At 36.0% G+C, this 144,179-nt stretch overlaps 8 protein-coding genes and 1 pseudogene across 8 annotated transcripts; 1 reads left to right on the top strand and 8 right to left on the bottom strand.

Annotated features, from left to right (window-relative positions):
* Positions 1 to 66,067: 66,067 nt before the first annotated feature.
* Positions 66,068 to 69,362, bottom strand: LOC140819424 (receptor kinase-like protein Xa21). Its single transcript, XM_073179512.1, is given in 3 exon segments — positions 66,068 to 66,490; positions 66,571 to 68,754; positions 68,757 to 69,362. Coding segments are annotated over 3 exon segments (2,985 nt in total). The 5' UTR covers positions 69,229 to 69,362; the 3' UTR covers positions 66,068 to 66,161.
* Positions 69,363 to 75,550: 6,188 nt separating this feature from the next.
* LOC140819425 (probable transcription factor At3g04930) lies at positions 75,551 to 77,087 on the top strand. Its single transcript, XM_073179513.1, has one exon. The coding sequence runs from the start codon at positions 75,675 to 75,677 to the stop codon at positions 76,866 to 76,868; it is 1,194 nt and encodes a 397-aa protein (XP_073035614.1). The 5' UTR covers positions 75,551 to 75,674; the 3' UTR covers positions 76,869 to 77,087.
* A 5,711-nt stretch (positions 77,088 to 82,798) lies between these two features.
* Positions 82,799 to 87,899, bottom strand: LOC140819491 (O-fucosyltransferase 9). Its single transcript, XM_073179609.1, has 10 exons — positions 87,069 to 87,899; positions 86,374 to 86,443; positions 85,703 to 85,779; positions 85,055 to 85,143; positions 84,671 to 84,868; positions 84,158 to 84,362; positions 83,883 to 84,050; positions 83,329 to 83,496; positions 83,055 to 83,245; positions 82,799 to 82,971 (listed from the first exon to the last, which is right to left on the bottom strand). Exons 1-10 carry the CDS (start codon positions 87,513 to 87,515, stop codon positions 82,800 to 82,802), a joined length of 1,785 nt encoding a protein of 594 aa, XP_073035710.1. The 5' UTR covers positions 87,516 to 87,899; the 3' UTR covers position 82,799.
* A 1,220-nt stretch (positions 87,900 to 89,119) lies between these two features.
* LOC140819999 (ran-binding protein M homolog) lies at positions 89,120 to 93,319 on the bottom strand. The gene is made up of 10 exons (XM_073180294.1): positions 92,917 to 93,319; positions 92,382 to 92,528; positions 92,144 to 92,230; positions 91,998 to 92,043; positions 91,569 to 91,645; positions 91,169 to 91,319; positions 90,751 to 90,819; positions 90,265 to 90,324; positions 89,789 to 89,875; positions 89,120 to 89,569 (listed from the first exon to the last, which is right to left on the bottom strand). Exons 1-10 carry the CDS (start codon positions 93,273 to 93,275, stop codon positions 89,297 to 89,299), a joined length of 1,356 nt encoding a protein of 451 aa, XP_073036395.1. The 5' UTR covers positions 93,276 to 93,319; the 3' UTR covers positions 89,120 to 89,296.
* Positions 93,320 to 95,422: 2,103 nt separating this feature from the next.
* Positions 95,423 to 98,091, bottom strand: LOC140820140 (ran-binding protein M homolog). Its single transcript, XM_073180463.1, has 8 exons — positions 98,076 to 98,091; positions 97,920 to 97,996; positions 97,796 to 97,872; positions 97,426 to 97,576; positions 97,008 to 97,076; positions 96,521 to 96,580; positions 96,056 to 96,142; positions 95,423 to 95,836 (listed from the first exon to the last, which is right to left on the bottom strand). Exons 1-8 carry the CDS (start codon positions 98,089 to 98,091, stop codon positions 95,564 to 95,566), a joined length of 810 nt encoding a protein of 269 aa, XP_073036564.1. The 3' UTR covers positions 95,423 to 95,563.
* Positions 98,092 to 98,348: 257 nt separating this feature from the next.
* LOC140820139 (ran-binding protein M homolog) lies at positions 98,349 to 99,590 on the bottom strand. The gene is made up of 3 exons (XM_073180462.1): positions 99,168 to 99,590; positions 98,630 to 98,776; positions 98,349 to 98,469 (listed from the first exon to the last, which is right to left on the bottom strand). Exons 1-3 carry the CDS (start codon positions 99,524 to 99,526, stop codon positions 98,349 to 98,351), a joined length of 627 nt encoding a protein of 208 aa, XP_073036563.1. The 5' UTR covers positions 99,527 to 99,590.
* Positions 99,591 to 112,522: 12,932 nt separating this feature from the next.
* Positions 112,523 to 113,391, bottom strand: LOC140819388 (V-type proton ATPase subunit G-like). Its single transcript, XM_073179465.1, has 4 exons — positions 113,226 to 113,391; positions 113,053 to 113,145; positions 112,872 to 112,972; positions 112,523 to 112,763 (listed from the first exon to the last, which is right to left on the bottom strand). The coding sequence occupies exons 2-4, from the start codon at positions 113,138 to 113,140 to the stop codon at positions 112,620 to 112,622; spliced, it is 333 nt and encodes a 110-aa protein (XP_073035566.1). The 5' UTR covers positions 113,141 to 113,145; positions 113,226 to 113,391; the 3' UTR covers positions 112,523 to 112,619.
* A 56-nt stretch (positions 113,392 to 113,447) lies between these two features.
* On the bottom strand, positions 113,448 to 117,011 carry LOC140819387 (multiple C2 domain and transmembrane region protein 6-like; annotated as a pseudogene).
* Positions 117,012 to 130,490: 13,479 nt separating this feature from the next.
* Positions 130,491 to 132,263, bottom strand: LOC140819963 (berberine bridge enzyme-like 22). The gene has a single exon (XM_073180246.1). It carries the CDS (start codon positions 132,261 to 132,263, stop codon positions 130,605 to 130,607), a length of 1,659 nt encoding a protein of 552 aa, XP_073036347.1. The 3' UTR covers positions 130,491 to 130,604.
* Between the last annotated feature and the right edge of the window lie 11,916 nt (positions 132,264 to 144,179).

Below are 144,179 nucleotides of genomic sequence, written 5' to 3'. Positions count from 1 at the left end.
CGAGGATCGAGACCTCACAGTAACATTTTCTAGCAACACTCCCAAATTTTTTGTAGATTCCCCAGTAAAAGCTGCCACAGAGAATTCGGTAGATATCAAGTCTTCCACATTCTTCCCCAACTTTTGAAGGATTCTGTATGGCAAAATATTCACAGCAGACCCATTATCTATCAGCACCCTAGACAACGGCTTTCCATTCACGTGCGCTACAATGTAGAGTGGTTTGATATGTTTCGTCATTTCATTGGTAGGTCGCTTCATTAACACTCTTTTCTCTTCATCGATAAGAACACCAACTCTTTTATTCAAAATATCAGTTTGGATAGGTTCTGTACCACTTTGACTTCCAGGGAATACATCGGATTCAAACACCCTTTTTCGTTTGAGTTCCTCTGGAAAAATTAATGAGCCAGTGGCACACTCAAACGAAACTAGAATCTGCCCCACTTTAAAAGTAGCTCTCTTGACAACATTACTGTCTTCCTCCGTTAACAAATCATCATCTTCCTCTTCTTTATCTTCAATAGCCTTCCTCCCAAATTTTTTCTTCTCTCTTAGTGATTCCTCCACCTTAGATCTGTGCTCAGCAGCTTTTTCTCTCAACAAACGTCGTTTTTGGGTCCGAGAAAGCAGTTTTAGGAACTTTGGATGCTCAACCCGTTTCCATACACTATTGGGGATTGCTCTGGGAGGAATAACATAACGAGATTTTCTTTCATATCTATTATTGGTGTCTAGAGGTGGTGGCCTCTGTATTAACTTCTGGAATGACTGTCGGTCATTCCTTCCCTCGCCATTCATTGACCCATGAAACGAAACATTTCCGAGGTGCTGGTTCTCCGGTCTTTTGGTCATGGATCCCCTACTGTACCTCATATTCCTCCCACTATAATACATATCATCTCCACTGTGACAGCGGCCTTTTCCATGAAAAGTTTCTGTCTTGTTCTCCTTTACCTCAAACATCATTTTCCGAGGCAGTGTGGCATACCAAGTAAAAACAATACTAGTCAATGAATTGGGAAACAAACGTAGCTTGTAGTTGGAAAAATTATTCAAATTTGCTAGTTCCCCACACTGTATTGTAAACCTTGTCACATGTTCCACGTTAGATTGACAGTCTTCCCCCGAGTACAAAGTAAAGTCTGGAATGTGATATCCTCGTGGGTAAGGATTTTCATGATCAACAACATCGGGGTATGGCTTATGAAACTCTGGTCGGTTGATTGGCCTCACTCCCAGGCCATACAACCCTTGAATAACATCATGTACAGTCTCGAAGTCCAAGACTGGAGTTTTTTGCAATGGGTGCGGGGAATAATTTGCCCCCCGAGTGTTATTCCCCGAACCTGGAAGTGAATATCCACGCATTCCCCCATCACCATACATCCCTGGATGTAAGTTAGGAGACATCACAGAGAACATATTACCAGCCATTTGTTTACTGTTACTGCAATTTTGGAATTTTAACTCCAATTCCTCATCTTTTTTGTGCGGAGGAGTGTACCTTCCTTCCCTGGCAGATTCAGGAATCAGTGCTTCTCTCAAGCGGCGATTTTCACCTGCTTGAGGAATCCCCGGTCCTTGGCCTTGATCTTTAAATAGTTTAGTGTACGCTTCTTGAGGTTTATCATTTTCTGATGTAACAACCTCTCCTTTTACAAACTTCCTCCATTCCTTCATCTCTGCCACAAATTCCATCATAACAGTAGCGAAAGCTTGGGTCATTTCTCTGAGATCACTGGGGATATTCTTTTCCATAGTCACCATGAAGTTTGTTGAAGGTCCATCACCACCAGAAACGACAACTCCTTCCTTCATAATCTCCTCTTCGAACTGATGAACAAGTCTTTCAACAGTTCTTCCATCTGCATCAGTTTCCTGAAAATTTTCTTGTGAGCGATGACTTTTCCCCTGTGATGGAGGAATTCCTTCACTCTTCTCAGTACGCTTTGGAGGCATTGTGTCCCACTGGCGTGCCAACTTGTTTGTCACGAAATTTTGCAGGGCGTGGCAGGCACGTGTTCGTGCCAAATGTGAATTAATCTGACTTCGTTTTACCAAGCGTTGCGGGTCTCGATTCGGTCGTAGGTTCTAACTCCTTCGAAATGGCTCAAAAACGTAAATACGAAATAAGGAATATGACAAAATTATAGAAGGAATCCATTAACAACATCAAATTTAATTACGTTGCTATGAATTTGAACGACATTATCACAAGAAAGTTGGAGGAATATGCGAAATATGAAGAAACTAAAATACTGGAAAATGAAAAATGAGCGTGCAATTGACGATAGAATTCTGCAGAGCTTTTACTGTTGATTTTTTTGTGTGTAGTTGTTGAGAGTTTTTTCTGATTGTCTTCACTCACTTTTGTTCCATTCTGCACGACAGTTTTCCATTCCCTTGTCATTCCACGTTCTTCCACTTCCTTCCACGTCGGACAGTGGCAACAAACTGATACCACGTTTCTTCATTGGGCCACTATAATTTCACTTGGGCTTTTTCTCTGTTTGGGCTGTATCTTCTGGGCTTCCAAGACCTTGGCTAAATTACTACAAGTTGGGTTAATGGCTCATCTATTTGGGCTAAACAGAAGGTATTCCTTGTCTATGGAGAGTCAGTTCCACAAAATTTTGGGACAAATTATTAAGAGATGATCCATATACTGGCAAGCCTTATGACTATGATATTTTGCGACAAATAGAAGAGAAAATTTCTTTATAGAAAGATTTTCATAATAAACAAGAAAAAATTCTATGAGTCCATTCAAGATTCTGACTCCGAAGTATTCTGAGATTTATTCAAAAAAAATTGATTGAAGTATACATTGATGAAATGAAGAAGGATCTTTATAAGAACATTGGATGCTCTGACTCCAAATCGGACAAATCAATGGCTTCCGAATCAAGTGTGAATCAATTTATTCATCTCATGTAAATGCAAGACGCACAAGACCTAGAAGAAGATATTTCTAATTTTGTTCATATTAGTAATATTTTTGAAATTTAAAAAATTCAATAAAAGATAATATCATAAATGATTAGATGGAGTTGGTGGCATATCACTATCAACTTTAGTTAGTGACATATCACTATCAACTTTTGAATTTTGTAGCCATGTTACTATTTGCTTTTAAAATGTATTGTACTGTTTATATTTTTAGTTGGAATCCGATGTTTCATGTCCGACTCTTCCTTTTATAAGTAGGATGTTATGTGTTCTTAGAAGGACACGGTCGAGTTTGCTCCCCTCTATTCCCTCTCCGTAAAAAACCCTTTTGCATCAATAAAAGCTTCAAGTTCTCTGATTACAACTTTGTAAGATTATATTATTGTTTTTATTTTCTGTTTTTTTATTTACTGTTTTAAATTTATATTTCATAGAATAGCCTGGATGACAAGCTAAAACATTCGTGCTAAATTATTACATTACTATGAAATGATCTATATTTATTTGTAACTTTGAATTAGATTGAGATAATAAAAGATTTATTTAAATTTTTGGAATTTAATGTAATATAAGAGTCTTTGGTTAGAACATAAGGTAAAAAGATGAATCAGGAAATGGTAAACACAATGTTCGAGTAACCAAGAAATAATAAATTCATGTTGTAGCTCTTCAGCCTGTTTAGCCGAAAATGGCAGTTTAAGGCGTTTATGGTTGATTTTTATGAATTTATGTTTCTATGGAACTCGGTAAAATCTTCTGTTGTTTAATTTCTTTGGTATATCTTTAATAAATCTGTTTATTTTTGTAAAATTTACAAATAAGAACCTTATATTCATTATTATTCTGGAATTTAAATGTCTCTTTTTCTTAGATCAGTATGAGTTGAAAATGGTTATAGACTTGAAACCAATAACTTCCATGTGTGCGAAAGTCACTAGGGAAAAATTTAAGGTTTTGACCTATTTTAATATGAAGGAAATAATGGCACTCAATGCAGCCTACATATTGAAAAAAATTTGTGTTGAATAATTTTTTTTAATCAAAATATAGGAATTTTATTATAATTAAAACTCTAAAATTGGTTTATATATATATAATAACTTTTTATGTTATACGTAATGTAATTATTTAAAAAACCAAAGTATAGATAGAGATAAGACAAAAACTTATGTAAAACAGTCTCACAGGTCGTATTTTGTGAGATAAGTCTCTTATTTGAGTCATCCATGAAAAAATATAACTTTTTATACTAAGAGTATTACTTTTTATTATGAATATAGTTAGGATTGACCCGTCTCAGAGATAAAGATTTGTGAGACCGTCTCACAAGTGACATACTCTTAAGATAAATAAAATATTTATTAGAATATGGTAAATATAGATAAGATTCAAATTTACTAAAATATGTTTTAAGATATATTTTTTTATTGAATAATATTATAATATATTTGTAATTTGAGAAATTAGTATTTTTTATTTATAAAAAAACATATCATGAAAGCAAAGTTAATCTAAAATTTTCAACTTTAATAATATATTAGCAAATCATGACAGATTATGCGTGTGTTAAGTAAAGAGTAAAGAATGAAGTAGTTTTTTAAATTTTAAAATAAAATTAAAAAAATTTAAATTCAAATTGTATGAAATAAAATATAGTTTGATCATATAATTAGTTTGATCATATATATATATATATATATATATATATATAGAGAGAGAGAGAGAGAGAGATGGATAGACTAATTACGGCATCTTGGATAAAATTCAACCAGGACTAATCAAATTGATTTTTTTTGTAATTTATCAATGTGTGCACTAAAAGGTAATAATTGTAAGTTTCATCTTCACAAAATTGACATTTGAATAGAAGGATCGGAAAAACAGACACAAAATTGACATTTGAATATAAGGGTTTTATTTTCTTATATATTTACTTGAGAATAAATTTTATTTATTTATTACATCACAACAAGGACTTTATTTTCAGCAAGATACATTTGGGGTAGGCAAAAAATTAGTCAAAGGTTCATATTTGTTCTTGCAATTCAACAAATGGACATCTTAGTCTTGTTGGTTTAGACATTCAACAAGAAGATAGGTGTCCATCTGCGTGTCCATATGTTATAGATGCATAAGATAAGAAAATTTATGATATTCTAGATCTTTATTCCTATAATTAAGGGATTTTTAATTTTAATAATTTTTAGGGCTCTTCAATTATACACACTAGTAAATATGTTCTTGTGAGTTTTTAATTCAAGTTATAAACGTTTCCGCAGATTTTTATCGTTTTCAGAGTATCTATTGTAAAAACGATTCCATTTTTATGGTATTTATGATATAAACTGGTTTTGGTTTATACTGTAATACGAAGGTTGTTGTTTAGCAATTATTTGATTGTTGAATAACGCCGATGTCGACTAACCCCGTTCTCAGGACGTGACAATACTTATAAATAAAATGTCAGAATTTATTAAATCTTAAAATGTTATTAAAATAAAGATTGTTTATTACATAATAAACAATAAAACTCAAGCTACGAATTGGTTTGTTGGACAATTGCCACAACAATAACTACATGAAGGCTAGACTGAGCTTCCTTAATAGATGCATATATACCCAAAACCCAAAACTCATTTGTTTTGGTTAAGCGTGCATGACTAAGAGTAGTACTAGGATAAATGACCTCTTGAGAATTTCTCGTGCATCAAATTACTGACATTGTGTCGCTTGATTTAGTTGGCTAGTCAGGTCATGAAAGAGTTACACTAAATCTTAACTTGTAATATTATCTATTTTGGTGACAAATTCGGTTTAAAGAAAAAAATAAAACTGATATTTAAGAAATATGAGACAATAGACCAATAAATATTTATATATATATTTTATGCTCACTTCTTCCTTTCAAATCCATAAAGTCATCAATGTTAATGTCACCAAAAATTGGACATTGATGTAAATTTCAATTCTGATTCTGATTTTTCACGTTTTCATATATCATACCATTTTCATTTTCCTTTTGAATGTGACTCTTCGTTAGGGTAGTTTTTTTTTTTTAAAATTTTAAGAATAGATGTTTCTGAAATATAAATTTTGGACTTGTTTGTTTTTTTTTAATATTGTGAATACTATTTCAAATCCACCACTATCTTATCCATCTTTAAAGCTACCCACTATCCTATAATTTGACCAATCAGAAGTTAGAATTTAACTTGAGTGACAACGATTGATTGAATTGTCTACGAAAGTTAGATTATATAGGAATTAATTTGTTTCTTGTTAAATGTTATACAAGAAATTTAAGGTTTTGACCTATTTTAATATGAAGGAAATAATGGCACCCAATGCAGCCTACATATTGAAAAAAATTTGTGTTGAATAATTTTTTTAAATGAAAATATAGGAATATTATTATAATTAAAACTCTAAAATTGGTTTATATATATAATAACTTTTTTATGTTACAGGTAATGTAATTATTTAAAAACCAAAGTATAGATAAAGATAAGGCAAAAACTTGTGTTAGACGGTCTCACGGGTCGTATTTTGTGAGATGAATTTCTTATCTGAGTCATCCATGAAAAAATATTACTTTTTATACTAAGAGTATTATTTTTTATTGTGAATATCGGTAGGGTTGACCCGTCTCACAGATAAAGATCTGTGAGGCCATCTCACAAGTGACATACTCTATAGATAAATAAAATATTTATTAGAATATGGTAAATATAGATAAGATTCAAATTTACTAAAATATGTTTTAAGATATTTTTTTATTGAATAATATTATAATATATTTGTAATTTGAGAAATTAGTATTTTTTATTTATAAAAAAACATATCATGAAAGCAAAGTTAATCTAAATCTTTTAACTTCAATAATATATTAGCAGATCATGACACATTATGCGTGTATTAAGGAAAGAATGAAGAATGAAGTAGGCTTTTTAATTCAACCAGCTAATCAAATTGAATTTTTTGTAATTTATCAATATGTGCACTAAAAGATAATAATTGTAAGTTTAATCGTCACAAAATTGACATTTGAATAGAAGGATCGGAAAAAACAGACACAAAATTGACATTTGAATAGAATAGTTTTATTTTCTAATATATTTATTTGAGAATGAATTTTATTTATTTATTACATCACAAAAAATATTTTATTTTCAGCAAGATATATACATTTGGTGTGATACCCTTGTCCCATATCTAAAAAATCAAAGATTTAAAATGAGTTAATAATGACTTACAATGGAGTTTTATAGCAACTTGAGTTAATCATTTTTGTAAAACGATGACAAATACGAAGTAGTTGCTATAGGGGCGTATTGTCCAGTCACGCAGGCACGTGCCCGGGCTCGGAGCGTGACAGAATGGTATCAGAGCTGATTATCGGCATGGAACACCGGGAAATAAGTGCTATGCGGGGCAAAGTGCTACATGACGGGAGCCACCTCTTGAACCTGCGGGGGCCACCTCTAGATTCTCGGTGCTAGTGGATCGAGAGGTCAGGTCACGACGAGGACGTCACATTCTGAAAGAGGGGTGATTGTGATACCCTTGTCACAAATCTAAAAAATAAAAAAAAAATCAAAGATTTAAAATGAGTTTATAATGGCTTACAATGGACTTCTATAGCAACTTGGGTTAATCATTTTCGTAAAACGAAGATGAATACGAAGCAGTTGCTATAAGGGCCTATTGTGCAGTCACACAGGCGCGGGCTCGGACCGTGACATTGGGGTACGCAAAAAATTAGTCAAAGTTTCATATTTGTTCTTGCAATTCAACAAATGGACATCTTACTCTTGTTGGTTTAGACATTTAACAAGAAGATACGTGTCCATCTGCGTGTCCATATGTTATAGATGCATAAGATAAGAAAATTTATGATATTCTAGATAGCAATCAACACACATACGACAACGGTTTTTCGCTAAAACCATTGTCTTTTATTTTTTACAACGGTTTTTTTTGAAACCGTTGTCGTATGACATTTTTTAAAGTAAAAGACAACGGTTTTTAGAAAACCCGTTGTCGTTGATCATTTTTTAGGGTCAAGGACAACGGTTTTATAAACTGTTGTCTATTAGCGTGTTTTTTTGGACAATCGACAAAGGTTTTAGAAAATCGTTATCAATTAGCGTGTTTTTTGGACAAACAACAACGGTTTTACTAAACTGTTGCTAGATTTTGCGACGATTTTGAAATTTCAGTACGATATTAATAGAATTGAATAATATAGATAATTTCAATATTGAGATTTGATAGAATAGTATAGATAAATAATATTGTGATTATTAAGATATTTCAGTACGATATATAATAGAATTGAATAAATAATAATATGTTTGATTTGATTGATTATATTTGGAATAAAATGATTAAATTGTATTTGTGTCTTTTTCAATGATTCGTAGATATAAATAAATTAAGATAATAATGTGATTTTAGATTATGTGTTTTAATTAATGTGAAATAATTAAAAATAATATTATATGAATGATCTAAATAAAATATTTGTTTTACTAAAACACAATATATTTAGTATTTTGACAAGCATAGGCAAGTTGAATGAAATGAATAATTTAGACTTAGAAGTACAAAAAAAAAATAAGTAAAATGAGATATTAATATTTGCATTATAATTTTTAAAATATAAAAATGGGTTTCTGAAAATAAAATAAAACTAGTGGACGCTTCCATAAATCCTCAGTTATATATTTGTAATGCTTAAATATTTTATATATAATTAAAAATAAAATATATTTTTATCCGTCAGAAGTATAATTTTAAATTTCTTTGTTCATTATTGTTATCTGAACGCTTCTTACGTTGTTGAGTAAGGGCCCCGAAATAAATAATAATATTAAATGCTGAAATTTAAAATTTCCTTAGTCGAAAAGCTTCTAAACAGGCCCACCTTCAAATAAATTTAAGTCGTCGTAATAAAATATATAAAAATTATATATTTATTAAAAAAACATTACCTGAGTTATTGACAAAGAATTAAATATGACAGGTGAACGACATATCAAAATTATAAATATATATTAACATACAAAATAAATTCAAATGATTTTTTAAATATCATAAAATAATGAAATATGATATATACTAATGTTCTTTTGTACATCGAAATTATTTTTAGTGTAGAAAGAAATTAAAATAGTTTTAAAAGATGTTGATTTATTTATAACATAGTTTCAACAATAATTTACCAGCTATATATCTTTTATGGTTTAAAATAGAAGGGAACGATTTTTAAAAGACGTTATTTTATAGGGAAAAAATTTACTGATGAAGTCGCAATGAGGACATCTTGAATTTGCATATTAGTCGTGTCAAACAATTACATATTTTATATTGTATTTAATAATTAAATCATTTATAATAATTCATCTATTCAGTAGATAACGTGTAAGGACCATGAGCCTACCTTTTTTAGGTCCTACAATCACAGTCCTCATGACAGACAATGTGACCTTGCTCACAGAACTCCCCAAACCTGGCTGTGGAGTACATGTCTCCTCAGGTTTCGAACCCAAGATCTCGTCCAGGTCATAAGTACTTGGATTAAATAAACATGCTACCAATTGAGCTACTAGCATCAGCTCATTTCACTTGATCACAAGAACGTCATAACTCAGTTCTGATCGCACTCATCGAATCATGTTAAGAGCGTCTAGTAGCATCAGCTCGTGATTCTCTAAATATCACTGATAGTTCTTGCAAGAACCAGTAGATTATTGTTAGCATACAACATGGTTTTTTCAACACATTTATCACGATCAAATCTACAACAATTGGTATATCGAGAGTAGCATATGAATTCGATAATGATGTGATGTATCTTTGAGTAATAATAGTGACATCGTGTGTCCAACTTAAGAAACATTTTCCCTTAAAGCACAACTCATGTGTTGTCTAGAGATTCTCTTCATTATTAACTTATCGGATATTATAAGATATTCATAATCGTAGGTGAGCGATGAATCCTCGATTAAAAAGCATCGACTCTTGGATATGTCAAAACTACACTCAATTTCGCCACCCAATGACCCTCACGAAGTTGTTAAATGAATCAAAGTGTAGTAATAGTATGTTGTCTCGGGTCAAAGTAATAATACTATACAACCATAACCGCATACCAATCCACTTGATAAGTGATAATCACTTTGAAAATCAAAGTAATAGTTATTCAGTGACTCATCGTATGATCACCTATCTGCATGATTTGACATATTCATGTCCATACCGATGCAATGTGGCGTTTAACATTAAAGATGCTATTCTTGAGCTCGAACGACATTCATCCTTATTTTATGATGCTGAATCGACTAGGAACGTATTTATAATATATATTAATATTAAATAATTTTCACAATCGACGTAACATGTACGATCTCATTTTATCATAGTATATTGAAGACATTTATCTATGCAGCGTGCATGAGTAGACATATAAAAAAAATTTCAGAATGTATTAAATCTCAAATATTATTAAAATAAAGATTTTTTATTACATAAGAGTCAATAAAACTCAAGCTACAAGTTGGTTTGCTAGACACTTGTTATAACATTAACTACATGAAGGCTAGACCGAGCTTCCTTAATATAGGCATGCTTATCGGTTCCACCGGACCGGTTTCGGATCGGTTCCTACCGGTTTTCGGTCTGGTGAGTTCGGAACCGGTCTTAACCGGTAATGAACCGGTTCCGAACCGGTTCCGGTTCCAAGTTAAAATACTTGGAACCAATCCAAACCTAGACCGGTTCGACCTCTAATAAACCGGTTCCGGTTCGTGTCGAACCGGTTCCGAACTCTAATTTATTATATAATTAAAATTAAAAATATTAAGGGACAATTTTTATTTAATATTTCGATGCAAATAAATGTGCATTACATTAAAAAAAAAATTTAACAAAATAACTTAAACATTTATTTTTACAATTGAACATCTAAAATTCATCACGATTTATTAAAATATATATTGAATATTCTGGATCTTCGTCGGAGCTTGAGCTTTGAAATTCGTCGATCGCGCCAGATGTCCTATTCTTTTTTTCTGCAGCAAACCAATCTTGTAGGCATGTTAGCATGGAAAGTGTTTTTGGCTTTAAATTAGTTCTTTGAACACCAATGATCCTTCCACATACTGAAAATGTTGATTCAGAAGCAACACTTGAACTTTGAATTGGTAGGACATCTCTTGCGATTGCAGCTAACACTGGATAAAGTTTAGAATTTACTTTCCACCAATCAAGAACATCGAAATTCTCCGTAGTCTCAATATATTGGCTTAGATAAATTTGGATCTCATTGTAATTGGTTGTTGTCAGCGATTTTCCTTTGAAGTTTTGTCGTTTCAAACTTTGAAAGAAGTTAAGTACTCCACTTTTGCTTTTATATGTCGGCATCTCCTCCGGCTGCGCGCTCGGTTCATCACATTGTTCACTAGCATACAAATCAAACAATTCTTGGAGAGAATGCGTGATTGACTTCTTATGATCGTCAACATTCTTCCCAAGAAATTTAGCATAATATTCAAAAAAAATGTCTAATCCTCCTTGATTTTGAGTAGGATCAAGTAATGTTGCTAAACCATGCACAATTTGTATAGTTTTCCAATATTTTTTAAATTTATTTTCCATATTTGAAACAAAATCACGCATTACAGAATCATTACGATATTCAATAAATTTATAAAACATATTGAAAAGCAAAGGTAGAAACATTGTTGAAGTAGGGTAGTTAATGCCAGAAAATTTTTCGGTTGCTTCTTTAAAAATTTCTAACAAAGAAACACATTTACTCAAAATAATCCAATCATCGTCATTTAGCATCAAACTTTCTACCGCAATATTATTATAATATGGAGTAACAAAATCTTGAAAACGTAATAAAGTATGAAGCAAGTGATATAAAGAATTCCATCTAGTATCAATTGGAAGAGGAAATTTTTTAAATTTAATTCCGGTTGATTCGACTAGTGTTTTCCAGTCACGTCCATATCTTCTTTCACGTAATAATTTCCCACATAATTTGAACTTTTCTATTACAGTGGACATTTGCTCATCACATGCACATTTAACACATAAGTTGATAATATGACACACACATCTAACATGAAGCAAATTACCTTCTAAAATTGATTTTAGTGAATCTTTAAGATATTTAATTGCAAGAGTATTGGCACTCGCATTATCTAACGTTATCGACATTATTTTATTTTGTATGACATAAATTTTAACAACATTTAAAACATATCTAGCTATAGTGTATGCGTTGTGAGACGATTCTAAATGATCTAGCGTTATAATTCTTTTTTGCATACTCCAACTTTCGTCAATCCAATGACATGTAACAACAAGATATGATTCATATTTTAAATTAGTCCAAATATCAGTAGTCAAACTAACTCTACAAGAAATATTTGAAAGATGCGATTTTAGTGTTTCTTTATATTCTTTATAAATATCAAAACAATATTTTTTAAGTGTGTGCCTAGAAATATTGTGAAAACCAGGTTGAATAGTACTAGTAAATTCAACAAAACCTTCTTGTTCAGCTATTATAAAAGGTTGACAACATTTAGTAACAAACTTTACGATAGCTTTCCTAGAAATTTCTTTTGTAATTGTAAAAGCTTTACTACTTGAAGGATTAATTTGTTGTTGTTTTAATTCCCTACCGAATGGTTGTAGCGTATCGGGGTCAAGTTTATGTATTTTAACTAAATGTTTTTTCAAAGTGCCGGTTCCACCGAAACCACCACCTGTTTTGTAAGAATACCTCGTTTTGCAAATTTTACAAACGGCAAAAGAGTTATTCGTACCTTGTTGTTCAATATCAAAGTGATCCCAAACTTGGCTTCGCTTCGCACGGGCCGTCGTCGTGTTCGTAGAAATTGTGTTGCTTGCTCGAGTAGACGATGGCGTCCCTACATCTTTGTTGGGGAGTTCCATGGGTTCTTCATCCTCGTGGCCAGGTTCGACTTCATCAAAGCCGGGGATGTAGCCATAATGTTCACTAAAGTCGGGAGCGTATTCGCCACCGCCACCACCACCACGACGGTTTGAAGATGATGCCATTGAAATTCGAAATATTTATATGAGTAAATTACGAAATAGTAAATAAATAACAATAAAAATAATACGGATTATAGATAAAATTATAACACAATTATTGAATATATTTGTAGATATGATAGCAAAGAAATATATTGCTTGTAAGGAAATGAAAGTTGAGAGAAAATTGATATATTAAATGAAAAAAATGACTTGTATTTATAGGTGATTTTTGAGGGTTAAAAAAATTTTTATTTACAATTTTGGGGGCCAAATTGAGAAAAAAAACTGCAGATTTCAGTAGCAACGGCTACTGAAATCTGCAGAGTCCCAACGGCTGCAGCAGCCATTGGGCCAACGGTTGCAAATGCAGCCGTTGGCCAAAATTGTATTTCTTATTATTTTTTTTAAAAAAAAAAACGAAATTCGGGTTATGGTCTGGTTCCGGTTCCGGGTCGGTTCCGGATACGGTCCGGAACCGACCCGGAACCGGACCCGGAAGGGGTTCAACCAGTTCAGAATATGCTGAACCGGTTCAACCCAAAAATTAATGGGTTGTACACGGTTTCGGGTCCGGTTCTCACATACCGGATCCGGTTCCGGGTCGAACCGGTCCGATAAGCATGCCTACCTTAATAGATGCATATATATCCAAAACCCAAAACTCGTGTGTTTTGGTTAAGCGTGCATGACTAAGAGTAATACTAAGATGAGTGAACTCTTGATAAATTTTCGTGCATCAAACTGCTGATATTACGTAGCTTGATTTAGTTGGCTAGTTAGATCATGAAAGAGTTACATTATATCTTAACTAGTAATATTATCTATGTTCGTGACAAAGTTGGTTTAAAGAAAAAAAATAAAACTAATATTTAAGAAATATCCGATATATATATATATATATATATATATATATATATATATATATATATATATATATATATATATATATATATATATGCTTACTTCTTCCTTTCAAAACCATAAAGTCATCAATGTTAATGTCACCAAAAATTGGATATTGATGTAAATTTCAATTCTGATTCTGATTCTGATTTTTCACGTTTTCATAGCTCTTCGTATGGTAGTTTTACTTTTTTTCTTTTTTAAAGAATAGATATTTCTGAAAATATAAATTTTGGACTTGAATACTATTTCAAATCCACCACTATCTTATCAATCTTTAAAGCTGCCCAATATTCCATAATTTAACCAATCAGAAGTTAGAATTTAACTTGAGTGATAAGGATGGATTGAATTGTCTACAAAAGTTAGATTATATAGGAATTAATTCGTTTCTTGTTAAATGTTATACAAGAAATTTAAGGTTTTGACCTATTTTAATATGAAGAAAATAATGGCACCCAATACTAAAATATGTTTTAAGATATTTTTTTAATTGAATAATATTATAATATATTTGTAATTTGAAAAATTAGTATTTTTTATTTATAAAAAAACATATCATGAAAGCAAAGTTAATCTAAATCTTTCAACTTTAATAGTATATTAGCGGATCGTGGCACATTATGTGTGTGTTAAGTAAAAAATAAAGAATGAAGTAGTTTTTAAATTTTAAAATAAAATTTCAAAAATTTTGAAATTCAAATTGTATGAAATAAAATATAGAAAAATGTTATTATAATATAGGAAAATCATCTAATTAGTTTGATCATATATATATACACACACACACACACTGCCCCACAGGATCTGGACCGTTGATTTTAAAGAATTTGGTGGACCCTGCACACAGATTAAGATCCGTGAGACGGTCTCATATGAGACCCACTCACTTCCGAAAGCCCATATGTTGCTATGCGTGGCTGATCAGGCCGATGTGGGTGCGGCAAAACACTGACGATGTATACCCAAGTATTGAATTTTCCGTCAAAGGACCGGATTTGTCCTCCGGCCGTGGACAGAAAACAAGAAACAATTTTATTTGAGGTGTGATTAATGGCAAATCCAATAACATCTTGGGTCCCAATGAAGGAAATGCCTTTGGAAAACCAATAAGAACCTGTGGAAAAATAATACGAACGGTGTCATGAATTGATATTATTCAATTGAAAGGGAAATGTGACAAGTCAAAATAATTAATAAAGTTGAATGGAGAAAAATTATTCAAAGATTAGGCAAACATGTTTCTATCATAAAAAGCGATCATTTGAATAGAAGGATTTTATTTTCTTATATATTTATTTGAGAATGAATTTTATTTATTTATTTTGTTTTCAGCAAGATATATTTGGGGTAAGCGAAAAATTAGTAAAAAGTTTCATATTTGTTCTTGGAATTCAACAAATGGACATCTTACTCTTGTTGGTTTAGACATTCAACAAGAAGATACGTGTCCATCTGCGTGTCCATATGTTATAGATGCATAAGATAAGAAAATTGACAATATTCTAAATGACAAAAATTTGTGTGAGACGATCTCACGGGTCGTATTTTGTGAAACAGATATATTAGTTGGATCCAGGGGCGGAGCTACATGCTCTTGTGCCCGGGCTTTTGTCCGGGTGACCCGATTTTTTTTAAAAAAATTATGTGTAAATTTTCTATAATTTTGAAATAATATGATATTAGCTCGGGTAGATCAATTTAAAATATTAAAAGATTATAGAATTTAAAATTCTAGCCCGGGCAGAGCCATATTTCTGGCTCCGCCCTTGTTTGGGTCATCAATGAAAAAATATTACTTTTATGCTAAGAGTATTACTTTTTATTATGAATGTCGGTAGGATTGACCCGTCTCACATATAAAAATTCGTGAGACCGTCTCACAAGAGACCTACTCATTTTAGATCTCTATTCCTAAAATTAAGGGATTTTTATTTTTAATAATTATAGGGCTCTTCAATTATAAGGCAAAAATTTGTGTGATACGGTCTCACAGGTCGTATTTTGTGAGACAGATCTCTTATTTGTGTAATCCGTGAAAAAATATTACTTTTTATGCTAAGATCATTACTTTTTATTGTGAATATCGAAAGGTTTGACCTGTCTAACAGATAAAGATTTGTGAGACCGTCTCACAATATTGACATTTGAATATAAGGGTTTTATTTCCTTATATATTTATTTGAGAATGAATTTTATTTATTTATTACGTCACAAAAAAGGTTTTATTTTCAGCAAGACGCATTTGGGGTACGCAAAAAAGTAGTCAAAGGTTCATATTTGTTGGTTGATTCGAGCTTACATGCATGGGCACTACCCCCATGATAGAATCAAGGACTCAAATTTAGCCACACATACGTGTTCTTGTAATTCAACAAATGGACATCTTACTCTTGTTGGTTTAAACATTCAACAAGAAGATACATGTCTATCTGCATGTCAATATGTTATAGATGCATAAGATAAGAAAATTTATGATATTCTATGTGGGGATCCGGACGCTAATCAATTTCCTAATCATAATTGGGACTAATTAATCAATTCAAAACAGGGTCTAATTTTTTTTTTTAAAATGCGGAACGTAGTGAAATCAAACTCATATACATATCAGTATAAAATACAATACATGTCATGTGCTGCATACATTCAAACTAAACTAAGGTTTAACAACTAATGTCAAGTGTTCAAACCCTATTATACATCAAAATCAAAGTCCGGAATCTCCACTCTAATCACGATCTTTCTTCATCTCCTCAACCCTGAACCTGTCCCACCTGTTGTCATGTACACATACAGACAAGACAACAGCCGGATAATTCCGGTGAGAATATAATCCCAGTATAAATCAATGAAACATGCAATCATATAAACAATATAAAGCATGTAAACAGGTAACATATATATGTATCAAAATCTGAAACATAATCAATATCAAACTGTCCACAATGCTCGTGATTCCACGACTCAGACTAGACTCAATCCTAGCCTAGGGATCCCGGTTTTCAGACATTGGCATTCCATATCGACCAACATTAATAGAAAAGACTCCAGTTCTATCCACGTCGATATAGCATCGATCACCAGTAATAGAAGAAGCTCTGTTTCTATCCACATCAGTATAGTATCGATCACCAGTAATAGAAGAAACTCCAATTCTATCCACATCGATATAACATCGATCAACAGTAATAGAAAAGGTTATAATTCTATCCACATCGATACAATACTGATCACCAGTAATAGAAGGAGCTATAATCCTATCCACATCGATAGCCAATTATTCAGTGACAGACCATGGCACTTCCGCCAATACAATATCTCATGACATCGTGCAATGTGCCCGTGGTGATCCCACCACTATCAGGCACTTCTGTCATAAGACTACTCGTCTAATACCTGCTGTCTATAATCAAGAGAACAAGTATATCAACCAAATCAATGCAATATCAATGCAATAAAGTAAAGTATGTGATTTAGGGAAACTCGAGTCTAAACCGACTCAAGTCGATCTCCCAATACCACATTGACTTATACCTTTCTTTCGTCGGTTTCTGGCTCAGTCAAATTCCTGAATTCACAGTCTGTCTGGCAATGACAATATCAATAATCTCATGTCAATATACCTTTCAAATCAATAACAATCTGATCAATCTTGATTTAATTCAAAATCAACGGCATAACGGTACAATCTCAGTATCCCCGTCAATACCAAATCAACAGACATCAATTACAAATCATAACTCATATCCATTACAATCTGTAATTCAATCACGATTCAAATCTGTCGGGTATAAATTAATATACCCTAAAAATTCATAACAATTCCATAATCAGTCCGTTTCTTTATCTGACTTTGATTCTACGATGTCTGTCATATCAAGAACATCATATCTGAATCCTATTCAATTCTGACAATAGCATAATTTCAAAGCATGTCAAAACGTAGTAAAACTTACGTCAAGTTGTAGCCTACGTTGATAGGATTACAGTACTGAAGTCAGATTACAATTCGGACGGACGAATTTCTCAGAAAAGGCGTAAGGATATTTCACTCTTCTCCAGAAGCTCTCTCTACGATTCTGATCTTTTTCCTTCTGAAGAATTGCAAGGATATACGTATATATATATCCTAATTGCATGCAACGTATACGTGGCTACTTTTCTTGAACTTGGGTCGGTGCTCGGGCGGTAATAAACTACCGCTCGAGCGCGGCATCCTCTGTCCAAATCCTTTCCGGATTGCACATTGGCGCTCGGGCGGTCACAAACTACCGCCCGAGCGCCACTTCCTCTGCCCAACACATGAGCTTATTGAACATTGGCGCTCGGGCGGTCATTTTCTACCGCTCGGGCGCCAATAGTTCTGTCCAAAAATGCACCCTTCATGTGAATTGACCAATCTGGTCTCGTAATAGCCCGTCTATAATTATATCCATTCATAATCAATAATCATCTCAGCTTACGATAATTAATTTCTCGGGCATTACATTCTAGATCTTTATTCCTAAAATTAAGGGATTTTTATTTTTAATAAATATAGGGCTCTTCAATTATAAATACTAGTAAATTATACACACTCATTGTATGAATAAAATTATAATCGGTAATTTATATAAGTTTTTTTTAATTTTATTAAATACTTAATTTTATGTTTAGTTTAATAATAATTGAAAGAAATTAGTGAAATATCATAATACAATTTGAAGATTTATATCGAAAATAAGTTATAACGACAAGATTGAGAAATACATGTTGGTGTAAGGATAATTTTGGAAACAAAAAAAAATGACCTTAGGTGACAGATTCTTTATAAAATATATAAGAGGATGCATGGGATGACTAGCCAGTATTTATTTGCTAAGCAATTTGAGAGAAAATTGCGAAGTTAGTTCTATAAATCACATTGCTTTGGAATTCAGTTATTTACTGGGTCAAAGTGATTTTTCAAACGTAAAATAACTTGAATTTTGTGTATGAAGCAATTAAACTATTGAATATTACTTATTTGACACCGAGGTTCTTCTACATAACTCGTACAATGGGACAAGTCTTATCCTTCGTTGTTGTTAGCGTTGTCTCAACAAAGATCAATCTTATCCATCAAGATTTAGTGTTCCTTTTATACATTTCAAGCAACTCGTTGCAAACTACCTACTAAAAGAACTTTCTAAGAGGTCAGTTATCTCAGTATGACTCTCATCGAAATATTTGGATCACATTTGGTTATAAATTATATAAATTGTAATTATTTATATTTGTATTAGAATTTAACTCGAGTGATAAGGATCGATTGAATTGTCTACAAAAGTTAGATTATATAGGAATTAATTCGTTTCTTTTTAAATGTTGTGGGGACCCGGACGCTAATCAAGTTCTTAATCATCGTTGGGACTAATTAATCAATTATAAAACAGGGTCTAAATTTTTATTTTTTTTTAAAATGCGGAACGTAGTGAAATCAACTAATATACAACTCAGTATAAAATAAAGTACAAGTCCTGTATCGTCTACAAATCAGTAAAACTAAGGTTCAACATCTAAATATCAAGTGTCAAAACCCTATATACATCCAAGTCCGAAGTCTCCACTCTATCACGATCTCTCTTCATCTTCTGGACCCTGATCATGTCCCACCTGTTGTCATGTACACATACAGACAAGACAACAGCCGGATAACTCCGGTGAAAATAAATCCCAGTATAAATCAACGAAACATGCAATCATATAAACAAATATAAAGCATGTAATCAGGTAACAGATATATGTATCAAAATCTGAACATAAACAATCATAGACTGTCGACAATGATCATAACTCTATCATTCAGACTAGACTCAATCCTAGTCTAGGGATCCCGGTTTCCAAATGTGGTATTCCTATATCGAATTCCGTAATAGAAAGAACTCTGTTCCTATTACTCGATATAACCAAATATGGTGTTCCTATATCGAATTCCGTAATAGAAGAATTCCAATCCTATTTACTCGACATAACCAACATCCGGTGTCCTGACCTAACCGTCATGGACTGTAGCTCTATCGCTAGCATCCTATCTTGAGACATCGTGCAATGTGCCCGTGGCGATCCCGCCACTATTAGGCACTTCCGTCCCAAGATTTCTATACTATCTTGTGACATTGTGCAATGTGCCCGTGGCGATCCCACCACTATCAGGCACGGTTGTCACAAGATTACTCGACTGATACCTGTTGTCTATCTATCAAGAGAACAAGTAATCTGATACCTGCTATCTATATATCAAGAGAGCAAGTATATCAATTAACACGTGCAAAATCAATGCAATAAAGTAAAGCATGTGATTTAGGGAAACCCAAGTCTAAACCGACTCAAGTCCATCTCCCAATACCACATTGACTTATACCTTTCGTTTATAGTCTCGGTCTAAAGCAATCGAAGTTCTGAACTCAAGACTGTCTCTGTAAATCTGAAACGATATATCAAGAATCATAATATCAATATTTTATTCTCAATTCAACTCTGAATCTGATTAATCTGAATTAACTCAAATCAGCGGCATAACGGCACAATCTCAGTATTCCCGTCAATACCATATCACCAGATATTAATTACAAATCATAACCCATATTCGATACAATTTATAATCCGTCTATAATCCAAATCTATTCAATTTCAATTAATATAATCTGAAAAATCATAACAATTTCATAATCAATCTGTTCTTCGATCTGACTTCGATTTTACGATGTCTAGTATATCAAGAACACTATATATGAAATATATTCAATTCCATCAACATCATAATTTCAAATGATAATAAAACTCAATGAAACTTACGTCCAGTTGTAGCTCTTGACGAGGGGATCTCAAAACTATGCTCGGATTAAAAATCGGATGGCCGGATCTTGCACAACCAATTTTCTAAGATACAAAGAAGCTTGAGGGATTTTAGCTATGAATTCTCGGTCTTCTCTCTTGCTGGAAATCTGAAGGAAACACATTATATACATGGTTCCATGCATGGCAAGACAAGTGTCCCACTCAACTTTCCATATTTGCACTTTAGTCCCTCAACTTTTCACTATTTGCAAATCGGCCCATATTCAATCTTTTCGATTCAATTTCAATCCTAAATAAGTTCAAACATCTTGGAATATAATTCAACACTCCATAATTCTCTAATTCAATAATCTCGATTTAAAATAATATCATTTCTATAATCTCGGACCTTAAAATTCTCCCCCTCTAAGATACGATTTCGTCCTCGAAATCACAGGTAATCAAGTCAGATATCAACACGAAACGTATACAAGAGGTAAATCAGAAAATTTATCTCAATGAATCAATTCTGAAATTTCAATCTCATATCAGATTCTGTCTTTCAGATATTCTCATTGACCTACTGACAATCTTACTGTGTTTTCAACAACAGGATAATCTTCATTCTGAATTCTCTTACTTCTACTGATTCTGATTCCAATCTGGAATAAGAATTCACTAAGTACAATGTCATAATACTTCTCCAATCCTTCTGACAGAATCAATCTCGTATTACTGGCTATACAACGTCCGTATAAACCAATCTACAGCTCATCACATATCAGGACCATCAGCTATTATCAAATCTGTTTATCTCAATCAAGGACATATACTGTCTTCAGCTTCAAATACCAATCGTCATCATCCGACGTTGGTTTCTTAAATATGTCCATTCTGAACTGTCTTGATAATTATTGTCATACAGGAATTCATACAGTGACAATAATTCATAACAACTAGTGCTAACATCCAGCACTAAAGCTGTATGTGCTAATATCCAGCACTAAAGCTGTATGTGCTAATATCCAGCACAAAGCTGTACCAAAATCTTCCAATATCTGGCTAGTACATTCTGACTGTCTGTCAATCTGTAAAACAATCTAAGAGAAAGATCATGATATACTCTATTACAAGTACCAAATCAATCAAAAGTCACAATCTGATATAATCTATTGTGGCATTCTGATCTTTCTGACCACTTTTCTGACATCGATCTGTGTCAGTTGGTCATGTTTGTACGTTATCTGGTACAAACTAATAGATATAGATTGAACAATCTGTCAATCATAATCATATCATATCATATCTGGAAAGTATTGAAGTAATCTCATTATGAAATTCATCGAATTATACTCCCCATTTCTCGTCAGAACTATACAATTTCTGTAATAAATCTTCTGATTTCTATCTTTCTGTCTTTTCTGTTAGCGATTCAGACATATCAATACAATTTCTGTCAACATTTCAATACAAATTCTGTCATAGCTGATCTAATCTGTCTATATCAACTCTATCTGTTCGAATACCATACATTCTTAATCATCAAATTGAAAACTGAATCCACTACGGTACATTTCTGACCCTATCTGTGATTTCAGATTCGAACTATTTGATACAAACAAATCAGTTAATAACATAAATGAAAGAAAATATACCTACCTGGTATTCGGCTCTGACTATCTATATCAAGCTTTGCTGTACAATTCTGACACATCTGACATCACAAGATAATCAGTCTCATACAAAATACACAATCACATATCTGTTACATTCTGATCACATTCTGAACTGCTGTAACTCTCGAATTTAACTCTGATTCTGTTGGAACTGTATATACTCTCACTGGTTCACAATAATCTGCAGCATATACGGATTCAAAACACAGTAATATTACATCAGAGACGAAATATCAATATCCTATACAGATCTAGTGAGTTCAGTGAACTCATAATACAATGATTTCTGGTAAACATCTTAATGTCAGTCTAATCAACTGTTATATCTCATCTGCAAATAAAATATGCTCCCAAAACAATATAAGATGTCTCAAATACTGATTTAGAACAATAACAATATTCAGCAGATATAAAGCAACAGTCGAATAAAATAATCTGCCAAATCAGACAAAATACATTTCTGACATTTCTGAAATTTCTGATCTTTCTGATATCAGTATCTTATCAGTCACTGATCACAATCTCAACTGTATCAGAATCAATCGGTATTTTGGAATATAATTCAACACTCCATAATTCTCTAATTCAATAATCTCGGTTTAAAATAATATCATTTCTATAATCTCGGACCTTACAAATGTCATACAAGAAATTTAAAGTTTTGACCTGTTTTAATATGAAGGAAATAATGGCACCAAATGCAGCCTACATATTGAAAAAAAGTTGTGTTGAATATTTTTTTTTATGAAAATATTGGAATTTTATTATAATTAAAACTCTAAAATTGGTTTATATATATAATAACTTTGACAAAAACTTGTGTGAGACGGTCTCACGGGTCGTATTTGTGAGACGAATCTCTTATTTGAGTCATCAATGAAAAAATATTACTTTTTATATTAAGAATATTAATTTTTATGCGTGTGTTAAGTAAATAATAAAGAATGAAGTATTTTTTTAATTTTAAATAAAATTTCAAAAATTTTGAAATTCAAATTGTATGAAATAAAATATAGAAAAATGTTATTATAATATAGTAAAATCATATAATTAGTTTGATCATATATATATATATATATATATATATATATATATATAGAAAGAGAGATTACGACATCCTTGGATAAAAGGTAATGATTGTAAGTTTCTCGTCACAAAATTGACATTTGAATAGATGGATCGGAAAAAACAGACACAAAATTGACATTCGAATAGAAGGGTTTTATTTTCTTATTTATTTACTTGAGAATAAATTTTTATTTATTTATTACATCACAAAAAGGATTTTATTTTCAGCAAGATACATTTGGGTTAAGCAAAAAATTAGTCAAAGGTGCATATTTGTTCTTGCAATTCAACAAATGGACATCTTACTCTTGTTGGTTTAGACATTCAACAAGAAGATACGTGTCCATCTGTGTGCCCATATGTTATAGATGCATAATATAAGAAAATTTATGATATTTTAGATGGTAAAAACTTGTGTGAGACGATCTCACAGATCGTATCTTGTGAGACAGATATCTTATTTGGGTCATCCATGAAAAAGTATTATTTTTTATGCTAAGAGTATAACTTTTTATTGTGAATATCAGTAGGGTTTACCCATCTCACAGATAAAGATTCGTGAGACCGTCTCACAAAAGACCTACTCATTCTATATCTTTATTCCTAAAATTAAGGGATTTTATTTTTAATAATTATATGGCTCTTCAATGTTAGACATGAATTTTATTGTGGCGCTGATAACTAAAACCAGTAGACCAGCAGACCAGAACAACAGAATAACTTAGCAGTGGCTGCTGTTCTAGTAAAACTAAACCAGTAGAAAAGGGATAACAATACAAAACCAGTAGATAACGTTTTCTAACGTTGTTATCTTAATTGTTACCGTTAAAGAGTTCCTAGTACTAGTATTAATTGCAGCATTAAATACTATACAGAGTCATTTAATGCATATTACCCATTAAGTATAAAACAAGACTTATTGTTTTATAGCTTTTCTGCAGGAACTTGTTTCGGTAATAAAGCTGATTGTATCAGTTATCTGAAGACTTCTCTGATTGTGAACGTTGAACTTAGTCGTTTATATATACTTGGATCAAATCCTTGTTCGACACGACACTTCGCTTATTATCATTTTCAAGGAACAAAGCTTCTCTTTTATCAGACGAATATCAAAATTCCTTGAGCTTTTAAAAGGTTCAACACAAAGAAAAGTAGCACACGCTTCATAGCTTATATCTGATCTTTTGTAGATCATCTTGTGCTACTAATTCTTACACTCTTCACGATCTTTACTGCACTTATACTTTATCAGAAGAGTCTGTAATCTGAAAAGAGTCTTTTCAGAACTTTGTGTTTCGCATTTTTGTAAGTTGAGAAACTAAGAGTTTCAGTAGGCTGAGGTGTAAGTCCTTCTGAAGTGGGTGTGTACAAGAATTGTACTGTAATATCCAAAGTCTTTTAGTTATACCTTCTGGAAACAGAAGAAGGGGAGACGTAGAAGAGTTTATCTTCGAACTTCCATAAACAACTGCTGCCTACTGTTTTATTGTTTTTCAACTACTTCATCAGATTGTTTCCGCACGTTTTATTGTAATAAGGTGAAAGTATTCGTACAAGATCAACTATTATCCTTAACAGGATTTTAGTACCTCATCAGAACGAAAAACGAGTAGAGTTTATTCACCCCCCCTCTAAACTCAACTTCGATCCTCAACAATTGGTACCAGAGCAGGTTATTCTTGTTTGTGAAAAACTACAACAAATGGCACACTTCAGCAAGATCCCTATGTTCTCTAAGGAAGATTTTGACGACTGGAAGATAAGGATGCAAGCTCATCTTGCAGCACAAGATGATGACATGTGGTATGTCATCACAGATGGTCCACTGAAAATCTTAAAGCCTAACACAGCTATTACTGTTACTGACGGTGCACCACAGATGGTCGAAAAATCAAGAAGTGAATGGACCAGTGAAGATAGGAAAAAGGCCAATCTTGATAATGTGGCGAAGGATATATTGTATAAAACTCTCGACAAGAACACTTTCAGCAAGATTAAAATGTGTTCTACTGCAAAGGATATTTGGGAAAAGCTCATCCAGATATGTGAAGGAAATGAGCAAACGAAAGAAAATAAATTGTCTGTAGCAAAGCAGAAGTTTGAAAATATGAAAATGAGAGCTGGTGAAACTCTAAATGAGTTTGATGAAAGATTCAGTAGCTTGGTCAATGAGCTAGCTGCTCTGGGTAAAGAGCATAGCAACAGAGAAATAGCCCTCAAGGTGATGAGAGCCTTACCCAGAGAATGAGATGTTAAAACAATGGCTATGAGAGTATCCAAAGACTTGAACAAATTGGAACTGCACGACTTATTTGCAGATCTAAAGGCCTACGAGTTCGAATTGGAAGTGAGAAGTGGAGAAGAGCCTTCAAGCCTACCCACCAAGGCTCTTGCTGCTACTGCTACTGCTTTACTGCTACTGCCTCTACCTCTTCTACTACTGCTGCAGTTGTACCTCAGGCATTACCTGCTGTGATCATTGACAATACAATGGAGAAGGCTGCTGAACAAATCAGTAGTGATGCTATGTCCTTATTTGTAAAGAAATTCTCCAGGTTCATGAAGAAGAACCATCGAACCTATCAAGGTCCCAATCGCAATTTCAAGAAAGATTCACCATCTGGTGATATGTGATGCTTTAACTGTGGAAAGATAGGTCACTTCATTGATGATTGTCCTAAACCAAAGAAGGATGACCAAAAGAGAAAGGATCACAAAAAGTCCAGAAGAGATCGAAAAGCGATGATTGCCGAAGAAATCAAATCTAAGTGGGCGGACTCTAGTTCTGAGTCATCTGACTGAGAAAGTCATTCCAGTGATAGTGATGCAGAAGAAGTCAAATGTCTAATGGCAGACAATGACTCAACCTCGACATCTGGAGAGGTATTTGATTTTGAATCTAATGAATTTACACGAAATGACTTGATTGATGCACTGCATGAAATGGTAAAAGAGTATTCCAGACTTTCTCAATCGTTTGAAGAAGTTAAGATTGAAAATCAGAACTTAAAGAATCAGAACAGTAAGTTAACTTGCTTGCAAGTAGACAGCTGCAATGATTTACAAGTTAAGATGATTAAATTAATAACTGAGAATGAAAGAGCCAAAGCAGATTACCAGAAGGTGCTTTCTGAAAACCATAAGTTGTCGCTACTGGTAAATGCTTGGAACAAGTCTTCTGTTTCATTGGAAAAGATGCAAGAATTACAAAAACAGTCAGGAGATAGGAGTGGTCTCGGTTTTGTAATAATGAAGGCACTTCTGAAATGAATACTAAGCCAACACTGGATATGTGCAAAGGAAAATACATTCACTTTGTGAAATCCAGTGTGGTACAGGAACCAGAAGTACCTACTGCTTCAGTTGAAAGGAATGTAAATCTGACGAACAGAAGAATGCACTATGGTCTGGGTTACGTTAAACCTAAGGAAAAAGTTGACCAGAGTTCTAGATTCAGAAAAGAATTCAACTCTGGAAGACAACATCCTATGAAGGTTAAAAACTACCAGTACTACAACTCTAAACCTGTTCAGAAGAGATACAGACTGGAAAACAGAAACAGAAGGGAAGAACAACATTTTGGTATGCATACTGTTAGAAATAACAGACCTTCTGTTGCACACACATCTTTGGATACCCGAAGTACAAAGTCACCAAGAATTGTACAAATGTGGGTTCCCAAAGGACTGATAAGGCTTGGACCCAAATAGATTTGGGTACCAGATACTAAAATTTGTGTTTGCAGGAACAGCAGAAGGAAGCAGAAATCAGTAACTCTACATGGTATCTGGACAGTGGATGTTCCAGACACATGACTGGACAAAGAAACCTACTTTCCGAGATAGTGAGCTGTACTGGACCAAAGATAACTTTTGGAGACAACTCAAAAGGTAAAACCATGGGTAAGGTAAGATTATCCATGGTAATATAACTATTAACGATGTGTTATTAGTTGACAATCTTTGTTACAATCTAATCAGCATTAGTCAACTATGTGATAATGGGTATTTTGTGACTTTTCAAAAGCATTCATGTATAGTTAGAGATTCTACTGAAACTACTGTGTTAACCGGAAAGAGAGAAGGCAATACATACAGAGTCTCTTGGAACTCAAATCATGTCAATACTCCTACATGCTTAGTTGCTTCTCTTAGTAATAAACACTGGCTATGGCACAAGAAATTGAATCATCTGAATTTCAAGTCAATCAATTATCTCAAGAAGCAGAATATAGTTGATGGATTACCTGACATTAATTTCGTTAAAAATCATGTTTGTTCTGCTTGTCAGCTCGGGAAACAGATAAGATCCAGTTTCAAAACCAAAGATAGCAAATCAACTTCAAGATGTCTGGAACTACTGCATATGGATCTCTTTGGTCCTATTCACATCATGAGCTTAGGGGGAATGAAATATACTCTTGTTGTTATTGATGATTTTTCTAGATTCACTTGGGTAATCTTTCTCGCAGGAAAAGATCAAACCAGTAGTCTCTTGATCAAGCTTCTGAAAAGGATTCAAAATGAAAAATCTACTACCATCATTAAAATCAGAAGTGATCGGGGCACTGAATTCACTAACAAGTATCTTGAGTTATATTTGAGTGAGCAGGGGATTCATCATGAATTTTCAGCTGCCAGAACTCCTCAACAAAACGGAGTAGCTGAGAGAGAAATAGAACTCTAAAAGAAGCAGCTAGAACAATGCTAGCAGATGCAGACATTTCTCAGCGCTTCTGGGCTGAAGCTATCAATACTGCTTGTTACACGCAAAACAGATCTATGGTCAACAAGAGACACAACCAGACTCCGTATGAAATATGGAAAGGGAAGAAGCCCAATGTATCTTATTTTCATGTGTTTGGTTGCAAATGTTTTGTACTAAATAATGGCAAAAATCATTTGACGGCATTTGACTCAAAATCAGATGCTGGAATATTTCTTGGTTACTCTGCTGTAAGCAGAGCTTTTAGAATCTTCAACAATAGAACTCTTAATGTTGAAGAATCGATTCATGTTGTCTTCGATGAAGACAGCAGTGCTGAAATTTCTAACATATCTGATTTAAGTAACAGGTTAGACAGGATTCACTTGGAAATCGACAGTGAAGATGATTTAGAAGCAAATACCAAGGATCTTCAAAATCCAGAACCAGACACACCAATAGTGGAACCAGAAGTACAGAACTTGGATCTACCAATACCAGCAGAAGATGTTCAAGAACCTACTACTGGTTCTGTAGAAGACAATCTTAACATATCAAATCAGGAAGATGCCCATTCAAATCCGTTTATCTGGAGAAAATCTCATCCTCCATCATTGGTTATTGGTAATCCAGCAGCGCCGTTGAGAACCAGAAGGCAAATGCTTAATGAATACATGCATGCTGCTTTTATATCTCAGGATGAACCAAAGAAGATTGAAGAAGCTCTTCTGGATCCTAGTTGGATTGAAGCCATGCAAGAAGAGCTGAATCAATTCAAACGTAATGAAGTTTGGTTTCTAGTACCTAGACCATCTCATCAAGCTGTCATTGGAACTCGGTGGGTATTCAGAAACAAACTCAATGAAGAAGGCACAGTGGTTAGAAATAAAGCTAGATTGGTAGCTCAAGGCTTCAGACAAGAAGAAGGCATAGACTTTGATGAGACTTATGCACCAGTAGCAAGGCTCGAAGCAATCAGAATATTCTTAGCCTTTGCTGCTTTCAAGAATTTCAAAGTATATCAAATGGATGTGAAAAGTGCTTTTCTAAATGGTCTTTTACAAGAAGAAGTATACGTCGAACAACCTCCAGGTTTTATCGATCATTTCTCTCTGCATCATGTATTTAAATTACACAAAGCATTATATGGTCTAAAACAGGACACCTAGAGCTTGGTATGACACTCTATCACAATTTCTTATTGATCATGATTTTACCATCGGAGCAGTAGATAAAACTTTATTTACTTTAGTCAAAGATAAGCACATTCTTTTAGTACAGATCTATGTTGATAATATTATTTTTGGGTCAACTAACCCCAAATTATGTGCAAAGTTTGGAAAATTGATGCAGGATAAATTTGAAATGAGTATGATGGGAGAATTAACATTCTTCCTAGGATTACAGATTAAGCAATCAGAGACTGGAATCTTTATAAATCAAGCCAAGTACACCAAGGAGCTTCTGAAAAAGTTCGGAATGGAAGCATGCTCTGCTGCTTCTACTCCAATGAGCTCATCTATTAAGCTTGATAAAGATGAAAGTGGTATTCCAGTAGAGGTAACTCAGTATCGAGGTCTTATTGGTTCTTTATTATATTTAACTGCCAGTAGACCAGATATCATGTTTGCTGTTTGCATTTGTGCTAGATTTCAATCTAACCCCAAACAATCTCATTATATTGCTGCTAAACGTATTTTGAAGTACTTGAAAGGAACTCAAAATGTCGGCTTATGGTATCCCAATGATTCATCGTTAAATCTTATTGGATATTCAGATGCTGATTATGCAGGTTGCAAACTAGACCGAAAAAGCACAAGTGGGTTTTGTCAATTTCTTGGTGATAGGCTGATATCCTGGTTTAGCAAGAAACAGACTTCCATAGCCACATCTACTGCAGAAGCAGAATATCTGGCTGCTGGAAGGCTGCTGCTCTCAGATACTGTGGATTCAACAACAGTTAAGAGTCTATGGGATTCAAGCCTCCGAATCACCTATATTCTGTGACAATACCATTGCAATTGCAATCACACAAAATCTAGTACTTCATTCTAGAATGAAGCACATAGACATCAGACATCACTTTATTAGAGATCATGTGCAGAAGAAGAACATTCGTCTGGAATATGTTTCTACTGATCAACAAACAGCAGATATCTTCACGAAACCCTTACCAGAAAATAAGTTTTCTTACTTTCGTAATTCTCTTGGTTTGATAGATTTAACTTAATTATTTTCTGTTAACTTAGTTAAATTTTATTCTTACTTGATTGCTATCGCATTGAACTAACAGTAAGATATTTACAGAAAAGCAGAAGAGGAAAGTCAGATACGTAAACTGGAATTTTATTAGAAACCATTTCAGTACATTACACGATGCAAAAGTAAAAACAGTAGATCTTCTATGCTATTTAACCAGTAGCGTTACATGTAGCGTTTGTCTTCTGTAATAGGAGCTCTCTGATATTTGCTTGCAAAGTACTTCAACAGGAACAAGAGAAAGGCCTAGAAAGAATCTAGCAAGCTCAGGTCTTGTCAGCACTAATGTAATTTTTAGATGCCTTACAGGGCATCAGAGAGGATTTCAGCATCATCAATCCACCAGCACTCTCTTATTGCATTAGCATGCTTCTGGAAGAAATCGATGCTACATTTCAAACTCAATCGAAGCAAAAGATCTGCATGACTGTGGAAACTACAACCCCAGGAGTGTATTTCAAGGATCATTACGTAAATAATGATATTCTCAAACATCTCTCTGAACACCTTTGCTTCGACTCCAGGATCAAACTCTAACTCTCCTTTTACTTGAGTCTTCATTTTTTTTGTTTTGTTTAACTTCGTTCAAGATATGCAGGTATTTATAGAGGGAACAAAGACTCTTGTGAATCGCAAGATTGCGACTGTTCATTTTCAACGGCTCAGATTGAGAGATGGCCAAGAGTCACTTGTCGCAATTATGACCACTTATTAATTGCATTTACCGAGGGGAACAGTATCTTAGTCAGACTAAGAGTTTGACACCTTTTCAGAAAACAGATAGGATGTTTGTCTTTTCGATAAAACTACAAGTCTGCTGGTTTTGACAAAGTGCTCGCATATTTCAGCACCCTGAAACTTCCAGCAGACGTTATCATAAAATGACAAATCCTTTTCTGAATTCTTTTAGTAACCGTCTGGACAGCCCGCTCTTTTTCAAAATTTTCAAAATCATTCGTCTCTCTGACTAGTTTCTGCAAAACTTTTCAAACACTCAACCAAGAACATACTGACACGTGTCCTTATGTTTATTTGACGGCTGTATATCTGTTTCAAATTTCACCTTTTTCATCTTTACTGTTTCATAACTATCGCTACTCAGCTACTGCTTTCTCTATATCTTCAACTAACTACTGCAAAATTTGTCTGATCTCATCTGCATACAGAAATGGCTGGAGCATACACTCTTAACGCTTATCAAGTTAACTTTGCTTCCGTTCTCAACATCAAGGATGAGAATCTCGTGAAGATGTTTAAGGACATTGAAATATCCGGACTCAGAAAATTCCTGGAAGCGCCAGCAGTTATTTACAAAAATGCTCTCCTGGAATTTTACGCTAAAGCAACAGTGCATGAAGGAAGGATTGTTCATACTCAAGGAGATGCTTCTATCTCTATTGATTCCGCACACCTAGGAGCAACCTTCCTCCTTCCACTTTCAGGTACATCTGAACTCTCTGATATTTCCAAGACAGATATGTCTGTTGCACTCAGCTCTTTCTCAGCATCTGGAGAAGAAGTGTCTCCTTCCTGTCACAAGAAACTGCTCAAAATAGAGTATCAGATTCTGGCCGATATTGTGGCTAAAGCTATTTTGATCAAGGCTGGCACCTTCGACAAGTTAACGAAGGAGAAAGCTCAAGTAATGACTGCCATCTCTAAGGGGATTAAGGTGGACTGGAGTCATTTTATTTTCAGAATTATGAAGGATATGGTTATTCGGAAGAGTTCTGGTTTCGCTGTTCAGATCAGCGTTATGCTCAAGGATGCTGGTTTCGCATCTACCAGTGATCTAGATGCTACTTCAGTTATCATGATTGATGCTGCAAATGTATTGGCTCTAAGGCCTAAGCCAACCGTGGCGAAGTTTGTTGCGTTGAAGAAGGAAATTGGGGAAACTGCTTCTGAGGCTCCAAAACCTCAAAAGAAAATTTCAAAGAAACGAGTGATTATTTCAACGGATTCAGACAAAACAGCATCAGAAGAGTCTGCTGCTGCTGTTCGACCAGCAGTGCCAACCCCAGCCAAGAAGAAACCGCGCACCATTCTTAAGATTAAAAAGACAGCAGCACTGTCTGAAATTGAGAAAGTACCTATTCGTCAGGTCTTTCCAGAAGCGGTTCCTTCTGCTCGAAAAACTGCTTCTTCGACTGCACACGCTACTGCGTCTGTTTCAGCACCTTCTACTGCTACTGTTTTTAAGCCAACATCTGGAATAGTTATTCGAGAACCAGCAAGCGGGTCTTCTTCTTTTCGACCCATCGTGCCTATTTCATCTTCTGACAAAGGCAAAGGGAAAATGGTTGAAGAACCACCTATTTTTGGTCACAAGACCACTGTCACCACTGGCGTTGATCTTCATCTAGCCGAGATTGAGACCTCTGCAAACAATGACATGAAATTCTTTGATGAATGGCATACTGTCCGACTATTCCACTCTTTTCATTACTTCAAAACAAAAGGGAATTATAGCAAGATGATGAATGCAGAAAGGAAGATTTTTAAGCTGGCAAAAACAGAAAATGTCATCGAGGCCTTGCGAAGAAGAAATTTTATTCTCGATCAGCTGAAATGTCAGAAATTAGAATCGGTTCTGAAAGTTCTTCAATCAAATTTTGATCCTGCTGTTCCTACTGCTGTTCAGGATCAAAATGTTATTATGATTCTATCTGACAGGTTAAAGCAGATGAGTGAGCAACTTCTTGCTCAAGAACAAGGCTTTGGAGAGCCTACTGTCTATCATGTTGGCCTTGTCCCGATCTTTCAACAGAATCAGACAGTTGAGGAAAGGACTACAGCCTCCCCAAAGGCTGCTGTTCTTAGTACTCCTGCATCTCCGACTAGGCCCATTCAGTCCTCATCACTATTGTCCGTGCATGAACTGGCTTCAGTTGAGGAAGTCATTGAATCGATTGTCCCTACTGTCTCTACCACTTTGGAAGCAGCACCGGCTATTTCCTTGCCCCTTCTGGTTCTCCTACCCCAGGGCAACAATTAGCAGAACCAGATGCTACTTCTTTACTGCCGAATTTAGAGTTGTTTTCTGCTGCACATCAAGCAGAAATGAACATTCTTCTGGAACAGCCTTCTGCACCTTCTACTGAAGCACCTTCAGTTTCACAGGCTGTTATTGTACCAATGGAAGAAGCTTTGGCCTCTGACTTGGCCATTCCTACTGAAGATATTACTCTTCCTCTGGTTGCTGTTGAACCTACTGTTTCTGCAATTCCAGCAGAAAGCACAGCAGACCCTGCTCCTTCTACTGCCTTGATGGATGCTAATCTTGTTTCTACTACGTTGACTGTCTCTCTTCCTGTTTTGACTGAGACGAACTCTCGTCTTTCTGAGATTAAACAACGCATTCTGGCGCGAACTCCCTCCCCGGAATCAGATACATTTAACCTGGAACATCAGATTCAGTTTCTACAAACCGATCTCAACAACGTCTCTGATTTAGTGAAACGTATATCTTGTGAAAACCTTACGGAATTCAGTGGTGCTCAATCTTTCAGAGAACGAATGGGCAAACACATCTATAACACTAAGGAGACCGTGGACAAGATGTATGCTGAAACCGTCGTTTTCAGACAAGCTATCTCGAGAACTCACGGCACTATCATGCTTGCTCAAAATGATATACTCACTCGAATCACTGAGCATGATGATCTCTTTCGATCACTGTCTACTTCTGTGGAACTTTTGGATGCCAAGATTGACTCTCAAAATCAATCTATCACTGCATTAGATAATCGCATCTCTTCTCAGACCCCGTATCTGGAGATGCTGACCGATGGCATTCAAAATATTTCCGGCAGACTGAATGATCTCTTTACCCATGTGGTTGCCGCTGATGCCAAAAAGGGGGAAGATAGAGCAGCTAGAGGAGATCAAGCAGGAGTTAGGCAAACAGAAGATGAGGCTGAACCTTCTAACAGAAGAGATCAAGAACCTCAGGATGAAGAAATCATTTACAGGGATATTGGAACCGATTGATTTGTTTACTTTGATGCTTTATTAACATTATCCTTTTGTTTTGTTTAAATGATTATCTGTTTTACTTAACGACTTTCTACTGTTTAGGTTTTGGCATCACCACAAAGGGGGAAATTGTTAGACATGAATTTTATTGTGGCGATGATAACTAAAACCAGTAGACCAGCAGACCAGAACAACAGAATAACTTATCAGTAGCTGCTGTTCTAGTAAAACTAAACCAGTAGAAAAGGGATAACAATACAAAACCAGTAGAGAACGTTTTCTAACGTTGCTATCTTAATTGTTACCGTTAAAGAGTTCCTAGTACTAGTATTAATTGCAGCATTAAATACTATACGGAGTCATTTAATGCATATTACCCAATTAAGTATAAAACAAGACTGATTGTTTTATAGCTTTTCTGCAGGAACTTGTTTCGGTAATAAAGCTGATTGTATCAGTTATCTGAAGACTTCTCTGATTGTGAACGTTGAACTTAGTCGTTTATATATACTTGGATCAAATCCTTGTTCGACACGACACTTCGCTTATTATCATTTTCAAGGAACAAAGCTTCTCTTTTATCAGACGAATATCAAAATTCCTTGAGCTTTTAAAAGGTTCAACACAAAGAAAAGTAGCACACGCTTCATAGCTTATATCTGATCTTTTGTAGATCATCTTGTGCTACTAATTCTTACACTCTTCACGATCTTTACTGCACTTATACTTTATCAGAAGAGTCTGTAATCTGAAAAGAGTCTTTTCAGAACTTTGTGTTTCGCATTTTTGTAAGTTGAGAAACTAAGAGTTTCAGTAGGCTGAGGTGTAAGTCCTTCTGAAGTGGGTGTGTACAAGAATTGTACTGTAATATCCAAAGTCTTTTAGTTATACCTTCTGGAAACAGAAGAAGGGGAGACGTAGAAGAGTTTATCTTCGAACTTCCATAAACAACTGCTGCCTACTGTTTTATTGTTTTTCAACTACTTCATCAGATTGTTTCCGCACGTTTTATTGTAATCAGGTGAAAGTATTCGCACAAGATCAACTACTATCCTTAACAGGATTTTAGTACCTCATCAGAACGAAAAACGAGTAGAGTTTATTCACCCTCCCCCCCTCTAAACTCAACTTCGATCCTCAACATTCAATTATAAGGTAAAAATTTCGTATTTTATGAGACGGATATCCTATTTGAGTCATCAATGAAAAAATATTATTTTTTATGCTAAGAGTTTTACTTTTTATTGTGAATATCGGTAGGGTTGACCCGTCTCACATATAAAGATTTCTGAGATTATCTCATAAGAGACTTACTCCAATTATAAATACTAATAAATTATGCACAATCACTGTATGTATAAAATTATAATCGTAATTTATATAAGAATTTTTTACTTTTATTAAATACTTAATTTTATGTTCAGTTTAATAATAATTGACAGAAATTTGTTAGAGATCATAATACAATTTGAAGGGTAATTTTGAAAATAAGTTGTAACGACAAGATTGAGAAAAAAAATGTTGGTGTAAGGACAATTTTGGAAACAAAAAATAACGACCTTAGGTGACATATTCTTTATAAAATAGTATATATATGATATTATTTCAATATAAGAGGATGCATGGGATCATTAGCCAGTCTTAATTTGCTAAGCAATTTGAGAGAAAATTGCGAGTTAGTTCTATAAATCATCTTGCTTTGGAATTGAGTCATTTACTTGGTCAAAGTGATTTTTCATACAATAACTTGAATTTTGTTTTTCTGGATTTTCTCTCTTGTTTTTCGTCGCAAACAACTAAACCATTGAATATTACTTATTTCACGTTGATGTTCTTCTACATAACTCGTATAATGGGACAATTCTTATCCTTCCTTGTTGCTAGCGTTGTCTCAACAAAGATCAATCTCACACATCAAGATCTAGTGTTCTGTTATACATTTCAAGCAACTTGATGCAACATACCTACTACAAGAACTTTCTAAGATGCGGTTATCTCATTATTACTCTCACCGAAATATTTGGATCACATTTGGTTATAACCTATATAAATTGTAATTAATTATATTTGTATTATGAAATTCATCCCTCAAGATTTTTTGTACTGAATAAATTAATTAGGATAATTATCGGGATTAAGAATTTAATAAAATTTGATGATTATATAATTAAGGTATATTGATATCAAATTTAATATGATTTATTGATACTGAAAGCAAAGTTGCAGAGAAGTTGCTGTAGCTTTTTGTCGATTGTTTTTGTGTGTCCTTTTCTGATTCTTCCTTTCAGTTTTTGTCACATTCTATGGGGGAGTTTCAATCATGTTCCACGATCACACCACGATCCTCCACCTTGGGCAATGGCCGAAACTGGTAGCAACTTCCTTCTGTTGGGCCAACTGCAACTACATTGGGCTTCATCCATTGGGCTATGGCTTGGGCTTCAAGTCCTTGTGGGCTTCTTGAGTTATTTTTAGGCACAACAGTGGTATAAATTTTTATTGGCTATCTTATTTATTTTAAATATCTAATTGACCAAATTAATTTTTTTTTTTTGAAAAGTTAAAATTAAAATTTATTAAAAATCAATAATAACTAATATTGGTTTTAGTTGACTCAACAATTGGAATTTATAAATTTGATTATGAATGCAATGATATCAATTTATATTCAAATATTCCTCACTGAAAATTTAATTCTTATCTTGTCTTATTATTAGTTAAATAAGAAACAACTGTCCTTGTTAGTTTGCAATTCTTTAATTTTGATGATAACAAATAATGAACAACTGATAAAGGATCCAGTCGCTATTTTATGTGTGTAGGTGTTGAGCCAAGTTCAAGAAGTCTAACCACATAGCATTCTAAAACCAGATTCCTAAAAAATGGATCATATGAGTGTTCAACCAGATGTCTAGCTAGAATGTTCGAGCTGGATTATTCGAGTATCAAATCGGACATTCTCATAGACCCAACCAGACTCTACAAGATTTAGTGCAATTGGTCTTTGAGTTAGATTTCATAAAGTTCCAAGCAATACTACCACCTACTAGCTCGTCAGTCTCATAAGATCTTTTTGACAAATCATGCATATAAAAGAAGGCTATTAGAATATCAGAATGCCTCTCACTAAGACAGTGAATTTATGCAGTCTTCTCTATCTTACTACCAAATTTTTAGAGATGTTTCTTTCCATATTTGGCAAGGCATCAAGAATCATTTAATGTGTTGTACGATGAATCAAGTAAGGTCAGATACAAAGTTGCTTTTAGATTTAAAAAAAAGGAGCAAAAGTCGAACACCGCGAGGATTTGGACGTGGAATTAAGAACATTTATAAATTGACAGTGCCTTCAAGTCGTTGAAGATCATCAAGGATCAAACAGGGATTCTCACAACTTCTCAACCCATTTTTTGAAGGATAACTGCCAAGAGTTATTGAACCGTAGATTCAGAGGATTAATTTATTTTACAGTTGTTGTAGTTTGTTTGATTTGTACTAAGAGTTTCAATTTAGGCAGGAAAATAACTCCTAAATTGAAGTGAGTTTGTAAAAACTATTATAAAACTCAAGTCTTCTAATAAATTCATTTCTGAGTAGAAGAACGAGAGATATATAAGAATTAAACCTTCGAACTTCCATAAAATCTCTTGTCTTGCTTATATTTATGCATTCATTTCTTTCTGGTTTTGCATTGTCAAAAGCTTAGTCAATTGATTATATTCCTCCGGATCCATCCCGACATTTCTCCAGACATTTCTGTACTTCGAAAAACATTTTAAAGTGGTTATGTCATATCGACCCGGTCGAGAAAAGGACTTTTAGAATCATCAATTGTTTAGCCCGATATGAGAATCATCTCAAGCACAAATGTTTCGAAAAGAGTTCCATAGGTGTCCCATTGTTCCTCGTCTCTAACTTGTTTAGTACATGCTGAACATGTGGAAATGCTTTCCATAAAGAGGTTGCAGCTGCCTCTTTTCCTTTTTGGTTAAAATCAATCATCAACCTCCTCAATCAGCGGTTGAATTATTGGCCTAGGCGGCACGATAACAATAGGCTTGAGGATTCTTTCCAACACCGATCTTGGAGTCGGTGTTTGCATGTACAATGGATTTTCTTTCTTGCTATTGCTGCGAATTTTGATAGGCCCAAATTCCCATTGTAATATCTGGCTTCCACTGAACTTGCACTTGTTTGGAACGACTGTCCATCCGCTTCTACAACCTCCACATCATCCCCTTTCCAAAATAACAACAGTTGGTGCATTGAGGATGGGATGCACTGGTTTGCATGGATCCAATCTCTGCCTAACAACGCTTGGAAGTTGGCGGAGGAGTTCACCACAAAAAACTCACATAAAGACGACATGCTCCCTACAGTAACATCAGCGGGGAATACTCCAATGGTCTTGGTGGTTTTCCCGGTAAACGCAGCAACAGAAACCTCAGTAGCTAGGGATCAAATCTTCTTCAATTTTACCTAGATTTCTCAACATCCTTACTGGAAGAACATTCACAGCTGAGCCATTGTAAATCAAGACCCTAGACACTGGTTTCCTATTGACATGGGGCTTGATGTACAACGGACTGATGTGCTTGGCATGGCCGGTGTAGGCTTCTCAAGTATCACCTGTTGGGGCTTATTTGGGTGGCCCTCCTTGATAATCACTCTTGAACTCCCTTCAGGGATTTTATTTGCGTGTTCTCCCTTTTGCACCGATTCCTTGGGCATCAACTCTCTGTTCTCTTCTTCTATCATTTTAAACCCTCAGGTAATATCACCACTCCTGTGGCACAATCCACAGTGATGTGAAACTCTCCAACGCAAAAATTAATTGTTTTTCTTATTTGATCATCCTCTTCGCTCAACAAATCATCATCATCCTCCACAAAATTATCCTCAGTAGCTGATCTTCCAAACTTGGATTTACTCCCCACTGGCTCACTGGAGACTGGAACATCAATTGTGGGTTCATTTCTCAACTTAGAGGACTCATATCTTATTGCAATAGCTCTTTCTCTCAACAACCGTCTCTTTTGAGTCCTAGTCGGTGGCCTATGGAACTTTTTGTGTTAGGCCACTCTCCAAGACTCACTGAACTCCTCTCTAGCTGGAAGGACGTATCTGGGCTTTGCTCTCCTGCTCTCAAGCATTTTTCCTTTTGAGATTTCATATGTACGCCGCTCTCTGCCTTGATCAGCTAATATTTTCCTGGTTTCCTCCCCTCGTGACTCAACTTCATATGTATTTCTCCTGTCCGAGTACCTTTGGTGCTGATCACGTAGATGATTCCCCTCTGAACTTTTGATTCTCACGCACTGATCTTTCAAGAAAATGTTGGTTCCTCGGCCTAGAGGCCGTGGATTTGCCAACATTCCTAGTTAAACGCTGCTGAAATGTTCTTAGTCGATCGGTATTATACCTTCCAGTAACTTCATACAGTTGACCTTTTGGGATCCAGCATTTCTTGATTATTCGTTCTTTCACTCCAAATGATCGGCTTCTTTTCTCATTGAGGAGATCCTCAAATCTGTCACATTCACATTGACCAAAGCTAATGGGGGAAAAGGAACATCATCCACCGCCATAGACTCCTGTTTGTTAGGAAACTTCACGACTCCCTTGTTAATCCTGTCCTGCAAAATGTTCTTGAACACCAACAAGATTTAGTAGCATGATTGTAGGAGTTACGATACCTACAATACTCTCGTCCTTTCAGATCTTCTGTGGGTGGAATCCTGTGATCAGGTAGAAAGGTGATGAATTTTTCTTTTACCAAGAAATCGAAAACTTCATCGGTCTTTGACACATCAAATGTATACTGTATGTCTGTGGGGAGTTGGGAGTTGTTCTTCTTTTCAAGTTCTGGTGGCTTCCTTTTTAGTAGGAAAACTGTGCAAGAACCAGCTGATCGAATTTCTGCCAATGCCACATCTTCCACCTCCTGATAATAAGACCCCATAGAAGTTTTCTTCTTGTATGACTCTTCCCGCAATAGTTCTTCGTATTCAGCAACTTTGGCAGCAAGTTCAAAGAAATCCCTGAATTCATACCTTGGAACTTCTTCCTCGATTCAAAATCCAGCCCCTTTTGTGCCATCTTCACGAACTCGATCTCCGGTAGGAACACCTTGCACATATTCTTCATCTTTTTGAACATGTCGATAAAAGACTCTACAGATTCTCTTTTCTTTTGGGTAACTATGGATAAATCGGCAATACACACTTCTGTCTCTGTTCTATAGAATTGAATATGAAATTGTCTTCCCATTTCTTGCCAACTCATCACTGAATTTCTGGGGAGTGAGGCATACCAAGCAAATGCAGTCCCAGTGAGGGAATTCGAGAATAACCGCAACTTTAGATTGTTGAAGTTCTCCAAGTTGGCTAATTCCCCGCAATGGATGGTGAATCTGGCCTATATGTCCCATGCTCGATTGGCCGTCCTCCCCACAGAATAGGCTGAAGTCATGAACTATATAACCCCTTGGATATGGGTTATTCACGTCTATGTATTCTGGATAGGATTTGTGGAATTCTAGGCGGCCTATCTGCCTCAAGGCCGGCCCAGATATCTCTTGAACAGCCTCTCTCACCATTTCCGGATCAACCACGTGAATGTTCCGAGCTGGGAGTGAGTGATGGTAGTGATTTGCCCCCCGAGCTTGAAACCCTGAATTTAAACCAATATTACCTCCTGGGAAGCCCCCACCCACTCCTTGATAATCCATGTGCGATAAGTCATCATAAGCTCCTGGTTGGTATAGAGGATTTGTCACGCTGTACACTTGAGTAACTGGTTGTTTCGAGCTCCCCACTCCATGAGCACGTGGATATGGCTGGGATCTTCCTCTTAAGATTTATTCTCTCTTGTGAGGTGATGTATACCTTCTTTCTGGATGATTTGGGAGAGTAAACTCTGGGCGGCGGGGATCACCGGCCCTTGAGTTGCCTACTCCCTGATCAGATTCATGAACTTGGTTGCTTCCCTGATCAGCCTCTTTGACAGTGGTATTTTGCTCTCCTCGAAGAGACTGACTCGGTTTACACAAAATAGTCTTCAAACAGTCAGTCATTGCCTCAGACAAGGCCAATGAGATCTCCTCAATCTTTATAACAGTCAATTCTTCCATCACCCTGTTCGAGACTTGATCGTACGTAGTAGGAATCTGCAGATCTACTTCTTCAGTATGTGGTTCAATAGTAGGTTTCTCTGGCTGTGGAACCTGAGTTCCCTCTTGATTAGCCAGAGATTCCCCGCTCTCCTGACTGATGTTTTTTTTCTTCTTGGCGGCATAGTGAGGTCCCACTGGGCGTGCCAAAAATATGTTTGCACAATATTTGATTTGCGGGCGTGTCAGGTGCGAAAATGCACTGTTTTGTATGAAAATGATAAAATCTAACTTCTAAATGTTCAAGCGACGTGAATTCTAAATTCGACCGTCAGTTATAGTCTCCTAAAACAAATGCAATGCCAAAATAAACAAAACTATTGTGAATCGATGCAAATAAACCCCTGATATGATTTTGAATTTACAAAATTGTAGGAGTTCATCAAAGACATGAAAAATATAATAACTTGTTGCTGAAATCTAAAATGAGAAGACGTAAAATGCTAGAAATATACTGGAAAGCTTAAAAACTAATGCTTGAAGATTGAATTTTTAGCAGAGAGTATTTTGCAGATTTTGCCTGAGTTGAGTTGTGTGTTTTCTGTGTGCCGATGTCTTTTTCTTCCTAGCGTTGTGCCGTTTCTCTCCACTCTCCCATGATCCCATGATCTTTCCCACTACCTTCACACGATCTCCATTTCTTTCCTCCCACGTTGTGATCGGTTTGAATTGATAAGAGTTAATCTGTTATGGGCTTATATAATTTAATTGGGCTTCAACATTAAATTGAGCTTCCATAATTAATTATTTTTAGCCCAAACACATTTAAACAACCTTTTAATCAAATCTGGAAATGTATTATCTTCAATTTTCTCACCCAGTATCAAAAACAACTTATCAATATGGCCAGAACAGAACTAAATAATTCACGAGCAAATTTAACAATAAATCACCAACTTGGGTTCGCCACCGAATTCTTTAAATACCGAATCGATGTGTGGTGGCCCAAGTGCTCGCTTGTCATAGCAAAGGTAGCAAACCTTTTATTATAAATAACTTCAAGCTCAATCCACAACCTAACTCGATCATTTTTTTCGGGCCACTTACCGGGTCTAATTCGATCTGACCCAAACCTGAAAACCTCAAACTCAAACCTGATTTTTTTTCGGGTTGATGGGTCGTGTCTGATTTTGACACTCTTAAGCCTGAGCCTCAACCGCCTTTGCTTTGTCAGAAATATAATATACACCACAACTCTTATATATAATATTACAAACATCTCTAGCTTAAGTCATAATCTGCATCTGCACTTGCTAATTGTCATATAGATTTATATTTTAGGCCTAAAGGTCTAGCAAGTTAGATTCTAAAACCTTTTTATGTCAATCACTTATTTCCACGCCTACCGATGGGTAGATCTCTTTCAATGAGAAAGAAATTGGATCAGATCTAATTACAAAATTTAATTGCATTAATAATTTTTAAAAAATTATAAATTTATTTTATTTCAATTTTTTTTACTACGATAATGACTTTTTCTTCATACTTAACATTGATATAATTTGTTTCCCTTTTTTCATTTCTTTAACATTTGTACTTGAATAGATTAATTTTGATTAATACCTTTAAAACTAGCCACATATGTTGTTAACTATGTCAATTAAATAAAAAGGAATTTTGGTTTAGATTTAATTATTTTTATGTATTTAACAATAAATAAAGTTTTAAAAAATATATATACAAATGTAGACGCATGTTTTATTGATTGAAAAAAAAAAAGTAACGGTAATACGCTGCACTACATGTCTGGATAAACACCTCAAGAATTGAGGTGACCATACTTAGTTTATTAATTAAGCAACCTAGTAGATTCTTGGAGTATTTTTTTTATTATTATTATAACTGAATATTGGAAGTAGTGCAGAAAATCAATTTCAAAATTCCAAAGTATCAAAATTCAAAAAATTCCAAATCTAAAAATATCATAGATCTATGGCTTTTTAAAATTTTGGTTTTGATTCAAATTGAAAAAATCGACTTAATTAAAAATAAAGAAAATATTCACTAAATGGAAAAAAAAAAAATTCCATAATCTATGTAGAGTAGTTGGCACTTGGCATCAATATTTGTACATCACACAAAATTCAATTTATCAAAATCTTGAGATATAATGACTGTAAATATCGATATAGCGATATATTAGATGTACCTTTATCGTCATTCGTGTTATAATATTGTTTCGTTTTACCGTATATAGTTGTTTGAAAAAGTTTTATTATATAAATTTTTGAAAGGTTTTATTATATAAATTATAATAATATTATAACAGTACTCGGCATGCCATATCAATTATATATCTTGAGAATAATTATGATATGTCGAAATAGAAATTGAGTGTATTGTACTGAAAATATTTCGGCTAAATTAGTTTTTTTTTTTTTATTACGGAATTTAAGAAGGAAAAAAAGAAAAGATTTCTTCGTAATTTAGGAATGAACAAGGAATTTAGGATCTAATCCAATTATAAGATATACACCAAATCAATCATATAAAATACTAAAAAATTGCAACATTAATTTTTTTTCCTCTGGCTCTGAATCATTGGAAGATGAAAGAAAATACAAAGAGCTCGAAGAAAAATAGAGAGGGAAACTATTTCAACCGTCCCCCGGCAGAGCTAATCATCTCAATATTTGAGAGAATCGTGGACGCAAAATGTCTATGCATCTGCTATTCCGTTTCCAAGTATTTTGCAGCGCATGTTGTTCAAACCCGCATCGTTTCAGTGGAAATCCCATATTCGGTTGACTACACTCGTTCGGCAGCTATATGGCCACCGGGGGCTATCAACTTTTTAAGGAAACTTCGTTGCGTGGAATCTGCAACAATTCAATTCTGTTGCCGCATTCATCTTATAAATCCAGGCAGAAGTCAACCTTTAGTGTGGTGGAACTGTAGTACACTTGGGTTCATCTTTGTTTGCCATGATAACACATCCAAACGTAGACTTACAACTGGTGCCTTCTTTTCTTCGATTAGAAATCACTTGCATGATTACTTATCGAGGTTGCTTTATATAAGAGATCTTCTCTTTGTTGTGGAAGGAGAATGGATTGCTAGGATCAAAGGGTATATTGATCATGGCGAGATAAGCTCGAAATTGTGGATTGCTCGCAAGCTGAAGTTGCCATTTTCTGGACGTGTAATGAAGAATGTGGGCCTTCTTTTGGGATCTTACGATGGTTTAATAGCGGAGAATCTATTGGAAGAGAATGAATATCGTGAAGTGGCTATGACCATGATGAAGAAACCTGATGATACTGAAATTTAAATCTACTGTTCAATTTTGAACTTGCACGAATAACTTTTTTTGAGGTTAGAGACTTGTAAGCTGTAGCTTTGAGTAGGTACATGAAAGATTCTCGCTGCTGTCATGTGGGGACCCGAACTTAATTCAATTCTTAACCATTTTTTGGGAATAATTAATCAATTAAAATAAACAGGGTCTAATTTTTTTTTTTTAAACACGAGAATACGCAGCATATGAAATAAGTCTTATCTCATTTACAGGATCACTAATCAGATCTAAGTACAAGTAATGTACAACAAGAAATCATAATAACTAATGTTTCTTCACTACACCTCAGGTGATATAACAGATATACTCCTAAGTCCGGATCTCCACGCTAATTGTCTTCTCTCATCCTCTTCTTGACCATAATCCAACCCCATCTATTGTCATGCACACATACAAAACAAGACAACAGCCGGATAACTCCGGTGAGAATTACATCCCAGTATAAACAATGTAAACATGCAATCATATAAAAACATATACAAAAACATATAAGACATATTCATAACATGTATCAAATCAGAAACATAAATCAATATCAAGCAATGAATCACACTCAAACTCAGACTCGACTCAAACAACGCTTCGTCTCAGACTCGACTCAACTCTAACCTAGGGATCCCGATGTTTGGATAATGATAAATATACCGAATCTCAGTCGATAGGAATGAATCAATCCCTAAACGGCATCGATATAATTAATATATCCAGTGTCTGGGCGAAACAGCCGCAGAACTGACGAATCAGTCAAGATTTAAGCGAATCAGCCAATAACTAGACGAATCAGCCAGTAATTAAGCGAATCAGCCAAATTTTAGACGAATCAGTCAATAACTAGACGAATCAGCCAATAACCAGACGAATCAGCCGGTGACTAGGCGAATCAGCCAATGACTAAACGACTCAGTAGTCAATACATGGAGTGGCTATAAATCAATAGACAACAAACATCAATCTCATCAATTACAAATATCAATGTAATAAACTAAGTATGTGATTTAGGGAAACTCGAGTCAAACCTCACTCGAGTTGTACAATCCCGAAACAACATTAATTTATACCTTTCTTTCTGATACTCTGACTCTGTCGAAGTCTCGAACTCCAAGCCTGTCAATACTCAATCTGACAATAACAATATCGAGGGTACGGTATCAATACATCACTCAATCAATACTGGATATAATCAGAATTTAATCAAATCCTGTTTCAACGGTATAACGTCATAGTCTCAATATACCCAGCATTACCATATCAGTCATATATTAATTCCAACACCTCATACTCGATAAAACTTCCATCCTGATATCAATTCTCAATCAACTCAACTCTAAAAATCATAACAATTTCATATGGTATCTGTTTCTCAATCCAGTTTCAATTATACGATGTCTAACATACCAAGAACATCATATATGAATCATATCAAATTCTGACAATACCATAATTTCAAAACATATCAAAACGTAGCAAAACTTACGTCCAGTTGTAGCCTACTTCGATAGGAACTCAATACCGAAATCGGATTTAAAATCGGATAGACAGATTTCTCAAAAAAGGCGTAAGGACTTTCAACCCTTTTTCAGAAACTTTTTTCTCGATTCTTTCTTCTGAATAATGAAGAATTCGTGTGTGTGTGTGTGTGTGTATATATATATATATATATATATATACACATACATACATACATACATACATACATCCACGTACATGCACAAGGACGAGTGGCTCATCCCACATATTACACGTCTCGCGCATATGCGCGACATCATCGGCGCATATGCGCGAGACCTACTGGTCTCGTTGCTTGGCTTCTCGGCAGCTCGCGCATATGCGCGCCCCATCGCCGCGCATATGCGCGAGACCTACTGTCTCGTGCCCAACTGTACTCGCGCAAATGCGCGCCTCTCTCGGCGCATATGTGCCAACCCCACTGGACCTATCGCGCATGTACGTGCTTTACGTTGCACATGTGCGCGCAAGGTTCGATCTTGGCTCCTTGGTTTCCGCACAGCTCGCGCATATGCGCGCCTACTCTTCGCGCATATGCGTGAAACCTTCGGCTCTCGCACCAACAATCTCACATGCACACTTTCCATTCGTGTCTCGGTTAGCCCTTTCATAATCGTCTCGATTAAAAATCAATAATCGTAATTTAATACGATATTAAATCTCGGGCATTACATGCCAAGTTGTCGGCCATGACTCTAGCCCGAATAGATTTCAAATCCTAACTTTGTGATTGTCTTTCGTGCACTTATGCGAGCACGGCTGTCACAATCATTTTCTTTGGAAATTATTTTCGCCTTAAATATATGTATATATTAAAAAATAATTTTTGATAATTTTTAAACATTAAAGCATAGTTTGGTATACATGATAGGATAAACATGTGATATATAATATAAGGATAAGTTAATGATAAATAAGATGCAGGATATTATATTTAATGTTTGGTATGATTTTAATAAGAGTGATTAAATTTATATATTAGATTGTAATGACAAAATTAACCTTATCATAATAAATTTTATAATTTCAAATTTGTTGCTTGAGTTCATATTTCTTATTTGTTCATGCGCCGACAGTGTTTGCATGATTTATTTTTATTTTACCTAATTTTATATATTAAATAATATGATAATTGAGCCCTTAATTTTGTGAGCCAAGTGAAATATAAATTTTTAAAGTTAATCGAGTGATACTAATAATTTTATTGAGATTCATACAAATAATTTATATAATTATCTCGAGTTCATTTATATATTTATCATATTGTATAATATATAAAAATAAATAAAAATATTTATTTAATTTTAATTTCTATCTACAAGTAAAATGAGAGAACAATAGAGTTTAGGATTTTTATATATTGAGGGCAATTAAGTCATTTGTTGTGTTTTTATCATTAGATTAAAATTATCACATCTCATAAAAGGGATACTTCATCCCTATATAAAATTATTTATCACGGGCTCATGTTAATATCATGAGCTTTCTAAAAATGTACCAAACATGGGATAAAAGATTATTATTTATCAATCCCTCTCTTATCCCATGTACCAAACTATACCTAAGGCATTGTTTGATGTACATGATAAGGGGTGATTGATTTTTAATCCTTCACTTATCATATGTTTGGTGTGCATGATTAAGATTGTGATAGGTCTGTTCGGGCTTTTTTTAAAAACAATTCATTAAAATAGTGTGAAAGGAAAAAGTTTAAAAGAATATTGCAATCGTGACTTATTTGTCCGGATTCTAACTTTTTTAATTTTTTTTTAAAAAAAATTAAAAGGAAGTGGACTGTCACGGATCCAATCCGTGTCTTCCCCTTTAAATAGAAATGCACTTCTCCTTGAAATAGCTTGTATTCCTTCCATTTCATCTGTCGAAAATATTTGTTCCTCATATTCATTATCGCAACTTATTTCCTTCAACCGATTCATATGCGCAAAATCCATCTTTTCTACTTCGACCTTGTATTATTAATATTATTTGTTGATTTTATCATCCGTTTCATTTGAAGAGATATCAAGAGGTAATGTTTAATTTCGTTGATAATACTATAATTATATATTAAAAAGTAATATTTTCTTTGGTGTAATTTTTTTGATAATACTCGTCATTTATTTTATAAATTAACATCTTCCGTTGATATTGTGGGGACCCGGACGCTAATCAAGTTCTTAATCATCATTGGGACTAATTAATCAATTCTAAAATAGGGTCTAAAATTTTTTTTTTAATACAAAGCGGAACGTAGTGACATAAAACATATATACATCTCAGTATAGAAGTACAAGTCCTGTACCACATACATTTAATCAACAAAGGTTTAACAACTAATATAAAGTGTCCAACCCTATGTTGCTTCGAATCCCGGATCTCCACGCTATCTAATCTTCTCTCATCCTCTTCTTGACCCTGATCCAGCCCCACCTGTTGTCATGCACACATACAAAACAAGACAACAGCCGGATAACTCCGGTGAGATATAACTATCCCAGTATAAACAATGTATACATGCAATCATATAAAAGCATATACGAAAGCATATAAGAAAGATTCATAACATGTATCAAATCAGAAACATAAATCAATATCAACATTTAATAATCATGAATGGTATAAACAATGTAAATCAACATGTCATATCAGACTCAACTCAACCGACGCGTCGTCTCAGAATCGACTCAACTGACGCGTCGTCTCAGACTCGACTCAACTCTATCCTAGGGATCCCGATGTCTGGATATAGGTAATTATATCGAATTTCAGTCGATAGGAATGAATCAATCCCTAAACGGCATCGATATAATTCATATATCAGTGTCTGGGCGAATCAGCCGCAGAATTGACGACTCAGTCAATAACCCGACGAATCAGCCGGTAATTAGGCGAATCAGCCAATAACCAGACAACTCAGCCTGTAATTAAGCGAATCAGCTTAAGTTTAGACGAATCAGTCAATCACCAGACGAATCAGCCGGTGACTAGACGAATCAGCCTATGACTCAACGACTCAGTAATCCATACATGCAGTCAGTATCTAAGCAAATCAATCAATGACTAGCGAATCAGCAGTCATTACATGCAGTGGCTATAAATCAATAGACAACAATCATAAGTCTCATCAATTGCAAATGTCAATGCAATAAATGAAAGTATGTGATTTAGGGAGACTCGAGTCAAACCTCACTCGAGTTGTGCAATCCCAACTCAACATTAATTTATACCTTTCTTTTGATACCCTGGCTGTGTCGAAGTCTCGAACCCCAAGCCTGTCAATACTCAATCTGACAATAACAATATCTAGGGTACGGTAAATACACCACTCAATCAATACTGGATATAATCAGAATTTAATCAAATTCTATTTCACAACAAAACGTTATATTTTCAATATATCCAGCACTACCATATCAGTCAGATATCAATCCCAACACCTCATACTCGATAATACCTCAATCTTGATATCAATTCTCAATCAACTCAACTCTAAAAATCATAACAATTCCATAATCAGTCTGTTTCTTAATCTGACTTCGATTCTATGATGTCTACTATGTCAAGAACAACATATATGAGTTACATTCAATTCTGACAATAACATAATTTCAAAGCATGTCAAAACGTAGTAAAACTTACGTCCAGTTGTAGCCTACGTCGATAGGAACTCGGTACCGAAGTCGGATTTAAAATCTGACGGACGGATTGAAATATAGAGGGGTAAGGATTTTTAACAAACTCCCTCGATCCTTTTTCTGATTTCTGAATCAATCTGTTGCTTGTATATACATATATATATCACAAGCTGCATGTTGGAACAACGTGTCTCTTTTTCTTGCATTTTAGCCGGCGCTCGGGCGGTAATAATATACCGCTCGGGCGCGGCCCTTTCTGCCCAACATTTCCGATTTACTCCTTTGGCGCTCGGGCGGTCAAAAACTACCGCCCGGGCGCCAACTCTTCTGCCCGCAACCATTATTTGATGAACACTGGCGCTCGGGCGGTCAAAACCTACCGCTCGGGCGCCAGACTTTCTGTCCCCAAATTATATAATTCATGTGCTTGGCCCGTTTTGGTCTCGTAATAGCCTTTTAACAATCACATTAAATTAGTATTCCATACTTGTCTCGATTAAAAATCTATAATCGTAATTTAACATGATATAAAATCTTGGTCATTACATTTCTCCCCCCCTAAGATACGATTTCGTCCTCGAAATCACAAGTAATCACTTCAGATATATCAGAAGAAATGTATCCAGAGTTTAGATCAGAAACTCATCTCAACGAATCTGTCCTGAAATTTAAATCTCATATCAAGTTCTATTTCTGAAAATAACTCTGATAAAGTCAATCTCACAATATTGGTTATACAACATCTGTATAGACCCAACTAACAGTTCGTAACAGCTCAACACCATCAGCTGTTATTAAGTCAGTTTATCTCGATCAAAGATATATTCGATCTTCGATCTCAGTTACCAACAGTTAGCGTCCGACGTTGGCATATTCAGTCTGTTTATCATGAGCTATTTTCATTTTATTCTGAATTAGCTTCATCTTTTTCGTCATATATCTGATCATATCAGGTCCAATCTCAGAAACCTCGGAGACACCATCCCAATAAAGAGAGGATCCATATATATTTCCGTATAACGCTTCAAAGAAGCGATTTCAATACTCGTCTGAGATCTGTTGTTGTCCGACAATTCACAAATGGCAATGAATTATGTCAACTAGTGCTAAAATCTAGCACTATAGTTCCTGGATATTCTCCAGTATTCGGGTAATTCGCTCTGATTATCCGTCAATCTATAGACGATAGATGAAAGAGTTCGTGATCTATTCTGCCAAAATACAAAATCAACCAAAAATCATGGTATGATATCGTCAATTTAGGCATTCAGTGCAGTCTAATCACTCTTCTGATACATTCTATGGTGGCATTCTGATCTTTCTGACCACTTCTCTGATATCAATCGGTGTCATTTGATCATGTTTGTACATTATCTAGTACAAACTGATAGATATAGATTGAACAATCTGTCAATCTTAATCATATCATATTATAATCTGTAAAAATGACGGTACTTTCATTACGAAGACTATAGAAATGTACTCCCATTTCTATTTAGAACTTTACAATTCTGTAATAATTCTTCTGATTTCTATCTTTCTATCTTTTCTGTTAGCGATTTAGACATATCAGTACAATTTCTGCCAACATTTCAACACATTTCTGTTATAATTGATCTCATCTGTCTATATCACAACTATCTGTTCGAATACAATACAGTCTCAATCATCAGACTGAACACTGATTTCATGACTGTAAGCTTCTAACAATATCTGTTCTTTCTGATTCGAACTATTTAATATATACCAATCAGTTAATAACATAATTAAAGAGGAAATACCTACCTGGTATTCGGCTCTGACTATCAATATCAAGCTTTGCTGTACAATTCTGACACATCTGATGTAGTAGCCCGAATTCCAAATTGGGTAATTAACGGATTAATGGTGATTAAGAAGGTTTAATGTGTAATTTTGACCGTGGTCATGATCGGACGGACCGAAGATGGTTCGGTAGCACCGAAGAGTTCGGACGATCCGAAGTGAGTTCGGTGGATCCGATCATGAGGTGTCAAGAGTCGATCGACACGTCGGTTTACATGCAAGTTCGGATGATCCGAAGTGTAAGTTCGGTGGATCCGATCATGAGGTGTCAAGAGCCGATGGACACGTGGGAGTTCGGACGTTCCGAAGTGGGTTCGGTGGATCCGAACATAGCCTATAAATAGTGCTCGAAATTCCTCATTTTGGATGGCAAGTTCTTGAAGTTGTGTCTCATAGTTGAGAGGTTTGGAAGGTTTCTAGGGTTAGTTGTTGGTCGAGCGATAGCCAAGAGCTGCCAGGATTGGTAGTGTAGCGACGCCTGAGTTACGAGGCAATCGACATCAAAGGGCTGTCGACGGACGCAGGTAAACCCTAAACCTTTGGTAGTACTGGTTTTGCTAGTCGAGCATGGTAGTATTGTTCATTGGGTATGCTTTTGATGCGTAGGCTTGTTCTAGACCTGATTAGCGGTGTTGCATAAGGCTAAGCTTGCTGTGATAGAGGTACGAAAGTACTATCCGAGATATCCTGGTCGAGTATACATTCTTATATGTGTTGCATGATTATGTGGTGCATTGATATATGTCATTTGATGCATGCTATTATGTCACGCTTTATGATGCATGTTGCATTTCATGTTGAGCCGTATCTCCTTCGAGATAGCCTTTATTGTTGAGCTGTATCTCTTTCGAGATAAGCTATATCTTGTGGGGCCGCTCAGCCCTGTCTTGTCTTGTGGACGCATGGACACCGAGAGTACACAGTGGCCGACGGGTCCGGAGGGCTTCGGTGATCCGGGACATTTTAGGTCCACGTCTGTTCTTGTAGTGGATGCAGTGACCCAGAGGAGTACCGCGCGGCACTATCCACTTGGCGCCTCTAGACTGAGCATTTTGAGATCCTTTGTTACTCCTGTTTCTTGACTACCCTGGTATCATATCATAGCATGTGCATTTCATATAGGCTTGTATACTCATGCTTTTGTACTGGGCGTTCTTATCGCTCACGTCCTCGGTTTTGTTTATCTTGGACACCCCATTCCCACGGGGCAGGCCTCAGGTTGGATGGCTCAGGAAGAGCAGGAGGAGGACAGTGAGTAGCTGGTTGGTTTAGTTTTCAGTACTATTCTATTCGATATGGTTGTACCGAATATATTTTGAGTTGTTCTGATTTCGATTGGGTTGTATAACTACTGTCGTTGGCCATATTTCCGCTGTTATCTCTGATTATTATTAATTAAGTTAATTGCATGCTTAGTTCTTCATTAGTAGGTGATTCTGGAACGGGTCACTACATTTATGGTATCAGAGCATGCTTACGATTTTGGGATATAGATTCTGTTTTGGGATTTTCGTTGACCATTTTACCATTTTCCCCATTCTAGCGATGGCTGAGCACTTTGGTGATGAGAGTAGTCAGGGAAGTGTAGGTCGCTGGGGTGACCAGGGCGATCGTAGACGTCATTCTTTCCGTTTCTACCCTGATGGGTCATTCGGTGTTAGCAAAGCGTCTAGTGATGGGTTGTCCCTTAGATTTTGAGGGTAACGAATTGATTGCGAATCTTATGATCCTGGAGATGGAAGATTTTGATTGTATTCTAGGTATAGACCTATTGACTACATACCGAGCTACCGTGGATTGTTACCAGAAGCTTGTTCAGTTTCGTACGACTGAGAGCTCTAGTTGGTTTTTCTATGGTGAGGGAGCGCGACCTCCGATGCCAGTGGTATCTGCTCTGAAAGCCTGTCGTGCTTTAGAGGCGGGCGGGGAAGGCTACCTCATCTATGCGATTGATTCCTCCACAGGTAGTGTTGGTATAGATGATATTCCAGTAGTTTGTGAATTTCCTGATGTTTTTCCAGATGAGATTCCTGGTTTTCCTCCGGTTAGAGAGGTGGAATTTGGCATTGAGTTAATGCCAGGGACTGCACCGATTTCTCGTGCCCCCTATCGTCTTGCTCCGTCAGAGATGAGAGAATTGAAGCAGCAATTGCAGGATCTTCTTGATAAAGGTTATATTCGCCCGAGTGTTTCACCTTGGGGAGCTCCAGTCTTGTTTGTCAAGAAAAAGGATGGATCGATGCGATTGTGTATTGATTATCGCCAGCTGAATCGTGTGACGATCAAAAACAAGTATCCATTACCTCGTATCGATGATTTGTTCGATCAGCTTCAGGGTACCTCTGTTTACTCCAAGAATTGACTTGCGATCGGGTTATCATCAGATGAGAGTCAGAGATGATGATATTTCCAAGACTGCATTTCGTACTCGATATGGGTATTACGAGTTTCTAGTTATGCCATTCGGATTGACGAATGCGCCAGCGGTGTTCATGGATCTAATGAACCGAGTCTTTTGTGATTTTCTGGATCAGTTTGTTGTGGTTTTCATCGATGATATCTTGATTTATTCTCACAGTGTGGAAGAGCATATCCAGCACTTGAGGATTGTGTTGCAGATTCTTCGCGAGAAGCAATTGTATGCTAAGCTGAGTAAGTGCGAGTTCTGGATTGATCGTGTAGTATTTCTTGGTCATGTGATTTCCAAGGAAGGAATTTCTGTGGATCCCAGCAAGATTGAGGCAGTGCTGAATTGGTCACGTCCTACGACGGTGGCTGAGATCCGTAGTTTCCTAGGTCTGGCAGGGTATTATCGTCGCTTCATCGTGAATTTCTCTCAGGTAGCTAGACCATTGACGCAACTTACTCGGAAGGATGTTCCATTCGAGTGGTCATCTGAGTGCGAAGATAGTTTCAGAGAGCTTCGTCGACTTCTGACTTCTGCACCTGTTTTGGCGTTACAGTCAGGATCTGATGGTTTCAGTGTTTACACCGATGCCTCTTTTCAAGGCTTAGGGTGTGTGTTGACGCAGAATGATCATGTGATCGCTTACGCATCCAGGCAGTTAAAACCTCACGAGGAGAAGTACCCTATTCATGATCTAGAATTAGCTGCTATTGTGTTTGCGCTAAAAATCTGGCGTCATTACTTGTACGGGGTTAAGTTTGAAATTTTTACTGATCATAAGAGTCTGAAGTATCTGTTCACTCAGGCTGAGTTGAACATGAGACAACGTCGTTGGATGGATCTACTTAAAGATTATGACTGCGAGATCAAGTACCATCCAGGTTCTGCGAATCTCACAGCCGATGCTCTTAGTCGCAAGGTGAGAGCCTCTGCACTTCAGACCAGTGCTATGATTAGTACTATCCAGGATTGTTGTTCGTTGGGATTTAATTTCAAACATCGGAAAGGTATGGAGAGCATTCGTGTTGCTACCATTTTATCTGAGCCAATTTTGTTCGCTCGGATTCGAGATGCTCAGATGTCTGATCTCAAGACTCAGAGATTAGCTCGGTTGGCTGGTGGAGATAGTAATTTCCATTATCAGTCTAATGGTCTTCTGTGTTTGTCTAATCGGGTTGTAGTACCAGAGGATGATACTTTGAGGGAAGAGATCTTATCTCAGGCCCATCGAAGCAAGTTAAGTGTTCATCCGGGAAGCAATAAGATGTATAAAGATTTGAGGACACGATTTTGGTGGAAAGGGATGAAGCGCAGCGTTTATCAGTTTGTTTCCAAGTGTCTTGTTTGTCAGCAGGTTAAGGCAGAGCACCGTCGACCGGGAGGATTATTGCTGAACTTACCTATTCCTGAATGGAAGTGGGAGCATATCACGATGGACTTCATTACTCACTTACCATTGTCTTCGAGGAATAGTGATGCTATTTGGGTAGTGGTGGATCGACTCACCAAGTCTGCTCATTTTCTGCCATATAACCGTGATTTCACTTTCGATCGTATGGCTCGCTTGTATATTCAAGAGATTTTACGTCTGCATGGAGTGCCAGTCAGTATTGTTAGTGACAGAGATCCTCGTTTTACCTCACGATTTTGGGGTAGTTTCCAGTCAGCATTGGGCACTTCACTAAGTTTGAGTACGGCTTATCATCCAGAGACCGACGGTCAGACAGAGAGGACTATCCGTACACTTGAGGATATGATGCGAGCTTGTGTTATGGATTTCGGACCCGCTTGGCAGGATCATTTGGCTTTGATTGAGTTCGCGTACAACAACAGCTATCATCGTAGTATTGGTATGGCACCATTTGAGGCGTTGTATGGGCGACGTTGTCGTACTCCATTATTCTGGGACGAAGTTGGGGAACGACATGTTGAGGGACCGGAGTTAGTCCAGCAGGCTATTTATAAGGTTGCAATAATCAAGAAACGGATTAAGATTGCTCAGGATCGACAGGCTAGTTATGCGAACACCAAGCGGCGACCTCTTTATTTTCAGCCAGGTGAGAAAGTGTTTCTCCGAGTTTCGCCTTTTCACAGGATCTTGAGATTTGGTCTCAAGGGTAAGCTGTCTCCGAGATTTATTGGTCCATTTGAAATATTGGAAAGCGTGGGGGATTTGGCTTACAGACTTGCATTACCGCCGTACCTATCAAGTATTCATGATGTGTTCCACGTATCTTTGTTGAGACGATACGTAGCAGATGAGTCTCACATCTTGCATCCCTCTGAAGTTCAACTAGATTCGGATTTGTCTTACGTGGAACGACCAGTGCGGATTCTCGATCGCAAAGACAAGGTGTTGCGGAATAAGATAATTCCTCTTGTTTTAGTTCAGTGGCAGCGCAGAGGCACTGAAGAAGCCACTTGGGAGTTAGAGGGTCGTATGCGTTCAGAGCATCCAGAGCTCTTTTGAGTTGTGCTTTGTATATGTTTGTGTTTTCAGTTGTAATCGAAAAATCAGTTGTGTTCAACAACAATTGAGATGTAATAACGATGTTGTTATTTCGTTTTGTTCATCCTCTAAGCCTGATTTCGAGGACGAAATCTTTTAAGGGGGGGAGAATGTAGTAGCCCGAATTCCAAATTGGGTAATTAACGGATTAATGGTGATTAAGAAGGTTTAATGTGTAATTTTGACCGTGGTCATGATCGGACGGACCGAAGATGGTTCGGTAGCACCGAAGAGTTCGGACGATCCGAAGTGAGTTCGGTGGATCCGATCATGAGGTGTCAAGAGTCGATCGACACGTCGGTTTACATGCAAGTTCGGATGATCCGAAGTGTAAGTTCGGTGGATCCGATCATGAGGTGTCAAGAGCCGATGGACACGTGGGAGTTCGGACGTTCCGAAGTGGGTTCGGTGGATCCGAACATAGCCTATAAATAGTGCTCGAAATTCCACATTTTGGATGGCAAGTTCTTGAAGTTGTGTCTCATAGTTGAGAGGTTTGGAAGGTTTCTAGGGTTAGTTGTTGGTCGAGCGATAGCCAAGAGCTGCCAGGATTGGTAGTGTAGCGACGCCTGAGTTACGAGGCAATCGACATCAAAGGGCTGTCGACGGACGCAGGTAAACCCTAAACCTTTGGTAGTACTGGTTTTGCTAGTCGAGCATGGTAGTATTGTTCATTGGGTATGCTTTTGATGCGTAGGCTTGTTCTAGACCTGATTAGCGGTGTTGCATAAGGCTAGGCTTGCTGTGATAGAGGTACGAAAGTACTATCCGAGATATCCTGGTCGAGTATACATTCTTATATGTGTTGCATGATTATGTGGTGCATTGATATATGTCATTTGATGCATGCTATTATGTCACGCTTTATGATGCATGTTGCATTTCATGTTGAGCCGTATCTCCTTCGAGATAGCCTTTATTGTTGAGCTGTATCTCTTTCGAGATAAGCTATATCTTGTGGGGCCGCTCAGCCCTGTCTTGTCTTGTGGACGCATGGACACCGAGAGTACACAGTGGCCGACGGGTCCGGAGGGCTTCGGTGATCCGGGATATTTTAGGTCCACGTCTGTTCTTGTAGTGGATGCAGTGACCCAGAGGAGTACCGCGCGGCACTATCCACTTGGCGCCTCTAGACTGAGCATTTTGAGATCCTTTGTTACTCCTGTTTCTTGACTACCCTGGTATCATATCATAGCATGTGCATTTCATATAGGCTTGTATACTCATGCTTTTGTACTGGGCGTTCTTATCGCTCACGTCCTCGGTTTTGTTTATCTTGGACACCCCATTCCCACGGGGCAGGCCTCAGGTTGGATGGCTCAGGAAGAGCAGGAGGAGGACAGTGAGTAGCTGGTTGGTTTAGTTTTCAGTACTATTCTATTCGATATGGTTGTACCGAATATATTTTGAGTTGTTCTGATTTCGATTGGGTTGTATAACTACTGTCGTTGGCCATATTTCCGCTGTTATCTCTGATTATTATTAATTAAGTTAATTGCATGCTTAGTTCTTCATTAGTAGGTGATTCTGGAACGGGTCACTACATCTGATATCACAGAATAATCAATCTCATACAATACAGTATTACTTGCCTGGTATTCTGATCGACACTCTGTTCTGACTATCGATATTGAGTTCAAAACATTCTAATCAGCGTTTTGAACTGCTAACGTTTCAAAATCAGCTCTGGTTCAGACGGTACAATATAATCTTCATTGTCTACAATCCGTCTCAACCACGTGTTCAGAATAACATCAATATTCATTCAGATTCAAAACATGCTAAATTCATAAATCGTAACTGTCTGTCACTGATTTCAACCTCAGCTGACTAATCACGATTTAACTCTGTTAAAATCAACAAATATATCATCTTCAGATACAACACATCCTGAATGCAATCTGTCTCAATCAGGATTTAAAATTTCAACAATTTCCAATATCAGTTCAAGGCTAAAATCAGTCTCTCTGATTGGAATCAGATCTGAAGTCTCATCTGGGGAAAACATCAATAACTTTCTTATCATTGGTAAATCAACCAACGATAGACTCAGCTTCAGTAAATCAACTGAATACATAAGGAGTTTTCTGCTCTTTTCTGTAATAATCGAGTCATAGCTAGTATGAATATCAAAGGAATTCTCAGTCTAGAATTCTTATCGTACAATATTCATCTCTTGATCATCTCAGGTCTGATTCTTACCATTTTCTGGAATTAATCTATGGTAGCTTCGTACTTGATCAGCATATCAATATCAGTAATGCAGTTCCAAAATCATAGAACACCAGTACAACACAAGCTACTACACGATCTAACTCGATCTCATTCTCATCCTACTGTAGTATACAAGATCTAACAGAAATCGCTGATACAAGATCCTTTCCCAAGGGAACAGAAACAAATACTACAGTAAATAGGGACTCAACAAATAATGCATACATCAATGCAAGTCTTTCAGAAATAATAGTATATGAAGCACCGGTATCCCTCAATACACATGCAGGAAAATCAAACAAATCAGTTACCTGCAACATCATCATCTGGTGCTTCCTGAGCCTGCTCCTCCGTCAAAGCAAATACTCTGGCCTGCTGTCTAGGAGGCTGGCCAACTGTCTGGCTTCCTCCTGGCCTCTGCTGTGACTGAGGTGGTGCTGGCTGAAATGAATGAACAGTGGCTGATCGTCTACTCCACTGTGCCGCTGGTCCAGATAGTTCAGCTCCCTGGGATCTTTGAGAACCCCTCTGTGGACATACTCTGGCAAAATGTCCTTGTTGTTTGCAGAAGTGGCAACTACCAAGTACTCCTTGGCATTGCTCAGTGGAATGTCTCCCTCCACAATTTTCGCAGTAAACACCGGTATAACTCTGCTGAGAACCACTGGAGCTAGAAGAACTTCCGCCAGACTTCTTAAATTGCTTTCCTCTAGCCCTCAGAAAATCTTTCCTTCCACCACTGCTACTGCCACTCTCGAATCGGGGAGGTGGTTGCGGTGGTCTCGACATTGGAGGAACAAATTCAGCTCCTCTCTGCCTTATCAGGCCCGCTTCAGCGCCCTTTGCTCTATTCATGGCATCAGCAAAGTTATTCGGTCGCCCTGTGTTCACCAATGTAAAAATATCGGGGTTTAGGCCATTGATGAACTGATCGGCAACGGCTTCGTCATTTTCAGACACATGTGGAGCAAACTTCAACAAGGTAGAGAACTTGGTCACGTATTCTTCAATGTTCAGCTGACCCTGTCTCAAATTGGCAAATTCCGCCCCCTTGTCTTTTCTGTACGATATTGGGAAAAATCTCTGATAAAACTCAGTTTTAAATACATCCCAAGTAATAATCGTACATCGTTGCTCCAAGGCCCTCTTCATTGTAACCCACCAGCTTTGTGCAACATCAAGCAACTGGTGCCCAATCAATTTAATCCGGCGCTCATCACTGTACTCCAGTGAATCAAACAGCAACTCAATGCTACCTAACCAACTCTCACACTCGACTGATGTCTCAGTACCTTTCAGAGTGGGTGGTTTGAATGACTGAAACCTCTTCAGCAAGGTTTCCATTGGAGTCGGTGTTACATCCATTGGAGGATTTGATGTACTACCCTGTTCTGGTACTCTTCTCGGAGGCATATCTGAATATCACAAGGATTAGTAACTCAATCCAACAAACCTGTTTCAATTCAGTCCTTCCTCCGATCATCTTACTGCTGATCGAGAATCAATTCAGATTCGTTCCCAATAATACATATTACAAAATCAAATCAGATAAATCAAGTAACATGTATTATATAAAGCAGTACGACATGCTAGCATTCAAAAGCAGGAAGGAAAACCTCAATCTACCCCGCTCACTAGCCTCTTCTATCTCAATCTAAAGAACTCTAGGTTCTAGACCAATAGCTCTGATACCACCTGTTGTGGGGACCCGGACGCTAATCAAGTTCTTAATCATCATTGGGACTAATTAATCAATTCTAAAATAGGGTCTAAAATTTTTTTTTTTAATACGAAGCGGAACGTAGTGACATAAAACATATATACATCTCAGTATAGAAGTACAAGTCCTGTACCACATACATTTAATCAACTAAGGTTTAACAACTAATATCAAGTGTCCAACCCTATGTTGCTTCGAAGCCCGGATCTCCACGCTATCTAATCTTCTCTCATCCTCTTCTTGACCCTGATCCAGCCCCACCTGTTGTCATGCACACATACAAAACAAGACAACAGCCGGATAACTCCGGTGAGATATAACTATCCCAGTATAAACAATGTATACATGCAATCATATAAAAGCATATACGAAAGCATATAAGAAAGATTCATAACATGTATCAAATCAGAAACATAAATCAATATCAACATTCAATAATCATGAATGGTATAAACAATGTAAATCAACATGTCATATCAGACTCAACTCAACCGACGCGTCGTCTCAGAATCGACTCAACTGACGCGTCGTCTCAGACTCGACTCAACTCTATCCTAGGGATCCCGATGTCTGGATATAGGTAATTATATCGAATTTCAGTCGATAGGAATGAATCAATCCCTAAACGGCATCGATATAATTCATATATCAGTGTCTGGGGGAATTAGCCGCAGAATTGACGACTCAGTCAATAACCCGACGAATCAGCCGGTAATTAGGCGAATCAGCCAATAACCAGACAACTCAGCCTGTAATTAAGCGAATCAGCTTAAGTTTAGACGAATCAGTCAATCACCAGACGAATCAGCCGGTGACTAGGCGAATCAGCCTATGACTCAACGATTCAGTAATCCATACATGCAGTCAGTATCTAAGCAAATCAATCAATGACTAGCGAATCAGCAGTCATTACATGCAGTGGCTATAAATCAATAGACAACAATCATAAGTCTCATCAATTGCAAATGTCAATGCAATAAATGAAAGTATGTGATTTAGGGAGACTCGAGTCAAACCTCACTCGAGTTGTGCAATCCCAACTCAACATTAATTTATACCTTTCTTTCTGATACCCTGGTTGTGTCGAAGTCTCGAACCCCAAGCCTGTCAATACTCAATCTGACAATAACAATATCGAGGGTACGGTAAATACACCACTCAATCAATACTGGATATAATCAGAATTTAATCAAATTCTGTTTCACAACAAAACGTTATATTTTCAATATATCCAGCACTACCATATCAGTCAGATATCAATCCCAACACCTCATACTCGATAATACCTCAATCTTGATATCAATTCTCAATCAACTCAACTCTAAAAATCATAACAATTCCATAATCAGTCCGTTTATTAATCTGACTTCGATTCTATGATGTCTACTATGTCAAGAACAACATATATGAGTTACATTCAATTCTGACAATAACATAATTTCAAAGCATGTCAAAACGTAGTAAAACTTACGTCCAGTTGTAGCCTACGTCGATAGGAACTCGGTACCGAAGTCGGATTTAAAATCTGACGGACGGATTGAAATATAGAGGCGTAAGGATTTTTAACAAACTCCCTCGATCCTTTTTCTGATTTCTGAATCAATCTGTTGCTTGTATATACATATATATATCACAAGCTGCATGTTGGAACAACGTGTCTCTTTTTCTTGCATTTTAGCCGGCGCTCGGGCGGTAATAATATACCGCTCGGGCGCGGCCCTTTCTGCCCAACATTTCCGATTTACTCCTTTGGCGCTCGGGCGGTCAAAAACTACCGCCCGGGCGCCAACTCTTCTGCCCGCAACCATTATTTGATGAACACTGGCGCTCGGGCGGTCAAAACCTACCGCTCGGGCGCCAGACTTTCTGTCCCCAAATTATATAATTCATGTGCTTGGCCCGTTTTGGTCTCGTAATAGCCTTTTAACAATCACATTAAATTAGTATTCCATACTTGTCTCGATTAAAAATCTATAATCGCAATTTAACATGATATAAAATCTTGGTCATTACAGATATTATTACAAGTTCCATATAATTACGTCTGAGAAGGTAATTTAAGTAATTTTTTTAATATTTTGTTTGTATTATTTATATTATATTAATGTCATTATAATTTTGTTTGTATTATTTATATTATATTAATATAATTATAATTTTGTTCACTAATATTATATGATTAAGTATAATTAGTTAAATACTATATTTTTAATATTAATCGAGATATTAAAAAATAGTAGGAATATTAAAATAATAATAAATATGATTTTGTGATTTTTGAAAATATTTCAAGTTTAGTATTTTTAATATAATTAATTTAATATAAGAATGAGTTAATATTATTGTACTTAATATTAATGAAATTATAAAGTATTTTGTTACTTTTTAAAAAAAATTATAAAAATTTATATATGAAATAATGTTTAGTTACTCTATAACTTTGGTCACTATAATATAATTTATATAATATTATAAATATGTTTATGTTAATGCAAATTAAAATAAGAAATTAATAATTCTAATTAACATATTTTTATCCAACTATATATTTTGAAATGACTTACTTAAAAGTTTAATATAAGTAGATTAATTTTTATTGTCAAATCAATTTGTGTGGTTATATACAAAACAATTTTAAAAAATATGTAATAAAATTTCACCGAGTATTTGGTGAATTCATCAGTCCTTCGGCATTTTAAAAAATATGTAATAAAATTTCACCGAGTATTTGGTGAATTCATCAGTCCTTCGGCTCAAGTTTCCGGCATTCTTCTTGCGCAGCTCTTTTTTTCCCTTCATCCCGTGGTATTTTTTGTTAGTTATAAAGAATTTGTGATTCTCCTCCCTTTATAAATTGCGTTGATCGTGAGATTATCGAAATTCCTATTTGATTTGATAGTTTTCTGTCGAATATCAGAATTTTAGAGAATTGCACCGAGTCTCAGTAATTCAGAATTTGATTTGGGAGAATTTTGTTGAGTATCAGAATTTGGGAGAATTGATTTAGTAATATCAAGTGTGTTGACTTATTTGACATGATTTAGTAATTATATTTATGTTTTTTCATTACTATAACTTTATCCGTAAATTTATTAATAAAAGACTAATACACTGCATTCCACATTTAAAAAAAAATCAATAATAAATTGATACAAATGTTGCAGCAACAACTTCAAATTAAAATTAAAAAAAAAATAGAAAAACATACAACAATACGACGTAAGTAATTGTGCATCTCGAAATAAATAGTTAATGATGATGGTAACGATGCCCCCAGTGCCACACGGTGGTCTTCTAATTACTCTACGTCCACGACCTAACATCTCTTCAGCATCTCCATGCGTACGTGTTTGGGCTGCAGATGTACTGGTATCGGTAATGTTCCCACCAACCTCATACTCTTCTGTCTCAGAATATTGTTGAAATGGTATGAGCGACGTGTTAAATGTAGGGCGACTCCCATTCATACCCGGTCGAAAGCCACTTTGTAAGGTGAAATGTGTGTGTCTCCCGACGCCATCTCTCAACTATGACTGTAAGCAAATGATTATCATAGTTTTTAATAGGACCACACAGAATGACACCATAGAAACCCATGCGTGCTAGACATAGGCGTACACGGAGGTGAATCCCAGCATTATGCAATCTCCAAAGACATTTGTCAGACCGGCGTGGAGGAATTAGTGCATTCAGGTTTCCAGCATTGATATTATTTGATATGAGTTTACCCCGCAAATACAACACATTATCCGTATTTTTAGCCATCTTGCAAACAAAAAATCATTATATAACAAATATTATAATTTTATCAACAAAATATAACTAATTAAATTTACTAAAGTAAAATTTAAAGTAATTTTATTTAAGATTTCATCTTTCATATCAACTTACTTTAGCAACATAAATATAAAATAATGGGCGAGATTGGACACGGATTCTTTGAATATGTGCCCTACTTCCTTTTTCTTTTCTTTTTTTTTAAAAAAAAGTTAGAATCCGGACAAATAAGTCACGAATTGCAATAGTCTTATAAACCTTTTCCTTTCACACTATTTTAATGAATTATTTTTAAAATAATAATATTTTTTAAAAAAACCCAGGTCTGTTCAGCCCGCACTGTATGTATTATTATCCTCTTGTTGGTAGATATATTATCATTAAGGAAGAAGGGATGTTGTTTGATTAATTTAAATTTTTCTTTAATATCCTAAAGTTTAAAATAATTATAAATTCAACATATTTAATAATATTTAAATATAATTTTAAATTTGACTAATATTATAAATAATATAATTATTATTGATCATATTTTAATTATTATATTATTTTTAATCGAAATATTATAATTGTTATTAAATATTATTTAATATTCAAATTTGTATTACTATTTTAATGATCACAATAAATGCATATTTATGTTATTATCAAATTTTAATTATTTTCTATAATATAAGTTGTTATCGAAAATTAAAATCAATGAAACTTTAATAATTAATATAATATTTAAATTTTATTTATAATTTTTTAAATAAATTAATTCTAGAAATTTTATTTATTTACTCAATCATTTTAAGAATGTATTACTAATTAATATATGAAGAGGACATTTTAGTAATCATAATATAATTAACAAAAATAATCAAGCAAGTTAAAATCATGTTAAACATCGTATAATTTATCATAATGTGTTATTTATCCTTACTTTTTATTTTATAATCACTCTTATTATATATCATTTACTTATTTTATCACACGAACCAAACGATGACTAATATGATAACTCAAATGCTAAGATTCGAATATTATCATCACGAAGATAATTATTAATCCCTCCCGTATTACATTACCACTCTCTGGGTTGGCCACGAATGGAATAAATTTTAATTTATTGTCATTATGTCTTTCCAAATCTTTTATCCGAGAAGATAAGCTTGACAACGAGATTAGTGCGACTGTGGGGTTCTTAATATTTATTTTCGGATATATGTATTTCATAAAAAAAATAATTTTTTTATTATTTTAAAATAAAAAAGTATAAAATTTTGAAATTGAAATGATAGTAAAAAAAATAAATAAATAATATTATTATAGTATATTAAAATCTTGCAGCTAGTTTGATAACATGGAAAATGATTCAATTTAGTTACTATATAGTGCTCTTGTATTAAATATAACTAGCAAATCGTGATACATGAAAGAGGTAGTTCTCTTGTGAAATGGTTTCATGATTCTTTATTTGTGAGACAGTTGAACCCTATCGATATTCATAATAAAAAATAAAACTCTTGGCATAAAAGTAATAATTTTTCATGGATGATCCAAATAAGATATTTGTCTCACAAAATACGACTCATGAGATCGTTTCACACAAGTTTGAAAAAAAATGAAGTTTTTATTTTTAAATTTTTTAAAATTGAACTGGCAGAAGAGTTTTTTCCCCTCATCAATCCAACTTTGAGCATTCAGGCTAAATAAGCCTTCTGAATGTCATGCAAATTTCTAACTACATCATTCATCTGCATTCTATCTTTAGGCGATTCCTTGGAACATGCTACTCCAATTTCAAGAATACAAGTCATACAATTCTTGATTTTACTATCCGTCTGTTCTCGTGGAATGATTTGATCTGTCTCCTGGCTTTGCAAAGCATGGCTAACTAAATCGTGTAGGTTCGAATGGCCACCAAACACTGCATCGTCTGTTGGTCTGATGTTCGTGATCATCTCCAATAGAAAAATCCCGCAACTGTATATATCCCCTTGTATTGAGATGTCATTTGTCATGCCATACTCTGCAAATGTACTTTATAGTTAGATTTTAAAATAGGACTTTTGATTCATGTTTCTTCAATGTATATGAAGAATCTCTTACCAGGGGGAATATAACCAATGGTACCCTTGATCGCCGCTGAGTTGGTGCTTGTTTCATTCGGCGGACATATCTTGGATATCACTTTGGCCAAGCCAAAGTCCCCGACGTGGGCAGTCAAGTGTTCATCCAATAGAATGTTACTTGGCTTCAAATCACCATGAACGACGACAGAATCAGTGCCATTGTGTAAGTATTCGACTGCTGATGCAACGTCGATGGCAATATTCAATCTCTGAGCTGGGCTAAGATTTTTACTGCTTCCAATTTCATTTTTTGCATGATCATTATGCAACCATTTGTCCAAACTCCCGTAAGCCATAAATTCATAAACCAATGCCTTAAAGTTGTTCCCCTGGGAGTCTATGCTTTCACATACACTCAGTATTTTCAAAAGGTTTCTATGTCTGATCCCTCTTATTGCATTGCATTCTGAGGTGAAGCTTTTGGAAGCTCCTTTGATTTCAAGATTGAGAACCTTCACTGCTACAGACATTTGTTTGTCTTCAAGAATCCCTTCGTAAACAGATCCAAATCTTCCAGAACCGAGCAAATTAGCTTCGGAGAATCCATCTGTCGCTTTCACAAGATCTTCAAAGGATAACCTTAAGAAGGACTCAGGAAGTGATGGCACTGAATACTGAGCCTCCTGTGATATTCGTCTTCTAAAGACGAATATCCAGATGCATACCGAGAGCGTGAGGCATATGGCCCCAGCACCCAACACAGAGATCAAGATTTTCCAGAGATTTGAGAAATGTTTCTTCTTGAAATTTGTAGATGGGCAAGGAGGAAGCTTTAACGAAGCAATCCTTCCACATAAGTTGTCGTTTCCTTCAAGTGAAATCGCACTTCCATTCTGAAACACTCCTTGTGTTGGCACTTCTCCTTGCAGCCTATTGAAGGACAGATTCAAACTTATCAGATTCAACTCATTAGCTAGAAAACTTGGGATAGAACCTGATAAGTTATTCTGTGAAAGATCCAATTCTTGCAGTCCCTTCAAAGAACTAAGCCCAGTAGGTATCTCTCCTTCAAGAGAATTTCTTTCCAGGTGGAGGCGTTGTAGCATGATGCAGCTGCTGAAAGTTCTTGGTATTGGTCCTGATAATCTATTGTGAGACAAGTCCAAGTCCTTGAGATTTATGAGAGAGCCAACTTCCAGAGGAATAGGACCCGTAAAACCATTGTGCGACATGTTAAAGAAAATCGAAATGGAAGAAAGGCTAATAACATCTCGAGGTATTGAGCCGTTGAGATTGTTGGAAGAAAGGTCTAAGCTTAGCAAGTTTTTCCAATTACTCAGACTTTGAGGTATCTCTCCATACAAGAAGTTCTCCTTGAAGGATACTCGGTTCAACAATGTCATGTTACCAAGAGAAGATGGTATCTCATTTGTCAATCTATTTGCTCCCACGTCGATCTCTTGCAACTTGCTTAGTTTCCCAATGCCCCAAGGAATACCACCTTCAAGGACATTGTTTCGAAAATCAAGTACAGTAAGTCCGATAAGGTTTTCAATACCAGCAGGAATTGTTCCCTGTATTTGATTTTCTCCTATATACAGCTGGCTAAGCTGCCTTGAAAGATTGGCAATGGAGTCTGGCAATGAACCGCTCAAAAGATTAAAAGAGACATCTAATGATTCAAGGTTAGTACAGTTTGTCAAAGATGATATAAAGCTAATATCTCCCTCCAAACCATTAAACTGGATGAGAAGTTCTTCAAGGGCCGAAAGCCGGTGGAAATCATTTGGCATTTTCCCAGTAAATTTATTAAAAAACAAGTATATACTTTCAAGAAAGGAAGCATTTGAGATCGAAACAGGAACTAGACCATCAAAATAATTGCCTCCCAAGTCAAAAACCCGCAATTTCGGAAGTGTGGATCCAATATCTGGAGGGATAATTCCTTGAAGTCCATTCAAACCCATTGAGAAAACTGTTATATTCGATATATTGTATAGACCATACGGAATTTCACCAGTCAGATTGTTGTTACTTAAATTGATAAATCTCAGCCGACGGAGTTGAACAAGTGACTCCGGAATTTCTCGTTCCAACCCACAGTTTGACAGAGACAGTCTCGTTAAACTTGTTAGGTTCCCTATAAATGATGGAATAGTACCCGAGAGATTGTTTGTTGTCAGGCCTAAAGCTTCAAGTTTGAACAAAGAACCTAGCTCCGGATTATGATTCCTGTGAGTTCATTATCTATCAAATTGAGGTAATAAAGATTTGAGCACTGGGAGAGGTTTCTTGGTATCTCTCCACTGAAAGAATTGTTGCTAAACTCGACGATCTCAAGACGCCTCATACGACCAAAATCTTCCGGGATTTCACCATAAAAGCTGTTGTTCTGCAGAATGAACGCTCTAAGAAAAGAAAGATTACCTAAATGGGGTGGAAGGGATCCCACAAGGCCACGGGACATCAAGTTAACAGATACGACTCGGCCTCGATGCCTTTGACTGCACAGAATCCCTTCCCATTCACAAAAGTGTGCAGTTTCATTCCATGACTTTAGAGCCCCCGATGGATCATCATCAACCGCGTTCTTGAACGCCAGCAGAGCTGCAAAATCCGTTTCATTGCTCAAGCAAGTCGCAGGAGTGGCAGCAAAGTACAAGTAGAAGAAGATGCAGAAGAACATCGGAAACATGTGATTAATGTTATTGGTAGAAGTTATTGGTGGAATTCAAGAAGCCATTGTTTTTGGTTTTCTCGTACTAAGTTGACAAATAACGTAGTGTATACAAGTTTACGTCCTTCTTTTCTCGTTAAAGTTAGAGAGATGGACGTATCTTTCAATCAATCACTCATTTGAATGTAAACACACACGACCCACCAACTCGACACGATTCAGTCCGAAAAAAATAAGGTTTGGTTTGGGGTTTTCGAGTTCGGGTCAACCCGGGTTGACCCAAAAATTTAATTTTTTAAAAAAATATATAATTAATAAATACTGGCTATATTTTTATATATTTTATGTCTGAAAAAATATTTATTGTATATTTATATCATAAATTTTCATAATTTAATATTTGTTTTGAATATTTTTTATTTTTTAAATAATTGTTTATTTGATTTAATAAATATACTTTATTTTTCTACGATTAGACTTTCAAATTTAAATCATATATATGAAAGAGCTTTTGTTATTATATGTTTAAATTAAAATATTTTTTTTTGAATTTTATTTGATTTTCTTAAAAAAAATTCATAATCGGGTTATACATGTTGATCGGGTTGATTCAGGTTCAGGTTCGGGTTGAGAGTTTTCGGGTTAGCTCAGGTTCGGGTTGAACAATTTTTAAATAGTACTATTGCTCAACCCGACTCATCCGAATTGATACCCCTATCTGTCATCGTTGTATTCTTCTGTGACCACCAAGATGTGTGAATGTGTTGACTCTTGAAAGATCTTGGTGGTTACATAAGAGTATGAATGATACAAGTAATACGTGTTTCCCACACCGTTGCCGGGAAGCTCCGCCCATGTGTGAATCTGTTGACTGATCTCGAAGATCTTGGTTGTTACAGAAGAGTATGAACACTACAACTTTGACTTGCTCTTCATTAGTTTAATTAAGTGACGTATTTGTTTTCTATTTCTTCCCCGAGGATCTTCTCCTAGTGGATAAATAACAGTAAAATAACTTTTCTTATCCACAGACGATTTTTCTGTTTTCGATTTTGATCTATTAAGTTTTCGAATTTTAATTTAGATGTGCTGATTTTGATTTTTCTTTATTTTTTCTTTCAGTCTTATTTCATGTGCTGAAGTGACATCGAAAAAGATTGATGCAACAACATAAAATACTGAAATAGTATTGAAAAATTGATGAGTTGGTGCTAGGATTAAAAAAAAAAAAAGTTTAATAGGGGTGAATCAACGTGTTAAACAAGTATAACATATTTTGCAAATCAAATTGGTTTAGCAGCTTGAAATAATTTTTCGATCAAATTAAGTGACTCAAGCTACTAAAAAGTATAAAATTACAAAAAAAAACCTCAATACACAAAGTGAATAAAATACATAAAGAATTGTGTCGGATAAGTAAGTGACTGCAAATAAATAGAGTCTATAGTTTATTTATGGAAGTTTGAAAACAAAGCTTATATGTCTCTTATTCTACGTCTAAAAAGATTTATAAGATTTTATTAGTACGACTCTTGTACAAAACCCACTTTAGATGAATTCAATAATCTTCTAAGCTAAAACTCCTAGCAACTACACAACAATCTCAATCTATTAATAATAAGTTTTCTGACAGTTACAATCTTTTTACTACAATTCAGCTCAGATAAACAAAAAATAAGGTAGAAAATAATCAAATGCACAAAGTGATCCTTAATCGATCTAATAGACTTTAAGCGTGTGTAGACCAGCTTGAAGATAGAATTTTGAGAGATGCTGATAAGAATTCAAAAATGTTCGTAAGTGCATAGAATCAGAGTTTCGGTTATTTTTAAAATTTCTGATGCATTATCTTTTTATTGATAATGGCTTCAACATTATAAAAATGATTGGTACTCACAGATCTATTACATGCCCGAAAATATTATAAGTAATGTCACGTGTCTTTGTCGTCTTTTCAAATATAATACATGGCAAATAAAATCCATTGGACACTAGCTAGATACAGTGTAAGGCCCGAGATTTTAATTACTGTAATCCGAGATTAATCTGAAATGATTTATGGATTAATCAAGGTAATTATAGACGGAAAAGATTAGACCGGAAAAGACGAGAAAAGACGCGAAGTATGTGCGAGGGAGGTGCCACTCGCGCACATGCGCGACCTAGTGCGCACACATGCGCGAATTGGGCAGAAGACCCCGCGCACGCGCATCTGCACGAGGTGTCCAGTAGCCTAGGATAATTTTCAGAGGACCACGCGCGCATATGCGCGAGTTGCCAAGGAGATGTTCAGTTGAACATCTGGACAGAACTTTCGGCGCATATGCGCGACGCTTGGGCGTGCATATGCGCACGACATGCAGAACAAGGACAAGCCATTTGGCCTTAATTGTGCGACGTGTGTGTGTGTGTGTGTGTGTGTGTGTGTGTGTGTGTGTGTGTGTGTGTGTGTGTGTGTGTGTGTGTGTGTGTATATATATATATATATATATATATATATGTATGTATATATATATATGTATGTATACACGATTCCTTCCTTCGGAAATAAGAAAGAGAAAGGAAAAAGGAAACCGAGGGAAGATTTGGAGATTGTGAACGATCCGCCTGTCTGATTTTGAATCCGACTTCGGTATCGTGTTTCTAGCAACGACAGCTACAACTGGACGTAAGTTTTGTTACGTTTTGACATGCTTTAAAATTATGATATTGTCAGAACTGAATATGAATCATATATGGTGTTCCTGCTATAGTAGACATCGTATAATTGAAATCAGATCGAAGAACAGACTGTATATGTAATTGTTATGATTTTCTGAAGTAATATGACTGAGATTGTATAGATTTGGTATCACGATCTGTTATTATTGAAGACTATGATTAGTACTGATATCGATTATGAGTTGTGGTATTATATCTGTGATGTTCAGATTGAAGGGGTTATTCAGATTGTATTGTTATGCCGTCGAAACTTCAGGTGATTGATATTGGTCAGATTCAGTATTGATTTAGATTGTATTGTGGTACTGTACGTCGATTGACATTGATCAGAGTGTATTTTGATTTGAATATTGATCAGAACAAGTCATGTATTGAGTTATATATTGATATTTTTTCTGTTCGGTATTGTTATTACCAGATTGGGAATGGACAGAGTTGGATTCGGGACTTCGTTTTCGTCAGAGCGAGAAAATAAAGGTATAAATAAATGTTGATTCGGGATTGCACAACTCGAGTTAGGTTTGACTTGAGTTTCCCAAAATCACATACTTTATTTTATTGCAATGATATATGCAGATTATCAGATTGATATGTTTAGTCTATTGAATGATAGCAGAGCCAGAGTTTGAGTCTAGGGTAGATCAGCCTAGCTAGGGCAGAACCGTCGAGTCTTTGTCAGAACCGCGAAGACTCTAGACTTACGGTGTATCAATGAGCTTAGATGTAGATCGACTTCTATTGTAGACATTCGATACAGCATGCCAAAGTCTAAATTAGATCGGGATCCCTATGTTAGAAATAAGTTGAGATAAGATCACAAGTCATTGACTTAAATATAGATTCGTATTGATTCATGTAGTCAGATTGAATACATGTTTTAATGATTGTTTATGCTTTTATATATGTTTTATATGATTGCATTAATACATTGTTTATATTGGAATATTTATATCTCACCGGAGTTATCCGGCTGTTGTCGTGTTTGTATGTGTGCATAGCAACAGGTGGGACAGGTTCAGGGTCACAGATGTGAAGAAAGATCGAGATTAGAGTGGAGACTACGGACTTGGACTAGAGATAGGGTTTAAACACTTGATAGTTAGTTGTTGAACCTGAGATGTGAATGATTGTATGTTGTATCAGATTTATACTTTTATATTGATATGTATAGGAGTTTGATTCCAATATGTTCCGCATTTTAAATAAAAAAATTTAGACCCTGTTTATTGTAATTAAATAAATTAGTCCCAATTACGATTAAGAAGATGATTAGCGTCCGGGTCCCCACATACAGTAACCAACATATCTATTATTCTGTGACGAAGAGTGAATATGATTTATCCTTACTGATCGAATTCGAATTGAACTCTGAGAAAATTGTTTATTGTGCGCGAAGAATGTTTTCAATCCATCCGATTATCACCTCAATTGGGATTTCCTTACTTAAGTGATCCGACTCAATTTATCCTTGACAAGTTGAATTGGTATCAAATCTATTCTTTAAGCTCATCAGTCTAATACTGATTCAGTTCAGTTCACTTAAACGATTCTTAACTAATTAACATTATTTATTAGATCAGTTTAGTTAATTGTCCATCAGTCCAGTACTCTGTATCAGATTGATTTCGTGGTATATGAGTTTAATCTTATCGGCTCAGATTAGTTTGTAATCATAAAATCTAACTTCAATTTTTTATGTTGATAATTTCTTCCTGTTTAGTGATGATCAAACTAAGTAAAATAACAAGTACTGAAACAAGACTTTTGTAGATAATCACATAATAAAACATCAAAATATTAACGGTTTATCTTCTGAAAGACTGGTGGGAAAACTGACTAGGTTTATAACCACCACTAATACAAATTGTTAGGATTAGATGTTTATTACCAGCCACAAGATAGCTTTGGTAAAGCAATCGCTCGGTCTAACAATCGGTATCAGAGCCAATGTCACATATTTGATTCCCATTAACTGCAAGAAATTCAATTATTGTGACAGATATTTTAGATGCGATAATTATCCTTGTTGGTTGCGATGCATTAACTATTGTATAATACACAATTTGAGTCGTATCGTTATCATCAGCGATAACTTTTGATAAATGCAATCGCTCGTTCATGTAGGTGACATAAAAATGCTAACGTGTTCGATGTCGCGTTATCAATTGGATCAAAATGACCGAAAATTAAAATGAACGGATACAAACTAACTTTGAAAACTTAATTGATTAGAACCTAAAAATATTTGACGCATGAGACAATTTTTGTGATAAAATGTATAGAAAAAAAAAAGTCAACTATAAATTTGCTAATGAGTGAAAAATTCGGGGAAAAAATAATAATAAAAAACTCAGAGACGCTAGTGGGTGACCTTCCAAATTCATCATTGACTTTTTAATTTTTTAAAAAATGTATTAATATAATGTTTAATCAAATTACATTTACCAACCTGGCACAATGTAAAAATTAAAGATTTCAGTTTCACATTCATCTCATTTGCAAGGGTTTTACACATATTTTTATAATAATAATAATAATAATAATAATAATAATAATAATAATAATAATAATAAATAAAGAGTTTAGAATATCATTAATTTCACATTAAGTTATGTGTTTCTTTTTTTTTTTTTGGATTTTCACCTAATCTTTCAAATAAAAAGTTGTTGTTTTTTTAATTTTTTGACAAATATAACTTTAAATTGTTTATCAAATTTAAATTATTTTCTTAATTTTGTGACTAATTGTAATTTAAGCCCTTAATAATAATAAAAAATATATGCATATACTATAAAATTTATGCATATTTGTACAAAACTAAATTTAGACATGTTTTCTTATGTTGTACATATAATTTTTCTAAAAAAAATTAAGATAAAACCAACTTAGTTGTTTTAAATTATACTTAATCATTCAAATTGACCGATTGATAATAGCAATTAGTTATTTAAATTGGGACACGGAGAGTGTGTATATACTATAATTAAAATTTTGTAAAATGAATCAACTTGATCCCTTATATTATATTAGTATGTATGATCTCACGTATCTATATTTGTGAAACGAGTTGATTTGATTTATAACCGAAGTGAAAATAAATTTTTTTTTATATAAAAGTAATATTTTTTCATAGATCAGATAGACAAGAGATCTCTAACATAAATTTGATATTTAAAATGAACTCATAAAAATTTGTGTGCTGTAAAAATCGATCAAATTTATCGTTTGGTTGTAATAATGTAACTTTTTTTTTAAAAAAAAAAACAACTAATGTCATGGTACAATAATTATATATGATAAATAATCTAAATCTGATGCTTAAACTGACATACGTTTAAGAATATTAGGGTCATATTAATTATATTTGACAAAAATTTGTATGAGACGGTCTCACGGATCGTATTTTGTTAGAGGAATATCTTCTTTGGGTTATCAATGAAAAAGTATTATTTTCCATGCTAAGATTATTTATTTTATTGTGAATATCGTTAGAATTGATCTGTGATAAAGATTCGTGAGATTGTATCACAAGAGACCTATTCTTTATATTTTTGATAAAATCGACTTCGATATAATTAATTTTTTTTAGAGAGAAAAATAGTAAATGAAATAAATGGTGAGAATGGAACCTGTGTGGGAAGTGGTTGGCAAAGGAACGAATCGAAACGGGTTTCCCCTCACCAAAAGCAGACCCCCCACTGGCCTACCCTTTCCAACCCTCACACATTACGATTCATTTGTTTATGGCTTCCACCGAAGACCCCGCCGCCGACCCCGCCGCCGCGGCCCACATCTTCAACGAGGACGAGGACCTCCTCGACGACGACGATGACGACAGCTCCGATCGCGACGAGGACGACTCGGCCTCATCAGCCGCCGCCGCCGTCGATCTCCCTCCTACGACATTCTCCGCGGCAGCTCTGGTCACCGTCGCGGTTCCCGGCGTCCCAGATCCGCATCTCAAGCAACAGCTAGCGGATACAGTCGTTGCTAAGAAACCGGCGCAGCTCGACGACTCTCGCAAGCTCTTCCAACGGCTCTGGACCGACGGTGACGAAATCGAGCTCTTGCAGGGATTTCTCGACTATACAACCCAGCGAGGCGGGCCTCACAGCTCCTTTAACCACCACCACCATGACACCACCGCTTTTTATGATCAGATCAGGGACAAATTTCAGCTCGATTTCAATAAGAATCAGCTTGTTGAGAAGCTGCGCAGGCTCAAGAAGAAGTATCGCAATGTTGTCAACAAATTTGGCTCCGGAAAAGACTACGCCTTTAAGAGCCCTCATGATCACGCTACCTTCGAAATCTCTTCCAAAATCTGGGGCACCTCTGTGCTCAATGGCTCCACCTCCGCCATTCTTGCCATCTCTGCCCCTGCCCCTCTTTCCATGTATGAGGATGAAGACGACCCTGGCTACCCCAATTTTGCTTATTGTCAAAGCCCTAACCCTAATGGTATTGATGTAAATAGCAAAACCCCTCGGCCTAGGAAGAGAAACCGAACTGGAGCCGTGAAACTTGAGGACAAACAGCAGCCTGTTTTCAACAGTAATACTAGTTATAACCAGCCATCTGCAGCACCCACGCCAATCGCCTCCACTCCGGTGGCAGCCGCAGGGACGACACAATCTGTTTCAAGTGTGATAGAGGAGACTGTGAAGAGCTGTTTGTCACCCATACTCAAGGAGTTATTGGGAAATTCAACGAGTTCCAATGTAAATCCTAATGGACCTTTCTGTGTACATGGGTTTGCATCGACACTAAGCCCGATGCCTTTGGGTTTTGCTGGTGCTATGAACGGAGCCAAAATGGCTGACGAAAAGTGGCGAAAGCAGCAGATATTGGAATTGGAGGTTTTCTCCAAGCGGTTGGAGTTGATGCAGGATCAGATCAAAGAGCAATTACTGGAACTTAGGACCATGGGGAAGTGATCAATAGCTTTATCTGGCAGTATGTTTATTTTCTTTTTCCCATTTCCCTTAACCCATTTAAGCTTATATGTAGAATGGCTGGATGCTTGTTGATAAATGTGAAACTGTTTGTGATTGTTCTGTCCTTGATGGCTTGCTTGTCTCTGGATACTTGCATAGGGATAGTTTGACATGTATATTGGAATCCATTTGACAGAAATAAGTAGTAGATTTTGATGACTCGTGTTTTATACATGGATTCTCAAATACGGTATGTGTGTCTCTCCGTCATTATCCCACCTCTTTCACTCTACATATAGGAGCATGTTTTTGTTTTTGATCTTGCAGCTTTCAGAGCATCTTCTCTTGCTCTAGTTCTGTAAGAAACTTCGTCGTTGTGATTTAATGATAGAACGTTATCAAGCTGTTAGTCGATTGAAATATTAGTTGATGATGCTCAGTGATATACATGATCATGTTATATTCTTAACCGAACATCTGAATTTGAGTATCAATGTTAGATGGTGGATTAATGAGAGTGGCTCCTTGGACACTAAAGGTTCCTGAGCTAGAGATGTCTTACTTAAGTAAAGCTCTTATTGGTCTATGCAGCTCATTTGGACTCAATTTCTACGTCTCGATGCTGCACTGTCAGCATGTATTTCCCATAGCAAAGTAATTAGGATGCAAACACAATACTACCATAATTTCATGGCAAGGCAATATTTGATTTTATTTAAGGTGTGAAACTTAATTGCTGGAGTTTTGTGTGTTAAATGTCGGTGCAAAAGTTTGCTGTCAAGGTTCCAGATAGAAAATTAAAACCCAGACAAGCAGGAACAGAGTGAAACGTCTGTAAGCAAGATCAGACACATGTAAGTAATGGAGAACTTTTCCCAATTTCATAAACCAAGCCAGTTGCTACATCGTTTTGGTAGTTTTGCGTGTTTCTTCCCTCGCCAATCCAAAGTCGTTCAAGATCCCCACTATATGGTTTATATTTCTTCACAAGTCATGCCATTTATATTTCTTCACAAGTCATGCCATTTGGCTAGTTTGAATTTACAAGACATGGTTGGTGTTCTAAATGGCGGTCGAGACGGCTGTCTAGGCGGTAGGTGGCCCTCGACCGCACCGCCTATGCATGAGGCAGGTGTTTTAGGCGACCCAAGCTATACGACGTTGGGGAGGCGAGTCGAGACGGCGAGCAGACGGGCGAGACGAGGCATTCAAGATTTTCAAGTTGTAGTCAACAATTTTAAAATCTAGTCAAAGTCAATTAATTTTAAATATCATCCTAGCACACCTCACTTTTTTTATTTTATTTTTGGTTTTTTTATATATATAAAACAATAATAATTTTATTCACGGTTGAAAATGAATGGAAGAAGTTGCCCCAAACAATATCCTACTTGCCTGCATCAGGAGGATTTAAGTTGGTATGGAATTTATATCCATATATCTTTCAAATATATAATTGGGAAACGTGTAAAAGACTATCAAAAACGAAAAGTTCCAACCTTTTCCACATCCAAGTGACAACAAATTAAAGTAAATTATTTTTTAGCATAAATTAAGACCAAGAAAACAAGTTCTCATGGAGTGGATCCAGCAGGACGGGGGTGGGGGGCGGGGGTTAGATTTTAAAATTCGAAAAAAAAATATTTTATGCAAAAGTATTATAAAAATGTTAATTTTTTTCATTTACAAATGGATTAAAAATCTTTATTTAGCCGGGAAAAAAATTAAATATTAACATAACTAAATCTTTATTCAAGTATTTGACAAAAACTTGTGTGAGATGGTCTCACGGTCGTATTTTGTGAGACATATCTTTTATTTTGGTTATCAATGAAAAAACATTACTTTTTATAATAAAAATATTACTTTTTAAAATAAAATATTACTTTTTATTGTGAATATTGATAGGATTGATCCGTCTCACAGATAAAGATTCGTGAGATCGTCTCACAAAATATCTACTCCAAGTATTTATATAATGCAAGCATGATTCGCTTTCCATTATGACAATCTATGGTACGACATGAATTTGATGATTTGGTAATTGCTGAACACCGAAATCAATGGAGGCATTTTGTTCTTATTTATGTCAAGTGGTTAGCCATATTTGGCTATGTCAACTCTGCGAGATAAATACAAGAGACGTTTTTTTCAAATATTTTTTTTATTACTTTAATTTTGCTTAATTCCATGCATAGACACGTAAACAAATGCATGTACAATTAAAGATTTGAATTTTAAATCATAATGTTATCTATATATATTTAAATAATCATATTTATATCATATTTTAATTTTTAAATGATCCAGCTTGGGAGAAAAAAAGAGTTTTTCATTGGATTAACAAACATAGTATTGTACAAAATATTTAGTAAGAAATAATCAGAAGCTATCCTGATCTTGAAGAATTCAAAATATCTTAATTTAAAAGAGTCTAAAATACAAATAAAGATAAATTACTATCTTATCTATTTATATATAATAATCCAATACCTATTAGAGTGGATCTCATGTGAGACCGTCTCACCGATCATAATCGGTGAGATGGGTCAACCATACCCATATTCATAATAAAAAGTAATACTCTTAGCATAAAAAGTAATACTTTTTCATGGGTGACCCAAATAAGAGATCCGCCTCACAAATACGACCCGTGAGACCGTCTCACAAAAGTTTTTGCCTACCTATTATTCAATACTCACCTTCAAGTTGAGGAGTAGGTCTCATATGAGACCGTCCCACGGATCATAATCTGTGAGACGGGTCAACACTACTCATATTCACAATAAAAAGTAATACTCGTAGCATAAAAAATAATACTTTTTCATGGATTACCCAAATAAGATATTCGTCTCATAAATACGACTCGTGAGACCATCTCACACGAGTTTTTGCTCAAGTTGAGTCATAAAAATGGATAATGCGAAGCTTGGAATTCAAATCTTCATAAATGGGGCATGTGAGTATTTTAATAAGTATATCTACAACTTGCAATTGGGTAGGAGTGTAGCTGAGTTCTATCATTTCTTTCAATCTTCTTACTTATGAAATGTCTATCAACCTTCACGTGCTTTGTTATCATGATGGATTGGATTTTTCGAGATGCTAATGGCAGCTTGATTATCTCACAGAAACTTCTATACGATGACCATCTTCCACCTTTAATTCATCAAGAAGTCTCTTGAGTTATATTTCTTCACAAATTCCATTAGACAATGCTCGAAACGCTGCTTCAGCACTGCTACGAGCTATTGCAGGTTGCTTCTTGCTCCGCCATTTCACCAAGTTCCTTAATACAAATGTGCAGTATCCTAATGTGGAACGTCTCTCTATAGGAGATCCAGCCCAATCATCATGACTATACATTTTGATTTATCGGATAGATGATTTCCTAAAGAGTAGTCCTTTGTCAGGGTTCCCTTTAGATATCTCAACACCCGATATGCAGCATCCAAGTGTTCTTCAGTTGGGATATTCATGAATTGACTGATAACATTAACCACTAATACAATATTCGGTCATGTATGTGCTAGGTATATAAGTTTTCCTACTAGTGTATGATATCTCCACTTATCAACTGGAGGACTGTCTTTTTTCATACCTATCTTGATGTTTGGACTTTGGATCCAATGGAGTATCTACAGGCTTGCACCATAAAATACCAGTTTCTTTCAATAAGTCAAGAACATATTTTATCGTGAAATTGAAATACTCAAAGATGAACTTGCCACTTTCACTCCCAAAAAAATTGATCAATGTCTTTCATTTCAAATTCTTTCGAGAGAATGAGTTTCACACGGGCTATTTCGTATATATTATTACTTGTAAGCACAATGTCATCCACATACACTATAATGGTTGCAATCTTAACTTCTTTAGAGTGTTTTACAAATAACGTGTGATCAAATTAACATTGTGTAGCAATGTTTCTTCAACATATTGATAAATCGATGGAATCAGGCTCTAGGTGATTGTTTGAGCCCATGGAGTGACTTTCTCAATCTGCACACCTTATTAGTCGTACATGTTGATTTAAAGACATAAATGTTCATGTCCACTTCTTTTTCAAGGTCACCATTGAGAAATGCATTCTTAACACCAATTTGATACAAAAAGTCGGTCAAGGTTGGCTCCAATGGACAATAGAACTTGAACAATATTGAGTCCAACAATAAGAGCAAAAGTTTATTTGTAGTCAATACCATAAGGTTGCATCTTTTAGCCACAAGTCTTGCCTTGAACAGTTCTATACTTACGTCGGACTTATGTTTAATTGTGAAGATCTATATATTTGCACCCAGCGGGTTTCTTTCCACCGGGAAGATCAGAGACGTGACACATATTATTCTTCTCTAGTGCTCTGATTTCATCATAAACAGCAGCCTTCCAGTTTGGATGACTCTTTCCACCGGGAAGATCAGAGACGTGACATGTATTATTCTTCTCTAGTGCTCTGATTTCATCATAAACAGCAGCCTTCCAGTTTGGATGACTGAGAGCCTCATCAATGTCCCTTGAACCCGAATCTACTTTATAGTGAAAAAAAAGCACGATATACAGGAGAAAAGCGTTTAAGTTAGACAAAATACCTATAGATGCATTGTACATGTTCGGACGTCCTTCCTCACGACAATTGGTCTATCATCAGATTCAATGTACTCACACAAGGGTATCTGGATCAGACACACCTTGTGGTGTTTTCTAAATTTTGTCAGCAGAGAGCAATCAATGAAAAAGTTGATTTTGTACAGGCCGTACATTATTTTGATGATGTATCTAAAATAGTTTAAAATACAAATAAAGATAAATTATTTATAATAATCCAATATCTATTACTCAACACAAAACATCATTTATCATCTCATTGCACGAGCTAAAATATGTCTAATTTTGAAGGCGTGCTAAAATGTTTGTTTCAAGGATGATGATAAAGATGAACGTAGAAATGTGCAATTTTTTTTTGTCGGCAATACGTATTTGCTTTCTACGGTCCTGTGTATGCATGCATATAAAGATTCACATTTATTTGTCCATCAATCCTCTAAACTCCCGAAGTATTCAACATGCTGCAAACTCGGTTCATACAAGTGGCCAGCATTATGCTCTTCAAGACTTTCAAAACTTTCACATGTCACTTGTAACCAGATTGAAACCACCATAGCAAAATAATTGCCATCAAGAAATCCACTCAGATATTCATTAATTAAGTAAAACCAACCACAGAATGTAGTCGAGTTCCGTTGCTGTTTCTGTAGAACCACGGACAATGGTGTCATCCGTTCTGAACACATATATCACCAGAAATAAGCAGCTTGAACATTGCCTCAGCTACACTCTTTTGGACAATACTTTACAGAAACAGTGGCTGATTTCCGAGCTTCAAGATTGGTTCATTTTGTTCAAGCTAGCCTATCTACAGTGGAACAAGCTAGGAATACTTTGAAACCTTAATCCCGAGTACTAGAAGATATACACATTGACTGAAAAGGATGGTTATGGTGTTGTAGCACTTGTTATGAAGCACAGTATCTAAATTTGGGTAGGCCAGATGTGGAGAATAATTTAGCCCATTTTTTTTTTACTTTTCACACTAAAACAATCAAATTCAAGTATATTTAAATTGCAGCTAATAAAGGTTGCTAGTATTTAGTATCTCTTATTTACAACTTACAATTGTCTGCCGTAACACCAAATAAGTAGCTGAGATAAAGAAATGAACAGGGAAAACAAAAACATATAAAGAAAGAAAGAAAAGAAAACTAATGAATATATGGCTTTTGTTTGAAACAATTGTTGTGTGTGTATGTATATTATCAACTTCAAAAAAGAAAAAAAAATTGAATACTTGTAGTAATATAATCGAATACTGCATAAATATTATATCTATAGGAACCCTGTAAACAACCAAAAACTTGTGCACTTTGAAGTAAGTTATAACTTGGTTGAGTTTCCCAATCCCACGTCGCTTTTAGTGTCTGCTTTTTTACACATGCAGTCTGGCATGGGATGCATGTAGAGGGAGTTACCGAACTTTCTCAGCTCGCTTCCTTTCATGTCACTGTGATGAAGCATATCCTGCAACTGCCGTCTAAAATCTCGCCATCTGCGTATATATTCTATATAAGAAAGCTAGCGATACTCAGTTTGAAACTGACATCTGCTACAAACAATATGTGTACATGTTACCTGATATTCGGGCTATCAAATAATTGGGCTAGCTTTCTCTTATCAGGTTTTAAGGTTTTGGCGTGTCCTTCGTAAAAATAACGTCTGTGCCCTACCAAGAAATGGGGAAAATTACCACCCTGGGTTGTGACAAAAACTTCACTGTGGAGGCAAACAGTATAATCAAGAGCAGCCAGTCTTGATGAATGACCCTGAATAACAAGATTCTGTTGGTTTCGACCCCTTGAGAACAAGAACAGTAACTTCGCATATAGTTATAGGTACTGAACCATACCATAAATGGACTAAGTTCTTCTGGGGAGGCTAGAGTTTCTTTTGTTTCCAGAAATGGAAACATCTGTTTAAGGGGGGTCATATACTTCTCCACTTTGTAAATTTTGCCCGCGGCAACAAAAAGAGAGGTATTGTTATCGAATCCCATGCCCCTGAGCATCATTCCGACCTAAAGAATAGAGTAAACCATTGAATTTAAGTAGTAGAAATACACGAATACAACTTAACACATTATTACGTATTCGAACATGAAGACCTACCATTCACAACATATGCCTCCATGCTAAAACTATTATTAGTCTCTTTTGTTTAGATTACAATCATCATCTCTTTGTGTAGTTAGAAAAAGATTGGGATAAATTTAATAGAAAATCTCTCCTATTACTAGATCGCAATTAAATCATATCAAAGATAAATCATTTTGATTTCTTTATATAATTTTGATTTCTAACTGAAAAAGGAGAATGCAATGACAAGTTCTAACGTTTCACAGGAATGCTCTTACACCAACACAAGAACTGAGGTAGAAGGAAAAATAGGCAATTTGGATCATACTTCTAGTGGAGTTAAAGGGCACTTCCCATCTACTCGGTTGGCACCTGGTCTTATTACTCGGCCTCTTCTCCGAAATTTTCCTCTCCAACTTCGTTCCCGGACAATATCCATCTCGTGCTTCTCTTCTTCACCGCCATCATAAATGCAGCATGAAAATGCAACCATGTCCTGAAAGATGAGGCTTTGTAGTTCAAGAAAATTGTAATTCACACCACAAAAAGCCATAATCAATTTCTTTGGGGTAACAAAAACAAAAACAACTAAAACCATGGTACCTCTTCGAATCGGAGATGTACTGAAACGTATTTTCCTCCAGTTTTGGAGCTATTTTTAACCATCCGATCAACCATATTTGCAGCTAACATCCGTATGGGTTCTGAAAACCGAAGTGCTTCAAAATTGCACAGGCATCGGATGCTTTGTATTGATGGAGGAACTGCATGGGCTAGTCTGTTAGAGAATGGTGCTATTCGGACAGCCCTGCCCCATAACCATTAAAAGCAGCAGGTTATTTTTCCAAGAATGTAGTTTTTTGTGCTTATACATACATATACCATACCGAATGAGTATCATGTTATCATCTCATATGTTATTTTTGCATAACTGAAGCATTGTAAAAACGCAAAGATCGTAAGTACTACAACATTTAAAATCACTCAGGAAATGGGCTTTGGACAATTTCATTTTTATCACACAAGATTTGAGTCACGAATTAGACCAAATCGCTTGTTATTATTTGAAACAAAAACGAAAGATTGATCACAGTACAAAAGGTGAGAGATCAATACTTCAACTCCAGAAGCTTTGGCAGAACCTTCTGAAGATAGTGGGAGGGGCTTGACCATGCTTTAATTCTCAAATTCACTATGTTGCTTATATTATTATTAAATAACTGGAGCACATCTTCCGGTAGCTCTCTAACAACATTAACATGATTTCTGAGAGCATATATGAAGAACTCCTCGTCAAATATTTCTCCAAAATTGCTGCAATATATAAGAGAAAACAAAATATTTTAAAATACATTCAAATATTGATGGACTGTTTACGAAAAAAGAGAGGATCCCATTGGCTGTAGGATGGATCAGAATGCCATAGGCAGTACAGAATAATATGATATTTGTGAGCATCAAAAGCAAATGACGAACGTTAAAAGAATCATCTTACATCACCTGGAATCTCGCCAAACACTATTTAAATGAAATATGGGAATGACAAGAGTGGCATTTAGCAGGCCCGCCACGGCCACCGCATCACATATCTGTATTAAAAAAGAAAACAAATCATTTCACCAACTTTGCACTCACAAATACGTCTCTCTTTGCAACCAATATGCCACGAGACCGTCTCACACTAGTTTTTGCTTTGTAAAAAATATAGTTAGTATTTTAAATGTTAATTATGAGAAATTATATTTGATAAAATCATAAGAGATTATACCAATAAATAAGTAAATATAACTTTTGAACTTTGTCATTATGAAAAATCATCTCAAAAGTAAATAATTTTACTATAATCTCTAAAAAATTTACATGACAATTACTTAACATAAAAATATTGTAATATATTTATGCATACATCACAAGCCAAACGATACAAGTATATAGAATAGATCTGTTGTTGAATTGTCACACATCAACTTAGAAAATCCATTGCAAAAATAATTATATGACTGACATTTTCCACATATTGTAACCATAGGATATGATCCTTTAATAAAGTTTTTAAATGCAAGCCAACCAAGTGACCCTGAAAGAAACTTATTTTCAAGTTTTGATGCACTTTAGAGTTCAGACATATGTTCAATGAAAAAGACATACCGATAATCTTTGCTGGTTTAACCCGCCATTTGCTTCAATTATCAGGAAACCATTTGACTTCGGCAATTCTGAGAAGTCTAGAAACACAGAAGTGATAAGAATGACATCAGTTGAGTAGGTAAGAAGACAAACTGTCTGTTCTGCAAGTAACTTAAAACTAACACTATTGAATACCTAACCTCAAAGTTTCCAATACACTCCAAATGAAGGAAAAAAGATACTTGTACTTTGGGAAAAGACCAAGAGGTAATAATGATACAAAAGAATATACAGGATTTTACTAGTAAAAACACATTAATTTAAGTGAAAATAAATAAATTTGCACAGTTAGAAGTGCCCATTTTCAGGCAAACATCGATATGATTTTCTTGACAATCATATATAAATGATAGCATTGATGTGGGTATAGAATTAGTCATATGTGCATATACAGTATAAAAAGGAACGGGTGTGGGACTGTTGGGGGGCCTGCGGCATTTACTTCAGCCTTCAGAAATAAACCAAGAAAAAAAGAAGCATAAACACACATATGGATGAAGTTTCAGTTTCAAATGCCAAGGTATACCAACAATTGCGAATTTTCAAAAACACTTGGATCTGATAGGACGTGTGATGTTTGCTACTGAGAGATCTTCTTATAAAATAAATAAACAAGTAATCCTATAACAAACCTGACTGAGAAACAGTCTGCCCAAGACAAGGCTTCCACTGACGCAGCTTGGGATTCCATACGTTCATTAACTGAATATTGTTTTCATCCGTGAATATTAGAGTCAGCAAGTTAAATTCATCCAGAGAATATTAGAGTCAGCACTTTATATTCATCCAGAGATGAAACTTTATTATGGATGCATATGAGCACAAAATTGTCAAACAAGACAGGAAGAACTAAACATTTAAAAAAGTTCACCCCTTTTTAAACTGATGATTAAGTAATCAAAATCGACCATGTGTGTGACTGGTTAACCCAACCACAGATGAAAGTGCACGATAATATAGTAATCTGTCCCAACACAAAGACTTTGTTTTGAAGAAATTGTTATCTACTAAATTGTGACAGGCACATTCTTTCACACCAGTATCCAAGCCTGAGCAGTATTGATATCCGAGGAGTAATAAGTCTACGTCCACTGATAACTGATCAAAACGCTACCATTCCTTCTCTAGGAAACTCTACTTTCACAAAAATTAAAGAAAAAAGAACTTAAATTTCTCATGCATTTCAATTTCTACCAAAATGAGATACAAAAATCCAATAGATCAAGAGAGTTGGCGCTAAATTCTTCAAAATTAGGCAAGATACCAATGAATCAATACAATATCACAACAAATGGGGAAAGAAACACAATGTAAACAAGCAAATTACCATATTTGAGCTTTTATTGCTCTCAGCCTCCATCAAGGGCCAGAGTTTCTCAAAGACCTCAGGGCTCCTGTAAACAGATCCAGGCCCCACTAGATCACCATGTCCTCTACTACTACTAGAATTATTATTCACAACATCAAATCCCAAAGTACCCATATACATAAGCATCCCAGATATATAAAACAAAGGAGCAAACAACAGCATGCGTCTCCGCCTGTACATTATTGAAATCATTAAATATCCGAAGCTCTCCGCAACACTCTTCAACTCCTCCTTTCCACCACCGCCACCACCACCACTACCGCCACCGCTACGGAAGCTGCCCCCTCCACCGCCGCAGCTACCGGAATCTGTGGCGGCGGTCTTTCCACGGCTGTGACGGTGGCGGGGAGAAGAAGGCGGGGACAAAGAACTCGTCCCGTTGCTCAGTCGGCTTAACCCATGCATAATTCTCGAGATCCTCTACTTATTTCAGTAAGAAAAAATGGGTTTCCAGTAAAATTAAGAATGGAGCAGAGCCACCGACTTAAAGCTCGGATCTTTGGTGTCAGAGTAGAAAAAGACTCACTTTTTCCAAGTGAAATTGTCAACTTGAAGGTGAATAGTCAGTACCAGAACCTGCCAAAAAACGAGTCTTGCGTTCACTTCCACATCCGCAGCCGCCGCTCAACTACAATATGACACGGCAGCGTGGCAGTGGAAGAGGGAAGCGCGTGGTGGCTAGAAACAGGGGACATATGAAGACATTAATGGAGGGTGGGGGAAGTGGAGAAGTTTAAAGTGGTTGGCTATGCATATGGAAAGAATGAAAGATAATACGCTTACAGTTAAGGAATCAGAATTAATGCTGAAGTTAAAGTTTTCTTTGTTATTATATTGATCAAACAAAGTTAAGAAATGTCCTTTTTCTCATAAATTACTACACCCAAAAAATACCGTATACGACTTGAGAAAATCTGCCATCCTTTTTTCTAGAATATAATGGAAATGTGTATTATTCTTAGTTAATAAATACAGTCAAAATGATCTTGGATCCATCCATCGTTGTCTCTAATGAAATGAAAACTACCCATTTATTTTTTTTAACAAAAGAAACTACTGATTTCAAGGACACGCATTGATAAGTGGGGCCTTTTCTCCTTTTACTTGTTTTCCATCAATTGAAGTCATGTTTAGGCTTAAATGCCACAGGTCAAATAGGCCGACGTCCCAAATCTAAAATAATAACTTCTAGTTAATGTACGTTGTCCCAAAAATTCGTATATGATCTTTTCTTCGAGTTTCTGCCGACATGCTTGGGAGATAAAACTCCACCAACTGGGCTTCTAAAAAGCTAGAGGAGCAGGCTTGTTAAGTGCATGTCTCTGCTTCAATGACCAAGTGGTGAACGACAAGCAGCAAGGATTGCCTCCCCAATGCCATGATCAACACTCCCCACAATACCAACAGTACATTTGTTTTTATCATGCCTGCCAGCAGGGGCATGCCAGTGTGGAAGAGCAATATAGCGGCTAGAGTGAGTAGTAAGTTGACGATTGGCGCGCCGTGTGAGAAAATTATGTGCCAACTTCCAGCCAAGAAATCTCGTAATCGGCCATGTGCAAACTGTCGTAAATCCAGCCAAATAGCAGAAGAAAACCAAAAGGAGTTTACAACGTGCCACAGAATATGATTACTAGTTTGTAGAACATAAGAAGTTTAAAGATGTTCATCGCATATGTCGAAATAGCATGAGCTACGGCTTTAATTAACACCTCTTTGCCTCCGGCGGAAATAAGAAAGCAAAGACCCTGTTTTTACCTCGTCCCACCCCAAAAATTCTGGTAATTCCAATCAAGTGTCAGAACATTCCTTGTGTCTCAATGCCCTATCCAGTCCATGATGCTAAGACTTCTGTATAGAAATTTTTAAAAATGATTTTTACAGTGTCAATAATTATAAAACAATCATTTTCAATTCATCAAAACCAGAAAACATGACAGAGAATAAAAGAGCCAGACAGAAGATGATGAATGAATGATAGCGATGTTCGAATTTATACACGAAAGAACGACAAACTGTACAATCAGAATACCAGCAATCTCACAATGTCTAAAGAAAACCAAGTCCCCTGACAAGTACAACCCTCTTCATTTGACTCGTGCATCGATTCTTGCCATGCTATGTACATGTAAACAAAATAAAACTGTGTCTAATGCAATGAATTCCTCTGCTGCAAAAAACAGGAATTATTTCTTATGACTCTTCAGGATTCTGCGCAGATCAAAACCCTCACCCCGATACATATTCAAGGCTCTACTCTCTGAAAAGCAAGCAGCGAGCTGTCTTATTAGTCTCTCCAGAGACGATTGAGTGCAAAATTCTTCATCCTTCATGTTTGGATTTGTGGACAAAATCGTTGCATTGACTAAATCAGCCACCAGCTCCCGATGAGATTCTTCAAGAAGATATCCAGCACAGGACTCATGTGGTAGTTTATAAGCCAGCAAGGAAGCACAATCCTGCCAGGAATGGAAACCGATTGGTTATAGTCGCATATTATGTCGGTGCTCAAAATCCAAACACCACAAGTCCAAACTTATGTTACACACTTCCACTGAAAGGCAAACCTACATATAATTGTTTCACTTAGAAACATGCAAGCTTGCAAGGAACGGGGTCATGAAAGCAGTTTATGCGCAACACAACAATTCCTAGATTGTTACTGTAAACAAGTCTACCTGAACTTGATCTTCCACCTTTAACACGCTCCTGAACTTATCGAACTCATTTCTACTCAAAACAAGAGCTTCTGATAGCTTGCCATCCTGATGCAAGGGATGAACAGTTAAAATGATAAGATTTTCAGAAAAAATTTCAATCATCAGATGTAAAGATTAATATTTTTATTAACAACCATATCGTGCATAAAGCATTTGAATCAGATGAGTGGCAAAAAAGAAATAATCAAGACTAGGATATTGGCTCACTGTTTGGACATCTTTTTATCATACAGTATAAAACAAAACCTTGAATAACAAGCCTAATTTATTGATGGCCTAAAATAAAATGTTCTTAACCCAAGATTCCAAGATGTCAAATATAAATAATAGAATTAGCATTCATATTAGGTAGGCTTTGTGTTCATATAGTATTTATCGGGTGTAGTAAAACTAAATTTTATCACCCACGGATAGATCTAGAAAAGGATATTTACCCGGACAAGCTCGATGAACTTTTGAGAATGTAGAAAAAAGCGAATCGGCGAAAGATTGTTCTGCAGAAAGAGTAAAATCGTGAAAAACATGATACATAAGTCCTTAAAATGATATGACATCAGATCAATTAGAGATGGTCTCAAGAGAACTATCTGGATTAAAGGGAAGAACTTGTGAGAATATGTAACAGTAACAGCCATATATCGTGCAAACCATCACAAAAGATCGACACAAAGATCATTCAGGGTTGATAATTTTTTTGTCAAATTCTATCTATTTCTGAAAGTATTTGCCATACCAAGGAGCAAAATTAGAAACGACAATTGCGAAAACTGATGAAAGCTTGATTTGATCTCTTACCTTCGTCACATCAGATCTAGGTAAGAGATCAAATCAAGGTGGCTGCTAGAGAATGATAACAGAAACAACAGTATTTGAAATAGATGAATAATAAGTCTACAGAATACAAGCATGACGGTATCTACCTTCATAATTTGAGGAAACAAATGCTCAAGTATAGTTATTGCGTCGTCAACCTGGCCACACATTATCGTCTACATTAACGAGAAAAAGGTCAATATAAATCAACATTCTTAATGCAAAGACATAATTCTGAAGGCTGCTCCTCAACAGCTAGGAATGCATCGCTGTCTCGCGCTCATAATCATTGGAAGAACTCACTGGTGAAGTTAAGGCCAACTACCACGTCACAGAGGGAAACACATAATGCTACAGAATACTATGTATAATTATACAAAAGGAAATATAATTTGACCATGAAAACAAATTAAAGAGGTGAAAATTATATTAGATCATTTTTGTACAAATTCTGCCCTCAAGGGAATCCAGAATATAAACACTTCAAAGCACTTTTAGTGATATATTATAAGCTTTAGCTCATACATGACGAATCATCTTCCTTTCACTCAATGCATAGTTGCCGTCTTCCTCATTGGACCCATTTTCTTGTACCAAAGCCTCAGTTTCTACATCTGTGTCAAATAACCGAAGTGTTTCTTCATAGCCATAGTGCTGTAAATATGATCGAACCATTCTGGAAAACAAAAATGCCAACAGTATTAATCAATGAACAGAAGCTGGTTATCACGATTCATTATATCCAACGTCAGTTTTATCTTTAAAAGAGTGATCTCTTAGCTCAAGTAAAAGTTCAAGTAAGTATGACAAGAATACAATTATTTCTGGTGAGCTGATGGGATAAAAATCCGACATAGAGAGAGATGGACATTTACAAATTTGGAATCTCATGTGCATATTGTCTGTTTTAATGTTAATTACTAACCGAAAACAATCACCACGAGCTATTTCCATTTTATCAATATTCTTCTGTAATCTTGCTCGATGATCTGCTTTATATGCCTGATTCATAAATAAAATAGACCATGAGAGACCAATGAATTGAGTACCACACTAGATATTAACAGAGTCCTCATCATTCCACAAGAAGTTCTTTTATAGAAAATAATTGAAGAGAATAAGTTTCCTGCAAGAAGATGCACAATCGAAATCAAGTTTCAAATGAAACCTCTTTCAGCATAATGAATGTATAGACTGTTCAAGCAACGAAAACTCACTCAGATACTGATCCTATAGTTGGTGATCATGTAGACAATGTTTGCAAATGTATGGATGTGTTCTCACAAATCAGAAAATAAAACATGAACAAGTTTAGCATGATTAAAGCAGAGAATATAATGAAACCAAATCTTACTTCTAAATCAAAAAGAAATGGCGTCTTTCCAAAGTTTACAGTCACCCTGTTATATATAGGTAAAAAAATTAGCTTGTCAACCCGAAGTATGAGTTCGAAACAACAAAGGAAAATAAATAGGAAGTTCACATAAATATGATCCATACTCTTCATTCTCGGTTTGAAGACCAATTGTCGGAAACAGGGTACCGTACCAATTCCTCCTCACACTTCCAATCAGAACTCCATTTTTCCTGTTAAGAAGGTAAACATCATTGAAATTATTTTAGCACATGTAATCAAATGAATACTAATGGACAACTGTCGCATGCAACAGATTATTCTAAAAGACTGCAGAACTTTCAACTTGAATGTTGATTTCGAAGAGGATATCTGTTGACTTACGTGAAAAAGAATTGGTTTGTACCATGGTTAACACCACAACCCACTGTATCACCAATTGATATGGTCGGGCCAAATGTCTCTCCCTCTCCCCATCCTCGGTAAATCATTCCATTCAATCCATAATATCCACAACTACCTGGTTCCCAGCTGCCAGACAGAAAAACATAAAATCAGAAGAATTGGAACCGACAATTGCAATTAAAAGAAACATTGATATTATGATTGACCTCAATTCATCTTGTTTATTTGATTCTTAATTCTTAGTGATTTATTTCTCTGCTTGATCTTGAAAAGCAATATCATGTTCATGAACTTCATAATTCAAATGCCCATTCTTCCGAACCAATGTAAACAGCACAAAGTTGAGGTTATAAATTGTTCATTCAACGTCCAACACAACAAAACAAATGCGCTCAAGACATCTCCGTCGAACAAATAAATCCCATTTTTTGGAAAAATTTCAAGTAGTCGAAACACGGTGTGAACAATTCCTCGCATATATGTGCCAGTATAAAGAGTGAAATAATACGCATACCCCGGATGATGGCGGGAGTTGGTAGAAGTAGAAGTGGCAAATCCGACGGACACTCGTGCCAGAGCTCCCGCATTCTTCACGAAAATCTCGAAATAATAAACCAGCCGCTTCCATGGCACGGCACGATCCGCCTGCACGATCCCCACGTCGTGCATGTGTTTACTCTCATGCGGGTATGAAGCCGAGAGCCTGTCGGGCCCAACCAAAGCGAAACCTCGGGAACTCTTCTCAGTGTCTAACGCCTGTGGGGAGCTGTCGCGCTCCAGTTCAGTTCCATCATTGGTTTTTGAGAAACTGGAAGCGTCGTCCCAAGCCCGAAGGAAGTAGGAGGCCGTTAGTTCTTCCATGGCTTTGGACATTTGATCGGAAATTCAAGAATCAAGATTCACAGTAGATGGGAAACTTTCTCACTTGAGATTTCAAGAAAATGGGGTGGAAGTAGAACCTCAAAATGTGTGGAAATTATATTTTATATAAATTTTAGGATCTAAATTAGTATTAAAAACATTAATTTATATTATTAAAATTTATATTTTACATAAAAAAAAATAGTATTTTACTTCAATTAAAGAATGATTTGAGAAAGATATTACAAAATGGACAATATTATTTTATATTTTTTTGAGTAAAATAAAATAATATAATGTAAACTTTGATAAATGGAAGACTATATTTTATATTTCTAACTATCAAAAATCATTTAGGTACAAAAATTATTGATAAATTTATAAATTATTAATATGCAAAATATTTTAAATAACTTAATTGGTAAACGATCCAGCAAAATGTTAGTTTTACAGTTAACTTAAATTGTTTTTAAGTCGGTTATTAAATTCAATTAGTTCGCATTTTTATTTTCAAGGTTATGTTATTAATAAATTTTTAAAAAAAATTATATTTATTTAAAAATTATGTTATGATAAATATGTATCATACTCTTTGTAATGAACTAGAATTCTTAATTAGCATAAATATATCTCGATAGATAAATCATCAACACAAATATAATATATTTTAAAAATATTTATTAGTATTTAATAAAATAATATTATATTTCTCTATCTATTTTAAAGTATTATAATTATATATTAGTAAAATTTTACACTTTTAATCAATAAAATATCTTTATTAAAGATAAAATGTGTATTTAGTTGAATTTTATAACAATAATTGAACTTAAAATAAATTCTATTTAAGAGTAAAATGGACTTCTCAATCAAATCATTTTCAATTCACAAGCTATGAGAGTATTACGAATCAATTTTGTGAAATGAATATTTTATTTAGATCACTCATAAAAAATATTACTTTTTATCCCAAAAATATTATTTTTTATTGTAAATATAGAAATGATTAACACGTCTTACGAATAAAGATCAATGAAAAAGAGACATATTATTTTCAATTAGTGGTTACATGCCAAAAATATTTATGCATAAAAGAATTCTTCGGTAAAATTACTACTTAGAAAAGTAGGAAACCACACAATAGCCAAAAAATCCAACATTTGTTCCTAAATTATTTCGACAGCGAGAAGATGTGGTAAGAACTCATCGATTGTTAGGATCGGGAAAGAGTTTAGTGGGGTCAATAAACTCTTTCAAAAATAGCTGTTTTTAAAAATTTGTTTTCAATCGTTTTTAGGCTGATTAAAAATTTTCTCGAACGGTTAGAAATATGAACCACTTGAAAAATGCGGAAAACGGTTCAAAATTTTTAATGATAGTTGTAACCGGTTGGCTAGCTTGTTAACAAGAAACGGTTCAAAATGTAACCGATTGCAGAAAGTAACGACAAATGATTTTTATGGATGTTCAAAGATAAAACTCCTATGTCACCCCTTCTTCTTCTTCAGGAATATCACTAAAAAATTTTGGCTTTACAAACTATTTTAATAGCTCACTCCAATCAGGACTTATCACATTGTCTGTTTTGGAACTCCTAATGATTGCTTTACACTTCTCGATTTTTAAGAACCCTCGGTTCACCAGACAACTTAGTGAATCAAATAAGAAACAGTTTATTTTGAGTAGCAAGAAGTTGATCCTTCAAATGATCAGATATATTTCTGATGAGTGCGTGGTTGATGAGCGATGAAGTATGAAGCTTTAAATGCGCTCAAAATCTTCAAGTATGCAAGCTTAGCGATGTGGCAATCTCGTGGTTCAAAAGCTTGTAGTATCTTAATTGATCGATCTTCTTATGTATTCTTCAACTCTTCTTTTATAGGCTATCTGTAACACCCTTCTTTTATACTTGACATGATTAATGATACTTATACTTGTAATCAAAATAGGGTTCGAATGCTATACCTATAAAGGCCTAAAAATGATTTTTACGGTGTCAATAATTATAAAACAATCATTTTCAATTCATCAAAACCAGAAAACATGACAGAGAATAAAAGAGCCAGACAGAAGATGATGAATGAATGAATGATAGCGATGTTCGAATTTATACATGGAAGAACGACGAACTGTACAATCAGAATACCAGCAATCTCACAATGTCTAAAGAAAACCAAGTCCCCTGACAAGTACAACCCTCTTCATTTGACTCGTGCATCGATTCTTGCCGTGCTATGTACATGTAAACAAAATAAAACTGTGTCTAATGCAATGAATTCCTCTGCTGCAAAAAACAGGAATTATTTCTTATGACTCTTCAGGATTCTGCGCAGATCAAAACCCTCACCCCGATACATATTCAAGGCTCTACTCTCTGAAAAGCAAGCAGCGAGCTGTCTTATTAGTCTCTCCAGAGACGATTGAGTGCAAAATTCTTCATCCTTCATGTTTGGATTTGTGGACAAAATCGTTGCATTGACTAAATCAGCCACCAGCTCCCGATGAGATTCTTCAAGAAGATATCCAGCACAGGACTCATGTGGTAGTTTATAAGCCAGCAAGGAAGCACAATCCTGCCAGGAATGGAAACCGATTGGTTATAGTCGCATATTATGTCGGTGCTCAAAATCCAAACACCACAAGTCCAAACTTATGTTACACACTTCCACTAAAAGGCAAACCTACATATAATTGTTTCACTTAGAAACATGCAAGCTTGCAAGGAACGGGGTCATGAAAGCAGTTTATGCGCAACGCAATAATTCCTAGATTGTTACTGTAAACAAGTCTACCTGAACTTGATCTTCCACCTTTAACACGCTCCTGAACTTATCGAACTCATTTCTACTCAAAACAAGAGCTTCTGATAGCTTGCCATCCTGATGCAAGGGATGAACAGTTTAAATGATAAGATTTTCAGAAAAAAAATTCAATCATCAGATGTAAAGATTAATATTTTTATTAACAACCATATCGTGCATAAAGCATTTGAATCAGATGAGTGGCAAAAAGGGCTAATCAAGACTAGGGTATTGGCTCACTGTTTGGACAATATCTTTTTATCATACAGTATAAAACAAAACCTTGAATAACAAGCCTATTTTATCAATGGCCTAAAATAAAATGTTCTTAACCCAAGATTCCAAGATATCAAAAATAAATAATAGAATTAGCATTCATATTAGGTAGGTATTGTGTTCATATATTATTTATAGGGTGTAGCAAAACTACGGATAGATCTAGAAAAGGATCTTTACCCGGACAAGCTCGATGAACTTTTGAGAATGTAGAAAAAAGCGAATGGGCGAAAGATCGTTCTGTAGAAAGAGTAAAATCGTGAAAAACAGGATACATAAGTCCTTAACATGATATGACATAAGATCAATTAGAGACGGTCTCAAGAGAACTATTTGGATTAAAAGGAAGAACTTGTGAGAATATGTAACTTTAACAGCCATATATCGTGCAAACCATCACAAAAGATCGACACAAAGATCATTCAGGGTTGATAATTTTTTTTGTCAAATTCTATCTATTTCTGAAAGTATTTGCCATACCAAGGAGCAAAATTAGAAACGACAATTGCGAAAACTGATGAAAGCTTGATTTGATCTCTTACCTTCGTCACATCAGATCTAGGTAAGAGATCAAATCAAGGTGGCTGCTAGAGAATGATAACAGAAACAACAGTATTTGAAATAGATGAATAATAAGTCTACAGAATACAAGCATGACGGTATCTACCTTCATAATTTGAGGAAACAAATGCTCAAGTATAGTTATTGCGTCGTCAACCTGGCCACACATTATCGTCTACATTAACGAGAAAAAGGTCAATATAAATCAACATTCTTAATGCAAAGACATAATTCTGAAGGCTGCTCCTCAACAGCTAGGAATGCATCGCTGTCTCGCGCTCATAACCATTGGAAGAACTCACTGGTGAAGTTAAGGCCAACTACCACGTCACAGAGGGAAACACATAATGCTACAGAATACTATGTATAATTATACAAAAGGAAATATAATTTGACCATGAAAACAAATTAAAGAGGTGAAAATTATATTAGATCATTTTTGTACAAATTCTGCCCTCAAGGGAATCCAGAATATAAACACTTGAAAGCACTTTTAGCGATATATTATAAGCTTTAGCTCATACCTGACGAATCATCTTCCTTTCACTCAATGCATAGTTTCCGTCTTCCTCATTGGACCCATTTTCTTGTACCAAAGCCTCAGTTTCTTTATCTGTGTCAAATAACCGAAGTGTTTCTTCATAGCCATAGTGCTGTAAATATGATCGAACCATTCTGGAAAACAAAAATGCCAACAGTATTAATCAATGAACAGAAGCTGGTTATCTTTTAAAAGAATGATCTCTTAGCTCAAGTAAAAGTTCAAGCAAGTATGACAAGAATACAATTATTTCTGGTGAGCTGATGGGATAAAAATCCGACATAGAGAGAGATGGACATTTACAAATTTGGAATCTCATGTCCATATTGTCTGTTTTAATGTTAATTACTAACCGAAAACAATCACCACGAGCTATTTCCATTTTATCAATATTCTTCTGTAATCTTGCTCGGAGATCTGCTTTATATGCCTGATTCATAAATAAAATAGACCATTAGAGACCAATGAATTGAGTACCACACTAGATATTAACAGAGTCCTCGTCATTCCACAAGAAGTTCTTTTATAGAAAATAATTGAAGAGAATAAGTTTCCTGCAAGAAGATGCACAATCGAAATCAAGTTTCAAACAGCATAACGAATGTATAGACTGTTCAAGCAACGAAAACTCACTCAGAAGTATCAGCATACCTAACTACTGATACTGATCCTATAGTTGGTGATCATGTAGACAATGTTTGCAAATGTATGGATGTGTTCTCACAAATCAGAAAATAAAACATGAACAAGTTTAGCATGATTAAAGCAGAGAATATAATGAAACCAAATCTTACTTTTATATCAAAAAGAAATGGCGTCTTTCCGAAGTTTACAGTCACCCTGTCATATATAGGTAAAAAAATTATCCTGTCAACCCCAAGTATGGGTTCGGAACAACAAAGGAAATTAAATAGGAAGTTCACAAGAATATGATCCATACTCTTCATTCTCGGTTTGAAGACCAATTGTCGGAAACAGGGGACCGTTCCAATTCTTCAACACACTTCCAATCATAACTCCATTTTTCCTGTTAAGAAGGTAAACATCATTGAAATTATTTTAGCACAGGAACCACATGTAATCAAATGAATACTAATGGACAACTGTCGCATGCAACAGATTATTCTAAAAGACTGCAGAACTTTCAACTTGAATGTTGATTTCGAAGAGGATATCTGTTGACTTACGTGAAAAAGAATTGGTTTGTACCATGGTTAACACCACAACCCACTGTATCACCAATTGATATGGTCGGGCCAAATGCCTCTCCCTTTCCCCATCCTCGGTAAATCATTCCATTCAATCCATAATATCCACAACTATCTGGTTCCCAGCTGCCAGACAGAAAAACAAAAAATCAGAAGAATTGGAACCGACAATTGCAATTAACAGAAACATTCATATTATGATTGACCTCAATTCATCTTGTTTATTTGATTCTTAATTCTTATTGATTTATTTCTCTGCTTGATCTTGAAAAGCAATATCATGTTCATGAACTTCATAATTCAAATGCGCATTCTTCCGAACCAATGTGAACAGCACAAAGTTGAGGTTATAAATTGTTCATTCAACGTCCAACGCAAAAAAAAAAAAATGCGCTCAAGACATCTCCGTCGAACAAAGAAATCCCATTTTTTTGGAAAAATTTCAAGTAGTCGAAACACGGTGTGAACAATTCCTCGCATATATGTGCCAGTATAAAGAGTGAAATAATACGCATACCCCGGATGATGGCGGGAGTTGGCAGAAGTATAACTTGTAAATCCGACGGACACTCGTGCCACAGCTCCCGCATTTTTCACGAAAATCTCGAAATAATAAACCAGCCGCTTCCATAGCACGGCACGATCCGCCTGCACGATCCCCACGTCGTGCATGTTTTTACTCACATGCGGGTATGAAGCAGAGAGCCTGTCGGGCCCAACCAAAGCGAAACCTCGGGAACTCTTCTCAGTGTCTAACGCCTTTGGGGAGCTCTCGCGCTCCAGTTCGGTTCCATCATTGGTTTTTGAGAGCCTGGAAGCGTCGTTCCAAGCCCGAAGAAAGTAGGAGGCCGTTAGTTCTTCCATGGCTTTGGACATTTGATCGGAAATTCAAGAATCAAGATTCACAGTAGATTGGAAACTTTCTCACTTGAGATTTCAAGAAAATGGGGTGGAAGTAGAGAAAGAAGAATTTAAACAGTTGTTTTAACGACTCCAATCAGTTATCTTCACCTCAAAATTAAATGTGTGGAAATTATTTTTTATATAAATTTTAGGATCTAAATTAGTATTAAAAAACATTAATTTATATTATTAAAATTTATATTTTACATAAAAAAATATTATTTTACTTCAATTAAATAATAATTTTGAGAAAAGATATTACAAAATGGACAATATTATTTTATATGTTTTTTGGTAAAATAAATTAGAGTATGTCTTTTGTGATACAGTTTCACGATCTTTATCTGTAAGACGGGTTAATTCTACCGATATTCATAATAAAAAGTGATACTCTTCGCATAAACAATAATACTTTTCGGGGATGACCCAAATAAGATATCCGTCCCACAAAATACGAGCCGTGAGACCGTCTCACTCAAGTTTTAGTCAATAAATTAATCTAATGTAAAGAGTGTACATACGGATTTTGATATATGGAAGATTATATTTTATATTTCTAACTATCAAAAATCATTTTGATACAAAATTTTTGATAAATTTATAAATTGATATACAAAAATATTGTAAATAACTTAATTAGTAAACGAACCAGCAAAATGTTAATTTTTTTACACTTAACATAAATTGTTTTTAAGTCGGTTATTAAAATCAATTAGTTCGCATTTTTATTTTCAAAGTTGTGTTTTTGATAATTTTTTTAAAAAAGATTATATTTATTTAAAAATTATATTATGATAAATATGTATCATTACTCTTTGTAATGAACTATAATTCTTAATTAGCACAAATATATATCGATAGATAAATCATAAACACAAATAAAATATATTTTAAAAATATTTATAAGTATTTAATAGAATAATATTAGATTTCTCTATCTATTTTAAAGTATTATAATTATATATGAGTAAAATTTTACACTTTTAATCAGTAAAATATCTTCATTAAAGATAAAATGTATATTTACTTGAATTTTATACAATAATTGAACTTAAAATAAATTCTATTTAAGAGTAAAATGGACTTTTCAACCAAATCATTTTTAATTCACAAGAAGAGAGTATCACGAGTCAATTTTGTGAGATGAATATTTTATTTGGATCACTCATGAAAAAGTATTATTTTTTATGTCAAAATTATTACTTTTTATAATAAATATAAAAATAATTAACACGTCTTATGAATAAATATCAATAAAAATGAGGCCTATTATTTTCAATTAGTGGTTATATTCCTGGAATATTTATGCATAAAAGAATTCTTTGGTGAATAACTACTTAGAAAAATAGAAAACCACACAACAACAAAAAAAAACAACATTTGTTCCTAAATTATTACGACAGCGAGAAGATGTGGTAAGAACTCATCACTGGTTAGGATCAGGAAAAAGTATAGAGAGGGTAAAGAAATCCTTTCAAAAATAGTTGTTTTTTAAAATTTGTATTCAATCATTTTTAGGTGGATAAAAATTTTCTCAAACGGTTAGAAATATGAATCACTTGAAAAATGCAAAAAATGGTTCAAAATCTCTAATGATAGCTGCAACCGGTTGGCTAGCTTGTTAACAAGAAACGGTTCAGAATGTAAGCGACTGCAGAAAATAACGACACAAGATTTTTATGGATGTTCGATGATAAAACTCATATGTCACCACTTCTTCCTCTTCATGAATGATTCCACTAAAAAGACTTTGGTTTTACAAACTACTATTGCAACAGCTCACTCCAATCAAAACTTATCACACTGTCTGTTTTGAAACTCTTAGTGATCACTTTACACTTTTGGATTTTTAAGGACCCTTGGTTCAGTAGACAAATTAGTAAATCAAATAACCAAAAGGTTACTGATATAAAGAAACAATATATTTTGAGCAGCACGAAGTTGATCCTTCAAATGATCAGATATATTTCTGATGAGTGCGTGGTTAATGAGCGATGAAGTGTGAATCTTTGAATGCGCTCAAAATCTTCAAGTATGCAAGCTTAGTGATGTGGCAAACGAGCAGTTGAAAAGCTTGTATTATCTTAATTGATCGATCTTTTTTGTATTTTTCAACTCTTCTTTTATATGTTATATATCATTCCAACGGTCGAAAAAGATGTGTAACATAAACCTGTAGCGTTGGAATGATGTATCACTATCAGCTGCAACAACATTAAATGTTCTCATCAAACATTTAATGTTCTCTTTGTTTGTGCAGATTTGAATCTCGTTCCTTTGAAGAGTTGCTGTTGAACATATTTTTGTAGTAATTGTTAACTCCATCAGAAGTTGCAATAAATAGATTTTTAATGAAGCAGTTGAAGTCTTTGAACAACCGGTTGAAAAACTCTTAGCGGTTGAAACCCTTCGAACTGCTAAGTTGTTGTAGGCGGTTGAAGTGTTCCCTCTTATACAAGATAAATTGCGGTTGTTTCCTGAAATAGTTATGTGTTGTTTGATTTTGTCGATCACCAAAACATAAGGATGATAATAATATCTTAATATCAGTAATTTGAATTAATTGAAATAAATTGAAGTACATACAAATATGAAGATATTGTGGAGAAATAATGGACAAATTCATTGAGTAGTAAGAGAATGAGAAGAACTGTCAAATCATTTGAAACAAAAGAAGAGCAATGACATAACGAGAGAGACACAACACACATACATCCTACAAACTCTAGCAACATTCTTGTGTTTTATTAATATTTGTAAACTCTTAGGCTGTGTTTGGTTCAAATGATAAGATTACTGAATTACTAACACATAAATGATAAAATATATGATTACTGGTATGGTGTGCTCAAATCCTTGTTGTGTTTGGTGAGATTTTTTAAGGGTCTAATTAAGTATTCACTTAAATTTGTACTACCGAAACTACCCTTTCACATATTTTTTTAATTATTAATTTCAGACCAACTTTCGTTACCTATCCTCACATTTCCTTCGACAAATTTCCTCCACACAATATTTTCGAAGAAAACCCTAGGCGACATCAACATAAATAGCTCCGCATAGATGTACGAATTCTTCCCGAAAATCTATGGATCGTGATGTGTTCCAGGTGAATCAGACATCCGAAAGATTGAAATTGGATTGTGCCGGTTCATATTCCATCGAAATCGCAAGAAAATGTAACAAATAACATATTGTGCGGAAGGAATTTCAATCTCCAACCTTCTTACTGGCCGTGAATGTAAGTATTTCTGAAAAATGTAAGAATTTGTTTTTCGTTACGAAATTTTTTTCATCTCCGTTCTGTTTTGTATAAATATGTTGAAAAATACATTTTTAAGTTTACAACAACCGAAATGGGTTGCAAGTTGTATGGATGTAGGTTTTACATGTTATTCAACTATAATTTCTCTCATTTTCGTTCCTTTAGGATTTAATTTTCATATTCTCTGTCTAATGTGAAAAATAGTTTACTAGTTCTTTGTTCTACTAAATTTGTTGTAGTTTCCAAATAATTAGTTGCGTAAAAATTTATTTTAACGACATGTCTGTAGCTGTGTAACTCATTTTAAAATTCATTCAATTAATCTTTTTCATAGCATTCATGGATGTGAAGACACCACCACAACGCGAGTGCGGCAATGGGTATATGCTATTACGTGAAGATGGTCAATATTCAACCCGACCGGGGCAATATTACTTTATATGTCCCACCGGTTTGAAACATCGGAACCAATTCTTTTGGTATGATGAGTATAATGTTGAAAAAGTTTATGGGAACAATGAACCATCATCGAAAAATGAAATGGGTTCAAATTCGTCACCAAATCCCACTTCTCCTTCTACGATTCGTCGACACACACAAGCATGCAATGCAGCTTGTAGTTCACAATCTTCTACTCAAAGAATGCCGATACAATTGACACGAAACAACACGTTGAAACTAAGTCGGTTATGCCATCGACCACATCTGGGATACCCATAATGCAGTGGAGCACACACATTTATCTGTGGAACAAGTTTGTTGTTGTTTTGGTTGCTTTTGCATATTACTTTGTTTAATGATGTTTCTCATGCTTGTTATTATTATTTCTAAGTAAGTAATATGGGGGTGCGAAATGGAGAAGATGTGTGGCACCTCAAACCTCGCCACGTAATCATACAACATGTGACGTCATATGCATAAAAAATTTCTTTTCGACGACGTAATAATATAATGCATATACGACAAAATAGTGCAATCACCACACTATCTATGTCAATGCAGCAAAAACAGTATAATAAATACATACACAACTCAAATAAGACAATAAACTATACTGTCTATATCTACTATCAACTACAAGACTGTTTGACTAGACACACCTAGTCCTTCACCTCTATCATGTCTCACAGCATAGTCCTGTAACCTGTCCAACAGAAACAGCCCCCAAAAGGTGAGCATACACAACAATCATCATCGTAATACATAACAGTTATATTAACAACAACATAAGATATAACTGAAATGATAATAGAAATATCCCATTTGCCGTTTCTGGACAATCGGCCATCATCAACCTCAACAACATCACACTGCAACAATAACATCGACGATACGTCGCACCCCAACTCCGGCGACAGCAATATCGTCGAACGAACAACAACATCGATGATACGTCGCACCCCAACACCGGCGACAACAATATCGTCGAACGAATAACATCAACGATACGTCGCACCCCAACTCCGGCGACAACATTATCGTTGAACGAACAACATCAACGTGACGTCTCCCAACAACGACAGCCAACAACATCAACAATAATAAACAACAACATGTATAATATCAAATCACCCATATCCAGTGATTTACCATCGTTTAACACAATAGTATTCATCCATATTAAATAATAACAACATATGCTCGTACGCCAACACGTACCTGATAATCGAGTATACATATAATCTGGCTATTTCTTTGATCCCGAGGCTTGTGATGTATCTAAATAATTCAACGACAATATCAGATCATTGTCACCATATCAACACAATAATAACAGCCTCAACATATAACATCAAATAGCCCAACAACAATTAATTCAAGAAAATATAAAACTCGATTATAAATTCGTATTGTTCAACAATTTAATACTCTGGTGTTTTTAATTCACAATACTACAATCAAATACACCCTAATTAATTAACTTCAAATAATGGGCTATTTTACAACATCCGTCAAATTACGAAAACTTTATAGAGCAGAGGAATATTAATTGGCAGGGATTAAGGTGCAGGAGTGTTGATGAGTTGTGCTTCTCCATGGAGATACAATTGGTGTGAGAATTCAAGTAAACTTACACTTCCATCTTGCTGCAGCCGAGGTCAGTCAAGTGTCTATGTTGTCTTCACACTTGTCTGGGTTATTTACAAACATGTAGGCAGATTGATGAGCTAAGCTTTAAATGAACTTTTGAATAATAATTCATTAGTTTCTGACTCCTTACGTCTGTCTTAATTTATAATTGTCATATACTGAATAAAAATAAATGTATATGTCTAGTGTTTGACCTATATTGCCTACAATATCAAATCAATCAAATTTGAAATCTTAGAGGATATGACATTAATTTTGGTAGATTTGTATGTAATAAATGCTTTTTGTTGTGTACTTAAGGGTGTGGTGAAGCATGAATTGCTGCATCCGAAAATAACACATCTTTTTTTTGTAGGCAAAATATTGTATGTGACTTTCCCTAGCCACTCTCAAGATTCTGTTACGAGCAAGTATATAATACCAGTGGTGTCCCTGTTATCAGATGAAGAAATCGATAGTGTTGATCTACCTCCAGAAGCATCAAAAACAAAAAATATGGTGGGTATGTCTCCTTCACTTTCGTTGAAGAAAACACCAGGCCGAACAACGAGTTTTAACCCTGTCGCCGACATGTACTACAAAGAACTAATGAAGCATTTAACAACCAAGAAACGTGGTTGTATTGAAGAAAGTAGCTCGAAGAAGAAGCGTCTTGCAACAGATAAGTATGTACCGGTTGTTATTATCGAAACATCGGACGACTCAAGTGAGTAAACATGCTTCTTCCGTAAGTGACGCGGTCTTGAAACCACCCTTTTGTTTATTTTGGATTGTATTATAGTTGTATATATCTACTCGATGGTTAGGTGGGAAAGATTAGTTTGGTTTTGTGGTGTGGCATAATGGGTTGTGTATGAATAATTATTAGTACGTTTGATGCTTAAGCTTCATTATTTTGTAATCAACTTATGATGTTTATCTATACATATTAGATAATTTTGTGTAATTAACAAATTCCAACCCAACGTAATAGTTTGAAGCAAGATTGCATGTTTACGAAATTGAAAGAAACAATTGCAGTATAATGTGTAGCTTGTGATTAAACATAATTTCGGAAACTGAAAGTATCATTGTTTATATCATTACTTAAACACAAAATTAAAATATAAGAACACATAGTAAACAATAGTGTGACTGTTTTACATTTCTTAACAAATTTGGGACCACTTATCAAACTTACAAATACGACTTGATCAGAAGTTAACTCACACCAACAAATGAGTCAACCAAATTCATGAAAAGTTTTACATGCACACAAGTTCATTACTTCAAAAAAATGATTGTATGGAAACTTAATATTAACCAAAAAGTGCCGCATGTAAACGCATAGCTTCAACCTCATCTTAGCAACCGTCTCACTAAGCTCAGTCTTCCGACATCACCCACACGCAAAAACAATGATAACTTGGCAGGTTTGTCTACCAATAACTCAATAACAATAACTTTCTCGTCTTCGCTCAAGTCGGGAATTGTTTACATAACCTATAACACATTGTCTTGTGCATTGCGCATCTTCTCATCCTCTGCATCTTTTTCTGTTGCCAATTGTTTGATAAGGTCCGTCATTGTATCTTTCGTGATGATGGAGAAATTATTTATGGCTTCCACTACCGCATCATCATCATCATCCACCAGCTTCCGTTTCTTACCCTTCGACTTTGCATTTGATGTTGGTCGCGAGGATGGTGTTAGAGACACAGACATTGACTCAGCACCTCCCTCGTCAACAGAAAACAATTCCTCGAGGCTCATACCTATATTGTTTGGTAGTTCAGGTGTCATTGTAAGGACCTCTTGAACTGATGCAGTAAAATGTTCAGCTTTGTCTCTGATAGCCCGATCATTACCAAATATTTTGCACCAATCATGGTAATACATCCACTTTTTGTGTCTCATTGATCTGTATTGTTGTCTGCCTAAGAATTTTATAAACTAAACACTGAGCTGCAAACTTTTTGTAAAGAAAAAAAGTCGAGAATATGTCAAACCAAAAAAATAACTTGACTAGTGCTTCCTATATATCGTTTGAAGCTTCAATGGTCTTCTGTGTGTCGTTCCATCAGACACCACTTTTACTTAGTATTGTCACCAAAGATCCATACAATTTCTTCTAGACATGCACTTTGGAGTTAATATGTGGGTTGCCACGTATGTTTGTTTCAGGGAATTCAACTTTCATACGATTTTCAAGAAAAGATAAATATCCTGGCCGAAATCTATTGCCGCTCTTCCAACCTTCTGCGGTAGCCTCTTTCAGTGCTTGTATCAGACACTCTTCTTCACGTTCACTCCAAATACATCTTGTCTTATCAGCTTTTTTGGCTTTGCCAACACAAATCTCCGAAGTTGCTCCACTTTCCATAACTAGGATGTTGCCACTGCCGTTGTCCTATTCTTGCAAAAAATACAGACCACTACTTAAGCATGTAAGAAGAAGCTCAATGACTAACAATCGCATTTTGTAATAATGAAAAAAACAACATTGTCACGGTAGAATTAATCAAAATCAAACAACATAAAATGCAATCATGTTTTCAACATTTAAAAGTAATGAACAGCAAATACCACAAGTACATCTCCTCAAAAGTTCAAACGAAATAAGTACACAAATCCGAATGTTTTAGTTAAAATTGTTCCACATAGACATTGTCAGGTTCTCCCTCCATGTATCCCACTCATCCGATGATTCGAAGCTGTTGATGAAATCATATTGTGTCTCATTGGCCAGACTTACTACATCATCATTCAATTCCTCAATTCGATCATCGGGCATTTCAGATCTGATGAAGTTATGGAACAACATACATGCTATTATGATTATGTTTTGTGTCTTCAATGGATAGAATGAAGGACTTCGAAGTATGGCCCATCTTTTTTTCAACAAACCGAAGGCTCTTTCGATTACGTTTCGGGCTTGTGCGTATCTCCAATTAAATAACTCCTTATAATTCTGTGGGCCATTTGCACGGTTTCCCCAAGTATCCTTATGATATCGTACTCGCCTGTACAGAGTCAGGAATCCCTCAACATTGGCATATCCATTGTCACATAGGTAATAACAACCTGAAAATAATAAATTTGTTATTATGTCATTAACATTATGAAGAATGAAATAACATTGTTTTCAAACAATCGTTAAAAAATAAAACTCACACGTAACAGTTAATAAGAAAAAAAATCATAGTAACAAAACATCTTGGAATTTTCATTGTCTCGTCACGAGTCATTGCATCTTTAAGAACTCTAGCATTTGCTGCAAATCCCTCCCACCCCGTAAGTGCGAACTTCACGTCCCGGTCGCAAATCCCAAGAACGTTGACTGCAATAGTACCTTTTCTTGTTCTATATCGTGCCTTGTCCATGGTTGGTACATGTATACTTATATACGTTCCGTCCAAAGCACCTAGACATCCCTGTACAATTTATGAATAATAAGTTAATATCAATGTAAAAATCACAATGTTCAGACATTGGTAGTTCAAATGTCTATCTTCTACAAGTAGTTAACAAGGGCTTGAGCTTACCTTGAACCATTTCCAAGATTCGTTGGTGCAAGCATCATCGACAGGGGATGGTTTCACCAGCACTATAGGATGCAACATGAGAATTGATCGGAGCACTTGATGGAAATGGGTGCTGATTGTATGGCCACTACATATGTAGTCATGACCAACAAGTCGAGTTTTCTTGTGATGAGCCAATATAGACAGAAACATGGTGACCTTCTATTCAATACGCACATATGTAGACTCGACTAGTCTTCCAACATTAGTTAGCAAGTAACACAATATGCATTCCTATTCATTCGCAAGTTGACCACACATTGAACATCTCCTATTTCAATAATACGGTGCAAATGGTTCATTTGCACAATTATTCTTTGTGTCATGCTATAGGAGACTATTGTTGTACGCGTCTTGCAAAGTTGTTTCGCACGTAACTTCATTCGATGTCGTCTCAAGAGTAACATAATCAAGAAGGAAGGACACATGATTTGGTGAAGCATAACAAAAAGTAGAATGCGTCTACGCATAATGGTCATCTATCGAAGATACTTCAAAAAAAATTCTAATTTAAAATGTGAGAACCCAAATTTTTGGACACGTAATTAATTAAATATAGACATGTATAAGAATTTATTTTCGAGTTATAATAAATTCGAAAATATAAATAATACATGGAAATCGAAATCCGGTGCAAGATACACGATAAATTAAGGCTGGACATCTACTAAATTTGGAAGAAAATATTACACACAAGGTAGAGTTTCTCAACAATGTAGCATCCTAATATTTAAAAAATGAGTATCTCGATAATTATGAAATAATTATCTCGAAATTATGGAAGAAATATCAATCGAATTATGGTCGGTTTTTTACATCACCCTTATAAATAGGAGGACCCTCTCATTCAGAATTTACATGAATTTTTCGAGTTCCTTCCGAAATTTTCGAAATTTTGCTCCTAAAATTCTGCACGAGTCATCAAAATTCTTTCGCAGTTCAGAAATTCGTTTCTCTCGCTCGGGTGCTCGGAATCCGATCTCCATCGTTCAGATTATGCTTTCATATGTTTTGAATAACATATCCAAATTTCAGCAAAATCCAACAGTTAGTTTTTGGTTATATCATTCGCAAGAAAACTGCTCAGATTTTAGGCGAGAAACAGCATACCTACGTTTTTTGTGTATAAACAGGTTAAAACCACTACCAAACCCGATCTCCACCGTTCATAATATATTTAACGTACTTCTAAACGTACTGTAAAAGTTTGAGCCCGATCCAACGGTTCAATAAGTTACAGCAAATTTTACAATGCGGCTGATTTTTCGATAGATGTGTTGTTGCGTTTTCGAAGCATGATTCTTCTCTTGTTTCCGAGTTCTTCACGTTTTCTTCCAGTCTAAGGTAAGTGGGCTTGTTTTAAAGATTAAACTTTTGTTTATGCATATTTATTTCGTTTTTTTGAAAATACGGTCGAGTACGTTCTTTTTTTACTTCGTTCTTGTATTGGTTGTCGTACGGTTTTGGACACTGTGAGGATTCGACTGTATATGGGTGGGAATCCCAACCATGACGTACTCTTACGCGGTGGGGGACATAACCGCTATGCGGCCTCGCCCCCTTAGAGGAGTAAAAATTAGGGACTGATATCAGTAAACCATAGAAAGTGGATGAATCTCAGTGCTGGTAAATGTTATGCATGTGATATGAATGATGTTATGTAAGTGCAAGTCATGTGATTTTCGAAATTATGCATGTTGTTATATTGTGCTCGAACGGCCCCCACTTGCTGAGTATTTCCCAAAATACTCACCCCTTACTCTACTCTCCCCAGATAAATCAAAAAAGAAAATCGAGGAGGATGAGCAAGATCGGTTTTGGGGCTGATAATAAGATGATTCAAGAAATTTATTTTAGTTTTGGCTTAGTAAGTTGTAAAAGCTTCCGCATATTATTTTTATCATTTTAAGAATCTACGTTGTAAAGACAATCTTTTGATTGATTATGAGTAATAAACTGGTTTTTGGTTTATATTGTACTACGAGGCTTGTTGTTTAGCAATTATGTGATTGTTAATAACGCCGATGTCAACTAACCCCGGTCTCGGGGCGTGACATAAAATGTGTTTGAAAATGCATTTATTAATACCCAATAGAATTTCATATATTATAAACGAAGACAGTATTGTAGGGTGACAACAAATTTCTTGTTTTTCAAGCTCCATAGAAGAATAATATTACAAATGAAAGATACAAAGGTTTCGTCAAACACAGAAAACATAAATACAAAACAAGACAAGATTGAATTAAACTATGTCAACCCAAACTAGAAAAAAACATATTTTTTTGCAGAAACCATAAACAGAAAGAAAGTTCATTTACCGATACAGCGAAAGCCTCCTCAGATTTATGCAAAATTTCGAAAATTACATCCGAAATTTTAACCTTACAAAAAAAATTTGACAACAGCTTCTGCAAATTCAAATGTGGAACAAAGAATTTAATAAAATAACCTGATTTCGGAAGATTTCACCGCAGACAACAAATATCTAAGCCACTCTCCTTTCTTCCTTCGTACGTTGTTGTGTAGTTGGGCGAAGACTCTTTGGTTGGGCTTTATGTATGGAAGAAAGGGTATTATAGGAAAAGCTATGTTTGACAGAAAGAAGGACTATTAATATTTGGCTGTGTCATGAGTTTATTTTAACAATGCTAGTACAATATAGTCCAATGGAGAGTAGATTAGGTGGGTTTAATTAAAAATGAACCAAACATTGGATAATCATAGAAAAAATGACACAAACCTACTTAATTCAGGCTACCAAACGCGGCGTTATAGTTTATTGTAAAAATAAATCATGTTACAAATTTATCTCTCAATTTCTGGTAATTTTTCTTTAGTTTTCTTTGTTTATGTTGTTGTATTTGTTTAGAATATTATAGCGGACAATCAAATTTAATATCCACAATAGTTGTGTTTTTAGAAGTTAGACTTTTCTCATTTTCACATAAATTAGTATATTGTTGTACCTGACATGCGCGCAACTCTAGAAATATTGTGCAGGAAGGTACAAAATATCAGGGTAAGCCCTTCTGGGAAGAAAACACAAGGAAGTTGATTGATTTGTGAAATTCATGAAAAAGTCTATACATATAAAACAATCTTTTAGGTTGCATTTATTTAGTGAGATGTGATTATACGTGAATAAATCATATCGAGAGTATTAAACTAAGTTTATAGAATATGAAATAACGATTCATAAGCAATAACATGTTTACTTTGATTTATTAATTTTATGACTGAAATTATAATTAATTGACGAGTTACAATTTTACCATATGTCTAAAATAAATAATCTTATTTTTAATTTTTATTTTTAAAATTAAGATTTTAATTTTTATTGAAGAAAGAACGTAAATTATTATTAATTAAAAATCTTAAGTTATTTTAATTTACCAAAATTATTGGATATAAATATAATTTATTGTTTAAAAAATAAAAATTAATAAATTGAATAAAAAATTCCATGAATGAGGATATTATTAATCACATCTTTTATTTGTGATAAATCATCAAATTTTAAAAGCTAAATTAGATAAGTATTGATGAGTTTTACAAGTTAACACTTGCCATAAAAAACAAATAAACATGAAATTAATAAAACTATTAGTCTAATCAAGTAAAGATAACCTTCTAGTTCAATAATAAAATATTCCTATTAATTTCGCATGATGAAATGGATAGATACTAATATTTGAGCTCATTTTATTTCTACTAAGAATTTATAACATTCTTACAATAATTATTTAAATAATTTTTATATAATTACTTATTTGTTAGCAATATAATTAGATTATTTATTTGAATAATGTGAAAAATACAATTATTCTATATTTTTTTAGATACATGTTTCAAATCTTGGCCACGAAATTTTAAAACTTTTTCCTCCTCTCCTTTCTTTGCCAAAAAAACAAGAAACTACTTACATTATTTATATAGTTCATCTAACACAAAAACCGTGAATTCCAGAGATACCCGCAACTCGGAATTTTGTTATATATATATATATATATATATATATATATATATATATATATATATATATATATATATATAAGCAATTGGACATGCTGCAATAACCTCATCAGATGCAAGAAAACTATTGAACTTTAAGATACCACACTAGATATCATAAACCTCTTTGCATTTAATTTCTAACAGATGTGATGTGTTTGAGTAGCATTTTGACCACATTAGGGGAAACTTTTGAAACTGAATGCCTCAAGCTTTGAATCTTTTCTTCAGTTTCTGCCTCCAGCCTTTTCAGTGTCGAATCCGAGCTCCCGCTTGACTACAAACAAACAAAATTTAAGCAATCAATGATACTTGTGCTGTATATTTCAGATTCAAGAAAATGGAAGAGAGGGAGAGACTTGAATAAAATAGATGGACAACCAACCTCAGAAATTTTCTTTTGGTGCTCGGATTCCAGATGGGATCGGTAGTTCGCGACTTCTCTTTCAGCTTCTTCCTTGGCCTGCCTTAATCTTGTCATCTTCACTGAAAATTATGTGCATGGAATATAAAATGAAAAATGTAATGATTTTCTTGAAGCAAACAAGAATTTGAGGCATGTGTACAGTTTCTAGCTGCCGAGACGATTTGTTGAGCCTCCTGTTCGGCAGTAAGCAGCATCTGGATGCCTCCCTGTCCTCTCATTGAATCCATTGAAACTACACCAACAAACGACAAGATCGATCAGGTGAAATGTTTGAAACGAAAGGACGACGAAGAAAGAACGATGATCCTATACCTGTTTTCCTGAGCAAAAGGTTGCAATATGTTTCTTGATGAAACTGGTGGAGAGGATCAAATGGTTCAGGACACAATGGATGATTGAACGTGTGATTATTTCCATAGAAATAGAAGGTTTCTGTTTTATGTAACTTTTACCAAGTCAATTCCCCATTAACTTAATGGCATTTTTTCTGTTTTTAGTGGGGCTTTTTTTTGGGGGGGGGGGGGGGGGGGGGGGGGGGGAAGGGAACAATAAAATATCCTTGGAAATATCCACATATATGTTGATCAGATTCAAATAAATTGTTCTTATCTTTAAAATTTTGTAAATAATAATTGACAGCATTATTGTTGAACTAATTGAGAACATTATATTTTCTATCAAACTGGCAAGTGTGATCCATCTCACTTAATTCTCATTTAAATTATTGAAAATCATAATTATGCAACAAAGTTGTTGAACTGAGTACGAGAAATTCAAGAAAGAAATGTGGCTCTGTCGCAGACTTTATCAGATTTGATGACTAAACTCTCTGCTTGAATCTTGATGCATAAATTTCACAGAAGGGAGTCTGCCCTGGTTGTTAATCTCTTGAAATAATTGACAGGTATCGGCGGCAGCTTGGTCCGGAACCGGGGGTGGCGCAGATAGTAAAGCCCGAAGATCAATACAATTACTTGGAATGGAGTAACATACAAAAACACAGCCCAGATCAATGCAAATACAATAAAGATAGATGTGGCTCTAGGATCTCTCCAGCTCAATAGAGATAGCACCCTCTCCCCTTGCATTGCCAAGTCTGCGACCACGGTTTGTACTCTTCCTGCGATGCTTCGCAGCCTGTCGTATCTCCTCCTCACTGTATCCGTGTCACGAGTAGTTGGGAATGTGTCGTTTTCCTCGTCTAGTTCATCAGGGTTAGCATCTTCGGCTTGAGAAAGTCGAGCATCCATGTGGGGCGGAAGCCTTGACCTAAACCTGAAGTTCCACAAACCAATGACAAATAGGTATAAGAAGATAGTGGGCAAGATCAGTTCTGGATAGCAGATCAGTATCATGAATAGTACGTGCACGAGGACCGTTGTCACTGGGTTTTTCCAGTGACAGATCCCATCCATCCATTTAAAGATTTGTGAGATGCCCGAAAGAAGCATCATTATGCGGTGAAAGTGGGCTTTGCTCCTTCTAAGACTCCAGACTTGGTAATCCACATCCAACAAGTATTCGACTACCTCACTTCTGAGGGGTGGTTCGGCACGGGATAACTTTGATGCCACAAGCACCATTGCATTGAGGCGAAGCCAGTCGATAGTGCCTAATGGCAATCGGTTGAACGTAATGCATCTTTGGGAGAAGTGGCCTTCCATATTGTGTCAGCATATTCGCCCAAGCGGTGCAGGTAAAACGTAACGCTAAGTGGAGCTCCCCGTTTTTCTTTAGACCAGCAGGAGTAAGAACCAGCAATGGATAGGAATGGGTGTATACTCGATCTATTTCGAGTGTGGAGATCCTTATTCGTATCTTTCCCAGCTTCTGATCCTTTTTCGGATCATCCTTGTTATTGACATGGCAATCATCAAACACAGCAATTGTGATGACAGGTACAAGGATCATATACTTCCCAAGTGTACTGCTCGTTCCAACGAGGATGTAGCGTGTCGAGCAGCGTTCTGGTTCGAACCCATTTGTTCCCATACTTAGCCACACAAAAAGCATCCGTCAGTTTACCCTCTTTAGCTTTCGCTGCCAGCAGGTTTCGAGCACTCAGAATACCGATTTCAAGAATTCCAATGCTTGGCTTTCTCAAAATCTTGGATGATGGCTGAAGATCGCTGCTAAATTGCGTGGACTCATCCAGAACATGGTAACCAGCATCTATGCAGAGCCGAAGAAGAATCCTGCTAGCAAATTTCTCCCTCCGCATATCTAATTCCTCTGCCATTGCCGGCTTGTGGAGGGCAAACCACTGCGCATCTGGAAGTTTACCTATCTCTAATCTTTGAGGAATCTCCCGAGTCGGTATGATCACCCTTCCAATCACTTCAACCTTGCCCCCTCCAACCTTATCCTCCACGCTGAAAATTATGTACTCATCAAAAGGCTCAGATGCTATAAATATAAGCTCCTCATTCCACTCAGGATTAGTGCTCTTCATGGGAGCACCCCTCGTCGCCCTTCCCTGACCCCCAAGACGTACATTCACAAAAGTGTCGGGTTGTCTTCCTGGATCCGAAGCCACGAGGTCTTGCGCTGAGATGATATGCGCTCGGAGATAATACATATTGGGAGAGAAATACACTTTCGAACGTGTGCTCGCAAGGCTTTGCTGGCTTAAGCCATGTGCATCGGAGTGCCAAGCCTCTGGGAAGGCTTCATCAGCTTGTGTTCCCATCCAAACCGCAAGCATGATCTCTCCTCGTTTAAGTATCTCCCCGTTTCTGTGCTCCAGTCTAAACCACTGAGGAGCTAAAGGACTGTCCGGGGGCACACGAACAGGCACTTCGGAAACATCAAACACATATCTCCCCACAAAGTCATCCATTGAAACATCTTTATCTTTAACTGTAACTTCAATCAAACTGGACTGGAGTTTCTCTTTGGAGAACGCGAAAACGCTGTCCCAAACTGGGTCCTGATTCTTCTCCAAATAGCTCGTCACCCCTGTATAGTTACCGATCTTCACCACGACGTATGGATCGAGACTTCCGGTTATGTCCTTCACCGGAAGATCTCTAGCCTTGACAACTCTTACGAACAAATAATTCATCTGCTCCACCATATCATAAGTGCTCGCAGTCTTGTCCCTTCCCCAATAGCCCATTCTGGCTGCCAAAGGAGGCTTAGTCTCAACCACTCTATACTCGGATTTCTGTTCAGGAAATTGCATTTGCATCACAGTAGTAGCCGAAGAAACCGGTGCAGCCTGAGCAAAATCGAACCGGGATTCCTCGAAAAACGGCTTTCCAGCCGGCGGCCGAGGAGGGCCACCTCCACCAGTTCCCAAAGAGTAAAATCTCCTGACATTCTTTTCCTTCTTTTTCTTCTTGTTTCTCTCGTAACTCTCTTGATAGAGATACTCGTCATCAATCCTACTGCCATCGGAATCCCTCGGAGGAATGATCCCTTCTGTTCCTTCATGATGATGATAATGACGACGATTTCCGACAACATCCACCGGTTCCGAAACCTCCTCCAGGGGATCAATATGATGGAATCCATCAACACCCGCATCCACTGCATATATTTTCAAAGCAATGTCACCCTTAACATGAGAAAAGATACCTCTTTTATCAAGAGGATACCTCTGAACCACAGCCTCCTTCTCCGAAACAGGAACAGACGAGCCAGAAATCCGAACCTTTCCCAGAAAACTTTTGTGGTGGCCATGTTTGTTCTTATCACTGTACACAAAAACCTCGACAGCTTCAGCATGAAAGTCTCTAGGATTCTTGATATCGAACACGAGCTTTTCGTCCCAACACGGGTTGAGATCTTTGGATTTTGTGGAGGTCCTTCGGCGTTGATCTTGAACTTCAACTTCCACAAAAGGGCTGGCAGAACCATTCCCATCTTTAGGCATGAGATCACTCGCTTCAAGAACTTCGACCACTAGTTTCGCCATTGATGATTATTAGGCTGAATTCTTTGCACGATCAGTTACTGTTGCAAACAAAATAAAACAATATACGTAGAGATGAAGAGGCGGAGAAAAATAAACAAGGTTTGAGTTTCTTTTCGCGCAATGTTAAGACAGAAAAAGACGTCTTTTGTAAGGAGAGAATCGACCGGGGCCAAGTCGAATTCTTCGTTAATAATCATGTTGAGTCAGAGTTTTATTCGACGAATATATTTATGATTCAAGAATTTATTTGAGTTTTTATCGAACTTAAATTTTTTAATTAATATTAATGAAGTAGTAAAAATACAGATTGCAAGTGGAGTAGGTCTCATGTGAGACCGTCTCACAGACGGGTCAATCCTACTCATATTCATAATAAGAAGTGTTTGTGCTAAAAATAATTAATTATGAAAGCACAATTTAATTTATGAAGCCCAATTAAATTATAGATCCGTCAAATATTGCGGGCTAATTCCTATCGAGTCCAACCGGTCACAAAGCGCTAAAGATGGAAAAGATCGTGAGGGAAGAGGGAGATCGTGGAAAGACAGAAAAGATCGTGGAGCGTATAGGAGGAGATCATGGAGGAGTGGAAGAAATCACCTTTCACAGCGAAGAAAAAGAAGGGATCGGCAAGCACATGAGAGGACACACACACAACTCTACAGACAAAATCTGCAAAAATACTCTCTGCAAAATTTTCAATCTTCAAGCATTAGTTTCAAGCGTTTCAGTATATTTCTAGCATTTTACGTCTTCTCATTCTAGATTTCAGCAACAATTTATTATATTTTTCATGTCATTAATGAATTCCTACAGTTTTGTAAATTCAAAATCATGTCAGGGGTTTATTTGCATCAATTTCCAATAGTTTTCTTTATTTTTGGCATTGCATTTGTTTTAGGAGACTATAACTGACGGTCGAATTTAGAATTCACGTCGCTTGAATATTTAGAAGTTAGATTTTATCATTTTCACACAAATCGGTGCATTTTCGCACCTGGCACGCCCGCAACACCAAATATTGTGCAAACATATTTTTGGCACGCCCAGTGGGACCATCACTATGTCGCCAAGGAAAGAAAACGTCAATCCAGGAGAGGGGGAGTCTCAACCAAGCAAGGAAGAGGTTCACGCTCCGCTGACCGAACAGTCGGCTGCTGAAGAACCGACCAGGGAGTTGGATTTGCATCCAAATAATGTTCCAGAGGTGTACGCTCATATTTCAAACCGTTTGGTTGAAGAGTTGATTGCGATGAAAATTGATGAAATATCACAAGCATTGTCCAAGGCTGTGTCTGATTGCTTAAAGTCAGTATTGGGTAAACCGAACCAGTCAGCCAACAAAGAGCAGAATGTAAATAAAAAAGAAGGGAACCAAGGAAGCAAACAAGTCCAAGGAAGTAATCAATTCACTGAACTCGACCAGGGAGCGGGACATTCAAAGGCTGGCGATGCTCGCCGCCCAGAGTTCGCACTCCCAAACCAACAGGAAGAAAGGTACACACCTTCACATAACAGGGAAGAAACTTTAGGTAGAAGAGTTCGGCCATATCCACGTACAGATGGAGTGGGGAGTTCGAAACAACCTGTTAACCAAGTCCATGCGATTACTAATCCTTTGTATCAACCAAGAATGTATGATGATATACCACACTTGGGTTATCAGGGAGTTGATGGAAGTTTTCAAGGATGGAATGCTGGTTACAGTACATGGGCTCAGACTCGGGGGGCAAACTATTATCACCATCTGCTCCCCAACAGAAATGCAGCAGTGATCGATCCCGATGTGGTGAGAGAAACTGTTCAAGAGCTATATGGGCCGGCCTTGAGACAAATTGGCCGCCCAAAATTTCTCAAGCCATACCCCGACTACGTAGATGTCAACAATCCATTTCCCAAAGGTTACAAAGTACCAGATTTCAGCCTATTTTCTGAAGAAAATAGTCAATCTAGCCTTGAACACATTGCAAGGTTCACTATAAGGTGTGGGGAGCTGGAAAACTTGGAAAACTTTACTAATTTGAAGCTGAGATTGTTTCCAAATACCCTTACTGGCACAGGATTTTCGTGGTATGCCACACTTCCCCGAAACTCAATCTTAAGTTGGCAAGATATGGAGAAGAAATTCCATACTCAGTTTTACCGAACTGAGCATGAGGTGTGCATCGCTGATTTGTCAAGGATGTCTCAGAAGAAAGAAGAAACAATTGATATGCTCATTGATAGGTTTAAGAAAACAAAGAACATGTGCAAGGTGTTTCTGCCAGAGACTGAGTTTGTCAAAATAGCCCAAAAGGGGCTAGACTTTGAGCTCCAGAAGAAGTTTCCAGGTATGGAATTCAGAGATTTTTTTGAACTTGCAGCAAAGGTTGGGGAGTACGAGGAACTATTGACAGAGGAGTCGGCTAAGAAGAAAACAACAGTGAGCTCTTATTACCAAGAGGTAGAAGAGATTGCCCTGGCCGAGATTCGATCGAACGGCTCGTGCATAGTCCCTTTACTCAAGAGAAAATCCACAGAGTCAGATAGGAAGGGCACCACCCAACCTCCTAAGGACATGCAGTACACATTTGATGTTTCCAAGACAGACGACATATTTGATTTTCTGGTTAAAGAAAAATTCATCACTATTCCACCCGATCATCAAATGCCTGCTAAAGACGATTTGAAAAGTCAAGAATACTGTAAGTATCATGACTCATATAATCATTCCACTAAATTGTGTTGGGTTTTCAAAAATATTTTGCAGGACAGAATTAACCATGGAATCTTGAAGTTCCCTAACAAACATGATTCCATGGCAGTGGATGATGATTCTTTTCTCCCAGTAGCTTCTGTTCATGTGAATGTGACAGATTTGAAGAATCTTCTCAAGGAGAAAAGAAGCCGATCCTTTGCAGTGAAAGACCTAATAATTAAGAAATGTTGGATCCCAAAGGGTCAACTGTTTGAAGCTAATGGAAGGAATAGTACTGATCGAGTAAGAACAGTTCAACATCATTTCCCTAGAAATATTGGTGAATCCGCGGCCTATCGGCCGAGGAACCAACATTTCTTCGAGAGACCAGTGCATGAGAATCAAGGGTTCAGAGGGGAGTCATCTTGCAATCAATACCAAAGATACTCGAACAAGAGAGATACATATGGAGTAGAGCCGCGACAGGTGGAAATCAAGAAAAAGTCAGCTGACCAAGATAGAGAGCGGCGTGTGGATGAAATATCAAAAGGAAAAATGATTGAGAGCAGGAGAGAAAGGCCCAGATACGTCCTTCCAGCTAGAGGGGAGTTCAGTGAGTCTTGGAGGATGGCCCAACACAAAACGTTCCCTAGGCCACCGACTAGGACTCAAAAGAGACGGCTATTGAGAGAAAGAGCTATTGCAAGGAGAGAAGAGTCAGCTAAATTGAGAAAAAAACCCACAATTGATAGTCCAGTCATCAGAGATCAGGTGGGGAGTAAATCCAAGTTTGGAAGATCGGCTACTGAGGATAAGTTAGTAGACGCTGATGACGATTTGTTAAGTGAGGAGGACGATCAAAGAGAAAAAACAATCAATTTTTACGTTGGAGAGTTTCACATCACTGTGGATTGTGCCACAGAGTAGTGATACTACCTCAGAGATTTAAGATGATGGAAGAAGATGATGGGGAGTTGATGTCCCAAGAATCAGTGCAAAAGAAAGAGCATGACGATAAACTCCCTGAAGGGAGTTCGAGAGTGATTATCAAGGAGGGCCACCCAAATAAGCCTCAACAGGTGATACTTGAGAAGCCTACACCGGTCATGACCAAGCACATAAGGCCGTTGTACATCAAGGCCCATGTCAATGGAAAACCAGTGTCTAGGGTCTTGATTGACAATGGCTCAGCCGTGAATGTTCTTCCAGTAAGGATGTTAAAAAGTCTTGGCAAAACTGAAGAAGATTTGATCCCTACTGAGGTTTCTGTTGCTGCGTTTACCGGGGAAACCACCAAGACCATTGGAGTGTTCCCCGCTGATGTTACTGTAGGGAGCATGTCGTCTTTATGTGCATTCTTTGTGGTGAACTCCTCCGCCAACTTCCAAGCATTGTTAGGCAGAGATTGGATCCATGCAAACCAGTGCATCCCATCCTCAATGCACCAACTGTTGTTATTTTGGAAAGGAGATGATGTGGAGGTTGTAGAAGCTGGTGGACAGCCGTTTCAAACAAGTGCAAGTGCAGTGGAGGCCAGATATTACAATGGGGATTTTGGGCCTATCAAAATTCGTAGCAATAGCAAGAAAGAAAGTCCATTGTACATGCAAACACCAACTCCAAGCTCGGTGTTGGAAAGAATCCTTAAGCCTATTGTTATCGTGCCGCCTAGGCCGATAATTCAATCCCTTATTGAAGAGGTTGAGGATTGAAATGAACCAAAAAGGAAAAGAGGTAGCTGCAACCTCTATATGGAAGGCACATGTGCAGCAGGTACTGAACAATTTAGAAGAAGAGTTAAAGCTCACCAAACCAGACAACAATGAGGAATGAAGAAATAACAGAGCAGAATGAGAACATTGTGCAAACAACAGAAGAGCGTGGAAGTTTTGTTTTAATATAAGAGTTGGCTTATTGGCCACTTTTGTATATGTATAGTTCTTCATTTTGAGACTTAAATGTGATGTGGGCCTTGGGGCCACTGATGTAAATATCCGTTGTTTATGGTTCAATAATGAGACTGATCAAATGAAGTGGGCCAATAGACCACTTTCATCATTTTGGAGGTATCTTGTTTCATTAGGGAGTCAGGTGAGGAAATAAAAGCAAGTAGAGAGGCTCATCTTCAGGGGGAGTTGGCCTTCTTCAGTGGGGAGTTGGCCTTCGGGGCCACTTTTGTATATATTAAGTTCCTTATTTCAAGATGTCACGTGATGTAGGCCTTAGGGCCACTGAAATAAATATCTGTTGTTTATGATTCAACAAAATAAAATTGATCGGAGAAAGTGGGACAGTAAGCCACTTTCATTATTTGGAAGACCATTTATTTCACTAGGGAGTCGGCTTTACGGCCACTCATTATATATGAATTCGGTCGATATTTCCAATGTTTTTATGTTTCCAGAAATCATGGTGAAGTAGCCTATACAGCCACTGCATAAATGGTTGCTTGCATGTGCAGTGACAGACCCGTGGCCATTAGGCCACTTAGAAAAGGGCAAGAAAGAAACATACCGAGCGGGGAGTTGGGCTCACCGAACGCAACATCGAGTAATAATGAAGAACAGAAGAGAACAAGGACGTTATGCGGACCCCAAGATGGAAGAAAAATAGGCTAACCAGCCATTTTTGTATGTTTTTAGCTTCAGGTTGTGAGATTTTGTTTGAAGTAGGCCTTAGGGCCACTAATGTAAATATTTGTTGGGTATGATTCAAAAAACAAGAAAGATCAATTAAAGTTGGCAAGCAGGCCACTTTTATCATATTGGATTCATCGTGTTTTGATAGAGAATCAAAGCAGAGAATAATCTCGAGTGGGGAGTTTTAAGCCAACCTATGGTTTTGATTGAAACTATTGAAATGGGTTGGGTTAAGTGGATTAAGAACTAATAGAAACTCCTTCCCAACATCCAATACACAACACCTCATACAAATCCACCTTCGTTCCACACCCATCACCCAACAACCACAACATCAAACCAACAATCAACAGATAAGAAGCGGAGCCACCGCATGCAAGAACAGTAAGTAAACGTGTATGCGGGAAAGGGGTCCAACTGAAGTGCAAATACGTGTATGCGGGAAAGGGGTCCAACTGAAGTGCAAATGAATATACGTGTATGCGGGAAAGGGATCCGACTGAAGTGTAATGCATAATGCTAGGGACGAAGGAGTTGTCTTGAGTGGATGCAACACGTAAGGGCACATTATAGTTGAGAAGTACCTGTGTTGCAAGATACCCCAAAGGACACTAATGCTTAAGTGTCGAATGCACCGGAGAACTGAAGCCAACCCATGGCCAATTCTCAATCCAGTATTACCTGTGAAGAGCTAACATGTGAACCGCATATACAACAAGAGACTACATACCTATGCTTTTCATTGCCTGTTGAAATGGCACCAGAGGTAAACGTAGAGCAAATGCCAATGTATGGCCAGACAGCCTCGAAGTCCACAATTTCCTTTTTAAAGGTAGACGAATCAAACGAATCAGACAAATAAGCATAAATGTCTATCGTGCCATTTCTCAGAAAAGAATCAGTACAAGACCCTAGTACAGGGATTCAAGCTCTCCTCTCGAACACATCAAGACTAATCGTACAAAGCAGGGGGGATAAACATTATACTCCCCACCAAGACGACAGTTCAGGATATTTTCACAAATGCAAATAAGATTGTGATAAAATTTGCAAAACACAGGAGAAAAATATCAAGCAACAATTCAAGAAAAGGGAGTGAGAAAGTACCAATGGCAGTAAAGAGTGATGAACTTTTGTGGGAGGTCCGGTACGCCAAAGGCGCTCGAAGGCCGTTGCGACCACTGGTGGGATCAACATGGAAGGAACAGAGGCAGCTGTAGAAGTGTCTAAAATAGCCATGGCAGTCGTTGGGTGGTGACCCAAGCCGAGAAAGACGGTCACCCTTGCGGAGTAGGGCTGGCCAAAAATGGAAGGTGCGCCCGTAGATGATCCAGAAGCAAAAGCGAAAGGAGACGGCGAGCAGATTCTGATATAGGCAATGGTGAACCGGGGAGCCATGGCGGTTGGGGCGTCGGTCTAGCTGAGAATGACAACAACAAAATTTTAATGTATTCTTGTTTGGACAAATTCACAAACATAATCAATGCGCAATAATGAGCAAAGTGACTCCTTGGTTGGAACAACTAACGTAAGATGCATCGATTAACTGGTAGAGATTGATGGTACTAGTCATGGTCGACGGGGAGTTAAGCTTGGTGGAATATATGGAGTAACGATTGAGGAGTTGAAGAATTGTTGAATTTTGCTTGTGACGGGGAGTTAAGTTTGTTTGGAAAAATTCACAAACCTCTTGATCTGCTCACTCTCCTGAGTGCAGAAAGCTGAGAGAATCTAATGGTATGGATGGAAGCTTTGCAAGTTGTGAAGGAAATGTTTCCAAGAAATTTCCAACAGTGAGTTAATGGCTCCTATGGAGATATCCTCATCTTGACAGATAAGTTGAGGCAAAGATTGTTGGGTGAAGGCTTGAGTGAAAATGTCATTCAAAAGATGGAAAAGATCATGAGGATAGAGTATGCAGCTCTGCAGAGTTACTAAAGGATGGCTTGGAATTCTGGAAGAAAAATGAGAAAGAAGAAAAAAAAAAAGAAAGCGGGATACTAAATTTTTGAATATGAATGTTTATGCTGAAGTTCTGACACAGACTTTTGAAAGCGGGATGGGGCTTCATGGGCTTTAGTTTCATGGGCTTAACAAAAAAAATGGATTAAGGATTTATTAACAAGCATTTTGGCCCAATGGGCCAATGCTTGCGGGGGGCAATTGTTTGTGCTAAAAATAATTAATTATGAAAGCACAATTTAATTTATGAAGCCCAATTAAATTATAGATCCGTCAAATATTGCGGGCTAATTCCTATCGAGTCCAACCGGTCACAAAGCGCTAAAGATGGAAAAGATCGTGAGGGAAGAGGGAGATCGTGGAAAGACAGAAAAGATCGTGGAGCGTATAGGAGGAGATCATGGAGGAGTGGAAGAAATCACCTTTCACAGCGAAGAAAAAGAAGGGATCGGCAAGCACATGAGAGGACACACACACAACTCTACAGACAAAATCTGCAAAAATACTCTCTGCAAAATTTTCAATCTTCAAGCATTAGTTTCAAGCGTTTCAGTATATTTCTAGCATTTTACGTCTTCTCATTCTAGATTTCAGCAACAATTTATTATATTTTTCATGTCATTAATGAATTCCTACAGTTTTGTAAATTCAAAATCATGTCAGGGGTTTATTTGCATCAATTTCCAATAGTTTTCTTTATTTTTGGCATTGCATTTGTTTTAGGAGACTATAACTGACGGTCGAATTTAGAATTCACGTCGCTTGAATATTTAGAAGTTAGATTTTATCATTTTCACACAAATCGGTGCATTTTCGCACCTGGCACGCCCGCAACACCAAATATTGTGCAAACAAGAAGTAATACTCTTAGCATAAAAAATTATACTTTTTCATGGATGATCCAAATAAGAAATCTGTCTCACAACTACGACCCGTGAGACCGTCTCACACAAGTTTTTTTATTGCAAATGTTAGATAATTAATTTTTTATTATTACAGATTTATGGAAGTATGATTTACCAAAAATGTTCCCAAAAAAGGAGATTCTCTCTTTTTTGATGGAATTTTCCTTTTGAAAAGTGGTAATGAACAAGGACGACAAATTTGAGACTAGAATTGTATTATTAATTCATAATAAATAGATGGATGAAGTTAAAATTAATGAATTCATAATCTCTTCATATCCATGAGCTAAGGTTATAATCAAGGGGAAAACCGATCGAAAAATATTTGATTTATGTTCGAAATTATTGAATTCGACCCAAACTCGAGTGGTTTGATTGTTTCTACCCAAGACTTCCTTTGATTGAAGATATTTAGTCGAATAAATTATGGATGGTAGTTTCCATTTTTATATTATGGGACAAAATATAGAATATTTTGTAAAATAATGTCCATTAATATATGTTTATTATTTTATTAGAGGGAATCTAATATTTAACCAAGTGTTTTGGATTTTATAAGATTTTTTTTTTTTTACCTCTTTCCCAATTTGTCCACGGAACTTCTTTTTTCTTTTTTTTTTTACTGCAATTCCAATCTCTCTTGTCTGATCGCAAGGTCTTCCAGAAAACTATGTTTATCCCTCAACTTCAAAAGATTTTTTTAGTACCTCTTTTCTAGATTTTGTAATAACTATGTTCTAACACATGAATTTACCATTGTAGAAAGAAACATGATTATATATTAAGACAATCGAAAAAGGAAACGAAGCTTATATAATTGAAACGGATGGAATAAACAGATATATAATACATTGGATATATCTAGGGGTGGGCAATCGGATCTGGTGCAATTTTCAGGTAAAATTGGGTAACTAGTCAGGGTTCGGATACTACTCGAACCTGACTATATTTTAGTCGGATCGGGTTCGGATATAGAGTTGCTACGCTCGGGTACCTGATTGTTCTTTAAAAATAAAAAAAATATATGGGCTTATAATTGGACCGGTCCAGTTTAATAAATTGGAAAATGTTGCATCACAATTAATCAATCACTACATTCTTTTCCATAGCTGTATATGTACGTTTCTCATTCCAAAGCACGGCAAGTACTGGCCTCTACTTGGAACGAGGGTCGGTGATTGTGAGCGGCAGTCCCGGGAGAAAATATTATTTTGTCAAAAAAAAAAAACCGGAACCCAACCTTATCGGGTACGGGAAAAGGCGGGTAGTGTCCAGAATCGAATCGGATAATGAAGATGCTACCCGAAAAAATCGGGGTACCTGATCCGAACTACCCGAAACCCGAAAAACCCGACCCGTGTCCACTCCTAGATCATATATCTCATAAGTTTGATCTTTATCAGTTTTTTCAACAGAAGAATTGCACTTAAAAAGCTAACAACACTCCAATTTGTGTGTGGGTTTCAAGAATCAGTACCACTTTTTCTTTCACTTTGGGGGAACCTTATTCTGTGAATATGTGGCCAAAAGTATTTAAAGTTTCTCTTTGAATATACAGACGCCTTTTTTTGGGCTTTAGGAAGAAGAATGTTCTTCATGGATAATGTCTCCCCCACCACCACTTTCCCAATCGAATATTTCTTACTTTTCTTATGTTTGAATCTTGGTAGATATATACATATTGAAGCGATGAGATATTGAACTGCCTTTTTGAGGGTATTAGTATTTCTTTCGTGCTAGGTACGAAATGTTATTTTATGTAAATAATGATCAAAATTAATAAATATTAACTAGCGTTTGAATGATTATTTAAAATTATTGATTGGGTTGGAATCTTAATCCGGTAAATCCGGAACCAATGCAATCCGATGTCATACAAGATCGATTATGTTTCATCACACATCAATCCAGAACCGGTTTAAGTCCAGATAACATGCTTAGTTTTATAGGTGAAAAAAAATTAAAGTATGCATTTGGATAGACAAAAATTTGTGTGAGACGGTCTCACGGTTCGTATTTGTGAGACAGATCTCTTATTTAGGTCACACATGAAAAAGTATTACTTTTTATGCTAAGAGTATTACTTTTTATTGTGAATATGGGTAGGAATGACCCGTCTCACAGATTATGATTCGTGAGACGGTCTCACATGAGACTCATTCATTTGGATAAGTGTTTGTAAAACGTTTCCGAAAAATATTTTTTAAAATGTTCTCCAAGTATAATTTAATTGAAAAAACGATTGATAGATGTTTTTTAATATTTTTAGAAATGAAGACAGTTATTAATATCATACCATATTACATTTAACTTGCAAAAACGATTTTATTATGCCGTGTCTTCGACCCCCTCGAGAAAATCTTCCACGACCCCGACCTCTGTAGGACATTTGATGGGAGTGTTAGTCTGGTTTACGCTCCGGAGGGACAGTAAAGGTGTTAACTACAGATGGAGTGACACCATTAAAAGTGTGAGCCTCGATCCTTCCTTCATGAGCCATGAGGAGAGCACCAACATCCGAGAAACTAAAAATATCAGATTTGGAGGTTACATGAACAACCACAGAACCATATTCCATCCCCACACCACCGAGAATATATAGAATCTGGTCTTCATCCGAAATAGGATGACCACAGGCAGCTAGTGTATCCATGTAGCTCTTCATTTTACCAATGTAATCCTTCATGCTTAGACCCCCTTTCTTAAGCGTCTGAAGTTGAAGTGTGGGGACTCGGACGCTAATCATCTTCTTAATCGTAATTGAGACTAATTTAATTAATTATAATAAACACGGTCTATTTTTTTTAAAAAAGTACTTTATCAAAGGCGGAACGTAATGGCATACATCTTAATATACATGTCAGTATTAAAAGTACAAGTCCTGCACTACATACAATCAATCTCAACTAAGGTTTAACAACTATATAACAAGTGTTTAAACCCTATCTCTAGTCCAAGTCCGTAGTCTCCACTCTAATCTCGATCTTTCTTCACCTTTGTGACCCTGAACATGTCCCACCTGTTGCCATGCACACATACAAACGCGACAACAGCCGGATAACTCCGGTGAGAATAATTCCCAGTGTAAACAATGTATTAATACAATCATATAAAACATATATAAAATCACAACCAAACATTAAAACATGTATCTAATCTGACTACATGAATCAATACAAGTCTGTATTTCAGTTAATGACTCATTATCTTATCTCAACTCATTTCTAATCTAAGGATCCCGATCTAATTTAGACTTGGGCATGCTATATCGAATGTCTACAATAGAAGTCGATCTACATCTAAGCTCATCGATATACCACAAGTCTAGGGTCTTCGCGGTTCTAACAAAGACTTGGCGGTTCTGCCCTAGCTAGGCTGATCTGCCCTAGACTCAAACTCTGGCTCTGCTATAATTCAATAGACTAAACACATCAATCTGATAATCTGCAAATATCAATGCAATGAAATAAATTATGTGATTTTGGGAAACTCAAGTCAAACCTAACTCGAGTTGTGCAATCCCGAATCAACATTTATTTATACATTTCGTTCTGTCGCTCTGATACAATCGAAGTCTCGACTCAAAGTCTGTCAATGTTCAAGCTCGCAATGACAATATCAATATACTGTATCAATATTCTATTCAAATCAAGACATCTCTGTCTTATCTAATTCTGGCGGTACAACAATATAATCTTGCGATACCGGTGATACCACATCAGTATATACTAATTCTAATAAAACCACAGTGCAAATCTGACATCATATCTCAGTCAATTTAACTCTGAAATTCATAATAATTCCATATGATATATGTTTCTTAATCTAACTTCGATTCTATGATATCTACGATGTCAAGAACACCATATATAAATCGTATCTAATAGTAGCTGTCGTTGCTAGGAACACGGTGTCGTACTCGGATTTAAGTTTGGACAGTCGGATCGTACGTAAAACAAATTCTGAAATCAGAGAGCAATTCTTCCTCAGAGCCTTCGTTTCCTTATTCTTTTTCTCTGAGTTGCGACTGTTATATGTATATATTTATATATAATACATGCATGTAAGGACAAGTGGCGTATCCTTTGTAAAACACGTCTCGCGCATATGCGCGACCTCAATCGACGCATATGCGCGAGTCACTCGGTCTCCGCGCGTATCATACACATCGTCGCGCGCATATGCGCGACTCATCTTCGCGCATATGCGCGAGGCTCTCTGGAGTTCCTCGCATAGGCTTCGCGCATATGCGCGACATCTTCCGAGCATATGCGCGAGGTCTTCTGCCTGTTTGGCGCATGTGCGCGCATTTGGTCGCGCATGTGTGCCAATGCTACTGTCCTCGCACATAAATTTTCACACGCGATCTCATTTTGTGTCTCGATTAGCTCTTTCATAATTATCTCGATTAAAAATTAATAATCGTAATTTAACACGATATAAAATCTTGGGCATTACATGAAGCTTATATTGCATGACTCTGGCTTTAGATCGAGTGGCAAAGATGGTCGAAACTCTGCTCCATAACTGGATGGAAGACGCGCAGTCGATCATTTGAGCTTGGACGCCCTCACTCATGGACGCCAAAAGAAATGAGGAAAGAAGTTGTTCTTGTCGGCACCAAAGAACGAAATCAGGATTAACAGCCTCACTAGAGGTGATGCGAGGAGGTATTGAAGGGGGATCTGAGATGTAACTCTCGAGTCCAAGACCCCTGATACCTGCCAGAATTTGGAGATTCCACAAGAGGTAATTCTCATCGGTGAGTTTAACAGCGGTGATTTGGTTAGCAGGATTGATGAGTAGGAAATTAGGATTAGTTGCAGGGGAATTATCAGCTGAGGTGGTGAAAACAGAATTAGGAGAGACGTCAGTCATTTTCCAGGTTCTGATACTAGGTTAGAGAAATCAACAGGAGATGAATCAATATTTGGATTTCATTCTCACTCATTTACAAAGCTAAACGTGTACACTTATACTCAATACATCGAATAATATATTGACACCTAGATTATCTTGTTGTAGCTATCAAAACAAGAAATATTCTTCTGTTGGCTAAAAACAAAGACGTAGATGTGATTGATTTATTTTGTTTATATGTGAGCTTTTCATTGGGCTTGTTCCTCTTCTCTTTTAACTCTTTGGGTTGTTTCTTCTTTCTCTTTAACTGCATATGTATATCGAATTTAGTTCAGTATTATGTTAAATATTTCTAACAAAAGTTTTATAATTATTTGTCCAAACTAAATCTTATCTTTTAAATGATTGTTTCCCTCTTAGACGAAGTATTTATAATATATTTATTGGTTTATTTTCAAATGTCGCGACTTAGAAGTCATGGTTTATGGCATTTGAATAAATAAAAAAATTGTAGCTAATAATGACTAATGGTTAATAATTAATTAATCAACACATTGGTAAAGGTGTATAACATGTAGAAAGGACTAGTTGTATATTTCCATTGTAATTTTAATTCTTGCCACTTATTTATAATTAGGAATTAAGGTTTAATAAAAATGAATACAAACAAATGCAAAATTAGCAAGTTTCTCCATCTACCAAGCATTTTGACCTTTATTTTCAATTTCTCTAGTCATGTACAGCAAAAACTGGAATGCTCTGTTCATTTCGGAAGAAGTTTCTTGGATCGACCTTGCCTTTTATCCTTGCCAATCTTTCGAAGTTTCCCTTGAAATATTTCTCACCCCACACTTTTCCCTGATCGTAGCTATAGTCCTCGTCGTTTTCGCCCAAGTCGAGATCTTTGTAGTTGATGTATGCGGTTCTTGGCGACTTAGCCACATATGGGGCCATTTTTTTGTGAAATGATCTCATCCAAAATATGTGTTTGTCAGCAACTTCGGCACGATTGTCGTCAAACCAATTTATCATGTACTGAATATTGAACAAATTTCCTTTTCTATGTGGAAAAGCGGTTTCATTTTCTGCGATCTTGTCCATTTTGCCTCCCAAAGGATCGATGATCATAATAGGACGCTCTTCAGACAAGAACATGTTGTGTATCATCTTCCATCCCTTGTCAGGAATCGGAACCTTTAAGAAATCGGATGTCGCCTTGTTGAAGACACGCTTGTTTTTAACTTTGTCAAGCAATGTCTCCGCTGGCTGGTCGGTTTTCCTTCCGCTGAAAAAGACTGCGGATTGAATCCAGGAAACCTGGTGACATTCTTTCTTGTTGCAGGGCTTATCAGTGCAGCCACTGTCTTTCAGGGGTTCCTGGAAACAATCTTCAGTCTCCAGGTCGAATTCAGGGAAATGTTTTCTCAACATTTTGACCAGTTGAACGGCAGGCCCTAGAAACATGCCGTTGTACGTGACTTGGACAAATTTCTCGTCCCCTGGAACATTATTTCCAAAGTTTTGGATGAGGATTCGAATGAAGAGATCTCGCGGGAGCTTATGTGCGGTGTTTTGCCACTTGTGGAGAAGATTCAGATCTGCAGGATCCAGTTTACGGCGAAAGGCGAAAACTGTAACCTGTTCAGGTACTTGAACCAGCTTGAGTTTCCACGCGAGTACCACTCCAAAACTTGCTCCCCCACCACCCCTGAGAGCCCAAAAAAGATCTTCACCCATAGTGCTCCTGTCTAGGATTCTACCATTCCCATCCATGAATAGAGCATCTAACACGTTATCAGCTGCAAGCCCGTGTTTCCGCAGCAACGTTCCCAATCCTCCACCGCTGATGTGCCCCCCAGAGCCCACGCTTGAGCCTAATCCTCCAGGGAATGCATGAGTCCTGCTCTTATTGCCGATATGATAGTACAGCTGTCCCAAAGTCACCCCTGCCTGAATCCAGGCCGTTTCCTGTTTAAGATTGATGTTGATGGAGTTGAGATTGGTGAGATCAATCATGACGAAAGGGGACTTCGAGCGGACGGAGAGACCTTCATAATCATGGCCACCACTCTTGACCCTGATCTGGAGTTTGAGCCTTTTGCTGCAACGAATGGTAGTCCAAACATCAGTTTCTCTGAGGGGTGTCACGATTGCAAATGGTCTTTCACCAGTTTCATTGAACCATCTTGGATTCTGAGACGCAGATTCCAGGAGCGACATGTATTCGGAAGAATTCGGCGTGTAAATGTTTCGCCGAATCTTGGCTCGGCGCGATGAATGGCATGACATGCATTTGAGAAAGGTTTTCTGATGGACATGGCATGTAGCTGCCCATGAAACAGACAGGAAAAGCATAGAGGACATGAAGAATATTGCAATGCTTCCCATGTCCCCTCTTTTTTTGGAACTTAGAGATTTCTCGTACGTTACAAAATTTCAAAGATTTAAGTTATCTTCAATGGAATGGAAGCATAAAGATAAAGCAAGTAATCGAAATCTTCTTGAGACATTAATAGACAGCATTAATAAGCAGTAACAGCAATAAATAAAAATTCAGTAACAGAGCATATACTAAATTCTGTTACCATTGTATTGATTATAATATTAGGACAATAGTATTTAAAAAAAGAAACAATATTGTTGTTAAATATTATTTTTTAATAATAATTATGGTATAACAATAATAATAATAATACAACTAATAATAAAAAAATATTTGTGATTTTGAAAATCATTTTCAATATTAGTATTAAAATATAATTATATTGTTTTAGTATACACAAACATATTTAATATCATTTTTTAAATTAAAAAGTTGACAGTGTTTGACTTTCAATTAATTTTTGTTTTCCAGAAATTATAATTACACAAGTTAAATATTAAAAACATTAATTCTATTCTAGAAATAATATGTATTTTATTGTTATAAATTACCTTCACAGCTGAATTAAAACATACACAATATAGTTTTTAATCACAAAGATATTAATTTGTTTCATTTACTTGAAATTACTCATTGTAATAAAAATATTTTATTTGAAATTATTTATTGTATAAAAATCTTTTATTTTTGTATAACATTATATCTTAAATTTAATTTATTAACATCACACTGACAGTTTCCATTATAAAATATATATCATACCTGTTATGAAAAAGTAAAAATTTATGGTAAAAAGTAAAAATCTCAAACTCTCAAAATTTACCAAACTACACACTTTATAATATTTTTCTCTCTGCTCAATTGCGATTTTCTTCACAAATGAGAGATCTATTTATAGAAAATCTTTACAAATAATCCAAAAATAAATTCATCATCACCTACATCATCACACACTAATTTTCAATATTTACAACTCTTATTTTCAACATTCAAATATTCAATACACACATTTTAAATATTATTTTTCAACAATACCGATTTTTTTTAAATGTTTATCAATAAATCCAATAAAAATTGGATTACGAGAGTGGTGAAGGTATTCTGTTTGACATGTTAGAATTTGTGGCCACGCTTTGAGAAACAGCGTGAATACAAAAAGTGGCGGGATTTGATTATACTAAATAATCAATAAAAAAAATCATGGTTATACGATAGAAATTAAAAATTAAAATAAACATGACTATCTTTTAATAGTATAATGAGAAGTTAATTAAATAGCTATATCTATAAGTAATTAGTTTGTATGAAAGAATTTGAGAATGCTTTTGTTACCTACCGATGACAATGACTAAGGATTGTTGGATTATCTTCTTGGTTCTGTTTGTGAAGATGGAAAGGTTGTAGGGGCATTAACAAGTGATGATTGAGCAAATATGACATGTTGAAGTTTCTTGAATCATTTTTCAACCTTATTTTGAGGTTATCAAGGTCTTAATATGTCACTTCAAATGTTCACTTTAATAGAATTAGTGAGCTTTCTTGTGTTTTGAAAACGTTAATGGAAAACGATGATCTTAATTTGAGAATGATGGCAAATGAAAGCTAAATTTGACAAGTATTGGGGTGCTTCAGAAAAAGATGAATAAGATGATTTTATTGCGTGCGTGTTTGATCCTCGTTTCAAATTTGATTATGTTGCTTCTGATTTTTTGAGAATGTATGGAAAAGAAAAAGGGGAGAAAATGGCATATCAAGTAAAGTCATACATGATTGCTTTTATTTGTTAAATATCGAAAGATAACCTGAAAAATGTCTAAGCTAGCATCTAATTCATCTAGATCATTTATTGACACATTGGAAGCATTGAGTATAAATTCTGGAAGCACAGATAAAGGAACTCTAATCCAGCAAGAATAATTTGGTGCAAGAATAGATACCAAAATTGAGTTAGCTAAGTATCTTGGTGAAGAAATCAAGGTTGCAAATGAAAATTTTGATATTTTACTTTGGTGGAAGTTAACTCATTTGAGATGGCTCGAGATGTTTTAGCAATTCCTATCTCTATATAGCATCAAAAAGCGTATTTAGTATAGGAGAACGTGTTCCTAATTCATTTAAAAGTTCATCAACTCCTAACTTTGTGGGAACTCTTGTTTGTTTTCAAAATTGGCTTATAAAAGAAACTTCACCTGTTAAAATAGATGAGGACTTGAATAATCTTGAGAAACTTGAATTTGGTAAGATTTAAAGTATTATTATTTTATTTTTTATTGATTGATTATCAATATTTTTACTCAATATAGATTTTCCGACTAACAAATGAAAAGATTCTTGTGTAAGCAATATATAAGTTCAACTCCAATAGACGTGGTAACCGGTAAGTTAAACATATTTTAAATTGTTTTTTTCTTCTCCTTTTTCTATTTTGTTTTTTTTTCTGATAAGAGTTGTTATCACAAAATTTGGTAGACATGGTGCTGCCAAGTTGAAAAAGAGATTGCCAAAGCAAATTATATGTCTTTCATTTTCTTCTAGTTGTTTTTCCAATGGTAACTTTGTTGTTTTTTATTTCCAAATCAAAACTTTGTTGCTCTTTATTTTGTTACTCTAGATAGGAGAAACGATGAAACTTGTGGTGTTGATTTTAACATTTTGTTCTATTTTTTTCTTGAATCGCTAGTTTTATAAATGTAGTTTTAATCATTTAAATTGAGAACTTCTTCAAATTTTATAAAATTTTATTCTCATAAAATTAAATCATTGAACCGAAAAACTGAACCCAAAAAAATTGCATAAAACTCTAACCGAATCGAACTACGGTGGTTCGGATATCGGATTAGACATATGTAAAACCGAAAACCAAAAATTGAACCTAAATATAAAAAATTGACTGAACCGACCAATGAACACCCACGACACATCTACAACCGAAGAATATTATGCATGACGGATAAATTGAACACGACAATGATATGTTACTTCAGGGGGTTGACATCATCATATCACGGCTCCCTCAGAAGTTGATGTTGCCATAAAGTTGATGTTGCAAATATTTCCGCCCCAATTACAGACTATATGCCTGAGCAAGAGGATTTATTTGAGAACAACCATGTGATGAGTAGCGATGATAATTTGGATGCTCCATCGATTGATGGAAGAGATGATGAACATGTTGACAATGCAAATGAAAGCACGTCGTCGCGTGTCCTGATCTCCGGAGCAACACTTGCACAAAACTTTCATAATGCGCAGGAGACACAGTTACGTGAAATTTCCAAATTTTTCAATGAGTATACGATGAACAAATTTTTGATTCATTTGGTCTTTCTTCTGCATCACGAACAAAATTTTACAATCTTGATAGACCAGAGCTCACTATGAAAATGGTTTTTAAGAGTAAAATGATTTATTAGCTTTCGTGAATGATCTCTATGTTCGAGTTTTGAGACGTAGATATATTGTTGTACAAAATTCTCTAACAATTTGGAAGGTAAATGTAGTGCCCAAATTTAATACACGTATAACTCATGCATTCATTTAATTATTAAATCATCTAAATTAAATTTAAATGAGTTTTGGCGATGCATGATTTATTTAAATGCATTATTTTAAATTATTTATGTTTATGTGATGCACGTTAAAATGTCTTTCGAGCTTAATGATTCAGGCGATTATTCGAGGCGAGATCGAGGAAGAGACCGGTGACGATTGTGACCAGCTAAAATATGGTATTTTATTTTAAGTTGAGTTTGGGGGCATTTTAATTAATTTAGTGAGTTTTAGCATTTTTGAATCCTAAATTAATTATTTTGTGAGTTTATGATTTTAGAACTTTTAAAGTCTAGTATGGTGTGTGTTATATTTTAATTAAAGAATTTTATTTAAAAGTGAGTAAAGTTAATATTTCTTTTTGTAGAGGTTTTATTATTTGGGGGAGACTAGCATTTTAAATTAGTTTAGTAATTATTTTAATTAGCAAATTAGTCTCCTAAATATTTAAAACACACGCACACACACAAACACACTTTTACACACACCTAGACACGCACAAACACACACACAAGTTCATTCTAGACTTTTATTATTTTCAAAGAGAAAAACCTAGGGTTCTAAAGCCCATAGCAGCCGCCCCCTTCCCTTCATTTTTCCAGCAAGATTTTCGTGATTTTACTTCGAGAAAAACGGTGCCACGTTCGTCCCGGATCAAGCCTTTCTCTATCTCCGCTTCGGTGTCGTCTTTCGGTAACGTTATCATCTTAAAGGCACGTATAATCTGTTCTTGTTGTGTCGATCAAGTCATATATTGTATTGCGTTGTTTTTATGCGTAAAAGTTATGTATGATGATAGTAGTTTGAGCGGATCATGAATCGGATCAATTTCGAAGGAAAATTTTTAGACCTAAAACTCGTTTTTACTGTTCATGTCAAAACTGCGATTTTTCTGTTCATATTTTGGGAAAACTTTCAACGGCAAAGTCGTAGAGCGTTTCGATACCTTCGATTTGATATATGATTCAAAATTTTTGGACAAAAATTGAGTGAGTTATGGCGTTTTTCGTGGGACTGCTCAAACTGCGACTTTTACGTAAATTATGTTCTTGAAGTTTTATGTTGCAGGCCTCGTTGGAGATCGACGGGTGATCGTTGCTGCGTATAGGTATATTATTTATGATGTTGGGATGTATAATGAAGCGTCGTTTCTTGTCATTAGGCGCTTGGGAGATTGAATGTCGTATAGAACCGTTTGTTGTCAAAAAGTCTCGTTCACAGGTTTGTTGGGTTGATTGTGATTTTGGGTTGTTTTGGGACAATTGTTTAGGCTTGGGTCATTGAATTAGTAGCCTAAGATGAGCTCGTGGTGTCGATTCGTAGTCCGTGCAATCGAGTCTAGAAAGTTAAGCGAAACATGTACAAAATTTTCGTTGGTTCGCGTTCACAGTAGGTGCACGGACCCACACCCGGACCTCTACACGGGGTCCGTGCCTTTTGTTCTTCCGTAGTGTCTTTTTACAGTGTCTACACGGACCCCCACACGGACCTATGCACGGGGTCCGTGCCCCTCCCTCCTTTGCGATGCCTTTTACAGTGTCTACCCGGACCTCTACCCGGACCTCAGCACGGGGTCCGTGTCTCCTCATTTCTGCGCACACAACTTCCAGTACCTACACGGACCCATGCACGGATGTAGGTACGGGGTCCGTATCCTTCTATTTTTGGGAAAAATAATATAGTTTGTTTTGAGGTTGATGTCATGATTTAGGGCAAGGATTATCGAGGTCGTGTCATGGGAAATTTTAGAACGTCCTAAGTAATTATCGAACTCGAGAGTAAGTATGATTTCTACGTTAAGTTATGTGAGTTGAGCATACCAGTGTATGTTAGTATGTTGCAGCAACGGCCCCGATCGAAGTCCAACGAATCCCTCAACGCCAAGTAAGTATGTATGACGTGCAATAAAATATTTTAAGTTTTCGAGGTATGCTAAATGTCTTGTGACCAAATTATGTTAGGATTGGAAAGCGTTAAATTATGAACGGGGACCAATCCGCCCGTTAAATTATGAACGGGTTAGATCGTGATTGTGAAGCGTTAAATTATGAACGTGGATCAACTGGCCTGTTAAATTATGAACAGGGATCTTATGTATGCGGCAGTGGATACGTCCCTGTCAGCCCAGTACTGTGGTATAGTCTGATCAGGCTCATTTATGTTACGGGTCACTTGCTTTGAAACATCCTCTACGCAAAATGATGAAGTTATGTATGTTTACGTATGCAGTATGTTTATGGAAGTTTAAGTTATGGCACGTCGGAGTATGTATGTACGTATGTTCAAGTTTTAATGCACAAGTTCAAGTTTCAAATTATGTATGTCCTATTTTAACGTTGCATGCGACCTTAATATGTAGTACTCGTTATTCCAGTTTTTACGTGTTGAGTCTTTAGACTCACTAGACTTGATCGATGCAGGTGACTATGTTGAGGAGACAGGAGGTGATGACCAAGGGGCAGGCTTGGGCTGAGTGGCAGGCTAAACCCGAGGACCGCAAGTTTATGTTTATGCAAATTTTTAAAATACTCTGATGTTTTGATTTGAACGTGAGACGTTTTGAGACAGTTTATTTTAGCAAAATTTTATTGGTGACGGATGATGGTGAGATTTATTTTTATGAATGTTGAGTGACGACCGTATGAATGTTTTTATTTAAGAAAATTTTTAATTCTTCCGCAAATTTTAAGTAGTGTAGAATACGGTTCGTTACAGTAAAATACAAAAACTGGCTCGAAGTTGGCAATTATACGTGGGGACGTCGAGCATCATTGAAACAAAAATTAGGATATGCATATCTAGTCAAGTGGATATGGATACCATAACCTTGATGTATGATAGCTGACACACTTTTTGGGAATCGTACGTATCGATCTTGCATATGAGATCAATTATGTGCAAAAGAGCATCATTAAAACAAAATATTGATAAAATATATCGTATGCTAAAGCATGTCAGATTTTAATTTTTTGTAATTAAAAATTATATTGTGTATTTTCTAGTTTAACTGTGAAGGTAATTTATAATAATAAAAATACATTATTTTTTCTACAATAGAATTGATGTATTTAATATTTAACTTGTGTAATTATAATTTCTAGAGATATAAAAATTAATTGAAAGCTAAACATCGTCAATTTTTATAATAAATGTGTTGTGCCTAAAAAATAGTTATAAATCCCAACAGAAGAAGCCCAACAGATGAAGCCCAATGTATTTGCAGTTGGCCCAGCGGAAGAATGTTGTTGCAACTTACGGCCAGTACCCAATATGGAAGATCGTGGAAGAACGCGGGGAGATCGTGGAGATGTGCGGAATGTGACAAAAAAAGAGGGAAGGGAATCAGAGAAAGCCCTCGACAAATCAACACAAAATCCACAACATAATTTCTGCAGAATTCCATCAATTCTATGTTCATTTATTTCGATTTCCAATAGTCAGTATTCGAATTTTGATGTATTCCTCCGACTTTCTTGTAAAAGTGTCGATCATATTCATGGCAGCATAATGAATGTTGATGTTGTTTATGAATTCCACCTTTAATTTAAGTATATTCTTCATTTTATGTTCTTATTTTTGGAGACATTTCGAGGGAATTAGAACGAACGATCGAATCGAGAAACACAACGCTTGGTAAACGAAGTCAGATTAATTCACATTTGGCACGAACACATGTTTGGCACGCCCGCAAATTTCGTGACAAACAATTTGGCACGCCCGGTGGGACCCAATGCCTCCAAAGCGTACTGAGAAGAGTGAAGGAATTCCTTCATCACAGGGGAAAAGTCATCGCTCACAAGAATATTTTCAGGAAACTGATGCAGATGGAAGAACTGTTGAAAGACTTGTTCATCAGTTCGACGAGGAGACTATGAAGGAAGGAGTTGTCGTTTCTGGTGGTGATGGACCTTCAAAAAACTTCATGGTGACTATGGAAAAGAATATCCCCAGTGATCTAAGAGAAATGACCCAAGCTTTCGCTACTGTTATGATGAAATTTGTGGCAGAGATGAAGGAATGGAGGAAGTCTGCAAAAGGAGAGGTTGTTACATCAGAAAATGATAAACTTCAAGAAGCGTACACTAAACTATTTAAAGATCAAGGCCAAGGATCGGAGATTCCTCAAGCAGGTGAAAATCGTCGCATGGGAAAAGCACTGATTCCTGAATCTGCCAGGGAAGGAAAGTACACTCCTCTGCACAAAAAGGATGAGGAATTGGAGTTAAAATTCCAAAATTACAGTAACAATAAACAAATGGCTGGTAATATGTTCTCTGTGATGTCTCCTAACTTACATCCAGGGATGTATGGTGATGGGGGAATGCGTGGATATTCAGTTCCATGTTCGGGGAATAACACTCGGGGGGCAAATTATTCCCCGCACCCATTGCGAAAAACTCCAGTCTTGGACTCCGAGACTGTACATGATGTTATTCAAGGGTTGTATGGCCCGGGAGTGAGGCCAATCAACCGACCGGAGTTTCATAAGCCATACCCCGATGTTGTTGATCGTGAAAATCCTTATCCACGAGGATATCACATTCCAGACTTTACTTTGTACTCGGGGGAAGACTGTCAATCTAACGTGGAACATGTGACAAGGTTTACAATACAGTGTGGAGAACTAGAAAATTTGAATAATTTTTCCAACTACAAGTTACGTTTGTTTCCCAATTCATTGACTAGTATTGTTTTTACTTGGTATGCCACACTGCTTCGAAAAATGATGTTTGAGGTAAAGGAGAACAAGACAGAAACTTTTCATGGAAGAGGCCGCTATCACAGTGGAGATGATATGTATTATAGTGGGAGGAATATGAGGTACAGTAGGGGATCTATGGCCAAAAGGCCGGAGAACCAGCACCTCGGAAATGTTTCGTTTCATGGGTCAATGAATTGCGAGGGAAGGAGTGACCGACAGTTATTCCAGAAGTTAATACAGAGGCCACCACCTCTAGACATCAATAATAGATATGAAAGAAAATCTCGTTTTGTTATTCCTCCCAGAGCAATCCCCAATGGTGTATGGAAACGGGTAGGGCATCCAAAGTTCCTAAAACTGCTTTCTCGGACCCAAAAACGACGTTTGTTGAGAGAAAAAGCTGCTGAGCGCAGATCTAAGGTGGATGAATCACTAAGAGAGAAGAAAAAAAATTGGGAGGAAGACTACTGAAGATAAAGAAGAGGAAGATGATAACTTGTTGACAGAGGAAGACAGTAATGTTGTCAAGAAAGCTACTTTCAGGGTGGGACAGATTCTCATTTCATTTGAATGTGCCACTGGTTCGTTAATGCTGCCAGAGGAGTTTAAACGCAAAAGAACATTTGAATCCAATGTATTCACTGAAAATCAGAGTGGTACATAATCCATTCAAACTGATATTTTGAATGAAAGCGTCGATGTTCTTGTCGATGAAGAGAAAAGAGTGTTGATGAAACGACCTTCCAACGAAATGACGAGACATATCAAACAACTCTACATTGTAGCACATGTGAATGGAAAGTCGTTGTCTAGAGTGCTAATAGATAATGGGTCTGCTGTGAATATTTTGTCATACAGAATCCTTCAGAAGTTGGGGAAGAATGTGGAAGACTTGATCTCTACCGAATTCTTTGTGGCAGCTTTTACCGGGGAATCTGCAAAAACTTTGGGAGTGTTGCCAGCGAATGTTACTGTAGGATCCCGATCCTCGCTGTCAGCCTTTTTCGTAGTCAATTCTAGTGCTAGCTTCCATGCTTTGTTAGGGAGGGATTGGATTCACACCAATCATTGTGTACCATCATCCAAGTACCAGTTATTGCTGATGTGGAAAAGGGATGAGATGGAAGTGGTACAGGCTGATTCGCAGCCGTATCAATCTAATTCCAACGCAATTGAGGCTAGATATTATGATAGTGCCTTCAGACCTATTAAAATTCGTGATTACAAGATGAATGGACAGCAAGGACCAGTCTACATGGACACCAAGAAAGTACGGAAAGTAGTTGAAAAAATTCTCAAACCCACTGCCATGGTCTCTTCTAGACCCATGGTTCGACCTATTATCGAGGGGGTCGATGTTTAAGTTCACTAAAGAAGAGATGGAAGTGGCTGCAACTTCCGAATGGAAATCCACATTGCAGCAGTTGGTGAATGAAGTACAATATCAGGAATTGTGGGACATTGACGGAACTGAAATAATATTTGAAGATGAATGTGATAACAGTGAGGAAGAAAAGTTACAAATGGAGGATTTCATCTTAGCTCCGGCTCAGATGAAAGATCGACAGCCGGAGACAGATGTTTTATAAAGATGGAATAGATGAGAAGTATTGTACAAAGTAGGCTGGATAGCCACTTTGGCTAATTTTGAGATATTGACTCGTAGAAAGTTTCTGTAATATGTGAGGAATAGGCTTTTAAGCCATTCCCCGCTGAACTTGTTTGCAAATAGTGATGGAGCATTGTGAATAAATAAAATCATTGCTCATGGAATCCTTTGCAGCTGATGTGATTTTTGAGAGGAATTGTGTGTTGTCTTGATAGTCGAATTGATAACGTGTAGAGCATGTTTATTACGTATTCCGATACTTTGATGTTGTTTGGAAAGTATGGGTGATAGTGAGCAATGGTGATCGCATATTGTGATAATATTGAAGAAAACATGCTATTTAGCCGTTGTTTTTAATTTATTTTACAGAAATCCGGGCAGAGTTTCCCTTGTAAACATTACATCCCAGAAATACAAATACATGAAAACAAATCCCAAGCAGCATGTATAAGGTAAACAACATGTTTCCAACAACAAAGTTTGGCTTTCAAGCCACTTTCCCAACTCTACACATCATAAAAGACACTTGCCAAACAATGGCAAACAAGTGCAAAAAATACACCTACTGTCCATAGCCTACATATTTTTTCCTTTCAATATGTTTGACACTCTATACATATATGTTCAACCGCTGACAGAGATATTCATCAAAGCTTGGCAATATTTTTTTGGATTGGCCGGCGGCACTCCCAAGAGGTAATTTCCATATCCATTGGTATTTAAGGTACTGCTTGCATTGGCCTTTGAGATAAATCCTCAATTCCTCCAACTATGTTCCTGCGAAATAAATTGGACCACATTAGAAATAATGGGATGTTGATCAACAAACCATGCTTTGTGTGTGCTATTGTTGTCATTGATGTGGCACGTGTCACTTCTTTGTGAGATGGAATGAATCTTGCCATTTTTTAATTTATGGCTTGCCAAGATTCCAGAAAATGAGATCTCATCCTCAGTGAATTTGGGTAGAGCATCACAATTCCTTGTGCTGGTGCATTTCTTTTAAGCGCATGGAAGATTACAGAAGTTACACTAGCTATAGGTCAAGTTTTGAATATGGGCGCCAAGGGAGCCGTCCTGTTGAGATGCAATCAGTGGGTGTTGCAAGGTATTGCTCATGAAAAACTCATTCAGACATATTCACGAACACCTTGAGTGCATCATGAAATATGATATATTCTACAATGTTTTTGTGATGGGGGATTGGATAAATGATGAAATATACCTACCTTGAGAAGATGTGGTTTGATGTGAGGGAGATTGACGATGACAACTTTCAGAAACTTGAATGGCATCACAAAGTCGATGGAGCGGCAATTTCTTCGGGAAAATCGGTGGGCACCGATGGAGATTTGGGGGAAGAAAATGAGGAAAAAAGAGATTAGGATATGGTTCAAGGAATGCACACTCTATTGAAGGAAGAACATGCGTTTCATCTCTCAATTCTTCGTCAAGCCTGTAGAATATGATTCTACGTTGAGCTTTGAATAGATAGGATAACGAATAAAGAAAATAAATAGTCAACTTGGCCCATTGGGCCGAATTGATAAAATTAGTCAAATAGCCAAAATGGGCCAAACTGACCATTGGCCCAAATTGGCTAGGGGAGCAATTGTTGTGCCTAAAAAATAGTTATAAATCCCAACAGAAGAAGCCCAACAGATGAAGCCCAATGTATTTGCAGTTGGCCCAGCGGAAGAATGTTGTTGCAACTTACGGCCAGTACCCAATATAGAAGATCGTGGAAGAACGCGGGGAGATCGTGGAGATGTGCGGAATGTGACAAAAAGAGAGGGAAGGGAATCAGAGAAAGCCCTCGACAAATCAACACAAAATCCACAACATAATTTCTGCAGAATTCCATCAATTCTATGTTCATTTATTTCGATTTCCAATAGTCAGTATTCGAATTTTGATGTATTCTTCCGACTTTCTTGTAAAAGTGTCGATCATATTCATGGCAGCATAATGAATGTTGATGTTGTTTATGAATTCCACCTTTAATTTCAGTATATTCTTCATTTTATGTTCTTATTTTTGGAGACATTTCGAGGGAATTAG

This window comes from Primulina eburnea, chromosome 18 (assembly GCF_022965805.1).
Source record: "Primulina eburnea isolate SZY01 chromosome 18, ASM2296580v1, whole genome shotgun sequence".
In the NCBI taxonomy this organism is placed as follows: Eukaryota; Viridiplantae; Streptophyta; class Magnoliopsida; order Lamiales; family Gesneriaceae; genus Primulina; species Primulina eburnea.
Note: the sequence above shows the minus strand (reverse complement) of the source record. Positions and strands in the feature narration are given on the sequence as shown.

Coding starts and splice junctions, on each gene's coding strand:
- LOC140819425 (XM_073179513.1), top strand. CDS start 75,675: ATGGCTTCCACCGAAGACCCCGCCGCCGACCCCGCCGCCGCGGCCCAC.
- LOC140819491 (XM_073179609.1), bottom strand. CDS start 87,515: ATGCATGGGTTAAGCCGACTGAGCAACGGGACGAGTTCTTTGTCCCCG. Junction 86,444..87,068: donor GCAATAAAAGCTCAAATATG/GTAATTTGCTTG, acceptor AACAATATTCAG/TTAATGAACGTATGGAATCC. Junction 83,497..83,882: donor GCCCTTTAACTCCACTAGAA/GTATGATCCAAA, acceptor TCTATTCTTTAG/GTCGGAATGATGCTCAGGGG.
- LOC140819999 (XM_073180294.1), bottom strand. CDS start 93,275: ATGTCCAAAGCCATGGAAGAACTAACGGCCTCCTACTTCCTTCGGGCT. Junction 92,529..92,916: donor AACTCCCGCCATCATCCGGG/GTATGCGTATTA, acceptor TCTGTCTGGCAG/CTGGGAACCAGGTAGTTGTG. Junction 89,876..90,264: donor AGTTCATCGAGCTTGTCCGG/GTAAATATCCTT, acceptor CCCTTGCATCAG/GATGGCAAGCTATCAGAAGC.
- LOC140820140 (XM_073180463.1), bottom strand. Junction 97,873..97,919: donor CTCTGTTAATATCTAGTGTG/GTACTCAATTCA, acceptor TTTATGAATCAG/GCATATAAAGCAGATCTCCG. Junction 96,581..97,007: donor TGTTTCCTCAAATTATGAAG/GTAGATACCGTC, acceptor CTCTTTCTACAG/AACGATCTTTCGCCCATTCG.
- LOC140820139 (XM_073180462.1), bottom strand. CDS start 99,526: ATGTCCAAAGCCATGGAAGAACTAACGGCCTCCTACTTTCTTCGGGCT. Junction 98,777..99,167: donor AACTCCCGCCATCATCCGGG/GTATGCGTATTA, acceptor TCTGTCTGGCAG/CTGGGAACCAGATAGTTGTG. Junction 98,470..98,629: donor ACAAACCAATTCTTTTTCAC/GTAAGTCAACAG, acceptor CCTTCTTAACAG/GAAAAATGGAGTTATGATTG.
- LOC140819388 (XM_073179465.1), bottom strand. CDS start 113,140: ATGGATTCAATGAGAGGACAGGGAGGCATCCAGATGCTGCTTACTGCC. Junction 112,973..113,052: donor CGTCTCGGCAGCTAGAAACT/GTACACATGCCT, acceptor CATAATTTTCAG/TGAAGATGACAAGATTAAGG. Junction 112,764..112,871: donor ACCAAAAGAAAATTTCTGAG/GTTGGTTGTCCA, acceptor GTTTGTTTGTAG/TCAAGCGGGAGCTCGGATTC.
- LOC140819963 (XM_073180246.1), bottom strand. CDS start 132,263: ATGGGAAGCATTGCAATATTCTTCATGTCCTCTATGCTTTTCCTGTCT.